The 119,276-nt window shown below is 39.9% G+C and overlaps 3 protein-coding genes across 5 annotated transcripts; 2 read left to right on the forward strand and 1 right to left on the reverse strand.

Annotated features, from left to right (window-relative positions):
- The first annotated feature begins 12,728 nt into the window (after nucleotides 1-12,728).
- Nucleotides 12,729-63,725, forward strand: RIC1 (RIC1 partner of RAB6A GEF complex). Of its 3 annotated transcripts, none has more exons than XM_075410661.1 (26): nucleotides 12,729-13,414; nucleotides 26,391-26,498; nucleotides 31,078-31,154; nucleotides 42,347-42,454; nucleotides 43,569-43,711; nucleotides 43,951-44,087; nucleotides 45,056-45,147; nucleotides 46,217-46,305; nucleotides 47,300-47,444; nucleotides 47,954-48,002; nucleotides 48,867-49,016; nucleotides 49,356-49,559; nucleotides 50,956-50,994; nucleotides 51,264-51,374; nucleotides 51,959-52,048; nucleotides 52,652-52,812; nucleotides 53,788-53,926; nucleotides 55,802-55,918; nucleotides 56,844-57,572; nucleotides 57,931-58,089; nucleotides 58,198-58,331; nucleotides 59,193-59,479; nucleotides 60,273-60,467; nucleotides 62,414-62,591; nucleotides 62,741-62,929; nucleotides 63,334-63,725. In XM_075410661.1, the coding sequence occupies exons 1-26, from the start codon at nucleotides 13,274-13,276 to the stop codon at nucleotides 63,617-63,619; spliced, it is 4,257 nt and encodes a 1,418-aa protein (XP_075266776.1). In that variant the 5' UTR covers nucleotides 12,729-13,273; the 3' UTR covers nucleotides 63,620-63,725. The 3 variants fall into 3 exon arrangements, with proteins under 3 accessions (XP_075266776.1, XP_075266778.1, XP_075266777.1); XM_075410663.1 differs by having other exon boundaries at nucleotides 45,059-45,147; XM_075410662.1 differs by having other exon boundaries at nucleotides 43,954-44,087.
- A 5,833-nt stretch (nucleotides 63,726-69,558) lies between these two features.
- Nucleotides 69,559-90,858, reverse strand: ERMP1 (endoplasmic reticulum metallopeptidase 1). Its single transcript, XM_075411411.1, has 15 exons — nucleotides 90,545-90,858; nucleotides 89,913-90,214; nucleotides 86,408-86,535; nucleotides 85,950-86,055; nucleotides 84,918-85,064; nucleotides 83,290-83,382; nucleotides 81,050-81,262; nucleotides 79,524-79,744; nucleotides 76,701-76,875; nucleotides 75,956-76,146; nucleotides 75,164-75,316; nucleotides 74,450-74,652; nucleotides 73,599-73,714; nucleotides 72,972-73,135; nucleotides 69,559-71,821 (listed from the first exon to the last, which is right to left on the reverse strand). Exons 1-15 carry the CDS (start codon nucleotides 90,856-90,858, stop codon nucleotides 71,657-71,659), a joined length of 2,691 nt encoding a protein of 896 aa, XP_075267526.1. The 3' UTR covers nucleotides 69,559-71,656.
- Nucleotides 90,859-105,425: 14,567 nt separating this feature from the next.
- LOC104330785 (monocarboxylate transporter 13) lies at nucleotides 105,426-113,629 on the forward strand. The gene is made up of 4 exons (XM_009936031.1): nucleotides 105,426-105,627; nucleotides 109,454-109,597; nucleotides 110,735-111,541; nucleotides 113,403-113,629. The coding sequence occupies exons 1-4, from the start codon at nucleotides 105,426-105,428 to the stop codon at nucleotides 113,627-113,629; spliced, it is 1,380 nt and encodes a 459-aa protein (XP_009934333.1).
- The last annotated feature ends 5,647 nt before the right edge of the window (nucleotides 113,630-119,276 follow it).

The following is a 119,276-nucleotide window of genomic DNA, read 5'->3' on the forward strand; positions in this document are numbered from 1 at the left end:
TTTACTGAGCAACCATGCTCAGGCAAGGCCTTTAACTTAAAGAGAATTTTATACAAGAGCATTATATCATGGTATGGCGCCAAGTGATTTTCAGCTGAATAAATCATCAGCTCAACTACCACAGAAAGACCTAATAGCAAACAGACTAAAGGAGAATTATAAACAAGATCCCATAATAAGATCTGATCACTTACAGAAGAAAAACCATGGTAAAATTCAAGAACAAACCAAGTACTATTAAAAAAAGACAATGACAGATGGTAACTATGATACTTCCCCCCCTTCGCCAAAACAGGGAATAGGCTGCTAAAAATCTGCAGCATGTTTTACTAAGCAGCCCTGAGGACGTGAAAAGAAAATAGTTTCATAGCTAAGCAAATTGTGATGCTATTCAGTTATTTAACCCCTGCCCTGGCTGTTGGGCGCATGACCCTGGCATACTGTGTGTCTCAAACAGCAAGAGGATTTTGATGGAGATCTCTAATCAGGAATTTGTTAGAGAATTAGTAAAGGTTTCCTTGCATGGTACACTAACGGTTTTCAGTCCTATTTTCTGTCTGGTTCCTCCCCTTTTGTCCTGCACTCCTCTGCATATTTCATATTTCAAATTTCTCTTGAGCAGTGTGTCCCAACAGCTACAGAAAAGGGAAAAATAAAATGACAACCCATTTGTTAACATTTTTACCTATGTAACTAGTATCAACCACTGTCTGGTTTGCTGGTAAGTCTCTGTACTGGGTTTGCGTGGCAAGGTTTTGGTAGCGGGGAGGGGGCTATAGGGGTGGCTTCTGTGAGAAGCTGCCAGAAGCTTCCCCCATGTCTGATAAAGCCAGTGCCAGCCGGCTCCAAGACAGACCCACTGCTGACCAAGGCCGAGCCCATCAGAAACAGTGGTAGCGCCTCTGGGATAACATAGCTAAGAAGGGTGAAAAACACCTGGTAAACAACCTGCAGCCAGAGAGAGGAGTGAGCTGATGTGAGAGAAACAACTCTGCAGACAACAAGGTCAGTGAAGAAGGAGGGGGAGGAGGTGCTCCAGGCACCAGAGCAGAGATTCCCCTGCAGCCCCTGGAGAAGAGCAGGCTGTCTCCCTGCAGCACATGGAGGTTCACCATGGAGCAGACTTCCACTGCAGTCCATGGAAGACCCTACGCTGGAGCAGGTGGATGCCCAAAGGAGGCTGTGACCTTGTGGGCAGCTCGCACTGGAGCAGGCTCCTGGCAGGACCTGTGGACCCACAGAGAGAGAGGCCCACACCGGAGCAGGTTTGCTGGCAGGGCTTGTGGCCCCGTGGCGAACCCACACTGGAGGAGTTTGTGAAGAGCTGCAGCCCATAGGTAGGACTCACGTGAAGAACTGTCTTCTCTGGGAGGTACCCCACACTGGAGCAGGGGAAGAGTGTGAGGAGGAAGGAGAGGCAGAGACAATGTGTGATGAACTGACAGCAACTCCCATTCTCTGTCCCCCTGTGCCGCTCGGGGGAAGAAGCGGTAGAGAATTTGGGAGTGAAGTCAAGCCCGGGAAGAAGGGAGGGGTGGGGTGGAAGGTAATCTAAGATTTAGTTTTTATTTCTCATTACCCTATTCTGATTTGTTTGGTAACAAATCAAACTAATTTCCCCAAGTCAAGTCTGGTTTGCCCATGACAGTAACCAGTGAGTGATCTCTCCCTATCCTTATCTCGACCCACGAGCCTTTCATTGTATTTTTTCTCCCTTGTCCAGTTGAGGAGGGGGAGTGGTAGAGCAGCTTTGGTGGGCATCCAGCCAGGCTAAACCACAACAGTCTCTAAAGGCTTTATTTTACAAATACAGATATCTGAATATTTTATGCTCTTTGACTAAGGTGCAGTTTCAGCTCAGATTCTATAAATAGACAAGCTGTTTGATGCCCAGGCACTGTGCACTGTCCAGGGATGCTGGGTGTGAGTGAGGGCCGTTTCTGAATGCCGTGAGAGCAGCTGCACAGGTTGCTGCTCACAGGAAACATTGAGGCAAAACAACAACACTGCTGTCAAATCTGTTCTTCTTTCTTCTTCTGTTTTAAAAAAATTATTTGCTGGGCACTAGCAGCACGTGTGCATTTTGTAACAGGGAGACTTGGAATCCACCTCTAGTGTTCTTACAGCTTTAATAACACCTAGCCCTTGCCAAACAGGCATAACAGTGGTACCTTCAATTACTATCCACATGAGGGAGCCTTGTATTTTATCTGTCATTTACATGTTGAAACAGCAGATTGTTACGTGGTTCCACCTGTTTTGTCAGTAAGGAAATTACAATGTCCTGTTCTTGTTGCCAAATCCTGTATTTCCGCACCTCTTCTATTCTTCTACTGGTACAAGCTCAGTTTTCAGCTTCTTAATTCAGATTTTCACATCACATTTGGAAACTTCTCTTCAGACCTTCACAGCCACATTCACAAGATAGCACAGGACCCTGCCTGCAACATAGGCATTTTATTTTGCTGTCTCAGTGAGAGGCATATTATTTGGAAATCTAGTTCTTAGTGGGAGCATGAAGGAAAGAGGGATGAAATGTCAGTATTTCAGGACTGCTATAAAACTTACGGAAGATGATCACAAGACAGAAGTCTCACAAGGCCAAGAATGTCACATGACTCAAGACAGCATGTGCATATGAACAACAACTTCTTTTAAATCCAGCTTTTCTCCTGATTTTGCTGAGCAATGGCATATCTGGTTTTCCTGTGTATACACAGAGCTAAATGCTGAGGGGCACCGAGTTCTTGCAAGTCCTTTATGCTCAATGGAAGCTGCAAAAACTGAACAGTTTCAAGGACTAGATCCATACACTTCATTGTTTTACTGACTTCAGTTATGCATGTCCTGTGCTTGCTTCCAAGCTTGTAATTTTTTCCAGCTGAAAAAGAAAAGGTTGCAAGAGCAGTTTTGCCTGTGTGCCTTCCCATAAGCTCTCAGATACCCAACAGAGGAATTAAACAGAATATAAAATTTTGCAAATCCACCTATTAAAAATTAATTTGTAACTGGTGAGTCACTAAGGTTCTTTTATTTTATTTCAATATCAATTAATTAGAATTCTATCTATTTGTACATGGTTTCTGGGTAAAATGGATACTCTGTCAAAGGACACAAACATGGCATTTTGAAATGTGTTGTCCAAGTAAAAGCTGAAGGAGGATCATTGGATACTGTGGATGAAGCATTACAGGTTTGCCTCTTTTAATGTTGGGACTGCTCATGGACTATGGATTATGTATCCCAAATGGAGGTGACACAGAAATGACACTGATTTTGATTCTGGGCATTATGATTTTTATCCTTTATGCAATCTTCTTCATGCTCTTCAAGGAACAATAGACATTGGCTGATTGACTGATTTTGGAAAAAATCGTAAAATGGAAAGAAAACGTGTCTGCAGCATAACATCCAAGGGCAAGCTTCACAGGATACTCCCTAGGCCTTACATTGGAAGGGACAGTGAACACCCAATCCTTATTCATACCATTGAGTTAGATTTTGCAGTGCTTGCCTGTGATCTCTTACTTCCATGAATCCCATGTAAACACAAACCACACTCACGTAAGCATGGACATACAGGTGGCCTGATCCAGTTCCTCGTCTCTGGCTGATCAGTCTGGAAGATCAACAGTGAAACATGCGCATGCCCTCACTCTTCCCTGTACACTCGCATTTGCAGTCCTTTTCAGGTCATGTACAATAATTTTCCACATCCTATTCACTGAGCTAACCCTGGGTCAGATCCCAGTCAGCAGCCTGCAGTCCTGAGGCCTTTGATCATTCTTGTTGACTTTGGTGCCCTTTTTGACATGAAAGGGGGAGAACAGACAACAATGTTCAAGTGACAAGAACACCTTGAACATGCACACTGATAAAATGAAGTTGTCATTACTATCAGTAAAGTAATATTGTGTTGTCATTTGCTAGGGCAAAACATCAACAATTTAAAAAGTGTTTAAGAGTCGATATTGTAGCCCTGGTTTAGGAGTGCAATGAAAATATGCTTCAATAACTTTCAACGTGTGAATAAAAACCTCTCATCTTCACAGCAGGGCACACTAAAAGTACTAAAAACACTGAAGTGTTTAATGTACTTGAGTACCACTGAAGCAAACGTGAGTCACTGAAGCACTTAAAGCCTGTGCTTGCTAAACTGGAATCTTCTGACTAAACATCTTGGTGCATCTGTCCTCTATTAGGCATGTGCATTTTCAGTCACAGAGATTATTTCAATATATTTGTGACTGGCCAGCAATTTTCACTGACCTGCATAAGTAAAACATAAAAATAACTCTTAATATGAAAGTATAGCATTCTTAATAAAACCTAGTAATTATTCTTAAAAGGACTGTAAATATGACTGTCAATCCAAGACCTGTGTTTGCAGGATTGTTTAAGAACAATTAGTGCTATGTTTCATCATATGATTCCAAAAAGATGACTAATGGAAACCTTTCTGCCTGAGCATGTCCTTATTATGCATTAATTGCTCTTTATTTACTATAAGTATTAAGCCAAGTCATAAAGCAGTATCCAAGCTGGAAAACTGGCATCCAATGATACATGTTTATCAAAACAAGGAAGTGTTGGTGTACAGAACTGTATTTTGTTCTGCCAGCATTCCAACCAGTTTGCTTCCCACTCAAGAGTTTTGTGGGTATGGTCTACAAAAGCTGAAATGCTTCTCTTTTTTAATTATGATTATATGACTAGAAACAAGTGCTTTGATTACATTTAGAAAATGTCTTTTTAACTCTGTCAAAGAACTGCTGAAAGGTTGGCATCGTTCAGCGACTGAAAAAATGTGACTACTGGAGTGTAGCCTAAAAGCAGAAGTTCATATAGCACTTCTCCTTTTATTTTGCTGTTTTGATGCTACCTAATTTACATCTCCAGAAGAACAAGCTCTATAGCTCCACACAGTGTTTATTTATCAAATGTCAAACCTTTAAACAGGCCCCAAGATAGTTAATTAGATTTTTCTAAATGTGGATGAAGCCCATGAACTCTCTATAATATTTGCAATGCATTATTCTTTAATAGGTTTATTTTTCTGATAGCTTATTTAATATTTTTGAGGTCCATCTAAGAATATAAATGACAGTATTCACACTTTTGTGTGCATGTATGTTATCAGCCAGTCCTAGTGTTGCATCTTTTGTCCCTTCATATCTTCAGCTGAAGTAAGTACAAGCTTCTCCCTGAGAAACAACTTGGAATCTGTCTCCTTTGTAATTTACACACATAACAGTTCGGTGAGGCACATATTATTAGCAAGATTTTAACAACAAAGACTTAGGTGACTTCCTAGAGACCACACAGATGTACCTGCATGATCTCAGACCAGAAGTCAGAACCCTTGGCATGTAATTGCCCTCACTGCTCTAAGCCTCCAGACTGGAAAACACATTTTGGTTTATGTGTAGGGGATAGGCATGAAGAAGAGCAATTTACTCACAAATACAGTCATGAAAAGGCTCTACTTTATGCCCCTGATATTCTTGCATTGAATGGGTTACACTTGAATCAATGATGATCTGGGACAAGCAATCAGTTTTCATGCAATTTACCAAGCGATAAATGATTTCTGAGTTTTTTCCTGCAACTGAAGATAAAATATTAAGTCTGCAATATGTCATTAACACACAGAAAAAACAGCAGAGTTTGAACAACATTTACTTTACATTGCACTTAAACAGGAAACAGCTCGAAAATATATAACTACTAATATAATTACTCTGGCGGCGACAATTTCAGTTGTACTTGCAGCTGCGTTTTAGGGATATTGGGCCAACTCTACCTCAGTACCAACCTGGCCGAATCTGACATAAGGCCTTCATAAAAAAGCTGATTTATTTTCACTGTAGTCACTGATCACAAAGAACTAAAACTGAACTGAGCCCCCATTTATTTCAGACACAGCCAGGTCAGTATAGACAGAGATAAGCTCCTAAGTGGAACAGTGATGGGAACTGGAATTCCTGTTGCCCAGGATCCTGTATGGCTGTAACACACAAACAGGTAGGAAACCAGGCTCTTGAAACAAGAGTGTAAGTTGTTTGTGTCGCACTTTGTGGATGTTCACTTACAGCACTCTGTGTTTCCAAACAGCGTGGAAACACAATTTCAAAGTTCAGATGGTGATCTGCTAGCAAAATATTTAAAAATAACTAGCTCAACCAGTACAAATACGCAATCAAAATAGTTGCTACAGCTCTCTTTGCTTACCAAACAAAAGCCTGCAGAGGGCACTGCTCATGCTATAGGCACCTTAATACACTGTCAGAGGTTATTTAATACTCATCTCAGTCCAGACAAGTGCCTACAATGCAGAGACACAGAAGATGAAATTAAGGTTAATATCCACTAATCATCTACAAGAAAATCCCTCTGTTTTCTTCTTTTTTTCTACTTTGTCCCTTGTATCTGCTCAAGAAGATACTTGCAAATGTGTTTTGCATGTTCACACCTGCAATGTGGTAGACAACTCATCCCTGGAAACATTCAAGGTCAGATTGGACGGGGCTCTGAGCAAACTGATCTAGTTGAACATGTCCCTGATCACTGCAGAGGGGTTGGACTAGGTGACCTTTAAAGGCCCCTTCCAACCCAGACTACTCCATGATTCTGTAAGTCAGGATTCTGCTTCTTGGATAGAGATGGTGTGCCATGCTGCAGATGATGTCCAACAGCCTACCAGATCAGACTCCTGTATGTTCTCCTTTACTGTTCACCTTCAGACTGAAAACATTCTTCTTCAAATCCAACAGCGGGGTCAGGCCATCATCTATTACATGTAACACTGTATCTATAACACAAATGTTATGGATAACATGTATCAATATAATACGTAGAGCAATATAATTCAAGCGCACTTTTGTGAGTTTCAGATGATACACTACAGCAAATATTCACAAAATTCCAGAAACACCTAGTAAAACCAGTAGTTTAAATGCATAACATACAACAGCCTAGGTCTTCCTGTCTACCAGTGCTTCCACATGCAAGAGCTTGTATCTCTCCAAACCTTATGTCCGCAGCTCCATACCTGTGAATATACTGTAACCATACCATGTACCTCGTAGGTCAGGTAGGAGGTGTTACCTCGTAAAAACATGCAGCTGTCACCCCAAAAAAGCTTAATTCGTTTCTTTCCACACATAGTAGCTTTCACAGTTCTTTGGTTTGGTTACAGTGAATAGAAAAAGGTTTTCCAGAACCAGCTTATACTGAAAATGATGTTAGGAAATGCATACCAGAGTCATCTAGCTCCTTCTGCAATCCCTTTTTCCTCTTGGAAAGCCATACATAGGTTGTATATAACCTTTCTATTGATCAGAGGTGATACAATTCAATTAAATGATCTGCAGTTCATAATGTTGGTGCTTTCCTTAGGAGACTACATTGTGTGTTCCAGAATCTAAAAGAATAAACTTATTTCCTACAGCTAAGACTTAAAAAATGATCTGTGATTCTGGATGTTTCAGTTTCCTAGTATCAAATATCAAACACCTCCAAGGAATGTAATTCTCTAGGCATATCCAGAAACCACAATGGCTTTTGGCAAAGTAATTGTATGCACAAAGCAAATACTTCAGTGGTACTACTCATGAAACTAAGAGGATATTTGCCAGTCACTGAAACCCAGATAATAAAGTCCGAAGGAAGATAATATATTTCTAAGGATATTTTCACTGATGTAGAATTTTTTTTAAAAATAACCCCCTACTGAATTTATAGCAGTTATGAAAACCAAACTGAAGTCCTCGGGGTTGTTTCTATCTGGATTTTACTCCAAAGAACCCAAATCTTCTGCAAATATTGTAGTAGATATGTTAAATCTGATAGCCCTTGGTTTTGGCACATGAATATATTGACGCTGACAATGATTAACCCATTAAGTGATATGTGCCGTCTTTAGAACTTTCAAATCTTTTTCTCCCTTCATATTTGGCTTTATGTATTGTGTATGGCTGTTAATGTATGCGTAGGAGCTCTGCTTCAATTTCCCTTTCTATTTTCTCTGAGACAAGTAAACATAAGCAAATATTTTGGGCCCAATTTTATTTGATTTCTAACCTAACTAAACCATAACTATGACTTACTATAATATTTGTATTGACATATATTTCCACTCCAAAATTCACTAGCAAATTTACTTATTCACTTGCAAATTTTAGGTTTGAGTTCTTGAATGCTTGGTGAAAACTAGCTATGAATAATGTATGCATTTCCAAAATTCAGAATAAAAATGTGTCAGTTTGGTTCATCTGCTGAAAAACACCCAGAAATGTTATTGCAAAACTCTATTGCAAAACTCAGGAAACCGAGTTCTAACACTACCGGTTAGTTACATAAATTGTCCAGTGAGAAATGGAAAACAGTACTGCGAGACTTCTGTCAAACGATGTACCACTATAAAACGGATAGTGAGTATTTACAGGTAAACAGAGAATGATCTGAAACCAACAACTATTAAGTGCATTAACTTATAAATTATTAAATGGTAAATAATGTTGCCAAGTGATTTTGTAACCATTTGTGAATAATCAATTACTAGGGAACAACAGGTGGAATGTATCCAATTAATTTCATTACGTGCACTTTCTTTGTTCAGAATTAGCTTTTTATTCTATTTAACCATAGCTGGGTATAAAAATAAAAAATAATTTGACAGAAATTGAGTACAAATGTAATGATTAATCCAAAAAAACTCTACTGTTCTATTCCACAATTATTGTTCTGTGTGGTAAAATGATGGAGTCTAGCTATTGTAAATAAGTATTGTTCCAGTATCTCAGGTATATTACTGTATATAAGCACAGATTGCTGACTTTGATTTTGCAGTAACAACAGAATAAACTGTTCTTCCCCTTCTTTCTAACAGTCTCTCCATAGGAATAGTCCTTCCATTTCTCTTGGCTGAAGTCAGAAAACTTCTGCAATAATCAGAGGGATTTTTCTGTATGCTTTATTAAAACTCATGGCTTTGCAGCTGACTAGCCTTAGCATTTAATCCACTGTTGGTTTTTTTTTTTACTTTTCCTTTTAAAATACATAAGATTTTCCTGTGGTGTTATAGCAAATAACTTCCCTTTTATTTTCTTTTTTAAAAAATTCTGATATTGATATTTTGTTATTTCTTTAGATTTCATGTTTCAGGATGGTAACAACCATTATAACTCACTCTCTGAAATCATCTCTGTGGATGGTCTATAAGAAAATGAGCTGAATATTTGCCTACCTTGTTCTGTTTACATGGATTTGTTCTCAAATGAAACAGTCAATTTTTGGTGGGTCAAAGGACGACTAATAAACAAGGCAGTTTAAATAACAGGCTAATCTATGGCAATCTTCACATTTCAGCAGCAGAAATCTGCAAGGTTAAGGACTCGTTTGTTCCATAACCAGTTTTAAGAGGTCAAGATGATTTAATACTTTGATGTACTCAACACAGATACTCACGCGTTGTCACACACCCTCTGTGGTTTATGACATAATGCCTGCATCTTCAAGCAGCCTGGCAAAAACTTCATGCCATTGACTATGACCATGCCTAACAGTCTTCCCGTAAGTTTTCTGGCTTTGAGCTATGTTGCTGGTTGTGATAATAGTTAGGGGAGGAGTATTTTTTTTTTTTGGTTGTTATTTCACATACAAGGACTGACCCTCCATAATTCTTCATGCCACAGCTCAAGGTATAACATTAGGTGAGATCTAGCTGCACAATCTAAATGACAGTTCATGGCAACAGCTGCAAATCAATGCCAAGAGTCTAACAGTGGCAACTGTGCAGAATGCCTAGCCTCCCGCAACATTCTCATCCTGGATCTACTTCTGCCACGAGCAGTGTCCCCTCCTTCGTTTCGCCAGCCTGCTAATATCAAGACTTGCTTATCTAGGCTTATGATATTTCCACGTCCCTGGATGTTCCCACAGCTCTTCCTTTTCAGGACACAGCAATCTCAACAGTGCAGTTCTCAAAACAACATGACCGTCACTGAGTAGGCAGCTGCAAGCAAATCTTATCTTCAGTTAGGTGAACTTGATGACGGCTGACAACCGGACCTCTGTGCATAAAGGGTTTTCACAATTCTGTCAAGCTTTGTTATCATAGTCTCGCTGCTACATCCTGTAATTGCGCCGTGGTAGCCACTGCCAGATCTGTTCAAGCAGCTCTGTGAGCTTACTCCCCTGCACACATTTCATTTCTACACAACTTTTGAGTCCCAGGGTATTATGAGTTACATTCCCATACCACAACATGGAGAAATGTGCTTATGTTTGTGTACTCAAGTACAAACAGCCTATGATTAAAAAAAGTCTGTTATTACCAAATTACCATTCTAGGCATCTAAACATGTTCTTGATTCAGCCGACAAAAATGTACGAAAAATGACATAGTTCAGATCATATTCCTATCACTGATGTGAGGATTTTGATAGACACACTGAAACACTGCACCGTCGTTATTTCTAATTTCAATTTATGTACCTCGTGCCTCTTCATGGAGAAAGCAACAATAGCAGCAATGCAAACATTATGAAGACTTCAGTCTCTTTGCTTTTTGCATGATGTACACTTACAACAAAATCCTGCAATGTAGTTGCTATTAATAGCAGTAGCCGTTTCCTTCATGAATGCTGCTCTCAGCATACAACCTGGCACTATTCTGTAGGAACAGCATGAGCTGGAAGTGTGTTTGCCTCTTACATGTGTCAGGATTTCGTAGTATTAACTAAGGAAGCTACGAAAAAGTAAAAAAGACAAACTGGTCCCTTACCAATTGTTTCATGGATTTTCTTTGACAAATATCTCTGTGCTTTCATCGAGTAAGACGAACTTGGCAAAATATAATTAACCCAGAAGAAGGATTTTTCTAGAAGTCATACGTATTCTTCAGGACATATTTTGTGGCATTTATTTCATAATATGAGGAATACAAAAGGATTTGATAAAGAAGATGCTGCTATGCTCCTGAATATTATTTCTATTTCCTAACTTGAAAGGCTATCATGAAAGCAGGCCAAAAAGTGTTCAGAGAAGACTATAGCAAGGAGGGTGTAGCACAACCTTTGACTGGCATCTGACAGCAGGCAATTTGATGGTAAGACACTTCCAAGTTGCCCACTTAAATGTCTAGTGTACAAAATATCTTGGTATTTTGCTCCTTTACTACAATTTTTTTCAACGTATATTACATTTTTGTCTGGATTCTAATACACCATCCTTATGACTCACTTCTCTTTTTGTGTTGAAAAGAAATATTTCAGCTGGAACAAGGTATTTACATGGTACCAACAATTTATCACCAGAAAGACGTTAGGAGAACACAGGCCTTAGGTGTGGGGACAGACCATCTCCTTTGAAGGGAAGCGGGTAATTTGCATGCAGTGAGACTTGTTTCGAGACAGCTCGGTCCAAAGGAACTCCTCTAAGAAGCAGTGCTGGGGGAATGGTTCAGTAAACTTTTCTTGATTATTCCTACCAGTAGATCTTTCTTTGAAGCTCCGGCACTGCCCTTGCAATGGTGTGGACATCTACCTTTAGTTCTCTTCCATCTCCTCTTATTTTCCAGTTACAAGAGGAGACTAACAAGCCTCACTCACGTATCTAAAGCTATAGCTTTAGCTTCTACTTTTCATCCTTCACATCACACGCTCCTGCTCTCTCCTTAATGTGTGAATGAAAGCACTTGGGCAATCATGGAAACGAGATTAAGTCACAGGGGCCTTGGCTGAAAAATAACCTGGTGAAAAAAAAAAAAGCTGTTTTGTTTTTTTTCAGATGAATCAGATCCTTGATCCAACTCAGCAGTTGGGAGAAACCTTTGTGCAGCCTGACACCAAAACCATGACGCTCCACACACCCTGCACGCATAAATGTCCCCAGTGCCTGTGCTCATCTTGTCTCCAAAACACAGCCGTGGTGGCAACGCCCACACCGGCGACTCACAAGGCTTTCCCACCCAGACTTGTCTTTAACACCTGCCGCAGCCCTCCCCCGCACCGCTCAGTCATCAAATCACCTCTTCATCTCCGAAGTCGCAGGCTGTGTGTGAAAGGCACCTGCTTTGTGCACAGACTCCGACAGCACCAAGCCCCGACGCAGGCCCGGGCCTCCCTGGGCTGCGAAGCGTGAGCAGCCCAATCGCCGCCGGCGGCAGCCAGATGCCGGGCCTTACCCGAGCACCTCAGCCTGTTCAGAGCGGTTTTCACCCCACCGTCGATGGGCAAAGTGCCGGCGGCCGACCGCCCTGTTCCCCCACCAACCATTCGCGGCCGAGACCTTCACGTCCCCCTCACGGCGCGGCGACCGGGCCTCGACCAACCACACTCCCGCCACCGCCCGCGCATGCGCAAACCGCTGCCAGACAGCTCCGCCAGACAGCTCCGCCAGACCGCTCCACCGCCCGCGCATGCGCAGACCGCCACCAGTCCTCCAGCGAAGTGGCGGATAGCACCTTTGCGCGCCTGCGCAGGGCACCCCTTCTCCGCACTTCCCCGCCCCCTCGCAGGCGCATGCGCCTCCCAGCCCATTCCCGCCCCGCCTCCCACGCCGGAGCGCGCCTTTTCGCCCGGAACCTTGACACGGAGTCTCCCGGGGCCGGGAGCTTCAGGCGCCTCTGGCGTCACTTCCGCGCGTTCCCGCCGCCGTGGCCAATGGGAGCCTCCGCGCCCGGGCCCGCCCCGCTCGCGCCTCCTTCCCCCTCCCCATCCCCCGCCTACCCCCCCGCCGCCGCCGTCGACGCGCTCGGGACGCGGCGCTGGGACGCCGTAGCGGGGGAGGAGGAGGAGGGAGATGGCGGCGAGGGCCTTGGCGGCGGCGACGACGACGACGACAGTGACACGGAGAGCGGGCGGGCGAGGCACGCGCAGGAGGGAGGAGCCGCCGCTGCGGCCGCTGCAACCCCCGCGGGCCCGCTCGGAGCAGTAACCGGCCGCCTCCCTCGGGCCGCGGCCCGCTTGGCGCCCGCCCCTCCCCGGGCTCGACTCTGCCCTCAGCGGCGGCGGCGGCTGCCCACGCTTGCGCGAGAGCGGCGGCGGGGGGCGGCGGCGGGGCCTGAGGCGACCCTCCCGGCGCGGGTCGGCTGGTGATTATGCGCGGTCGGCTCCGGGCCGGTGGTCAGAACCCGCCGTCCGGAGGCCGTCGAGCGGGCAGCGAGCCCTCCTGCGTCCCTCCTGCGGCTGATGTCCCCGCCGCCCCCCGCCTAGGCTAGAGCGAGCTGGGAGCCCCGTGGCGCCTCGGGGGGGGAGGGAGATCGGCAGCCATGTATTTCCTCAGCGGCTGGCCCAAGAGGCTGCTGTGTCCGCTGGAGTCCCTGGAGCAGCCTCTTCACATCCAGACGGATCCCCAGAGGGCTTTCTTCGCAGTGCTGTCCCCGTCTCAGCTGAGCATCTGGTACTGCAGGGTGAGTACACGTCCCCCTGCGAGCCCTCGGAGCCTGCTCTGCCGGCCGCGGAGCCCTCCCCTCTGCGCGGCGTTGTCCTTCCTGCGTGTCCCAGAAAGGGTTGTAAATTTTGGGATTAAAGCTTGCGGGGTACATCGTGATCTGCGAGTCGGAGCGGCTACGCCACGGCGTTTGCTGATAGCTGTGTAGTCTTGTGACAATACGTAAGATCAATCTGCTTGGGGTTGACACCTGTTATTCCTGAAAATGAGACTTCTAACCAACTTTTGTTTTTGTATTTGACCTTAAATAGCGCTTTTAGTGTAAAGAGTGTTTGAAGCAATGCTTTTTTTGGACATGTATGTCTTCTGCCTTCTTTGTATAAAAGGTAAAAAAATATTCTTCTGTGCTTTGTATAAAAGAACATATGAACGCAAGAGGTACAAAACATACTTTTTATAAAACACGGAACAGACAGTAACATTCTGTATGATGATATAACACAGAAGTTCACAAAGTTTTCTTTTTAGGAAAAGTTTACAAGTTTTGCGGCCCTAAACAGAAGAGTTTTCGTGGCTTTTGCATGGAAGTTGCTACTCTAGCAACGTCCACTTTGAGGCTGTGTGAATAACTGACATTTAATGCCTGGCTTTTATTTCCTTTTGAATTAGTCTAGTAACAAAAATGCTGTTTGTCAGTTTGATTTGATGCAGTCAATGAAACAACTGTGGTATTGACTTTAAATTTTGATGCTGGATCACTTTAAATACTGCCTGGATCAGACCCTGAATCTGTCCATATATATATCTCCAACTCCAGGTAATTTATAAAGTTCATCTCAGATTACAGTACAAAACTAACAATACAATTTTAGAAAGCTGATACTGAAAGGTATCGAATGACAGTCATAGCCTTAAAATCTTGTTTGAAGTTATGCTGAGATTTCATCATCTTTTCATCACTTTATCTTGTGTTGAGCTCTGCATGGCTGTTTGCTAGTTCCTGAGTAGGGTGCTGATGCTATTTTTTTAGTCTATACCAGTATCCAAATACACGTCAGCCCAGTAACTATGCTGTGTGAACATCATCATGTGGCATCGATTTTCTTAGCTTTGTGGCACACAGTGTAGATGAAGTGTACGGTCTTCTAGCTGTTGCCAGTTGTTAAATCTATAGTTGTAGTCTGTCCAATAAATTATCTTTTTTTCCAGGAGAATACGTAAAAAAGAACAGGCTTGTAGAATGCTTCTCAAGATGTGCTCTGTTGTCTAGAATGTAGTTTACTTTATGGTCTATCCCTGAGGATGATGTTCATTAAATTTACACGCTTGGACTTGTTTTGAAATGTTAGATGTTGTATAACTGGCTAGAGACAGAGCAGTAAAGGAATTCACTCAATGCAGGTAAGTTGAGCAGAATTACAGGTCATTAAAATTTTAGAAATACATTTTAATTCAGTATGTAATGGGTGCTTTTGAGGAAGGCGCTGACTTTAGCCGGCTTGATCACTGACTGATCGTAGACTAAAAAGTATGTTACAATCTCTCCACCTCTGTGGACACCCGATTGTTAGCAAAATATTGTAAGACAAAGGTTTCTGTTAAGGGCATTTTTTAAGTTAATCTCTTGCATTATTTTTATGTGTATAGCTGGGGTTTAGTGTGATTGTTTTTTTGTTGTGTTGATTTTTGATTTTTGTTTTTGTTTGTTTTTGAAGGTGAAGCTTAAAATCGTATGTTGGACTTAAACTAAAATTGTTGCATTCTAGAAAATGTTTTGATTTGTTTGAAGTATCTTCTTTGGAACAAGGCTAAGTTCTGGTCAGGTTGAACTAATTCAGTTTCTTGAGGTTGAACTAATTCAGTTTCTTGAAGTAGAAGAGCCTTCAGGCTAATGTTTTTGTAAGACTTATTACTATCTCAACTATGTATGAAAGGTTTCATAGAAGAATGAGATGATGAGGCTGGTGAAGCTCTGTTTTGAATTTTTAAAGCACGAGGCACTTTGAAATACTTCCACGCGTGTGAATTTGCATTCAGTATGTGTATTTTTCAAGTGAGGTGACAATATTTAAAGCTCCTTTTTACCTGCCATGTGCTAAGAGGTAATGGAACTGAGGAAACTTTTTCCCAAAGTGTGGATTGTTTTTGGGTTTGGAAACAATATAAGTATAAAGATTAGAAACACGGGTAAATGGTGTGGGTAAAACCAGATGGAATTGTATTAGTGTTTTTGAGCCAAAAAGTCCTTGACTATTTTACATGTTATTTTGTAGGGAGAGATTGGATTGTGGATAAAGACCACTGATCCAGTAGTGAACATTTTTTATTAGGAACCAGTATTGGTGAAAGATTTTTGAGCATGCACCCCCAATATGTGTACATTTATTTATTTATTTGTTGTATGCATGTTCTACTGTACTAGTGTGCACATTATCAAGCACACGCACAACATCAAAATGAAAAAAGAAAGAGGTAAAGCTGAAATAAACACATTTTAAAATTTTTACTTTATTAATGGTGCAAAAAATATTTTCTTCTTGCACCCGAATGGTTTGTATTAAATGCATCCCACTTTGGAAACTGCTGTTCCAAGTGTTTTTGTTAAATCAGAAGAAATTTATGGCCTAAGTACCTCAGATAATTCCTTGACACTAAGAGCCAACAAAACTGTTTTCACTGACGGCATTGGAAAGCTTGTAGGTGTTTTCAGTCTGGTGATGTTTTACAATTACTTAGATGTGTGAAACAAGAAACTTCAATTCATGGAAGAACTTTCTGAAATGCTGAAGTGAGGCAATTGGTGTTTGATAGATTGACTTGGGAACTAGAGAGGAGGTTTCATGAGGCAGCTGTTCAGTCTTGTGATTACTCCTTCTTGCACCTGTATTTTAGTGGCTCTTACTGAACAAATAGAAACCTGTTTTTTTCAGCTCATGACGGGATCAAAGGAGCGTTGTAGTTGGCTCACTGAAAGTGTTACTCTGTGAACAGTAGTGGCTTTTAATTTTAAATAGGTTTAGTTATCTCATGAAATAAGAGCTTGAAGCAGTACAGGGAATTCTAGATGTTCAGCCACAGGGCTCTAGATATTGAGGGAAGATGTGTGCAACCAAGGAGGGAGATGTGATAGATGAGTGGAGTTCCCCTGTAAGTGTTGAAGAGGGAATTGTGTGCAACAAGAATAGTCTGATGACATAGTTATATGTGTAACTGTAGTTCAGCATTTCCTTTCTTTAACCTTACCAAATTTGTGGGAATGACAGGAATAAGTGCTGGCCTTGAATATTTAATGAAAACTCCTGGAGGTTTTTGGACTACCTGCGATGACTCTGCCTGTCAAAACCAGTTTTGTAAGCTTTTTGAAGCTGAGAGTAGCTTGCCCTGACTACTCATTTTGAGGAGCATTTCTTAATTACCTAGGTGCTTATCGCCTTATGGTTTATATCTACCCTTGTTTTTAAACTTCCCTGTTTTTTGGGGTTTTTTTATGATGATCTGATGTTGAATCAGATCACCAAAATGAACTATAAGCTTATGGGAAAGCATGCATGTCAGATTGTCAAATAATCTCTGTTCATTCTAAAGGCTGAATAAGTCTATATTCAAACAGCTCTCATAACTCACTCCTAAGTGCTTTTAAGTCTCTAGTTGTTGCAGTATGAGAACTGAGCTTGATACGTGCTTTAAATCAAAGCATACACGTTATTTAAATAAATAGGACAAAAGAGGGGACTGTGCTTCTGTTAGAGAAGTGATTTCCGTAACTTGGAATTTTGGCATGCTATAAAAGGAGTTACTTGTGACACCAGTGCTTATAGTTCATACAATATATGAATAAATATACTAAAAAAATACGCAGTTGTTTTTGTAATCTTTTTTATTGCAGGTGGCCATTAAAAGAAGAAAAATAATTATGTTTTCACCGTGCTTTCAGGATTATGCTTTCATCTAAGAACTGTAAGCAGAGTAACTTACTGAATTACTGTACATGGCCTTTTCCTAGATAGGATTAGATACAGTCTCGGTAGCATTTTTATCTGAAATTTGATTGCAAACTGGACAACAGACCTCTTGATAATGGTGTAAGTGGTTGTGTATTGTGAATGGTGTGACACAGATGGAATCAATGCAAACTAAGATGTCTTGCCTCTTCTGCTGTTTTTTCCTCAGTAATTTAACACCTGCTGACCTCTTTCTATATGTCATTTCTTTCTACATGTCAGTAGTAGTTGTGCTGTTTGTCCTGGTTTTGGCTGGGAGAGAGTGAATTTTCCTCCCAGTAGCTGCTGTGTTTTGAATTTAGTACCAGAAGAATGTTGGTAACACTGATGTTTTCAGTTGTTGCTGTGAAATCAAGGACTTCATCCAGTTTCTCATGTTCAGCTAACAAGCAGGTGTGCAGGAGCTGGGAGGGAGCACAGCCCGGCAGCCAGCCCAGTGGAATGGCCAGTGGAGTATTCCACCATAGATGTCATGCTCACTTTAGGAGTGGGGGTTGGCTGAGGGGGCAGGAAGCTTTTCTTGCTTTCTCTTTTCCTGGAGTTCAATCTTTTCTGGGAGCTTGGTCTTTTTTGGGAGTTTCGCGAAATTCACAGATTCCATGAGATCTGGGTTCCGTGGTCTCTGCTCAGGGACTGACTGCATATTGGTCACGGGGTGGTGAGAAAAGCTGTGCATAGCTTGTTTTATGTATTCATTATTATCATAATTATTATTTCCTTTGTTGTCCTGTTAAACTGTCTTTATCTCAATGCATGAATTTTCCCTTTTGTCCGTTTCTACTTCACATTCCACTGGGGGGGGAAGAGGAAGGATGAGCGAGTGGCTTTGTAGTGTAAAAACGGAACTGTATTGTTTGTATTTGCGGTTATTTAATTAAAGAAATGAGAAATACCTGTTAGACTGATGGATTTATCATGTGAAAAATAAAATTGTCATGTGAGTATTCAGAAGGCCTTACCAAGTTTTCGGTGTCTCCTGTATTAATATGAAATAGATGACTCCTGAAAGGCATCTCGGAGTTACTTGCATGAAGAGAGAAGCATCCTCAGTTATGAGTTTTTACTGTCCAGTTAATTGCACATAACAGAGTCATTTGTTAGTAGAGATGGGAGATGAGGTTAGATTCTCTATCATATGCAATTCCATACATGGCAATTAATGGGGCTGAGGAACACAGAATCACAGAATGTTCGGGGTTGGAAGGGACCTCTGTGGGTCATCTAGTCCAACCCTTCTGCCGAAGCAGGGTCCCCTAGAGCAGGCTGCACAGGACCTTGTCCAGGCGGGTCTTGAACATCTCCAGAGAAGGAGACTCCACAACCTCCCTGGGCAGCCTGTTCCAGTGCTCCGTCACCCTCAGAGGGAAGAAGTTCTTCCTCGTGTTCAGATGGAACTTCCCATGTTTCAGTTTGTGCTCTTTGCCCCTTGTCCTGTCACTGGGCACCACTGAAAATAGTCTGGCCCCATCCTCTTGACATCCACCCTTGAGATATTTATAAACATTTATTAGGTCCCCTCGCAGCCTTCGCTTCTTCAGGCTGAACAAACCCAGCTCCCTCAGCCTCTCCTCGTAGGAGAGATGCTCCAGTCCCCTCATCATCCTTGTAGCTCTCCACTGGACTCTCTCCAGTAGCTCTTCATCTTTCTTGAAGTGGGGAGCCCAGAACTGGACAGAGTACTCCAGATGAGGCCTCACTAGGGCAGTGCGGAGGGGAAGGAGAACCTCCCTCGACCTGCTGGCCACACTCCTCCTAATGCATCCGAGAATCCCACTGGCCTTCTTGGCAACCAGGGCACACTGCTGGCTCATGGTCAACCTGTCGTCCACCAGGACACCCAGGTCCCTCTCCACAGAGCTGCTCTCCAGCAGGTCCACCTCAGGCCTGTACTGATGCATGGGGTTGTTCCTCCCCAGGTGCAGGACCCTGCACTTGCCCTTGTTGAACCTCATCAGGTTCCTCTCTGCCCAACTCTCCAGCCTGTCTAGGTCTCGCTGAATGGCAGCACAGCCTTCTGGTGTATCTACCACTCCTCCCAGTTTTGTGTCATCAGCAAACTTGTTGAGTGTACGTTCTAACTCTTCATCCAGGTCATTGATGAAGAAGTTAAACAAGACTGGGCCCAGTACTGACCCCTGAGGGACACCACTAGTTACAGGCCTCCAACTAGACTCAGCGCCGCTGACGACAACCCTCTGAGTTCTGCCATTCAGCCAGTTCTCAATCCACCTCCCTGACCACTCATCCAGCCCACACTTCCTGACCTTGCCTAGGAGGATGTTGTGGGAGACAGTGTCGAAAGCCTTGCTGAAGTCTAGGTAGACAACATCCATGGCTCTCCCTTCGTCTACCCAGCCAGTCATGTCATCGTAGAAAGCTATCAGATTGGTCAGGCATGATTTCCCCTTGGTGAATCCATGTTGACTACTCCTGATAACCTTCTTTTCCTTCACTTGCTTGATGATGACCTCCAGGATAAGCTGCTCCATCACCTTTCCTGGGATGGAGGTGAGCCTGACCGGCCTGTAGTTCCCTGGGTCCTCCTTCTTTCCCTTTTTGAAGATTGGAGTGACATTGGCCTTTCTCCAGTCCTCGGGCACCTCTCCTGTCCTCCAGGAGCTCTCAAAGATGATGGAGAGTGGCTCAGCAATGACATCCGCCAGCTCCCTCAGCACTCGTGGGTGCATTCCATTGGGGCCCATGGATTTGTGGGCATCCAGATCGCTTAAGCGATTCCTCATGCAGTCCTCCTCGACCAAGGGAAAGTCATCCTCTCTGTGGGCTTCTTCTCTTACCTCCGGGGCCTGGGATTCCTGAGGGCCTGCCTTGGCACTGAAGACTGAAGCAAAGAAGGCATTCAGTAGCTCTGCCTTCTCCGTATCCTCCGTCACCAGGACACCCACCTCATTCAGCAGCGGCCCCATATTGTCCCTAGCCTTCCGTTTGCTGCTGATGTAGTTGAAGAAGCCCTTCTTGTTGTTTCTGACATCCCTTTCCAGATTCCATTCCAGGTGGGCCTTGGCCTTCCTCGTTGCATCCCTGCATGCTCTGACCACATTCCTGTACTCTTCCCAAGTGGCCTGTCCCTCTTTCCACATTCCATGGACCTTTCTGTTCCACTTGAGCTCCGCTAGAACCTCCTTGTTTAACCATGCAGGTCTCCTGCCTCCTTTGCTCGATTTCTTTCTCAGGGGGATGCATTGCTCCTGAGCGTGGAGGAAGTGACGTTTGAGGAGCGACCAGCACTCTTGGACCCCCTGCTTTCGAGAGCCTTGGCCCACGGGATTCCTCCCAGTAGCTCCCTGAAGAGCCCAAAGGTAGCCCTCCTGAGATCCAAGGTTTTGATCCTACTTACTGCCCTGCTTCCTCCACACAGGATCCTGAACTCCACAAACAGCAAAGGCCTTTCTCATTGACAATGTTTTTGAGCAGCAGGTTAGCTGAAAACTTTCGCTTGGGAGAGCTAGTGATTGGCATTTCTGATGCACTTTGGTTTTGTGAACTTTCCACAGAAGTTTATGTAAAGCACAGTATTGGAAGCTCTGTCTGCTGTGTTTGTTGGATGGGTACTGTGCTGATTCTAAGCTTTCCACCTGCTTTTAAAACTGAATTAAAGCAGTTATGTTTTTATAATTAACCCTGCTTTTAGAAATTCTTTTGTCCCCACTTTGTATCTTTGTTACTGACAAAATAGCTTTTGTGGTCTATCTTTTTTTTTCCTTTACTAATAGATTTTCCTCTTCCTTATGCATGCATGCATGCTTTTCTTTTATCCATCTAACCTGTCTGGTTTATTAGTTTATAAACTTACAAAGCTTCAGCCTCTAAAGTTGAGCACAGGCCATGTAATGACGAAATTAAGTGCCCAGTGTCACCAGGCTTTTGTTCTGTTTTTTCCCAGCCTTCTTTGTCACTTAGATGGTAAGCTCGTCAGAACAGCATGTTTGTGATTTTTGTCTTGTGCTTAGAGCTCAATAAAGTGTTGAGGCATTTATCTTATAAAACCAAACAGAAATTGCATCTTGATTCTAAAGGAGATTAATTTTTGGTGTCTAGAATACTAAATTGTTAGGGGATGAGAATATTAGGATTTTGACAATTATCTGTAGACATGCAGGTTCTTACATTGATGGTCCATTAAAAAAACCCAAACCCATACATAATGCCATGTTGTCAGCTACTAATACTGTTGCAAGCTCTCAGCGAGTACAATAGTCTTCTTCCTAGACATAACCGTTGTGAAAAGACTGCCAGCTTTCAGACACTGAATATCTGGAAGACTATAATTAGATGTAGAAAATTCTTTGGAAAGTAAATTAGTAATAGTGAATTGATGACATTAAAGAGGAGAATCCTTTAAAAGAGAGAAGGAAGTATTAAGCATTGTGAAATTTACTTGTTTTAAAATTCAAGTTACTTTGGATTTATAGTTACAATAAAAAAGGCAAAATAAAAAGTGGAGCTCAGAGCTGAACATGTTGGCTGTGGTTTTACAAAACATTCAGAACTTCTCAGTGTTCTTGGGTATTATATGGGCAGCAATAATTGGATTCAGTGCAACTGTAGCAGTATTTTTAAAAAATCATTTAGCTTTATGCAGTACATAAGAATTTGAGTATGACTATACCAGCTGTTTGATGCAATGTTCGTAGCATTTAGGCAAGCATATGATTTTGCTATTCATATTTAATACAGATATAATAACTACTTCTTTGTTTTGCATAAAAATTGTGGGAGTGCTGTTGTCTTACGGGAACATCCACAGGCCTGAGCAAGAGTATTACTTCATATTTTTACTAATTTTTGAGTGAATGTAAATGGCGGTGTTTCTGTCTTGTTCTCTTTCCTTCTGGGTTAGTGAATTAATGATAACAGAGCAACTAATACTAAAGGAGCACTAACGAGTGTCGATGTCTGAATGCATACATGCTGTTAGGTGTTTACTTCTCAAACTCGGTCCAGTAGTTTTCCATTGTATTTGCTGACCTACTTGTTAAATCCACTATATGCACAGTTTGTCGTTAACATGCAACAGTCAAACCACAGGATCCAAATTAAGGAAAACTTTTTTTTTCATTATTTTATATTCTGTCAAACAAACAATGGTTAGACCTCTGTCTGATGGGTTAATTTGTTGTTTTCTTTAAAGCCCTGTATAAACATCTCTGGGACAGACACTTGCTCCTGTAAGGGCTACTGTTCACATCTGTGCTACTTGTCCTATTTAAAGATGGCCTGTTCAAATCAACATTCACATCTTAGTTTAGGGTTTAAATGTCTACTAGATTTGCATTTACATCAAATGGGGTAGAATGTTTCTGTGGTAATATTGAAGTGGTAATATCCAATGTCTAAGCTTGCTGAGAGAATTTGCTGCAGGGTTTGTATATCTTGATAGATTTCTTTGTAAAATATGTTTCAGTGTTCTGAGACTATGTATGCTACTCACAGTTACTGCTTAAAAAAAGAAAATGGGAAAGATGCTGTATTTGGTCAGGTAGAATTAAGTAAAATAGTAACAATTTTAAATTATTTCACCATGGGTTTCATTTTGTGTTGTGTTTTGTGGCAGGTTTTTTAATTGTTTGCTTTTGTCCTGATGTTGATGCAGAGCTCATCTTTCATAGTGGAAAGTCCAAAGGAATTCTTACTGTACAGCAACAACTGATAACGAAACGAAAATGAACTTTAAAGTAGATTGAGTTAGGTACCTTTGCTCATGAAGCTAGCTTGCTACCTTACTATTTTGTAAATAGTGCAATTCCTCAGTTTCAGCATTGGTCATCCAAAACACATATGCTGTATTTCTGGACTTACCAGTTTCTCAAAAAGCTGTGGCTCTGCCACTGATATTTATAGCAAGCAGATTTTAAGCATTATGAAGATCAATATCTTCGCTTATTTGAGACAGTGTGCATGTTTCATTAGTTGTGCTTAGCTAGATTTCTTTATAATGCAGAAGCGTGAAAAAAAATGGGGTTTTCATGAAGCTGACATGGAGAGTTGTTTTTTTCCAGCAGAAACAAATGTAAATATTTAGGGAAGACTGTGCAATAGGATCTAAATCCCTACTGTTTCTGTACAGGCTGTAAGTTAAGTATCTAAAACTGAGCAGAGAGAAGTGTTGTACTGACTAGGCCTTTATTTTTGTAAAAATGTGTGTTTAATGGCTTGCTCTACTTTGGGCAAGCCATTAAGATTAGGCTGATACATTCCTGTTTATAGAACGTACTCCTGTGCTATTATACATCTTCAGTCACGTCAGATGTACTATGTGACTTCAGATATAAAATGGCCATTTCTCTTTCTCTTGCATGAGTAGAGCAGGATAGCAAGCTGTCCTTCTTGCTTTGTTACCTTGTAGCGGTTCACACATTTGTGGGAAGCTTGTAAACAGGGGAATAAACTTCGTATATTAGGGTTTTCCTCACGTATGAAATAATGCTTTTGAATTGTGGACTATGTGGAAGAAAATTGTGTCAGTGAAATATTTATGGTTTAACCATTAGCTAGGTAGCCTTTGTGACCTATTGAATTAGAAGTGGGTCTGCTTTCTAGTAAGAAAAGAAGCTACTCAAAGTACAGAAAGATAAAAATGATTGCTTGCACTCTGCATGTTAACTCCTTTAGTCCTCATCTGTAAAGCACAATGAGATCAGTCCAGAAATCGGTTTGTATAAATTTTATAGCTGCTGTATATGGAGAACATTCTTCCAGGTTCTAAGGTGTAATAGAAGCTTTTTTGCGAATAAATATCACGAGAACATCACAGTATAAATACCATCATTAAGTTCTGTAAGAGAATCAACATAGAAGGAAAACTATTGTGCATTAATGAGCTTCTAACACATTTTTTTTGCCTGCTGCTAAAATGCTTGAAGCACAGCAGTGCTTCACTATCAGTTTCAAAACCTGCACCAGTGATGCAGGTTGCCCGGATTGTACTGTCACAATGCAATTTTCTCTGTGTATCGAAGGCAGTTAAGATGGGCCCATACCAATCAGCAAAAGGCTATGTAGTTTGTGAAATCTACAGTTATCTATTTAGTTATCTATTTAATGTGAGATAATCTGATTTGCAAATATCTGCAAAGGAAGCCACATGAATTGAAAAAGTTTGTAAATAGTTCTTAGGGTAAAGATTGCTTTACTTGTTATACTTTACAGTATAAATGTTTAACTTTATTTCTAATAATTCAGTTCTGTATGGGTGTGAATTTAAGTAATAACGCTGTTTACAGGATGCAAAGTCACACTATGAATTTACGAATGCTAAGACTGCCTGTGTGACATTAATTCAGCTCCATATGTGTATGTATGATGAAAACAGTAATTACTTTATTTTGCACTATTTTTCCTCTTAATCTGTTTGTAACTCTGCTTTTTCGTAAGGGAAACTGAAGCAACTGATTCCAAATGTGAAGGTAGTAGATATCCATGTGATTCTCGGGTAGCAGACCAGCGCATGATATCTGGGTGGAAATAATGTTTTTAGATTTGTTGTACCAGCTTATCACAGAATCACAGAATGGTTTGAGTTGGAAGGGAACTTATAGATCATCTAGTTCCAACCCCACTGCTGTGGGCCAGGACACCTTCCACTAGACCAGGTTGCTCAGAGCTCCATCCAGCCTGGCCTTGAACACTGCCAGGGAGGGGCATCCACAGCTTCTCTGGGCAACCTGTGCCAGCACCTCACCACTCTGAGTAAAGAATTTCTTTCTTGCATCTAACATAAATCTACCCTCTTTTAGTTTAAAGCCATTACCCCTTGTCCTGTTGCTACATGCCCCACTTTCTCCCATTTGAGGAAGTAAACTAACGAAGAACAATATAAGTTGCCATCACCTGTGGTCCTAGTGGTGAATGACAAGCTTTTCCAAGTGATTTCATGATTACTTTCAGGAAAAAGGATTACTGTTAAACTTTTTGGTTCCCTTCCAGGGGCTGGAGAAGTGTGCTCTCTTTGGTACAGTTTGCTGCTACAACTCTGAAGAAAAATTGACATTGATAAAGTTAGGGAGAGCATCTGTTATGAAAATGAGGGGAAACTTCTTTTACATGTACACACACAAAAAAAAGTGTGGTTTGTTTAATTTAACTGAAGGCTAAGGAAGTACAGTTGTCATCTATCTAATATATATACACATATTTCTCCATCCCCACTTCACAGTGGTAGAGGGTAGCAGAAGGAGGAATACCTGTGTAAACGGAAAGCTGTTATTGGTTCAAGAGCAAGAAAGTACAAGCAGTACTAAAATATATAAGGAAGGGTAACTTTCCATTAGGTTTTTGCGTCACAGGTCTCAACTGCGTTTGTGAAAGGGAGTGAAGACTTAGTGCCTATGGTAGATTTGTCTGGGCTTCATGACTCCAAAGCTCTTCTCCATTCATGGGAGGAAAGCTGTTGATGGGTGCATCTCATCATATACAAAATCTTTTCAGCAAACTGTAGAGATGGATTTTCTGCACAATTTCTGGCAACCTTTTGTGGAAGAGATGTACAACAGATTTCCTGATTATTGTTCTCTTTAAGACAATGGCCCATCCATTTAGTAGAAACTAAGCAAATGGATTGTACCAAATACCTTGTGTAGAATATTTCATACTAGTTAATTTGTCAGTCCTTTTCATTATAGGACCCTGTTTGAGATGCATTTGTTCATCTATAGCATCAGTTACCCTTTGTCTAGCTTGAAACTACTTCTGTATTCTGTATTGACTCCTTTCTGGGCAAATGAAGTGTTTTATTTAAATGTCCTGGTTTTGAAAGAGTGAGATTACAAATGACAGTGTGGCAAGAGTTCTACATAAACTCCCTTAAAAACACCATTGTGTAATGCATTGTCAAATATGTAGTAATTTTTTGGGCTCACTTTTCAAGGGAAACGTGTTGTTGCTGTTAAGGAAACATAGATGTTCACAGTTACATCACAATATAGCAAACATCCCATTCCTTCTAGGTATGAGATGTAATTTTTTTTTTTCCTGCAGCCCAGCGTGCTAATCGTAAGCTACAAGGAACTATCAAAAGCAGCTTCTCAGTTTGGCTCTTACAAACAAGCAGAATGGCGGCCTGACAGCACCATGATAGCTGTTTCAGTAAGTAGGGTTTTTTCTTCTTACTGTGGTTAAACTATTGCAAAGACAGTTCTGTATTACAAATTTCTGTGCTTGTATAGACTTGCAGATTGTATATGCATTTAATTGATTTCTCTTGTGAAAAGAAATGATAGTACCAAGGTTTTTTTGAGTGATAGAAGCTTCCTTTAGTAGTATTCATTCATTTTTTCCACTGAAGAGTGAACTGCAGTTCTTTGTGTTAAAAATAATGTTTAGATATATCGGCTGGGGCTGATGCAGCATCTCATTACTTTAGTAGTCGTCACAAAGAATAAGAGAATTTAAAGACATGTGAATGAGAGAAATGGTTGAGGAGTTAGGTGGCATAAGCGTATTTACCTTGATAAATAAGGTTTACAGATGTTTCAGAAAGGTGGGTCTTAAGAGGATGAAACTGTGGCTTTATTAAGGTGCATCTTTTGATGTTTAAAAAAATGCAAGGCACTGAGAACACAAAAGAAGGGCAATGATAGGTGTTACAAAGACTCTTCTGTTAAGAGTCTTAAAGGTAGAGGTGAGATCTTGTCTTACATGGAAATAAAATCTTGTTTCATAGTGGTGCTGTGCTCGCAGCAGTGGAGTGGACTATTTCAGCACCAGGATTTAAAAATTAATTTGAGATGCAAGGGAGACACAACAAAGGTGGGAGTAGAGTTTACAGGAGTCAGAATATGGGATGATACTCTTTGTGGCTTTTGATCAGGTCTTACATTAGGACCAGGTCTGAAGTTGGGTAGGTTTCTTTTTCTAGGTTTTAAAATCAAGGCTATTGTATTTAAGATTTTTTTGTGAGAAGGTGCAGAAGAAAAGAATGAAATCATTAAACTTCCCATCAGGAACTGATTATGTGGAATTAAGAACTGAATACTACTGTATTGGTTGGTACAGTGACTTAATCTCCTAATATAAACCATCTTCTGTGCTTAAAATGATGCCTGTAATGCTTTGTAGTTTTTAAATCAATCAGATATTGTTATCTTAGTGGAAAATACCAGATGGTTTATGGAAAAGTTCACGTCGCTACCAATATCATCATGACTCTAAATCAACTAAACTTCCTGTGGTCCCATTTTCTTGTGTGTAATGCAGGGGTAGACTTTGCTGAGCAGTTGGTTTAGCATGTTTAAATGACCTAGAAGGATCTCATAGAATTGATGCAATAAAGTATTTCTGTTAGTCAGATTATATTTTCAGTTAGCAAATGCTGATAGTTACCAGCAAAGGCAAAAAGCAGACTTCTGTAACGTTTACTGCACATAAAAAAGATTTCTTCAGTTTTATAATACAGAATATAATCACAAGTAAACTATCCAAAGACATTTTAATTATACCTTTATGCAGTAGTTCAGAAGAGATTTGGATTGTTATACTGAATTACTTTACGTATTACTTTTTATTCTGTGGTGTTGGGATCCATTTGCTCGAGAGACCTTGTGATTCAGCTGGCAATCAGACTAGCTTTAAGTTCTACCAGTTCAGTTACTGTGCTTTCAAGTATTTCTTCTGCTGAATGTATAGTGTTCTTTTTGGCAAATGGTGTCAGAATCTAAACGTCCACAAAGTCTCAGTTTGTAAACTGAAGTTTTACAAATCAAAATTCAAAATGGTCAAACAGTTTAAAATGAGTGTAATAGGATTTCTAATATTGCTCATGTTTCTTAGACTTGTATTGCATCTCCTGGGTATTGTATACAAATAATCTAGTCAAGTATGTTTGTTATGGTCGTTTTAACACCAGTTCTGTTTTGCAAGTTTTTTTAATACTTTTTGGAATATATATGAAGTTTAATTTGGAACAGTTAGTGAGTCCTACTGAAAGACCATATTTGCAAATATTCATATTTTTGTTATAGAGAGACAGGGTGGAGAGACAGCTTGGGGGGGTTATGAAGCAGATGTTCCTGCTGATGCATGATATTTTTATCCCCAAGTGAACTTGTGAACTTCTTGCCAAGAGAATAAATATTTTCTCCTTTCTTTGTGATTTTTCTTAAGAAGGAAGCTAAGAAGTGCCAATGAAGGAGCAATGGTAAAGAAAGTTATTAATTAAAAAAAGAATAGTTTGTACTATTAGTTTTGTTGAACTGAATTAACTTTGGTAATTACAGAAGTCCTGGGAAATAGCTAAAAATACTAGTTTGAAAGCTGAGTTAGATGATTTAGTTTCTAGCCTGTTATTACCTGTGCTCTTGAGTTTCTTAATTAGGGTAGTTTTATGTAATAATAAAATTATGATGTACTTTGTTTTGAAGAAGGTGAGCAAAAGTCTTTTTACTTCTTAGCCAAGTGGTACATTCACTTTTTTCCTTAATGATGTAATGATGAGGGGGTGGTGGTGGTGGTCTGCATTTAATGTCCACTAAAGCAGTGATATACAGTGTTTTTTGTTTCTGACTGCCAGTGTTCAGAGCCTCTCTATGAAAAAATCACTTTGCAGCATATGCTTTGAGGTAATTATTATTTGTTGGTCTAGCATATGTTGCGTTATAATACCTTAAGTAGCTTGAATAGTATGCAGTTCTCACGTTGTTGTCTTTGTTTATTGCCTCCTTGCTTTAAGTGATCACACATCCCCTAGAAATTCTAACTTCTTTTACTACTAGTATCTTCTATTGCTATATTGTTGGCACATTTTTTTAAACTGATCTTATTTTTTTCCCTGATATTTTGTAGTTTCTACTCTCATGTTGCTGCATTTGTAATTTTTCTAGTGTTACTGGAAAATATTTTGTTTGTCTAGATGAGTGCATACACCCTAGGTAGCTGATTCTAGTAGTTCAACTAACTTGTGAATTGGGTCATGGTGCTTCAGTATAGAGAAATACACAAGGCATTTTAGTCCTTGCCCTGATACAGGCAGTCCTCTGATATAAACTGCCCTTCAGTGTGCTTCCCCATAGATAAGGCAGAGCTTTATTAAACGTCGTAGTATAGGAGAAACCATGAATGAAATCCCTTGCCAAGGTATTATATGCTTATACTTTTGACTGTCAGATGAGAATGGTCAGGAAGCAGGTGACAGTGATGGGTTACATTAGTAAGTTTCATTGCAACACAGACATTTGTAAAGCAATGCAGAAACCTATGTGAAATAATATGATCAATTTGCAGGAAGTGTATGGTTCAATGCTTCTGCATTTCATCCAGCTCCTCATGGGATCTGAGATTCTATTTAGAAATGAACCTGTAACAATAGCAACTTTTTGCTTTGAATAGTATTCAGTAAGGCCCTTTGTACCTTAATATCAGTATAAAGATACTTCACAGTATTGTTTTACTTTTCCTTCCAGGGTAAGATAACTTACACATTAAATATTTAATGATGTAATGGAAAGAGCCTGTAAAGATGTTAGAAATGAGCACGTTTCTTTACCACATAATACCTGAACATGATATTACTGCACATAAAAAAGCTTCCATTTATTTTCAGCCTGTCTCAAGTTCACCATTATGGTTCAGATTTTATTCTTGCATGAGAACAATACTTACTTTGAATGAGAATAATTGTGTTTCTTGGACTTTGAAGCCAAAACAGAAATTCCTTTCAAGATAAAACAAAATATTTGACTGTGGAAAAACATGGCATCTGATAAACTAAGTTAATACGAGTGTTACTTTTTCCTTTATTCAAAGAAAAGGAAACCAACCTTGCAAAGCAACTTGAAACCATTCATATCAGTGCTTCTTGTCTCCAGTTACACTGCTTTGGGTACATGCCCAGCCCATTTTAAAATGATTAGATGGATACGCTGTTTAACTAAAATGCGTTTGCTGATTTGCTTGAAGGAGAAGTTTTAGCTTCAAAGAAATCATACTTCTTTGAACAACTAACCGTACTGGCCGTCTGCCTCTCCTGTGCTTGTACAAACACTGGATCAGCTTCTAGTCATGACTGGAACATCTGATAACTAAATGATTTATATTTGTTCTCTGAATAGCCTTATAGTTTCAAGTCAGTCTTCCAGAATGACAGACTATGACTTCAGATTGAATTATAATAGAATTTTTTTCAGAGACCAGAAGATTTTGAAAAGGTGTTGTGGTATCTAAAGATCCTGTATGACATGAGGATTTTTTTGAAAACTACTTGGATGACCAACATTGAGAGGCCGTGCCTAGTTTCATTGTGCTCTGTAGTGTCCATATGTATTCAAACACTTGGAGGTCTTGCTCTGAATGCTTGCTGCCTTCTGCTACATGTGTTCTGCATTAATTGTCTTTGTTGGTGGGAATTCGGTGCCCAGGTTATATATATGTGATGTTGCTGTCTGATTTAGTGTATTTATATGAATCAAGCGAAAGTTGCTGCTGGATGCATGCAGCAACAGTGGTGTTTTCTCATTTTTCAGCCCACTGTGAGCTATTCAGTGGGCTTTAAGGGCTAGGATGGATTTTATCTAGAATGAATCTAAACACACAGTTTTTTAATATGACTGAAATGATGTGAGTCTGTACTTGTGTTCAATATATGAGACATGCATAGAAATCACAAGAGTTTGTATAGATGTTACTCATGCAGATAGACTAGATGTGTATCTTATCAGTGTTTCTCTTTCAGACTGCAAATGGATACATCTTGTTTTTTGAAATCCCATCAGCAAGAGACAAGTATCTTTATGAGCCTATGTATCCCAAGTAAGTATTTTAAACTTTTTTTGCATCCCCACAGTGTGGAAAAATGACTAGACAAGTCCTAAGCTGATTTTATGGTAAAAAACATGTCCTTCCAAAGTGTATTTTAAAACTTGAGGAGTATGTGAAGCATCATTCCTGTGAGTTAGAGTCAGTTCAGAAGAGAAGTTGGTCTAACTGGTTTGTTGTGCACTAGTAAGATTCTTTACGTCCATTTTAAAAGCTCTCAAAATCCTAAATGGCGGGGTTAAAATTGTCTAATTGTATAATTTTGAAGTAGTCTGTTGAATTCATGATCTATAACAAGCTTTAATAATTCCTTTTGAGTAGCTCAGTTGAGTGAGTCATGTTGCTTAGGAAATAGTAGGGTGCAGTTTTTTATTAGATTCCTCTCCGCCCCCCAACTTTGTGATAATGTAGAGGTTTTTGAAACAAATGGTCAATAAATTCTCAATATTGCAGAAGGAATGTGAACCATTTTTAGTACAAGTATTTTAGCTGCAGTGTGTTATGTTGTCATTATCATCTTATTTTCCTTATTGTGAATGACATAATACATTTTATGTGTTAAAGCATGACTGTATGTTTGATGTATTTGTGATTGACTTTGTTGACTTCTAATCTGGCAAAAATGGAAAATAGAATAAATTAAAACCTCAAGGGGCGTATTTATGTGTGTCTGTGTGTGTTTAGACAGGCAGAATCTGTGGTCATTGATTGGATCAAATTTGTCCGCTCTCTTGATTTCTCATTGGCTAGAAACTTGGGGTTTTCGTATTTATAGAACAAGTTAAAGTTGATTCGTGGGTGTCTCCAAATGGACATCTGTGACGAGTAATGGATAACCTATGATGTCATAATAAGAGGAAAACATTTTTATTTTTTTAAACCATAACTGTTAAACTGAAAATTAAAAAGAAAGAAAATCAGGTCTTCACGAGCATTCAGATTTTAAATCTCAATTCTTTTACAAGTACTTACAGGAAGAAATGAATTTGCTGGTAGTAAATGATTTCAAAGTGAATTCTTGCTTCATTGAGTGGGAAATTTTGTGTGTGGTACAACTATAGTGCATCTTTTAGCCTCTGAAATAGCCCTCAAAACTCTGGAATGAAATGGCATTTACTGTTGCAACTTACTTGTCTATTTTCCAAGAACTTAAGACTAATGTAGACAAGTTATAGTACATTACTTGCCTTTTCTGAGATCTGAATAGCATTTTTCAAACTGACTTTTCACATCTGACTTACCGTCATCAGGAGGGTAAAACAAAAGCAGACAACCTGTTGCTGCAACTGGTTGGAATAAATAAAGGGATAGTGTATCTTCAGCTGTACATAATGCAGAAGACTAAACAGTAGTTTATGGTATGCTCTTCTTGTTCTATTTAGAAAGTTCTATTTTTTAATTGGCAAAATCTGAAAATATATGGAAATATGTATAAAATATGCAGTGAGAGTCAAAAAAGCAGCTCTGGAAAGTTTATTTAGACATGCCACATGTAGGAGGGTTTGAAAGTATCTATTAAGCAGTAAATGACTAACCAGTCTAACTTTTATATAAAACATTAGTAACTAATTTGTGTTGTCAACCTAAAAGCATGTGTTTTACGAAAAAGTGTTTCTGTTAGCTGTGTGTTGAATGGTCAGCATTTTAAGATATATTTGTATAGCACGAAAGATTATAGTGCTGATTCTGTGGATGAAGAAGACAAGGTGTTTGTCCCCAGAGTGTTTGTGATAGGTTGCTCACAATCTCCTAAGACTAATGTGTGTGATTAACTTTAAGAAGATGAGTGAGTGATCTCACTGAGTTTACTGGGATTACCAGTCTCTCTATTTTTAGCCCTCAATTTTGAAAACCTACGTAAAATTACTGCTGTTATGGTTATATTCAAAAAGAAAGACACAAGCATTTGTTGTGAATCATGCATCCTGTGATTAATGTCACATTATTCTATAAGCTATTATAATGGGATGAACCTTTTTTTTGACGCAGATACAGTGCACTGCCTGTAGGCAGTTTCACTAATTCACTTTGTAGATCAAATACGAAGAAAAACAAACAAAAGAAACCACAACCCAAAATGAACAAACAGACAAATGAAACCAAAAGCCCAGAAGTGAAACTTTTAACTTTCTTCTGGCATATGTTCATTTTCCAAAGATCGTATTTCACTGAAATACTTGGATTTCATTTCTACTGGACTGAACAATACCAAATTAACTCTGAAGCCGTTAAAAATCATTGAAAAGCCTCGGATGTGACATGCCTTGTGCTTGAAAGCAGACGTGTTACTGTTTTCTCCCACTGTAACATTGTGTTCTTGGCTCCTTCCTCGAAGTTGGCAGCAGGGATTGTGCAGCTGTGCCTTAAGTAACTTCGGGTTGCTAACCTGATGGGGAAAATAAACCAGCCTATCTCCCTTCTTTATCCGTCCCCATCCCCTCCCCTGGATTCCAGTAGCTTAGCTTGCAAGTTGGCATAGAACGAAAGGGTGGCATTAGAAAATGATGACCTTGAAGTAGCACTCAGTAGCAGCGCTGGGATATTAAAAATGTGGAGTGGCTGCTCAGTGATACTCACACGATAATTCTCGTGTGATAGTCCATGATAAAGCAATTGCTTGCAACATTTTAGCTCTCATGCAGAAACTAATTACGACTTGTCCAGCTCTGTCTTGTGTGGTTATTTAGCTGTATTAGGCAGAATGAGTGGGAGGACGATGATATTTGCAGAGTGTAAAGATGTAAGGCTGTCCTCGCATTAGTAGTGTGATAGGACAGCTGCCGGAAAACAAGTCGGTAAAAACAGTGAAATGAATGGAAAAGAGGTTCAAATCTAGGTCTCCACACTTCGTATATTTGAGGTAAAGGTTTTTTTGTCTCCCATGCTTGTCTTTGCGACACCTCCACAGCATACCAGAAAGTTAAGAGATATTGTAGAATATCATTAGTTGGGTGTCTGGGTTTTTGGTGTTGGTTTGTTAGGTGTTTTTTTTTTAGCCTCCCTCTAGATAGTGAGTACACTTCTGTTAGTGCTCCTAAGAGTTCAGTCTTATTCTACTTTTTAAAATTAGGAATAATTCTTAGTGTTGATGAACTGTCTGTATCTACTAATTTTTTGTAAGCAGAATGAAACCTGTTTTCTAGTATACTTTCTTTAAATAATAACGCCAGTTCTGACAGAAACATAAAATTTCAATATAATGACTACAAAAATAAAGGATAACTCTCTTAACAGAACTTTTAAGCAGTACAGGTCAATGTAAAGAGGTGGTTGTGTGCTGGGAGTACACACCAGTAATGTCCTTAGCTGGGCCAAAATCCCAGTGCAAGATTTTCTAGTTTAGTCAATATCCTGAAGTTGCACTTGCAGCTAGATTTGATTCTATACAAGTGAAAATACTGAGAAGTGTTGTGTTTAAATTCTGCTGTCAGCTTAGTTCTCATTTAAATGAAATGTGTATGTTTTACCATAAGTAAAAACAGAATGTCAGAAAAGCAGGTGATAAGGTAGAATAATAATAAGATACACATAAGGTGATAAGATAGACAGCCGCTTTCTTGACTTTAGTTATTTTTTGCAGTCTTCCATATTGGGACACTGGTAGCTGTGGTAAAGTTAAAGCTTCATGTGGTATTGGTATTTTATAAATAACTGCTTTAAAATTTCCTTGATAATGGTTTACTCTTGATTTGAAGAAAAGGACCAAAAAGTTGCTGAAAATAAAAATCATGTAACATTTGTCCATATGGGAGAGGGATGTTTGTGGAGAAAAAGCGCAGTCTTTCCAGTTTATAGTTGTTATTACACAGAGTTGTTACTGTATATGGTTGTTGAGCAAGATGAGCCAGAAGAGCTTGCCTGTATTTGATCTGTTAACAGAACTATTCTAGCATACAGTGATTGCGTAAACTGTAATTACACTTGCAAAAGTTTTTTGCTGGTACAGCTTGAACGAAATGCCTCAAGGTGAAAAAACCCCACAGAACCCCAAAACTGCATGGGAATTGACAGAAAAACTTTTTCTGTTTTTAACTCAATAGTGTCTCTAATCACAGTATGATTTTTTTTTTTTCTTCCCTTGTTTAGGGCCAAGACGCTCTCTTGTCTCCCAATCTAATCAACACAGGTTTAGTAGAAGAGCTAAAGCATGAGTTGAGGCTAAGCTTTCATCCTGTTTGAATGCAAGAGTCTCAGCTTCCCCTTACCTTTTAGTAGTGTGAAATAACCAGACTTTGGAAAGTAAGGTTGAGTGAACTCGCCCTTCCCCTTGCTATTGTATGTTTAAAACCGGACAGAATCAGAGTCCAGGAAAATTGATTTCCTGTTTGAAAATGCCAGTTTGGCATGACTTCCTCCTTTTCATATCAACCTATTGTAATTGTCTTTTTATTCTGAAATTCAGTGTTTTAATGGAAGTACTGAAATTCAATATTATCAACATTTGTTGTGGCTGGAGCTTACAAAACCTTTTAAATTTGTTCCATCAATATCTGAGGGCATAGCTCTTACAAAACTGAAAATACATGAAATACTTTAAGATGGTTGAGTGGGAAATTGTTTCTCAGCACTAGCTATTTTATACTTTTAGAGGTTTAATCAGTTCAAAATACACATGTGTAGACATGGTAAGGGTTACGGAACTGTCCTGTTCAGCATTATGCACATTTTATGTAAAATCTATTATTAGATTAATGTGATAAAACAAGTGTGCATATCATAAGCGCAGCATTCTGGCATGAATTATGAATATTTATATATTTAAAAAAGAAAACTTCTAAAATTTTTGCTGGAATCAAATGATTTTTTTTTGTCAAATTGTAATATTTTAGGAATGTTATGAGTTGCAGTTGTGTTGAAGGAAATATTTCTGGCTCTGCTGATATTTGGCTAGGGATTGCTAGTCTGGTGTTGGAGTGAACAGACATTTATGCTCAATAAAAACCTAAAGTATCTTGCATAATTTGTCAGACTAAAAGCAGGGGGAAAAAACAAGAATTGTGAATTTTTTTTGTTGGTGGTTGTTTTTTTTATTGTTTTTTTGGTGGGTTTTTTTGTTTTTTGTTTTTTTTTTTTTTTCAATTGAGCCAGAATAATCGCAGCTTCATTCTAGCTTTTAGAGACTTTACTCCAGTTCAGAGCAGACTTGGAAGAGAATCAGTATTGGCCATTAGCCCACATTCTGGAATACTTTCCTGCAGTGAGCACAAGTACAAAGTCCTGCTTCAATTAGTTCAGTCTAATTTTACCACCATATTACTTAAGTCATTACAAGATAAAACATGAAGAAAATGTATGTATTATAAGGTAATAGGATGATAAAATAAAATTAATCTCCACCTGTGATTCACTGAAGAAAAGTGGCAGTGCATACAAGCAAATTTGTAGCTTTGTAAGCTGTGGCAAGGTACAGTAATATTTTTCTGAGGAGCTTCTGAAGAAATACATACAAATATTCCTTTGTTTTCCAGTGAAGAGATGCGTAATGCCACCACAGCAGAGGCTTCCCTGTACTGAACTGATAGTTGTTTCTGTTTAGGGTTTTGGCAAGGAGAGTGACTTAAGACTTGTCACTTGGAGAGGTAGTGCGCGTTGATTTAATGCTGAGGATATTTTTGCCATTGAAAAAGACAAAACCTGAAAAACTTTACATGGGTAATAAACTCATGTGGTAATTGGAGATTCTTTTGTCTCGGATTTCTTCAGATCCTCAGAAGGAGCATGCATTTGCGGGCAGGGGTAGGGAGGAATGATATGAATCTTGAGTAAATTTAGAATGAGACCTCAGTGCTTTTTTAAGTACCTGATAATGCTTTAAAAATTGAAGTTGTTATCTAACCAACATGCGCATGTGAACAAGCTAGTGTTTATATCCTGGCTTACAATTCTGTATTGTTGCTTCTACATCTGGTTACTGTATTCATGTTGTACTCTTTCTGGCACTTTTCAAAGCTTTTTCTTTTTCTATAGCAAGATGCTTTATAGGTGCCACAGATGACCTCATCAGTGGGGATTTTTTTCCCCTGATTCAGCAGATTTAAGATTAGTGTGTACAAAGGTTTTGAACTTTAAACTCTGCAAGGGTAACTGATGGCGTATACAGTTAACTAACTTACTAAATATTTTTTGTTCAGAATTAAACTTGTGCTAAACTTTGAGCAGTGTGGTTTTCCCTGTAAGTTGTTTTTATCATTAGCTGGAAAATGTATTTTTAAAACTAGATTAGTTGCAGAAATTTTTTTAGCCATTATGACACTTGCTAGCCCTTGATGTGGGTCAGGCGATTTAAAATGTCATCAAGAAATCTTTGCAACTGGAATAATATTTTTATAAACCATTTAGCTTTTTTACATGAATTTTTGATTAATATGATAGCTAGTTATTTCTCTTCTCAAACCACAGAAACTTGTTATAACCGAGTTGGGTAGAAAAGGCTGTACTAAGAATTACTTTTCTAAATGCTTAATCATTCTTTATTGTTGTTTCCGTAGGCTCTCTTTATATTTGTCTGGCTCTTGCCAGTCTGTGTGCATATAGCTCTGGATCCAGCCAGATGTATTTCGTCTTCAGCTGGTGACTGCCTGCAGTGTATGGAGGAGAGATGCAGGTTTAGGGGTGAGAAGACACCAGTTGTACGGAAATCGAAGCTCACAGTGTAACTTGTTGTACTTGTTTGAGAACCGTTCCTAAAGAGTATGGTGGGCAGTGAATTGTTAGTGAAGAATCACCTTTAGAGCTCATGATGCAGGCTCTTTGAATCAGGTGTAAAAAAAGTGAAGTCCTCAACTGTACAGCCAATTCACTTACTGAAGTCTTCACAAGACGCATTTTAAAACAGTTAATAAACATTGTGTAATTGTGCTAATGCAACAGTAATAGCTGTTGTCAGTTTTTTGCTTTTGTGCCTGCAAGGAGAGCAACTCAGAGTTCTTGGTGATATAAATTAATTTAGAAACATTACCCTGTTTTGTCACATGTAGAATGCTCTTAATAGTTGAAACATCAAGGTGCTGGGAATTTGTTTTTTTACTTTCTGGAAAGTACTACTGAAGAAACCATTTTAGCAGCAACAATTAAGAATGTCATAGCCCCAAAGTAGTATAAAAATGTTTTACCTGGTTTGTATAAATTATTTTTTCTGGAGATATTTACTGATGAACAAGTTTGAAGTCTTAAATATTTTTTTTTTTACTTAAATGTCTCCATTACTTCCCAAGCAGCTGCAATTTGACTAGTGGGAATGGATGCTACTGACTTGTTTGTGGTTCTTTTGTTTGTTTAATTAATGCAGTATCATTTGTTTGTTTAATTAATGCGGTATCTGCCATTAGTCTCACTAATTTTTTTTGGAAGCGTAATATGTATTGACTGTGAGAGCAGCTCTGAACTTTTCTAAACTATTACCCAGTCATGACAGCTACCTACATTACTGTGATTACCCCAGATAGAAAAGTGGAAACTTAAATCCTTCTCTAATATTATTTCTACCTCTGGAATAGATTTCTCCAGTAATAAGCAGAAAACAGTGAACATTATTTTTAAATACTTGGAAGAGGCTAAAAAAGATGCTGTGTTATGTATCTTAATTGCAAATTATAGAGAAGTCCTTAAGCACATACTTTCAGGTTCTGTTGTAATCAACTTCCTAAGTATTTCTTAGTTGCTTCTGCTAGCACTGACTAAGTCTGGTAATGATATTTCTGAGTGAGTTTTTTCTGTGGATTGTGCTGTATCACTTATCCACTGTGCATGTAGCGGAGGACAAAAGTGCAGTACTGTGCTGCTACAAAAAGTTAGCTGGCTGGTGTCCAATTTCTTCCCTGAACCTCCCCCCACCCCAGATTACAAACTCCAAGGAAATTCTTCCTGGTTCAGGGGAGGTAAGCTGACTATGCTTTTGCATGGAGCTGCCAATTTCTTAAATTTACGATGCTTAAGGTTGGGGGCTTGTTTTTTTGAGGGGGACGTGTGTGTGCGGTTAAATACATTTCTCCATGTTCTCGTTGTTGCGTCTTGCATCATAGTTTGAGCTTACAGTTTCTTCTTCTAGCAAAATTGAAGTGTTACTTCCAGAGGCAGTTCTTCCCCTGTAAGAGGATCGAATGAATAAAAAAATTTTGACTTCATGCTAAGAGTTTTAGCTATTCACTTACAGGCTTCTCTTTCATTTTGGAGAGGTCAGGTTAGAACTGAACAACAGGAGAAGGTTAATGTGGGGAAAGCTGAGAGAATTGGAGTTTGAAGAAAAAGAGCAAGCCCTTAAGGTAGACTTATATTTACCATTCCTATGTACCCTTATTTAAAATATGATTCATGAGATAGTTATGTAGGCTTTCAACTTCTGAAAGATTTTTTGTTAGACTGTATAGTGCTCTGTTTTCTGTGAACTGATGACACGCTGAACAGAGAAGGAACCTAGTGATTTAAAAAATACACCTTGATCTTCAAACTTGCCGGTAAAACTTGTATTCTCCCTGTAAAAAAACAGCCTGGCATTCCCAATCTTTTCATATTTGGGGTTGTCTTGGATTGCAAGTGTAGTGGGAGATGTTGCTGGATTCTGAAAGTTAAGAGATTTTATTCACGGGTTTAGTTACATTAGCAGATGCCATGCAAATAGAAGTGATTATACTTGTTTCAACGTACAGCTAGTTGATCGCTGGAATGTGTCCATTCCTCTCAATTCTTGTGTGAAAGTGAGTTACTTAGAGTTTGGCTACAACGGTGGCAGATGCTGATGTGGCAACCCAGGCCGAACATTCTTTCCTGCTTCCGTCAGCAGTGCGAATTCTTAGTTTAAAGGTCAAAGTAACTTAACTAGTAAGGCCGACTCATGCAGATGTGGACTGTTTGAATGCGGTGTACTTTCGATTGTACCCCCTTTGCACCTGTATTAAGGGTTTCTTTTTGAATCGATGAATTTGATGTAGTCACAGGCAATGAATTAAAATGCTGATGTTTCAGAGTTTCAGTCATTCGAATAGTGCCTCAGTGGAAAAAGATGTGCTCTGCAGATAGTAATAGATTTGCTGAAACTAGCTCATGAAACTGAAAATACTCAAATATTCTTGCAAACTATTTTTATTAAAGGTGTTTAAAGAAAAAGGAGCCTGCTTACATGGAGATGTGAAATTTCTCTTCCAGCAAAAGACATCTTTTGACCTATATTGTTCCCATTCTGGCCTCATAGTTTGTGCTGTGCAGAAAGACTGTGTTTATACTTGGTTACGTACTTCAGTCAGTTATACCAGGCATATTATGTGGTGTGTTATACATACATAACAGTAATGTTTATGCATTACACAACCCTGTTCTCCCAATATTAGTCGTCTGCTATGAAGATTCAGTTGCACCACGGATTCTTGATAACCAAGAGTCATTTGATCGTGCTTCAGAGTATACTGTCTGGACCTGTATGTCCCTATGGGTTGAAAGGCATGTCTCCAAACACCTGTGTTTGTGTTTCTCCAGTCCTGAGGATGCCACATTGCCAATAGTGACATAGAGATTTGAAGGCATTAATCCTGTATGATACATTTTTTTGTCTACAACATCCCTGACTCTGAAAGGTACAAGGCCAAATCAGGTGGATTTGACTTCATGAACTTCAAGAAATGCAGTTTCATTTACTGTTTCAAAAGAACCACAACCCCACAATGCTAGTATTAACTAGTCACCTTTTTTTTAATTATTATTTTTATTTCAGCCTTCATGTCAGTCCATGATAGCTAGCTTATGTGAACAGCTGTTCTTTCCCAAGACAACTGTATTTTATAATTAATTTTCGTTTGAAATGCAAACCAAACGTTTTAATAATTTGATGTTTATACAGGTTCCTATCTGTGGTGGTAGATTAACTAACCGTACAGTAATTTTTCTCACTTTTTGCTATAATCCTTCATGGTCAGCATGGTTTTATTCTGGAAAGATGTTACTGCTTCCATCTGCTAACTCCAGAATGTCAAGGTTGCTTTGGTTTTACCTTAGCTAGCATATATCTTTGTCCTTGCTGCATAAGAAAGCTGTAGTATCCGTCAAAGAATAACAGATATGAGTTTTTTATTTTGCTATATAATGGTAATGGAATTAAGGCACTAGACATCAGCTAAGGTAAGCAAGGCAGGAAAGAGATTGAGGTATCCTTGCGGTGTCAAACTTATCTGGAACTGCACCTGCTTTGGTTTCTGCCATGTCTTACGCAGTTACATTGCCTACCCTTGTATAAAATAAATGTTTTGTTGGTTGAAAACAAGGTAAAGATCACATAGTTTTGTGTACATATCTCTAACTTGTCTGCAATGCCTGTTTCATGAAGTTTGCTTTGTTTACTAGCATAATGCTCACAACATGGATGAGCTGGATGACGTTATAATACTTAAAACTGTAGGTAATTTTTCGCTAAAAAAAAAAAAGTTGATGAAATGCATGACAACCCAGACAAATAATGAATACTTTAATGATGCTATATGGAGTTTTAAAATGACTTAATTTCACTAGAGAATGAAATGTGAAATTTAAAAAGAAGAAAATTGGAAGCTTTCTGCATCTAGAAGCTGATACTGTGTAATGGTCTGTTTAAAGGAGGAGAATCAATGCTCAGTCATCTCCTTTCTTAGTAGGTCTTAGGTTTATTGTTAATCTGCTGTAGGGAGATATATTCTTGTGAATTACTGTAATAAAAGTCTACCTGTTGGTTTATGCCTGCTGCATTAATAGTATAAACATTGATCTGGCAAAACGAACTGAAGAAACATGAACATTTTACAGTCTATAATATTTGTAATCCATCTTGGCAAAGAATGAATTGGAGATACTGAAAAATTCAACACATATTTAGTTAATGGAAACAGTTGAATGCTATTTTATTGAATCAGAATTAGCATTAATACGTATCATTTATTTTAGGATTATTAAGACAGATTGCACAGCTATTGCAATGTGCATTCTCTGTTCATTGTCTTATTTTGCTTTTATACTCTTTATAGGCATATAGGATGATATGACTGACTAAATTTTTTGCACTGAAATTACGTCCTAGACACTAAGTGCTGCTTGTGGTTAGGTTGCATGTGAGTGTCTGGTGTATGTATATATAGGGAGAGAAAAAAAACCACAGGAATGTAAGTCAGTAACTGTTACCTCTTTTGAAGTGACATCTTGTTTCAATTGTAGTTTTTCTTTTATTTTAGAGGAAGCCCGCATCTGAAAGGAACCCCACATTATAAGGAAGAACAATGTGCTCCTTCGTTAAATCTAGAAATGAAGAAAGTGCTGGACTTGCAAGCGTCTATCACAAGGTATGTTCACTAATCATGTCTTAAGAATTTTTGTGCACATAGTGGTTACTTGTTAAAAACTGAAGGGCAAACTGAATGGAAGAATACTTTAAGTTTTTAGACTTATTAATAGTAAGGACTAGTAGTAATACACTAATAGTAAGTCTAAGGAGGTGAAAAAGTAAATTGCTGTTTAAGAACTCTTTCTTCCTGTGCTTGGTTATCCTGATATTTTTGGCGTATAGAAGTATATAGCACGTATATGTTCAGTATTACATTATGTTACTATGAGTGTGTTTGTCCTTGGCCTCACGGTATGGATTAGAGATTTCACGGAGACATCGGCACACAAGAGTGAAACTGTATGTAGCATTTCAGCATTTCTTCGGCTGCCTGCAGAAGGTCCCTGTTTGTCCTCAAAAAACTTTTTGTTTACCTCTTCCTTTTTTGTGGCAGTTGCCTTCCCTATAAATAAGCTTTGAACTTGCTAAATAAGAGTGTGTGAAAAGTTGGTGAAACTGTATAGCAGTAGGGTGGAGTGGAAAAATAACAAAATGCAATTTGGGAAGAGGCTGCATAGGAGAAAGTGGATATTGGAAGAAATGCATTACACACTGGAAGAAGCTTTCCTGGGAAGCTTCAGGCTGTTATCTGTAGGCAAATAGATTAACAGTAGTTTTCTGAATTTTGGAGATGCTTGGGGAACGATTTAGAAGTCGATTTTCTTCTTAGGCCATGGGTTAGAGGGTGTTGTGGATTATTTACAGCCTAGGCAATACTGGCAGTTTGCTAGGATAGATGAATAATTGATTGTTGGCAGCAGTGTCTTATGTTTAGTCAAAAGTATTAAAATAATCTTCACCAGTTCATATACCAGTTAAAGACTTACTTTTAACAATACAGACCTGTTCACGATCTCTCGTCCCAGGAGAAAAATAGACATATACCGTATTTTGTCAGCTTGGTGCCTTTGCTGTCTAGAGACTTAGGGAAGTAGTTTGTAACTTACTGATGTAACTTCTCAAAATAGTTGCTTGTACGAGAGCAGTAATATGGTGTTTGTTACATTAATTGATTTTTTTCTGTGAGGTTGATTTGAGATAGTTTTTTAGAGAATGACAAATGCATTTGTTAGTTTGCAGTCCACTTTAGAGGATCTACTTGTTGCTACTACTGATGGATTTCTCCATCTCGTTCACTGGGATGGTATGACCAATGGAAGGAAGGCCATCAACCTCTGTACAGTTCCATTTTCTGTGGACCTCCAGTCTTCTCGAGGTAAGTTTTGGGGGTTTTTTATTGCTTATTATAGTTGACTGTTGGTGAAATGCCATCTAATACAAAATTTTACCTCTGTTCTCAAGCAGAGGTAAGAAAAATGTGCCCTTTGTAAATGTAAACAAAACAGCCTGTTTAAATTACTTTTTTCTGTGAAGTAATAAGTAAACAACTGAGAAGTCTGTTGGCTTGCAATATCACTGTGTTGACATGTTTTTAAATTACTGTTATTTTCTCAGCAGGTTCATTTTTGGGCTTTGAAGATGTTTACATCAGAGATATGGAATACTGTGCTACACTTGATGGTTTTGCTGTTGTTTTTAATGATGGCAGAGTTGGTTTCATTACACCAATGTCAAGAAGATTTGCTGCTGAGGTATATTTCCTTTAGCATTTCTAGTATGCGCTCTACAATAAATGTGTTTTCCTTGGTCTCTGCATTTCAGTTAGCTTTCTACTTTAAATTCTGTTCAGCTGCAAAGAAATTAAAATTTGGCAACTGCTTAAGAGGTAACATAAGAGCAAGACTATATTTCATACCATAATTTGAATTAGATTGTTCTAGGGATAGTACCTGTCTATGGGAGAGCATAATTAATAGTAGATTTAATTGTTCTTTATTGCTTCAAAATATTGTTATAGTTTGAGGTCGTGTACTGTCTCTGAGACAGATTTCCTGTTGCTAGTTATAAGTGGGAAGATAAGAGGTGGTTTCTCCTACGACTAATTACCGTAAGTGCTATTTCTAGCTTTTAGCTGTAATCAAGTCTAACTCTTCTCATTATGACAAGCATACTTCAGAATTTGCTTTAAAGAATTCTTTTCTAGGTTGGGTGTTTCCTTACCTGTAATTCAGCCCATAAACTGTACTAGATTTTGTCACTAGATCTATTTAATTATAGAAAAACACAGAAGGATTTATGTAGTCTGTCCCAGACTCCTTCACACACTTAAAATATCTGCAATTTCAGCTGTTGCAGATGAGAATTTGTTTTCCTGTTTTGTGTTTTGTCTTCATACTTAGTACCATGTACTGATTTGTATGCAGTGTCAGGGATATTCTTGCCTTATAGATATTGGCTTACTTTGGTTATTCAGAGATCTTTCTGGCATCTTTCTGTAATTTTTATTAAGAACAATGAAATTAGTTTTACGTATACTGGATTTTGTTTATCTGAGCCATGTCAGATAAGCTTGACATTTGCAACAGAAATCTCCTGAGGTGATGAAGGTCAACTGGCAGATCTGTAATATGGCGTACATGGGTAGCCCATGGGTAGAAACTGACTCTCCTGAATAAAAGCACTGTTTAACCAAAAATTCTGTGAATTCTTTTTTTTACAGCAGCTTCGTGGTGTCTGGGCACAAGATGTGATTGATGGAACTTGTGTGGCAGTAAATAACAAATACAGGCTAATGGCATTTGGATGTGCCAAGTAAGTTTCATAAGGCTGGTTCAATGGCGGGGGGCATGATTTCGTTATAAATCTTAAGTTTCTTCTTAGCACGTTGTGTTGGAGGAGCTGTAAAGATGAAAATGATCAGTCTTCCTAGAGATGGTATAATCTGCTCTGTGAAGAAGGTAAGAGGGAAATGGAAAGAAATGATTGCCTGCCTGAACTGCAGTTGAAATTGAAGCTTGCTGTTCAGCTCTGGAAAAAAATGAAAAGGTGGCTGGACCAGTAGCAAGAGTTGGAAAGTGGTGCTGCGCTACTAATCTCAAAGCAGGATTATAAAGTCAGTTGTAAGCAGTTAATTGTAATAGTATTGGACAAGAATGAGCACTTCGCACCCAGCTAAGAAAATGTTCTGTGAAATGTTGATTTGGTCAGGAAAAATGCTGCCGGTTTGAGTAACTGTGAATATTTATAAATCAGATGTTGCAAAAGTGCTTTTAGTTGTGGTGTTTTGCTTACTGCTCCTTCAAGACAATTCCTCCTGTATAGTACTAATATTTTACTGATAGCTGATCTAGACTGCAGTGCTTTTTTTAAAAAAAATGTGTATTTGTTTTTTAGAGTATTTCTAAACATCTGGGTAGTTTAGTCTTCAATCATCTCCTTCAGAAATAGTATTCTCGGTTGTAGTAACAATGCAGTGTGTTGGTGTTTGCCCCTGGAACAGTTAGTACAATTCATTGATCTTGGTATGTGCTAGTGTGCTTCTGATACAACTTCAGCACTGAGTGAATACTGGCTTCCCTCATGTATTGTCTTGCGGATGGAAGACATAAATTTATGTGGATTGTGTGTGTGTGTATTTTCAGTGAATGAAATAGTCTTAGTGGATTGGTTATTGTAGGACTGGTGTTTTGGATCCTTCACTGCCTTCTGGAAAGTCTCTTACAAATTTGTGTCATAAAGTTCTTTGAGTGTTACTTGACATGATGTTTCTGTTCTAGATAAATTTGGTATTAGTGAGAAAAAAGCAGCATTTATTAACCTCTTGAAACTGATGAGAAATCCAAACGGTCTGTAGTCTAAATGCATGTGTAATCTCTTCCAGCGGCTCTGTGCAGGTTTATACGATAGATACCACCACTGGCGCCATGCAGTTTTCTCATAAATTGGAGCTGACACCAAAACAATATCCTGGTGAGCTACTTTTATTGCTAGAATTTTCCAACTGTTTTATATTTCTGATATAAAAAATATTTTTATCTTTGCCTAGTTAACAACTACTTGTTGTTTGCATTATTACTGATGGGATTAATATTTAGTCTTGCACGTTTGTAGTAATGTACTGTTGCAGAATTGTTCTTTTAGCTGCTTGCTTGTGACTGACTTTTGGATGTGTTTCATCTGTGAGAGTCTGGGGTTGTTTTTGTGTTTGGTTTTTTTTTTGTGCTAAATATGAATCTGAGTTAGTAGTTTACAGACAGCGCTGCTTCTGGTTGTTCCTTTTTAAACACTGCAGATCTTAGTAGTTCCCACAGGTAGTCTTGACATTACTTTTCCATTACTCACCTGAGAAAATGAGAGATCGTTGTCAAAACAGATAATGAATATAGTAGAGGTGTGAATTAACTTGAAACAATTGACATGTAGGGTACAGAAAAAAATTTGAGTAATCCAGCACCCTGTCTGAACTGCAGTTAACAAAAGCTCAGTGGAATTTTTCGCGCAGTAATAAAGAGTATTGCAGGCTTGAAAGTGAGGAACATATGGAGTGGGTAAATGGCGTCCTCAGCTGAAAATGTGTGTGCCTGTTAGATTTCAACAAAAAAATAAAACCTGTAAATAACAGAGTTTTACGGTTGTGTTAAGTACCAAAAGAAGAGGTTTCAACGGTGACTATAAAATGTCAGAATTACAGTTCTGTGGTTGTGTCATTGCACAGTGTGTTACTGGCCTGTTTTCACGTGTTGTTAGTTTCCTGTGAAACCAGGCATGTATTGGAAATAAAAACGTTAATTCTTCACTTCCTGCTTATTTATTTTGAAATGGTCAGTTTGATGAATGCAGCAAAGAAGTTAATTGAAAATCAAATATTTCTTTACATATATTTTTGCTTCTACTCTTATGGTGAAAGCGCTTGAAGGACATTTGATGTTTTTCACATGGTATTTTATTGTCTGTTTTTAAACAGATATTTGGAATAAAACAGGACCTGTTAAACTAATCAGATGGTCACCTGATAGCTGTGTTGTGATGGTGACCTGGGAATGTGGAGGCTTGTCCTTATGGAGTGTTTTTGGTGCTCAGCTTATCTGTACTTTAGGAGGTGACTTTGCGTGAGTATCTTTAATGAAATTATAAAATGTTTCATTAGAAACTTTTGTTTTTCTAATTAAAAACATTTAATTAGAAACTAAATCACTGAATTAGCTTTTAAAAATCTTTTCCATTATAATCATTCAGATACTGGAATCATTGAATAATATTTAGGAGAGGATTGTTTGAATATAAATGAAAATGTATTATTTTCTTTTTGTAGTGCTCTTTTTGGCCATAAAAATGAATTATCCTAAAGGCAGGCTTTAGCAGGCAAATATTAAAATTCCCTCAGTGTCAGTATGTATTTGCTGAAAATGTGCTAACACCCAGAAATCACAGTTCAGAGACTTTGTGCTCGACATCTGACAATTCCTTTGCCTTTTAGACAGTGTCATGGATCAAACAGGCTTTATAGTTTGAGGTGAGGTTCAGTATAGAACCATATGACAATAGAAAGATGGGAAGATAATTTCCTATTTTGGTGAAGTTGTTTCCAAACTCAAACTTACTCTGTTCTGTTTTTAAGGTATCAGTCTGATGGTGCCAAAAAGGACCCTCTAAAGATCAGTTCTATGGTAAATATGAATGTAAAAATACTGTAATAGGATGGCTATTAATTTTTAAAATTATTTTTAATAAAACAGATTTTCACAAAATTCAGAGTGCGATGAAACACAGAACACCACTCATTGTAAACTTACTTATTTCCCTACAATTACTAGCTTACCATTGGCTGTTGAAGTAGCTCAACTGAGAATATGAACTGAAGAGAAGCTTAACTGCTGTTGTTTTAATACAGAATAATTAACATGAAATCTTGCTAGTTTGTCAAATCAGTAGATGTTGATAAATATCAAACACAGTCTTTAAGGCCTCTTTTACAAAGCGTGATGAATTTTGTACAATACTTCTATGACGTGATTTTATTTATGTATTGCCTGGTTACTATGAAGGTTGACAGTTTTACACATGCATCCCAAGCGGATGTACGTATTTGCAAGGACAGTACAATGTACCTTCTAAAAAACTCCAGAAACTGAAATTCTGATACTGTTGTATTTAATGGACAACAACCAATGTTGTTTTGGGATCAGGATTTTTTCATACCTGGTTCTGTTTGTGTCTTTGTTGCTTTAAGCTGCAAACCAAACAGTCTCTGTTACTTAGGTGAATGTCTTGTATAGTTACTTTTCATTTAATCCAACCAGGTTTACAGAAAAAAGAAAAGAATTTAAGCTAGATTCTTACTGTTGCTTGTGGGGTTTATTGCTACAGGTTACTTACGATTCCTATGATGATACATTTTAGAACTCCAAATTATATGGTTTTTTACCAGGCTCATGTCTATCATAAGATCAGTTACAGTAAGTTTCTGTAATTCTTGTTTTCTGAGAATATATAATGTTGGTTTTGGGTCTTTGTTATTCTTTTACATTCAGACATGGGGATCAGAAGGGTATCATCTGTGGGTTGTTGATGGGAATTCTTCAAACGTGAAGCCTGAAAGTGGTGGAATTAGTGAAGCTAGCCAATTTGGTATTCTGCAGTTTCATTTCATCAAGAGTGCACTCACTGTTAATCCTTGTATGGTAAGTTTTTTATTGATAAATTCCCTTATTTTAGAGCATATTTCCATTTTTCAGGTGATCTCTGAGTTATTTTCTTAACAGGTTTTAGGTCTGTTTTTCAGCCATTAGATTGCTCTTCCTTTTTTGTCATTAAGTCTTTGAAGTAGTGCTTTGAAAATATTGCTATGCCATACTCTAACGTAAAACCTACTAGTAGATAGTGATGCAAAACCTGAGAACTGCCTTAACGCTTATTTTTCGTATTGTTTATGTAGAACCTGTTACTATATTGATCGTGTGTTTTCTTTTATCTTCTGTACATGGAGTTGAAGGTTTCTTTTTGTTTTGTTTTTAATGTAGAGTAACCAGGAACAAGTCCTCCTGCAAGGAGAAGATCGCTTGTATTTGAACTGTGGAGATGCAACACAGGCTCAGAGTCCCAGAAATAGTTCAGCGCACTCTGAAGATAAGCCTACCAGGGAGAGAGGCCCATTTTCAGATGGCAGTTTAGATTCTCAGGGTTTAAGCACTTTACTAGGACACAGGCATTGGCATGTTGTACAGGTAATTGTCACTGGTTCCCTGTATGTGCTCTGTGCTTGCAAGAGTTTATAGGACTGGGATCTGCAGCTGATCTCATGACTCTGGCCTACCTTTTTCCTCTAGTGTGAGATCATTGACTTTTTATTGCCTCTTGGGTTACTGTCTGGTACAGTTTTTTCTTATTGCCAGATGGTGAAGGAATGTTGTCTGTCTCAGCCTTGTGGCTATGAGTTTGTGTCCTAGCCAATAAAAAAATCTGAATGTCTCTTTTAGTTCAGGAAGAAGTAGTTATATTAGCTTCCTGTGCTTTGAAAGGGAGAATAAGTGCAACATGCAATAAATCCTTTAGGGATTTGTTCTGTTATTTATGCAAATTGCGTTAAGCATATTCCACTGATGAATGCAGCCTTTGGACTTTGGCTGTATTTTCAAGTAGTGTTAGATGGCATCTATTTAAGCATGTAATTAAAACGTCACAATATTAAGCTTGCAAAGACATTATTTCCAGTGGTAGTAATGGCACAAATTCTACTTTTCTCTGTAATAAAGAGGAAAAAATAAATAACTTTTAATCTGTAATTCTAATGTGTCATCTTCCGTGCTTGATTTGGTAGGTATTTTTCTACATAGAAGGTCCACAAGTTGTTTTTGACATAGTGCATGAACTGATATTATTAAACAGCATGTGACTCTCGGAATGTATGTCAGGTTCTAGACATTGTTGAATTTGCACTTCAGCTGGCCATGTAACTCTTCAGTCTTCTGAAACTGGCGTAGGAAGGGGAAGTCCTCATTCTGTGTAGGAGTAAAACTGACACAATTGCAATTTCTGTGGGAACCAGGATGCCCAGGAGAACAGCCTGTGGCTGAGTAATGAGGGTGCTTACTGCCTTGTATCAGACCAAGTACTGGCATTTGAACCTGGATTTGTATTATCCCATGTGATATGAAGAATCCAGGATCAAGATTTAATTTGACATATTCCAGTCAAGTGCTCTCATAACAAGAATTTTAGATGTGCTGGTGTGTATTTCTGATGGGATTAGAAATTTCACGGAAAGTCCCTCTTGAATGTTGCATTTATCAGAACTTGTATGTTCCTGTGAAAGGTTCTGATGGAGTAGAAGTATCTAGGGGTGGAGAAGAGCAAATTTTAACGTTTCATCTCTAATGTAGTATTAGATGGTTTGTGTTGTTAATGCATTTCTATATTTCTTGCATTAAAAACAGGCTAATGTTTAGGCTTCACTAACTTTCTTGAGGGGGGGAAGTAATTGTATTTAAAAAAGAAATCCTAACATTAAAAACCTTTAAACTGGATATTGTACAAATTCCTTCAGAACATTGTAATTTATCACTACTTTAGTAGTGCTTGGTATAGTTATGTGGTTTTGGTTTTCTCTTTTTTTTTTTTTAGATTCATAGTACGTATCTAGAGAGCAACTGGCCTATAAGGGTGAGTTGTTTTAAGAATATGTTCTTGTTTCTTTAAAAGTATTCAGTTTTCATAACTGTCTCTTACGGTTGGATGAGCTCTGTAAGATGAAGTAATTGTTTTAAATTACAGAAAGAAGAATATGTGTTGGGCAGTAAAGTAGAAAACATGAAGATGCTTCACAAGTTTTGACTCTGACTTTATATTGCCTTGTAGTGTTGTACTTGGGTAGGATATATCATTCAAAAAAGTTTTGTCCTGAGGTTCTGGTTTTTTTTCTCTTTGAACAGTTTTCAGCTATTGACAAGCTTGGACAGAATGTAGCTGTTGTTGGCAAGTTTGGTTTTGCACATTATTCTTTACTCACCAAAAAATGGAAGCTGTTTGGAAATATTACACAGGTGAGACGTTATAGTACTTTATTCAGGTGTACTGGGGTGGTTGTATTTGTTGGAATGTGACTCTTGGAGAAAATTTAAAAATGTCTTTTTCAAATAAACAACTTGTAGACACACTTGGAATTAGGGGTGCTGGTTTTGCATGCGTTTTTCATAAAATGGCTGAAATGGTTATCTTGTGGCTTTGGCACAATAATTTGTGTCTGATTATTAAAAGGTTTCCAAATGTGAGTGTATAGTCAGACACTTCCACATGTCTTATCTGTGATCTGGTGAGAAACGTAGCTCTGGATGCCAAGCTTGTAAATTCTGGCCAGAAGCAGAAAGGTAATTTGAGAGAGTTCAGGGATGCCAGTAGCATAAGGAACTGTGGAGCTGTGTTTTGTGGGATGGTGTTTGTCCTTCACATATTATTCTTTAGTGCTTTGTTTTTTTTAAACAACAAAAATTTCATATACATAGATTGTTTTGCCACTATCAGTAAAGCTTATAGAGATCATGTATGGTTTTCAGAAATTACCCATAGAATGTATGTGTGTATGTATATGCATATAAAAATACATTTATATATGTCATTTTCTTTTCAGGAGCAAAATATGATGGTAACAGGTGGCTTAGCATGGTGGAATGACTTCATTGTGCTTGCATGTTATAATTTAAATGACCATCAGGAAGAGGTGAGGTATTTTTCTTCAAAGTAAATAAATCATGCTTAGAATGTCTGATCTGTTCAGTAATACAGTAATATTATAAATATGAAAAGCTTGATACATAGGTTGCTTTAGGTCATGTTCAGAAATTCTTTATTAATACATAAGTAATTCTTTGCAGAAAAGCTTACTATTGCTATTAAAAACTATTTTCTGCTGACTACCATGAAGGTACTCATTGTTCTGAAAACTTTATGACATTTTTGCATGTTAGCATGAAGCCTATTTTGAGTTATCTAGTTGCAGTATTGTGGAACACTTTTGTAAGGCCTTAAATTAGATAGGCAGAAGACGTTTACTTACTCTTTGCTTTTTAAAATTGATAAATAGAACTCCTTCCTTATGTTTGTTGTTCAGCACTTCAGATTTGGCTGTACTGTTCTTTATCCACTTTGGATGCAGTAATAAAAAGCAACGGATAAAACATTTGATGAAAGAAAAAGCCAGTAATGTATCTTGCTAGAAATCCTTGACAGCCATTCCACAAAAACAAAAATAATTGAACACGGAATTACTATTAGTTTGCTGGTAAAACAGAACCTGTATTCAAACTACTCTTTTTCCTTGAAGCTGAGAATCTACCTGCGAACATCTAATCTTGACAATGCATTTGCACACATCACCAAAGTGCAAGCAGACACGTTACTACTGAGTGTCTTCCGGGACATTGTGATATTGTTCAGAGCAGATTGTTCCATTTGCCTTTACAGTATTGAGAGAAGGCCTGAAGGGTGAGTATCAGTATCTAAATGCTTTTGTACTTGTAAAGCTCTTCTGAGTAAATTCTAATGATAATATAAGGTTATTGAATAACTTGTGGAGTCAGATTTTATAAAATACAGAGGGGTAAGTGTTATCTGTATGCACAAGTGATAGTTCAGGAGTGTTGTCATTTGCGTGCATGGAGATAACCATGTTAGGTGTTAAGGTAGTGACTGAGACATGCGTGTTTCCAGGTGTCTGTACAGACATGTTCTAGCTGATAGGAGCTTGAAAACTGAATATAAACAGAAGGTACTAAAATGCACCCACATATTTGAATATTTCTACTAAAAAATGTTTGTAACATTAGGAGTTGGGGTGGGTGTGGCAGAGTAGCAAAGATGAAGAGAGGAAAAAGTTTGGTCTGTGGTATGGTTGTGAGGAGCTATTTTGGTGCAAAAGAAGTAGCAATATAAGAGCCAGATACTTTCAGACAGTTGAAGATTAATGAACCTAAGGAGGACAAAGATTCCCGGGTAGTTTTCAAAGTGCCTAAGCAGGTGATTCTTCTTACAATTATGGTAACTTGGCTTCAGCAAGAAGGGACCTTTTTTTTTAGCAGAATGCAAGCTGTTGCTTTAGGGGAAAATATTTTCAATGGTTTTCAAAGGGAATTCCAACAAATTCCAAACCCCAGAAATGTCTTGTCTTCTTGAAAGGTGAATATAGTCTTATCCTGAAGTATCTGATGTTGTCTTCTGTCACTTCGTGGCTGTATTCCCCAAAACTATCAAGATAAAGTAGCCTAACTTGGGTTTATTTGGTAACTTTATGTAGAATAGATGCGTGGGCCTGTGTGATTTCTAGTTAAAGGAAATTTGGTCTGTAGATTAAACTATTTTCTGAGGTTAAGTTGCTTAATTTCATTAGGTTTACTTCAGGATACTAATTTTTATGTTAAATACTATTTTAAAATCACTGAACATAGTCATCTTTCCTTTCAGTCTTAACACTACTGCCAGTATCCAAGTTCTTCAAGAAGTGTCCATGTCTCGGTACATTCCTCATCCTTTTCTTGTAGTGTCTGTTACGTTGACATCGGTGAGGACAGAGACTGGCATCACCTTGAAGATGCCTCAGCAGGTAACAGGTCTATAGTACCCAAAATTCAAAAGAATCAGGGCCTGGATTTTTTAGCTCAGTCCTCAAAGGTTACCTGGCTCATGAATCAGTGGTTCTTCTAGGGGGTAGAATGTCGAATGTGTTTTTTCTGATGCTTGTTATATAGACATTTTATGTGTGATTTGGGGTGGTGGTGGAAATAAACTCCAAACTCTTACTTCTATTTCATATCTTCTCTTGTCATCTTGTAAAGTTTGGGGCCAAATCTTGGAGGAAAAATGAAACTTCACTATGTCAAGGGTGTGTTTTTCTATTGTGTATTAAAAGTTTAACGTCAGAGCAATCCATGACATTAGGAAGTGCCGTTCTTGCAGCAATAGGTCCATTACTCAAAGAATAAACAGAAAAAAGGAAAAGATGGCGTATGACCCTATAAGGTGATGTCTAGTCAACTTCGTACTACACTAAAATAAAGTAATATAATCTCTTCCACTAGTTATGTCAGGAGATAGGCCAACAGCCAAACAACGACTAAAGTGTGAAGGTGAAGCCCTGTCTTAACTCCAGGAAATGATTCACGCCACTGAATGCATGGTGCAAATGGAACTTGGATTTTTGTTATCTGTGGTGTAAACAAATCAAGCTTAACTATATGAGTAGCTGCAATATGAAGCATATTTTCTTGTTGGAACAGCTACCCTAAGATAGTTTGGAAGTTGCATTGTCTGTGAGGCAAGCCCATAGACGTGCAAAGGTGCATATTTTTCTCCGCATACCAAAGCCACTGGCAGATATGAACGCAATGGCACAGATGCAAAATCTGAAGGTTTGTGCTTGCTTCCTTCAGTTCATTCTAATTTAGTGTCCCACAATGCTGAACATGTGTCCTGAGACTTTGATACGATCTTAGACAAGGGCATAAAAGGCAACATGCTTGTGGTTTTCTAGTCCATCTTGCTGTGAAACAATATCCTTATTCCCAAACTGCCTGACCTATGGTGTTTCCTAATTTTGAGAAAATGCTACTGAAACTTTAGAGCACTAGTCATATTTTAAACTTAGCTTCAGACTGGACAAATATTACCCCTTTTCTCTCTAAATAAGAGCTCATATCTTCAAACTTTGTCAATCCTTCTGATAAACAAAAAGTATTAATGTTAGTACTGAATATGAGACCGCACTGTAGACATGTAGACTGACTTAGTGGAGTGTGTCAGCCTTTTCAGTGTTGTTACCTACTGTTGACCTTAACCCTTGGTGCTGTAAACTTACCATACAGGCCCTCTACCCACCTCATGCACAGCATGGTATTAGCTCCAGTGACTTGGTGTAAAATTAAAATGAAACAATTCTGAAATAAATCTTCGGAAAGAATACTTTGCTTTGTTGATGTACCTAACTAGAAAGACTTTTCTCTGACTGCAGCTTCTAAAAGTTCAAGATGCTGTACAAGTGTGGCTAAACTTTTTTGGCTCAGCTCTTTTTGGCATTTTTTTACCAGTGTTAGTCTTTGCAGTCAGATACTGGCAATCATATAGTGGTGATACTGATAAGAACACAGAGCTCTATTTTTTTTAAAATACTGGTGGCTTGCCCTTGCCAACAGGCATAGTTGGAAAAAACCCATGTCAAATAAACATGTGGAATGAATCTAGTGAACAAAAAACCTTCTGGTATTTACTCCTTTGCACAAGTGCTACATAAATCAGTCTATCCGTAGGTACACAGTTCTGCTTGATTTTTCTGGGTCATTCTGCGCTGAATTTGGTTGTTAGTCATCTCTGTATGGCAGTGCAGTTCATTTACTCTTTTTATTCTGGGTTTGTATTGTGGTTAGGGGTGAAGCGATGTATTCAAAAAACTTAAATAATTTGCATGATGCTCTTTTCTCCTTAGGCTTGTGAGGCTGAAAGTATTATGCTAAACTTAGCAGGACAGCTCATCATGTTGCAAAGGGATCGATCTGGACCCCAGATACGAGATAAGGATAATAATCCTAATCAAAGGAAGCATGTGAGTAAATATATGTGGCATATTATATATGGCTTCAAAGATGTCAGTGAATGAAGAAGTTGTGGAAGGGAGTGGTCAGGCATGAAGAAAAGGGGTCTATAATGCAAGGCAATGTCTACACTTACAAGCTGAATTGTTCGCTGGAAGTAAATCGCTACTCCTGTGATTTTTTTTTTTTCTCTCTCTAAGAACCTGTGAAACGTTATCACTTAATTGTGTGAATGTTTAACTAAAGTGTTTAGTACTTTTGTTTACTACTTGTATTGCAGTGAAAGATACGAGCTTTAAGCATAAAGGTCCTGTGCAAAATTTGGCTTGCTCTACTGACAGAAAATCTCCAGTCTATCTAAAACTGCTATGGGTGTTTATGGAACATTATCTTTTTTTGCAGAGTATGCTTACAAAGTTCCTAAAAACAACAGTAGTAGAAACCAGTGACTGAACTTTTCAATTTTTCTGTGCTGATAAAAACCACTTCTGCATGAAACAAGCACTTCAGGAGAATGAAATCTGAAAAGTTTAGATGAAGAGTTGTTTGCAGCTCAGTCAAACACTAGCAAATTTGGTGTTTGCAGTACTTCTGTGAGTTCTAAGTTGGACTCTTGGGCTAACTGAAGAAGCAGAGAGCAGGTTTTTATTTTCTGTCCTTTTGCTCACCCCTCTGGCTTCCTGACTAAGTATAAGGAAAAAGTGAAAGAAATGTCTTTTGAGTTTACGTAAGTAATAAGTGGTGTTTTCCCAGGTGCTGGGTTGCAGTTAAGGGATAAGCAGTTTTGTTTCTTCTTTGTTAGAAAAATAACATTTTTTGAAGAGAGCAGTTCTTGGCTGAAAAAGGTGTTCTGGTGAAGAGGCTAAAAAAAAAAAATCAAAAAAGGAATAATGAATTCTGATGTTGTTTTTCTTTTTTTTTTTTTTTTTTAAATAGCTGCCTTTTTGTGCTCCAGTTGTCCTAGCCCAGTCTGTTGAAAATGTATGGACTACTTGCAGGATCAACAAACAGAAACGCCACTTATTGGAGGCTCTGTGGCTCAGCTGTGGTGGGGCAGGTATGAAAGTCTGGCTTCCCCTGTTTCCCAGAGATCACCGAAAACCACATTCCTTTCTGTCAAGACGGATCATGCTGCCTTTCCACATCAACATATACCCATTGGCTGTTTTGTTTGAAGATGCCTTGGTTCTTGGTGCTGTTAATGACACTGTGCTCTATGACTGTTTATACACTCAAACCAGTGCTAGAGAACACTTAGAGGTTCTCTTTCCTTTCTCCATTGTTGAGAGAACCTCTCAGATCTACCTCCATCACATTTTACGCCAGCTCTTGGTTAGGAACCTCGGTGAACAAGCCTTGCTTTTGGCCCACTCCTGTGCCACATTACCATACTTTCCTCACGTACTAGAACTGATGCTTCATGAAGTGCTGGAAGAAGAAGCTACCTCGCGGGAACCCATTCCCGACCCTCTGCTTCCCACTGTGGCGAAGTTCATTACAGAGTTCCCCCTCTTCCTGCAGACAGTTGTTCATTGTGCTAGGAAGACAGAATATGCCCTGTGGAATTACCTTTTTGCTGCTGTTGGAAACCCGAAGGACTTATTTGAAGAGTGCTTAATGGCCCAGGACTTGGACACAGCTGCCTCTTACCTTATTATCCTGCAGGTAATGGTACCTCATAAATTGCAAGAGAGACGATTGTAATGGTTTAACCCAGCAGCCGGCAACTAAGCACTTACTAGTGTTGAAGTATTTAAAAAGTATTGTCATACTAAAGTTACACATGCTAAACAAATTTTTAGTTTAACAGCTTTCTATTGAGATTATGTCCAGTTATGAAGTGGGGGAACATCATGCAATGTAAGTAGTTAGTTTACTGTTGTAAAAAGGAAAATCATGGCATGAAATCTGCTTATTCTGATCTCTGGTATACTTGAATATTACATGATGTCACTCCACTTAAGAGGACTTTTGTTGCTCCATGGCGAAAGCAAATTACTGAATTACACTTTGTTACTTGCAGAATATGGAAGTTCCGGCAGTTAGCAGACAACATGCTACTCTCCTATTTAATACTGCCTTAGAGCAGGGAAAGTGGGATCTTTGTCGTCATATGATCAGATTTCTCAAAGCCATTGGCTCTGGAGAAACAGAGACACCTCCAGCTACACCAACAACTCAGGTTTGTGATGAAAATAGTAAATACTGTGCATCAAACCATGTATGATTAATCTTGCTATTATCTAGCATGTTTGCTCCTTTAACTGTGTTTGGGTTTTCTTGGTTTTAGGAACCTAGTTCAAGTAGTGGCTTTGAGTTCTTCAGACATCGCAGCATTAGTTTATCCCAATCAGCAGAGAATCTCCATAGCAAATTTAACTTGACAAAAACACTGAGTATGCCCTCTGGCCCATCTGGAAAAAGGTAATTGGTAGTAATGTCCTCTCCTTCCCCACTGTATTAGGTACTGTATGAACTCTTACCAATTTAAGTTACAGAATTACATTATGAGATAGTTAGATTTGTCATAGTCTCCCTCCACCTCCTTCTGCATTTGTGTTTTACTGACTCTTTGAATGTGTGCACCTCTCTTACGTTCTTGGGAGAATATATTCTCACACGTGTAAATACATGTGTGTGTGTGTTTGTGTGGATATATAGACAGACATGCTTACATCGATATTGTTGACCAAAACCCTCTGAATCCACTGGATGCACATGTAGTAATTTAAATAGCTAGTGAGACTGCCTGCCTTACATTTGAAGGATCTCTTTTGATGAAAGATATGTCTTGAACAGCTCACAGTACTGCAGCGTCACAGTATACATTGCACTGTGACAGTGTGAGCATCTTGATCTAGTACTGTGTTGCCAAGCCATAAACAGAGATTTTTACACTTTCAGATTAATCCCTCTCGAGTTTTGATAGGAAGAGTCCTAGACTAGTACTTGGCTTGTTCTCTAAACCTGTTTCTCAGAAGCCACTTTGCAGTGGCATCTGCCTTTTATCTCTCCTTCTTTACTTTTTTCCTGGATCACTAATAGTTTAATACTCTACGGACATTCCTGCTGTTGTAACTTCTTTCCCTTATGTCACTTACCTGTTGACAGAGCGGGATCTTCCTAGAGAGCATAAATAGCAAGGAATGGTGGAAAGTGCTTTTGTTGGTATACAGAAGGCTTCCACTACTACTCTGGTCACTCGATGTACTGTGGTTGTGGCCAACAGCCTTTGCGACTTGATTTTATAAGTCTTCATGTCACTGTTATCTGGTCTGTCTATAGGTGGAGTAAAGACAGTGACTGTGCTGAGAACATGTACATTGACATGATGCTGTGGCGGCACGCTCGGCGTCTGCTGGAAGAAATCAAGCTGAAAGACCTTGGCTGCTTTGCTGCACAGTTAGGCTTTGAGCTGATTGGCTGGCTGTGCAAGGAGAGAGCCAGAGCTGCCCGCGTGGAGGATTTCGTGTTTGCGTTGAAGAAGCTACACAAGGATTTCCTCTGGCCATTTCCAGTCATACCGGCTTCATCCATTAATTCACCTTTCAAGAATGGAAAGTACAAGACAGGTGCTGTAACATCTGAGTAGATTTGGACTAGGTTTCTCTCCTGTACTCCTGCACCCATCAGTCTGAATCTTCCTTCCTCAGTTCAGCCAAGCAAGAACGGGCTGAAGCTTGCCACCTGCACAGCTCTCTCCCACTGGGTGTGTTTTCGGAAGGGATTCCGTTTAGCAGACAGCATTTCTTGTGTAGTCTCATTACACTGCTGTTTCTGTTGAGGGTTTCTTCTTCCATCCTCAGCTGCACTGAACTGGGATCACTTTGTGCAGTTGTTGAGTTGAACATGGATATTGCTCTTTGAAGTAAATTTTGCTGTAGAAAATTACTAAAATCAACATTTTTGTATATCTTTAGATCAGTATTTGATTAACTTTTGTATATTTAAAAAAGAAATGTTACTAATATCTAACATTTTCTTTATGTTAAAGGGTAAGAATTTTGAGCACTTGCTGTAAACATCCTTTTTATGAATAATCTATCAGTTCACCAGTTTATCTTTTTAGGGCAGAGTTGATACCAGCTGCCAAGTCTTCCTCTTTTTGGTAGTAGCAGCACAATTATTTAGTTCCATTGACGCTAACAATCAGTTGATACTACTTTTATGCCAGTACTGACATAAAAAACTGATTAGAAATTCCTGAAATACCTAAACTTGCTGCATTCCCTTGATTTTTGTGATGTCTCAGCAAACTAATTGACTTAGACACAAGTTTTAGCTTCCTGAAATACCTGGAGAGAACTTTAAAAATTTCCTTTTTGATGGTTACATGACTTTCCTTTGGTGGGTTCTTTTCTTTAGCTGTGGGGGAGCAGCTGCTAAAATCTCAGTCTGCAGACACCTTTGTAAACATGGAAATGGACACAGGGATTTCAAACACACCTCGGAGTCGCAGCTGGCTTGGCACTATCAGCTCCTCCCAGAGAGAGATTGACACAGTTTCGTCTCATGGACCACACATGCAAGATGCGTTCCTTTCTCCTTTGCTAAGTAAAGGTTAGTCACTCTTACTTCTGTCTGCTTGTCTGAAAAATGCAGCTGGAAGTATGCACTTATATTTTGATATTTGCATGCCACTGCTGTAGTGTTGCTTCTCAACTGCTCATAACCGTAATTCAGAGAAGAAAAAAAAAAAAGAGGACTTGTTGAAAAGCGAACTGAAATTTTTGCAACAGAACAATAACGCCCATGTCATACATCTTTAAGTACTTGAAATGGAATATGGAATTGGTATTTGCTGAAGTTTCTGTCTGTGGTGGTAGCTTGAAATTTAGTGTTTTTACAGTCTGGCTGGCAAGAGTGTTCCAAGTTGTTTGTGGGTTTTTTTTTTTTTATCATCTTTGTCTCTTGCACAGGTCAGCCCCCTTGCACTCGTTGGCACTGTTACAATGCATGAACTTTCTGGTTTTGGATTTCTTCAGAAAGATATTAGATACATTCTTTACCGAGGAAGTTGAGGAAATTATAGTTCCATATAGTTTTCTTTTTTTCCTATGGCTTTGTTAAAGTTGCTTTTCTGAAAGCTCAAATGTATGATCAGCTTATGAAAATACAAAGGGGAATTTTATTCTCTGTATCTTTTCTGACCACAGTCAGAGACAGGAAATGTTTGTCTAACCATTGATCTCTTTTTTTTTTATTTTTTTATTTTTTTTTATTCCCTCTTGTCCTCAAGCATAGAGCAATATTTTCAACAGTATCTACATCATGTGATTTCCACTTCATTAGGGGAAAGACCTAAGTACCTAAGTGTGAACTATGGTCTCCCCAAGATGGTAGGGCTTCCTGTGAGAGTCAGAGCACTTGGGAGCTGCTACTTAACAAGTTTACAGGCTTTAAAATATGAAGAAAGAGTGAGGTTCTCTCCCTCCGCTTGGGCACTGCCTCATTCTATTTTCACTCGTGTTTCTCTTGTTCATTACTTCTGGAGACTGCAAGAATGTATTAGCTTTAAGTAAGTTTGTTACAGAACTCTCCAAAAAAGCATAATTTAAATGAGGAGAGAGGAGAATTTATTTCTCTTTTCATTGCACTATCTTGTACTGCTGTCTGCCACTACTGCTGTTTCTATAAACAAGTATCTCATTTGTTTCTGAACTGGATGAAGACCTTTGAGTTCAATGGACTTTGGTGTGCATTTTTTACCAGTTTATTTCTAAAGTGAAACTAAATTAATAGTCTTTAAAATGTTGTGAGCTGAATTCTAATAATAATAATTTTGCACATAACTAAATCAGCAGTGGTGTTTATGGGCAAGAAGCTAATGAATTAACTTTCTGACTTTCTAAACATTTTCCACAGAAAAGATGCATCTGCTTTAGTATGGAAACTGTTCTGGAGGGTGGGTGCCTTTATGACTCCTCACCTCTATAATGGTTTTAGTTTTGCTGCTACTGTGCCTGTGAAAATTCTGTGGCTACATCTACTCTTCAGATTTTTATTAGAAACACTTACTTCTTTTTGTAATTTGTGCAGGTAAATATTAACATTACCATTCAGAATCTCCAGGGTTTTGTATGAAAAAATAACTTGCTATTGCATCTTCATTTTTAACAAAGTTAAAGGTTGAGAAAGCAGTATCTCTAGACAGACTGCAACCCTTCCTACAGACTTCATTCTAGGATTATAGTATGCAAGAGGCTGTCACCAGGCTCTTACAATGATTGCTAGCACATCTTCAGGATCCCTTATTGATATCATTCTGCAGAATTATTTGTATAGAAAAACTGCTGCATTCCTGCAATAGTGCTGCTGTGTAGTATGACAAGAGGAATGCTGAAGTGAGATGGTCAGTATGGCTGAAGTAATGTCTCAGCACTGTGATACACAGCAAAGCATTACTGTGTAATTTGTCAGTTTCTATAGGAAGTAGTTCAGAAATTCTGAGTCTTACTAAAGTAGGTAGTTTCTTTTTCTCTTATGTTTCTGAGTGTTTTTGATAGGTGACGAATGCAGCATTGGTTCAGCAACAGACCTGACTGAAACAAGTTCTATGGTGGATGGTGACTGGACCATGGTGGATGAGAACTTCTCCAGTCAAAGTTTAACTCAGTCGGAGCTAGAACATATCTCTTTAGAACTGGCTAGTAAAGGGCCGCACAAGTCACAGGTCCAGCTGCGGTAAGTAACGTGATCTTTGCATTTGAAACTTAAAATGACTAGTGCACAGCATTAGAAGAATTAGGAGAAAGGAACACTGTCTACAGAATCACACTGGGATTTTGTCTTCAGAGCGGAAAAAGAAATAAGTGGACTGTTTTTCCATGCAGGTACTTGTTACATATCTTCATGGAAGCAGGATGTCTGGATTGGTGTATTATCATAGGCCTTATCCTCAGAGAATCTTCAGTAATCAACCAGGTTTTCAGTATAATGCAATCCTCTGATATTGATGGAGAAATCTGTCAGAATATCAAGACTGGCCTATATGCTGTTGACAAATGGGCTTCTACAGATTGGTAAGTGTAATTTTCCACCTTCACTTTAATTCTGGTTGTAGATAACTAGTTACTTAAAAAGATAACTTTGAGTTATCTCAGCCCTAGCTGAAACAAGTATTTAAAAGCACTTTTGCAGAATATTTCAGGACAGTCACTTAATACTGTTGTGATCACACTGGGGGGGGGAAAACCCACAACCCCAAAACAACCAACCCACCAGCTTTTATTGTTTGAGTACAGTTGCCTTTTTCCCCTCTGTTTAAAAAACAAACAAAAAACAAAAAAACACCTAAGTTTCTGTATAAGAAGGATTATAGAAGATACTTACATTCACCATCTCCCAAGAAATGCTGCTTTTCAGGCGTTATGACAGAAGTACTATTTTTTTTAACTCATGGTGTTCTGTACCATTATTTTCCTAGCCCAGGGTACAAGCCATTTCTAAATATCATCAAACCACAGATCCAGAAACTAAGTGAAATAGCAGAAGAGCAAGTACAGCCTGAAGCTTTTCAGCCAGTGAATCCTTCTAAGGTTACCGAACAACCGAACCCCAGAGCTGAGGAAAGCAGGACTTCATCTAGCCATGGCACTAATCCTCAGAGTGATGCTGGCAACAGCAGTGCAAGCAGGCACGAAGAGGACAGGTCCAAGACTGAGGATGAGGATTCATTCCAAGAAGGCCGTTATGACTGTACTGTGTCTTAAAAGGAGGATTAACAACTTCCCAAACATCAGGTGTGAAAGGAAGCAAACCAGCTCTTAGACATGCTTCCATGTTTTGGATTTGAACTCTCTTTTTCTTTTTTTTTTTTACATATATATATATATTTCAATCTTTGAAATCTTTAGTGGGGATAACTAAGCAGCAGTTTCATCTAATGATTTCAAAAGGAGGCAAGACTTTTTTTTTTTTTTATCCAATCTTCAGACTGCAGCTTTAGGTTTTGATACTTCCAATAGTGTTGAGAGGCAGTGAATACATAAGGAGACAGGTTCAGGTAATGTTCATCAGTACCTTTACATCACCAACACATGTTCTCGAGAAACTACTTATCTCTGGCTTGAGTTTAAAAGATGAAGAGGGGATTAAATTTAAAAACTGTGATCCTTCGCAGCTTGCCTGCCTAAGAAATATCTGATGAATGCAGTTCAGATTGGTTTGATATTCGTATTTTGTATTAAAGGACTGTAAAATACATTGTATGTTTTTGTGAATACTCTTGTACAAATACTCGAGGATGTACCATATTTGAAGGTACCTGTATGTATTGTGCATGTTTCTAGATGACTAGTAAAGTTAAAGCGGAGTTGCACTTCTTTCTGGATGAGGCATACTTTACTGACCTAACAGTGACACACGGTGGCTGACCTGTTTTTTACTGCCACTTACAGATCTTGTAGTTGGGTTTAAGGGATTGCTGAAGGTTATTTATTTCATTGTAAATTCTTTTCTGAAAAATGGATTTTAAAAATGTAAATAATCATCGTATACTCTTGCTATGGAAAATTAGTTTAACAGCTCATACTTAAACATTTTTCAAATATTTTATAATACGCATACTTGCAACTAAGACATATTTAACTTTCATACAATGTTATGGAAAGCTGGCTGCAGAAGTCTGTTGCTTTGAGGTACTTATTTTTTCTAGCTGCTGTCCCTATGTAATAACTACCTGTAACAGTATTAATTTAGATATTAGCTTGTTTGTACTGTGCAATCTGAACAAAAAATGCAACATTATTCATTTTATACAAAATAAACTAGTTTATTTTTTATAACATCACTTGATTACTGACATGGACCAAACTAGTCATCATAGGGTAGTTACAGCATCTGTTGCTTTTCTAGTGTAGTTACTAAATGCACATCCATTTAAACTCTGAAAATTAAGAATATTCACAGTTAAGTTGAAATAAATTGTGTTTTTATCATCTTTAGCTCTTTTGTAGATAAGATCAAGTGCTTTAAAATGTACAAATATGAGAACTGTTGCTTTAGAGTGGCTTTACTAAGCCAATACAACCAGTGCAAGTGCAATAATTGCGAGTATTACTTGGAAGGCTGGAGATTTTAGTGAATGCAGCTTGAATTTCCATTTAAGAGTTGAAGCTAATTTTGAAGTTAAAGGAAAAAAATCTGGTTTGAGAGTCGCAGCATTAACCTTAGTCTGCATTGTATCCACTGGTTACAGGTAATGTCTATCATACCTACAAGCCTGTTGTGGTCTGACATCAAAATCCATTGTTGTTATAAGGGGATACTTAAAGCTTTTTTATGATAAAAAAACTGCTTAATCTATGTTAAAAGAAATAAAAACTGTGCTTCAAGTTAGTATTTTTCTGTGGTTCTGTGGTAATGATGTAAGCGAAGCCCATCCTGATCAAATTCCTGCTGTTCAGGTTTTGGATCTGTACAAGTAAAAACATACATTAACTGATATACTAGCATTCTTAATATTAGTCTCTTACTACTGTGCTACTGTTGTTTAGCAGTTAAATCTTTTTAGTTGTGAAATTTTAGAAGTTTGTACTTCTTTAGTAGTAATTATCTCTATGCAAATCTTACGTGCTAATTTTGTATTTCAATTTCACTGCTGTTATACCTATAATTAAAAGACAAATGTATTCAACTTTACTTGAAGTTACTCCTGTGGAAAATAACTATTTCTGACGTCAAGCCATTGACAGTAAATTATTGGAATTCAAGCAGGTTGTCTCAGAGAAACAAAGCTCTCGAAGAAGCGACCTGATGAAGATTGTTTTTAGTTTGCCACATCATACCCCTGTGGCCTGTTGTACAGGATGAAGGCATCAAGCTTCTAAGTTAAAAATCGCCTTATTAGTACATCTTTGAAGCTACATCCAACTGTTGTTTTGAACAGAGGCATATTGGGTCTAGGTGGCAAGGGTTTGGTAGCAAGGGAGGCTGCAGGTGGGGCCTCGGTGAGTGGAGCCCAGGAGCTGCCCCTGTGTTGGGCACCCACCACAAGACACAGCTGAGCCCATCAGCCAGGCTGGTGCCGCCTCTCTTAATACATTTAACAAGGGGTAAAAAAGTGCTGTGCAGCAGCTGTGAGAGAGATGAGCCATGAAAAAAAGATGTGAGGAACAGTCCTGCAGCCAGCCAGGCCCATAAAAGAGGAGATGCTCCTGGCACTGGAGAGAAGATCCCCTGCAGGCTGGGGATCTGTGCAAATAAACACAGACATTAACTGGTGTGCTAACATTCCTCATAGTAGTATCTTGCAACTGTACTACTGTTCAGCAGTTAAATCATTTTAGACCATGGTGAAGCAGGCAGTCCCCCTGCACCCTGTCGAAGCAGATGATGCCCACGCTGCAGCTTGTGGAGGACCCACCCCAGAGTGGATGAGCCTCGAAGGAAGCTGCAGCCCACGGAGACCCAACGCAGAGGCAGGTCTTCTGGCAGGACCCATGCTGGAACAGTCTGTTCCTGAAGCACTACCCCATCTTGACTGGAGCAGTTGATGAAAGGCTGTATCCCATGGGAGGGATGCCATGCCGGAGCAGAGAAACAGCGAGCAGGAAGGAGCAGCAGAGAGGAACTGTTATGGACTGACCACAACCCAACCCTCAGCTATCATCCATGACCCCTCTGCGCCATTGTGGAAGAGGCGGTAGAAGAGTGAAGTTGAGTCCGGGAAGAAAGGGGAGGTTGGGGGAAGGTGTTTTGTTACTATCCTACTTTGTTTCTAATTGGCAGTAAATTAAATCAATTTCCCCAAGGCCAGTTTGTTTTGCCTATTATGGGAGATCCTGTCTCAACCCATGACCTTTTTCATCTTATTTTCTCCTCCTGGCCTGCTGAGGAGAGGGTGCAAGAGCAGTTTTGTGGACACCTGCCCGCCAGCCATGGTTAAACCACCACAGAAGGTTTATTCATCTACAACAACGCACTATTACCTTGACCTAAACATAGGAAAAAGGGGCTGTTTAGCCAGCTGAGGGTCAACATTTTCTATGGAATTCCAACTCAGTGTCTCCTCTCACTTTGCTTACCCAGCTCATGTAAGACTGGCTGCCCCAGTTCTTGCCAGCCTGGCCTACTTAAGCATTTAATAGCACCTTCACCAGCATTTGCATATCATCAAGTCTTCTTGATCTGGTTTTCACCCTGTACAAAACTGATTGCCTCTGAAAAACAACAATGCTGGATTCCTTGCTACTTGTTTAAAAAATCCTCTCATGCAGGGTATACTTGCAAAACTGCTTGAGCCAGGTCATATTTCTGAGGATTATTCTCACCATCACTTTTGTTAACCAAACGAAGCTAATTATTCACCAGTGTGTTTTAGTCCAAAGCAGCCAATTTAAAGTTTTGAAGCTGAAGTGTCTGTAAGCTACAGGTTGAGATCCCCTGCTAAGTAAACAGAAATACATGAATACATCATCTAGCCAGAACCTGTACAAAAAAAGGTCCCTTCTTTTCATTATAAACTGGGGGGAGAAGTTGTCTGCAGCTGTAATGATATTATAAAGGATGATGGGTAGCTCACTGAAGGTGGCAAGCTGGCTTCAGCTGAAGGAAGGAGAACTTCATGTCTCACCATAGTTTCCTACCCTAGAGCTGAAGACAGCTCAGAATCTAATGGGCAGGCGAGATGAATGCCAGCTTACGGTGAGTGGCAAAAGTAGTCTCAGTGCTTAACCACAGAAAAGGGAGGAGCTGTCTCGTACCACTTTGAAAGAAAGACACAAATTGCTCTTGCTCAGCTTCATGTTCATCATGTACCACCTGAAGTCAGTAAGCTCAAGGATCTTCCATCAGAGAGCACCGAGATGTCACAGAAGCCCAAAACCGGAGGCTGAAGCTAGCTAAACAGCTCAGACATGAGGCACTTAAACCACTCTCTCATAACTTTTTTCAAACTACTGTTGCCTATCAAAAAAAGGAACACCCCACAGAGAAAAAAAAAAGATCCCTGAATAAACCATGCATGGGCAGCTTTCTGTGACAGTTACTTGTGTTCGTTCCAGAGCCTCTGACCAGACCAACAGAATTACTCCTTTCTAGAAGAACTACTGCCAACTTCCAGGACTGATTCTTACACCTTTCTCAGACTGAAATTATTGTTACAAAATGTTTTAATGGCCAGTGATGCTCGACACACTGCTTGAAATGTGGGTAGCAGTGACCAGATCTCCCTGAACTTGCTTCTACTTCCTGCTCAAGTCTCAGCTTTATCCTTGGCGTATTCTCCAGCTGCATCTGCAGCTTTGACAGAACCATGAAGTGTCACAGCACAACAGAACCTCTTCTGCAGTCAACAGGGAAGCCAGACGAATTTCTAGGACTATTTTATCCTCTGAGACTGCAACAGATTTTCATGAAGACTGAGAAGTCACGTTCTGGCTTCATAACAGAAGTCACACTTAGGCAACTTCATGCTGCCTAACGACACAGCTTTGTGACAGCACTTGGGGTTACTGATCCTGTGTGGCTTTTTAACCATCCTTCACCAAGGCTGCACATCAAGTTCTAAGATGCATCATCCTGCAGGCTCCTTTCAGATTATCATCAAGAACCAGATTAGGTTTAGCCCTGAAGGAAGAAAGTACTGAGCAGCATTACCACGCAGGGAAACTCTTCAGCACCTACGTCCCGTATGCTGAAATTAGCCCTGTACAGACTTGTTAGATCTTGTCTATTTGATTAGTGTTTTTCCAGCAGGCTTGCAACCCAACCTAAGAGTGAACAGACATTAAAGACAGGTCTTGCTAACACAGAACAGCTCCACTCAGCACAGCAGCCTGTCACTTTCTGTATGATAGCTGAAATTCTCCTGTTCATTGTACCTATCCCAACACTTTCTTCAAACGCGTACTCCTACGTGACAGGCAATCTGAAGGTACGGTGACACACACTAATGCTGCATTAGATTGTGTAACCACAACCTGTACAAGCCTCCTTTGCAACCACATGCTTAAATTGGTAAAATACTTACTTCTGAATGTCTTTTACCTACAGATATGTAAGAGTACTACCTATGTTAACAGAGAACATAACAGATTCTCAAAGCCATCCAAAGTCAGGGAAGAACTCTAGCATTAAGGAAGAGTAAAGCAATTTAGAAAAACCTACTGCTTGCTTTTTGTATATCTCGCAGAATAAGACACACAATACTTTTTATGAGAAATAATAAACCACAAGAGCAGAAGACTAATCCACTTGTACTGAATGGGGAAGCAGATGGACATTGAAACTGTTAGCAAAATTTTACATCCTGTTTTTCTACCTGTGATCAACAGTAAATTTGCACTCACCTACCAGTTTTGCAGAGAATACTTAGCTTTGCTATCAGCGACTCTTCCATACCACATCTTGTTTCCAGAACCCTCCTCCCCAGGCAACCAGCCAGGGCTGCCATTTTAACAGTTCTCAGGTATTTTTTACATTCTTTGGCCATGCGTATCTTCCACATAGCTCTTAACTCTAGCTGTCTAACTCCATCCATCTAAGCATTTAGCATTTAGAATATTAAATGTTTCAGCATTCTAAAATACTAATCAGAATTGGTACTTCTAAGACTTCAGAAGTATTTCTACCCCAAGCCTAAATAAAACATCAGCGCAATGAATAAAACTCAAATATGCCTTTAATCATGATGAAGATCAAGCTTCACTGATTAAGTTTTGATTTTATTTACAAAGGCAAAAAATTACAACAAACTAGACTTCCCTCATAATTAAATTATTTAATAAAGGTTAAATCCTGAGTTAACAAAAGTTCCTGCTTCACTGAAGTTTCAGAAATTGCTACCAGGCATTTTTATATTTTTGGCTCCAAGCACGAATTCTTCGCACAGCACTTTTGCAAAGCTTTAAATCAAAGGCAAAACACAAAAATCAAAACAGAGGAAGACCGTAAGCATCAGTGCAGCTTAGTTAGATAGCTGTGCATCAGCTAGAGTACAGTACAAAACATCTGCTGAGATTCAAGACACAAGAGTTATGAACTAAAACTCCGCTTTTCAAATCATTAATAGCACTTTAAGAAAAAAATGCATAGTATAGGGATTGTAGTTTCAAGTCAGATACAATCGAGTGGTGATTAATGCATGTTAATGTAGAAAGACCCACTGCTTTTAATATACTGATAGCCCGTTCATTATGATTACAGCAATTAAACCTCTTACCGTAGTCCACGAGTCAGATGACAATATTTGCGAATGTACCTTGCAACAAAGGAAAGTGGTTCTTGCCACTACCATACCAACTACAGAACAATTTGAAGAAAAAATACCTGACTGGGGAGCTGCTGTCCATCACAGCTCACACAGATTGAAGTGTCATAAAATCTTCTTTCATATGCCCTGAAAACTTCCCAATACGAGCACGTTTTTACTCGAAATTGATGCATGCACAAAATCTGCTTTGCATACGATTTGGCAATACTCATGAGATGAACAAAATGCTTAACTGTACGATTTGTAGCACAGTATTGGTGTCATGGAATGTTCTATATACAGTTTAGAAAAAAGCACAAAGAAGTTTCTTTGGGTGCACGAGTTCTTTGAATTTCAGAAACTAACATTAACTAATACACTGCACTGAAAAACACCTGGGAGTATAAAAAACCCAAAGAGATCAGTGGCTTCTGAACTCAAAGCTTCTCAATTAAAACAGAAAGATATTCTAAATCACTCACAGTCATTTATAAAACCAATCCTGTGGAAATAAAACAATAGCAATCAAGAGATACTAGACATCTTTTAAAAGATTACTCTTCTTGGCATTTTTCCTTATGGAAAGCAAACCTTATTTCAAGAAACAGTTAAATGTATTAGCAAAGTGCAACACTGTCACATTACCAAAAATCTCTCCAGAGGAGATACCAAAAATTAGCCAGTTCTAATAAATTAGAAGATAACTTGAAATTTAGAGTAGATTAATCGTAAGATATCCACATAAAGGAGTGGGAACTTGGCACTCTTACATATAAGAGTGCAGGTCACATGGCGTGTATGCTGATACTGAAAGATCCCAATGGAAACAAAACCACAAGATGACAGTTAGGTCAAACTTACCCACTCAAGCTGTAACACTGAAGCGACAGACAAAAGGGTAGTAATTAAGTTTTTAAAAGAAATATATTATTTGGAAAAGATAATCTAGATAAATAATTACCACATTCCACCACAATATCGATTTCTCTGCACTGTCCATTTACCAAGGACTGGGAATGCAACCTCCACAAACATCATAGCTTTCAGTGACTTCATCCAGGGACAAAAGTAATGTTTAGGACGTTGCCCCCTCTGCCCCCCCACCATGTGAACAAGCGTCTTTTAGTTAAAGGTCTTACTTTAACAGGATGGATAGTATTGGCAGGCAATAGTCCCCACGTATGCGTGAAGTACAGTTATATTTTACATAACATCAAAATAATTTCATGAGGCTCTTTCATTACAATTGCCATCATATTAATCCAACGTTACATCCTCAAATACAGTTTTCATTTTAAGAAACCCACTAGTCAAACTGCCATTTCTGTGGAAGAACCAAGGTGAACTGTATTCACATTGACACGAAGTATCACTATATCCCCAAAGAGAGCAGCAGTCTTTAAATAGTCAAACTGCCAAAGAAACACCATTTGTTGGCGAAGTACTTCAAATTTCCTGTGAAAGTCTCCAGCATCTTGTTAGAAAGTGTTTGGTACAACAGCACTCTGTGTCAGAGAGGTCAGATTACCCTACTGGCGCTGCACTACTGTCAACGTTAAAAAACAAAAAGGTCGTAAGTGCAGGACCAACCAGAAGAAAACATCCAGTTTGGAAACCTCTCCAGTAAGGCACGGAGTTGAGGTGACTTTTGATCTTCCCCAAAAAAGTAATGTGCTGCTATGGCGAGGGAGACTATTCCATCAGAACGCTTTTCTGGGGCCTGAAAGTGAGAAAAGGGCAACACAGTCTTTATGATTGTTTATGGTTTTTAAATATAAGATCAATCCAGATATACTTTTCTACAGACTTAATATGTATGCTACAAACTTCATCCTGCAGCTCTTTGTTCTATATGCTAAAACACTTCCTATCTTCAAAGGTATCAGTCTGATTACACGATGAGTTCAACTCGAATTGCACTTGCAACTAGGTGTTTAGATCACAGTGCCTCTGACATATTACAATGCTTGTACATGCTCTAACTTCAACATTTGTATCTGTTCGTTTTGCTGAAAGACCAAGACATGGACTCCATCACCATATTTATACTGATCCTTCTATTGTGAATCCTTAGGATGAAAAGCCTTTTCTGCCTAGTTTTGCCACTATCAATCTTGCAAAGCTTGTTGCGCTGCAGCTTCCTGCCTGCCTTTATCAAGTAGTCTCAGAGGATTATTTGGTTAGTGTCTAGACTGCCTGATCCAGGAAGGCACAAGGGACTTTCTGAACTTTCAAAGGTTCTTGTAATATTTACTCAAAGAATAAAACACTGTTAAACCTACAACAAAAACATACATGTCTGGAAAAAGTTCTTTGTTGGCAAGTTAACGGGGCAGGGGCGAGGGGGATCAGAAATCCCACTGGAACAGCAATGCTGGAAGCCTTGCTTCCAACTGAAAACAATGCAAAAGAAAACTTAGAAAACAAAGCTTTTACAACTCTCTTCAGCTTCAAGACAGGTGAGTTTCCCACCAAGGACTCCCCTGTAGTTACCCAAAACTAAGCAAACAAAATACATGAAAAGGAAACTACTAGGAAAAAGAACTCTGAAATAACAGTAATAAAGATAAAACTTCAAGAATTAGGAGGTTAAGATCAGAGAAATCCAAATTTACGACCTAAGATCATCAAGACAATGAAAATATTCTCCCTTTGGCTGTTTGGCGACTTAGTGAACTAAGCATTAAAAATACATGTGAGCTGATACATACAGTTGAGGGACGAATTAAAAGAGGGAAGCTACAATTAGGATCCATCAAATAAAGCACAGCTTAAGAAAGTTGTTTTGACATTTTTCACATCAGAATGCAGAAATGGTGACAACAGGGCACACCAAGGGCTTGCTGGGTTTCCAGCAGCCGCACACCCACCGTCAGCTCCACCCAGAAGCGCCACGGCATAGCCTGCAGCCCGTGGGAGTAAAACACAAAGTAGTCTCCTCCTGAGCTCGCGACTGGTGTACCATCCCCGAGAGACCAGGTGGACAGAGCTGACCCCTCGTGTGGCCGAACATACAGAGACATGTGGCTTGGACCTGCAGAGACAGGGACATGCAGCTAGATGTACCAACAGGAGGAGGTAGAAAAAACACCTATTTTCCTACATAGTAGGATGTTATCTGTGTATTACTATTTGTGTCTTCCAAAACACAATACAACAGTCTACTCTAGCAACAAGCTTAAATTATTTCCAAGCGGTGAGATAAATGAGAACATGATGTAGGAGAGGGACAGACCTACAAAATGGACTAAGAAAGGACTTGCCATAAAAAGATCAAGGCTTACTCAACACAGACAAGGTTATTAGTCTCCCAAATAACCACTTCAACACAACACCCACAGCTTCTAGTGTGTTATGAAACTGAATTAATTCATGCTAATCTCACAAAGCTCACTACCTTGGGAATGGCACTAGAACCTGCAGTACTGGAGTCAAAAGCTGATTTACGATGGGCATAAAAATAAACAAATCACAAATCAGAAATTTCAGTCACTCACCAGATACTTCAAAGCTTAATCTCACGGAGCTTGAGGGCATCAACTCCTTGGACAGAACTTTAAAGTGAATGGGGCTTCTTGGAAAAATTTCTGGAGCAGGAAGATACCAGTTTTTCCTGTAACAAAAAAAAAAAAGTAGTTTTAACTTCTGCCCAATGCAACACTCACAGTTACTAAATATGAGAAGCCAAGAAGAAGTTTTTGTATAGTATAGCTGACTGTGCTGTTACTAAATGAAATATTCAAAAGCTACTGATTCTAGATGAAGTCAGGCAAAATTAGCAGCTTGTGGTCAGACAAATATTTAAAGGGCATATTAATAGCATAATAGTCACCAGTGTGTTCATTACCTTCATCTGCCTGAATCTACAAAACAACAAGTAAGAATATTTGCATCTTCAAAATCCTACACTTTTGCTCACAAGATTCTTGGGGTATGAGAAACAGTCACAGCACCTAGTTTCCTTCTGTGGAGACCAGCTACTCTCGACTTCCTCTGCTGTCAGCAGTGGCGAGGGGGGGAAGAAGGGAAGAGACATACATACTCCTGCTCTGAACTGCCCTTTGGAAGGCCCCCCCCCCTTCACCTTTTTCTCCACTGGCGCTGACACTGATTTTTTTCACACATCATCTTCTACAGCTCCTGCAGCAGACCCAGCAATCTCTTGCAGAGATTCTGGCAGAAGACACTGCACCCAGACAGAAGTTTAAGCGTCTTCTAAAGTGGAAGGATTACTTACTTTTAGACCAAGATTAGCCTTAACTTGTTCTTCCCTTACATAAGCGAGATTGCATAAATGACCAATGTGCTTTGGCAGTAAGTGCTCAAGTGAAGTAGTGTTCACACCAACCGGAACATGAAATGCACTGGCAGAATCCAAGGAAGGCCACAGAAGGGAGCATGCTCCTCGCATGGAGTTCTAATGGTGTCATTGATTTCAGGTACGTAGGGAGTTATGTGAGATATTCCATTATAATCAAATCCATTAATCCATATACCAGAGTCACTTTTAACCACATTTCCATCTACATCATGAAATCTTCTGTTTGTGTGCTACAAGAAGAAAAAAAAGACACACAGAAAGATGATGGAGCCTGTGCAGTTTGCAAGAGTCAGCAACAATTCTGAAATACCCTCCCTGCCAACACTTACGGTCTATACAGCGTTTGCACTATGCACTGAACACATATCGGAGTATTTATGAATAAATACAGAGAGAACTACTCAGATAAAAGAACCACACCATAAAAAACATCAACATTCAGAAGATGACTGTGCCTGTAAGTATTTGCTCATTGCCCATCATGTTCGCTTTTTAAATTATCATTACTCACTCAACTCTCCCACTTAAAACCCCCTGGTCTTCTGACACAGATCAACTGAACACAGAGACTGAACAAGGGGAACTTTACCAATTCTTTCAAATCCACGAATAATCAGCAGAGCTTTTCAAGAAATGGAAGGTTACTCTTTTTGGGGTGGGGGGGTGGCAAGGATGAGCTTTGAAAAAACCAACCACTCCTGCAACCAACAGAGGCAATACGATCTAAAACGCTTTTCTTACCTGGAGAAAGACTCGCTTAGGCTTTGGATTAGCGACATCAGAACTGTAAGGAAAGAAGATTCCACTACAAACGAGAATCAGAGTGACTACAAACATGGTAGTTAAAGTTATTAGCGTCGTTTTTGTACTTTCGACAAGGTAAATGAAGTTAATCTAGAAAACAAACAGACAACCCAGTTATACACTGCAAGACTTAAGACACCATTCGTTTAACTCTAAAATCCAACTATGGAACTGAAGTACATTAAAAAGGTATCATTTTAAAAGTACTATGCGACACGAGACACTTCTTTGTAATGTCAGTATTTAAAACCAAGAGGAATAAAGCGAGTACTTACTGGAGCTTTCAAACATTTCCTTTTTTTTTTTTTAAACATCTGCCAGAAAATCCCTTGAACCTTTGTAGCAAGAACAGCAAAAAAAAAGAAAACAAAAAACAAAAACCAAAACCCTGGGAATTTTTTTTGTGTAGTATATGCATTGTTCAGCCACATACTATACTCCACCTAAAATGAATGTCTATTCAAATGCCTCCAGCATTACATTGCATACTTTACATAAATCTTTACTGCATCATCATAGAGCAGATACATTTTTGTAATCCCTGCTTCAATGACTTTTCTTTGACTAACACAAAACATAGAATCTTTGACACGTTTCCTAGAACTTTCCTGTAACATTTAAGATATTATCAAATTACCATTAACTTAAAGTATTAATTTAGAAAAACATTGATTCTAAACTCTAGAGAAAGTTTGAAACTTTTAAACAAGATTTTCAAATTCTACTTACAAAATAGGATGACAGAATCATGGTGATGACCACAATAAATCCTGCCAAAACCACATCTGGTGGAATTTCTGAACCACTTCGTCCCATGATAGGTGTAAACATTTCAAATACAGTCCAACTAAGATATATCATATACAGATAGGGAACAAACATTCCCAGCATGTACATCATGACAAACTTCACTGTGGCACCTATAGGGGACAGGAAAAAAAACAAAAGAAAAAAAACGTAAAAGCTTAAAAGGACATAAACATGCAGCTGTACTAACACACCCATATACTGCTGCAAGGCCAAATACACAATACTGGTCCTCATCCTTGACATCGATATGGAAAGGGAATCTCATTTTGCATAGCCAGTAACTCTTTCAAAACCACCACAAAACTATTCCTGTATTACAAAAAAAAAATTTAAACAGGTGTTCTGTCCCAAACACTGTTTAATAACTCCCTTTACTGTCCATCAAAGTATCTGATCACTTATTCATAACCTCACATAGTGTTGTTCTTTTAGCCTAAGATACTGGATGTTTTCCAGTGTATTTTTTTGAAGAGCTTCTCTATACTTTCAAACTGTGTTTAGTTCAAGAACACCACTTCTTGTTACAAAAATGCCACATGGTTACTTTAACTATTCAAATTCAAAGTTTGGCATTTCTTTTAAGTAATAGATCTTGGAGGAAAAGAATATACAATAGTAGGGGCAGATGTTTCGAAATACAACCTCCCCCCCTCAAAACTCATACCTTTCTGGCTGAATTCTTTATGGATCATCAGCTTAGCAAGTAAAGGAAATGCTACCCATAATGTACAAACGAATGCTGAACAAAGGCCCATGTGAGTAATCACAGCCAATGCTATACACCAAACCATCAATGAGGCATCAAAAAAAACATCTCCCAGGTACTGCTCATTCATATTCTGTAACAAAAAAAACAAATACACTCATTACAGAGCATATTCCAAATCTCACAAGAACACACAGAAAAATCCTTATTTCTTGTATGTAATTGTTTTCCTTGGACAAAACAATTTTGACAAGCATCATCTCACCATTCCCTTACCATTCAGAGTTATCCGTGACACTGTACTTTTAAACAATTTTTCAAATCTGCTCTGACATAGCTTGAAAAAGAGATTACATCGGCTGCGGCAGAGGGAGGAAGGGAACATACTAATGACAATACCAAAAAGATGGAAAGCTAACGTTTCAGGTACACAGGCAAATAGTGCCTTTTTATAAAAAACACTGGTATCTGTGAAGCATATAAAAACGTTATGTAGTACTTCTGTGTGAAAAAATTGTATCTCCTGAAATTCTAAACCTGTTTTTAACAGCAGCTGTTAATACACTTCTTATACAACCACAGTTATTGGTGCATAAATACTATACTGGTGCCTTTGTATGTCATGCCACAGCTGCCACTTCAGAAGTATGCTTTTTTAAATATATTATTTGTTTTGAAGAAAAGCCATGCACGGGTCAGATAATACCAGATACATTTTCAAACAAGAAGGAAATTTAACCATCAAGAACATGGTTTGTTTTTGTGTTTTGTTTTTTTTTAAGGTACATGGGCAATGCTGCAGTGTTTGTAGTGCAAGATTCTTAATTGTGAACGCTGCTAGTAGCAAGAAGGACTGCTTGCACGAACAATGGCTACCAAAAGGCACCTAGTTCAGTTTCGAGCTGAGGAGAAAAAAAAAAAAAAAAAAAAAAAGATGAGGAGGAAGAAACCTATGAGTTGCCAAAACTATTTCAAAACAAAAAGCTTATTCATTCACAGCTTCTTGAGTCACTAATAGAAAATACCTAGGCATTGCCTGCGATAGCCAAATTTTATGCAACTCTAAGTACAATGCACGTTACAGAGGCAGCATAAACTGTATGGTGTACTGCAAGCTACAGCATGCAACAAAATTAAGAGACTCATGATATCAGGTGGGTTGATCTGATCAGAAGATCAGCAGGCCAGAAGCAGATCCAGAGCCTGGAACGGCTGAACAGTTAGCAAAAGTATGCTCTCTTGTCAGCTCTTAGAAAAGACCAGAAAATGGTAACATCGCATCTATTTTATAAACGGCTCATCTTTTCCACAAAAGGACACCACCACATACATATATTCTGTTAACATACGCAGAGCAGTTAACATTCCCCTTCCCCGGACAATTAAAAAAACCCCTTCCAGTCAAAGACATGATGGATCCACACAGAACTTTCCATACAATCAGGCTTCAGCGAGTTCTTAAAACTTCTTCAGATACTTGGATGAAGCTGGATTTGGCTGACAGCTTAGGTTTCCTAAATTTCCTTGCCCAAAGTTGTACAAATGGTGGCGAAGATAAGCGACAGCAAGCTGAACGACTCAATATTGCTGCACCTAAAACCTAAACCCAACAGGCTCAAGCAGTCAACTTCTGCCCTGGAAGAGCATCACCTGTCAGACACCTCAAGACACCACCTCCAGGCCCTACTTGTTTTTAATACAAAGCCATTGAACTACCATCTATACATACAGGATTGTTATGAGCTATAATTATAACATTATTATGCAAGCTAAATCGTGTTGGTTAGTCCATAAAAAAGAATTCTAAGCAAAAAAGCTAGATAAGACAGTAGTCACGACAAACAACAGCAATGGAAAGGTAACACACAACAAATCCTCACCAAGCCTTGCAGGGGCCTGAATGACCTTTAGCTATTGCAGAAAAGAACATGGACTATAGAGAGCTCTGTTCCATCTCCAGCTGCAGTCAAAACAACTAACAATTAGAATAATCACAGAGGGAAGGCCTCGAATTTTTACAACAACTTCATTTAGAAAGCTCTGTACAGCACTACATTAGAAGAGCGCATGACAGAACTAGAAATTCTGACGGATGTAAGAAAAAAGTTCTCCTATGAACCATCTGAAAAAAGAAAATTGTCTTATTTGCTTAGAAGGTTATGAATACAAATGACATCACCAAAACAACACACATGATAAAAGGACAGAACAAAACAGGGAGAACTGGAATTCCAAGTTTCACAACAAAATGCAAACAACAAATTAGATTAAATAAAGAATAAAAATATTGAAAGACACATAAGGAGGTACCGTACGAAAACAAATTATCAGATTTAGGAAACCTGTCATACAAGTACATTCAGAGACAAGAATCTGGTAAGATTCAAAGAACAATCGAGTATATATGTGCATTCAGTAATTACCAAAAACATTGAAAGGTGTAAAACCCAAAATTCTCCAGCCATTGCTCTGCTCTCTTATTACTGAAGTGATGGCAGGAAGAGAAGGTGCACAACGCGAAAGAAACAGCACCTTATACTGTATTCTACTAGGCTTTTGCCTTTTTTTCTGAAGCAGTTCCTAAAGGTCATTAGCAAGCAGAAAGTCTTAAATCACAAATTTCTTAACTCTGATTTAATAGAGCAATCCCTATGCTTAGATGAAGCAGTTTTTACAGCAACATTTTAAATACTTCTGTCCAACACAGAAAACCTTTTGCATCTTTTCAATCAACTCAAACACTACATTACCCTTCAACATTAGCAACAAAGTCAAGCTCACCTTGTAGAAGAACTTCTTGGCTAGCGTATGCACCAGAATGAGCTTAGCTGCAGCTGCAGTGCCATAGAGAAACACAGAAACATGGAAATGGGTGTACCAAGAGAGAGACCGTCCAATGATAGAGATGAACACTGCCACGAGAAGGACTGTGACCAGCGTGCAGACCCAACTTGTCAGTGTTAAGCTGAATGCAGTAAAGAATTTCTTCAAGTTAGGAACAGCTATGAGGAAGAAAAAAAAGAAGTTTCATTCAACAGTCATGTATTCTGCTGCAGACTATCACAGAATCACAGAATGGTAGGGGTTGGAAGGGACCTCTGTGGGTCATCTAGTCCAACCCTCCTGCCAAAGCAGGGTCACCTGCAGTAGGCTGTAGAGGACCTTGTCCAGGCGGGTCTTGAATATCTCCAGAGAAGGAGACTCCACAACCTCCCTGGGCAGCCTGTTCCAGTGCTCCGTCACCCTCAGAGGGAAGAAGTTCTTCCTCATGTTCAGACGGAACTTCCTGTGCCTCATTTTGTGCCCATTGCCCCTTGTCCTGTCACTGGGCACCACTGAAAAGAGCTTGGCCCCATCCTCCTGACACCCACCCTTCAGATATTTATAAGTACATATTAAGTCCCCTCGCAGCCTTCTCACCAAGACTGTCACTACCCTACAGTAAAATTGCTTTAATGACCAAAATAAAAGTGCAGGAGGCGTCCACTCTGAAGATTTCTTAACAGCATGGTCTAAATCACTTAGCCTATTTCTCGGAAAGCCTTCTTGCAGTCTTCCCCACTGCAAGATTTATTCCCAAAGTACTAGTGTATTTTGCAGATTACCATGTTCCCAATAGCAAAAATTTCTCTAGCAAACCAGTGGAGCCACTCTACCATCTATAAAGTCTCTCTCTCTCAAAACAAAAAAAAATTGAGTTCTAACTTCTTTGTACTCAAAAAACACTTGCTGGATTTTGGGTGGTGGGAGCTGGGGATGGGGTAGTGTTTGTTTCGACTTGCTTTTTTTTAAAAAAACAAAAAACAACAAAAACCAAAACCAGGTATGCTCCTACTCATAACTGAAAAGGTCTAACTAGAAGATTTAAGTTAGTTTCCATCTTTCATTAAGCTTTGTTATCTTTTTCCCCGTTTGTTGTTTTCTTATTTGCACCTGGCTATGGACAGGTGTTAAATAAACATGACTCTGAGGCCCCACCTGTGCTAACAGAACAAAGAGTTTATAGAAATACAAGGCAAATTTTTTTTTTCCATTTTCAGATCTTCATGAAAGTTTAAAAGACATAATTGTAATTCGTAAGTGCTACTATCTAGGCCTACCATAGTCTTTCTTCATCATAATTATTCACAGTTGAGAGATTCAAATACAAAGCAACACCCATGGCATGCTGCACACTTAAAATTTATTTCCGAAGTTTATCTAAAAAGATGCGTTAATTACCAGAACACTTCTTCATCTACTAGTTGTTATTCCTTAAAGAGTAATGCGATTGATTTTTTTTTTTTTTCCTTAAGAACTAGACTTACCTCTGGTTTTGGGCTGTAACACCTTCTTGCTTAAATAAAGAAAAGCAATTGCTGCTGTAATATAGTTCATGATGGTGCCAACACGAGCAGGATAAGCCAGGACAAATAAACCAAGCACATCAAAGAACACAACATTTCCATGTCGATACTCAGAAGATTTAGCCAACTTATCTGATGTTGCTAGGTACTTTAGGACAGCTAGAATATTGTCACCTATTAAAGGAGATACATAACATAACTACCATCAAGATTGATGAATTAGTACACAGCATTCTTTTAAATATAAGCATTCTTAAAAATAACAGTGTATTGAAATATAGAATCATAGAGTAGTTGGGGTTGGAACAGGCCTTTAAAGGTCACCTAGCCCAACCCCCCACAGTGAGCAGGGACATCTTCAACTAGACCAAGTTGCTCAGAGCCCCGTCCTACCTGACCTTTAATGTTTCCGGGGATGGGGCATCTACCACCTCTCTGTGCAATCTGTTCCAATGTTTCACCACTCTCATCACAAAAAATTTCTTTCTTGTATCCAGTCTAAACTTACCCTCCGTTAGTTTAAACCATTACTACTGCTACAGGCCCTGCTAAAAAGCCTATAGGTCCCCATTAAGTACTGAATGGTTGCAATAAGGTCTTCCTGCAGCCTTCTCTTCTCCAGACTGAACAGCCCCAACTCTCTCAGCCTGTCCTCATAGGAGAGGTGCTCCAGCCCTCAGATCATTTTGTGGCCCTCCTCTGGAGCTGCTCCAACAGCTCCATGTCTTTCCTGTGCTGGAGGCTCCAGAGCTGGATGCAGGACTCCAAGTGGGGTCTCACCAGAGCAGAGCAGAAGGGCAGAATCCCCTCCCTCGACCTGCTGGCCATGCTGCTTGTGATGCAGCCCAGGATACGGTTGGCTTTCTGGGCTGCGAGCACACACTGGCCGGGTCATGTCTAGCTTTGCATCCACCAGCACCCCCTCAACAAAGGTGTAAGTATACAACCAATCATTGGAAATAGGTCTTTGATGGTAGGCACAGCACAGCATTTTCATGAGTTAATCTACGCAGCTGTCACTAAAATAAGTATACTTGGAAAGCTTCATGTATTTAAACACTGTTTCAATAAAGCATGTAGTCAAGCCTTCAGCCCATAAGCCCTTCTTCAAGTCTCATACTAAAGCACTGGACTTCAAAGTTAACCCACAGAAAAATTTCTAATTTCCTACTCTTCCTCCTCTTCTTGCCACAGGTAACCCTTCCACGTTTCACTGATTATGAATCACCTGTCTTTATTTCCCCAGATGACTGCAAGGTAAGAGACAAGGAGGCTATTTTCCTTTGGAACCTACAGATACCAACCACCTTTTCCTTTCCCACAGTATAGCCAAACACACGTAATCAGATGAGAACTCAACTTTAATTTCATGAGTTCTCAACCTTCATTTTGCTTTTACTTGACCTGTGAAAGTGCTTACTGGCTGATTATTTTTTTTTTTAGCTGCAATATCTTTATCAAGAGATAAAGATATTGCAGCTAAACATATATCAACAGGAATTTAGAAGTGTTACTTTGTCTTTCAACTGCATTGGCACAAGAAAAGTGTTTAAAACTTCCTCATGCTGGTCATCTAAGTTGGCTTCTATATAAGCTTGAAGAGGGAAATGGTCAAAATCCTGGAGGCATTTAGGATTATGTTAGTTTTTCTTGGGAAACGAAAGGTCTTAATGTAACTTTCTTTACTGCAGTGTGTGAAATAGCCTGCTATGAGCACAACCTGTTAGTAGAAAATAAATCCTGTTTATCCACAGTCTGTGTGCTATCACATAAGTTTGACTGAGATCCACTCTAAAAGAGAAACCTCTGTTGTTGGATCAGTCTCTATGCCACCAACTTAACCACAGTCCTCTCACGCTGAACATTAATCAATAGGGGACTTACTGAGAGAAAAGGAACATGGAATGCTGAATAATCTGGTATCAATGGCTAGATTATAACGTTAATTAGATTCTACAGTTAGTGTCAAATCAACATCACTGGACGCTGATAAACGTTATCCTCCTAAACTGTCCAAACATATTTCCTTTGTATTTTAAAGATATGTGTTCAGTTAATTCTTTGTTCTTTAGAATGTGTCTAGCATGTTCTAAATGTGTAATTAAAATTACGAATTTCTTGCGATGCTAGTCTTACAGGAAAATGAAAAAGCAGCTACAACACTACTCTTTGGTAATTTACAGAATTCTTGACATACCAACCTGCTCTCTGGATGGAATCTGTTAAAATCCTGTCTGATGTGTCATATTCCGTATGATAAATGTAGCCATTCTCAATAAAAGCCAAGTCTATTCCTAAAGAGAGAGAAAAAGCATGTTTGAAATTATGTACACCTAAAACCTCAAAACAAACATGTAAAAGCTTCAGATATATTTCACACAAAATATCGCTCTACTTTGTAGTCCATTCGCTGTCCTTAAAGAAGAACAAAATTGTGTGCTTTGTAGAAAGACGACTAACTGGGATTCTACATGTATTTAAAAAGGGACACTTTTAAAACATTTTAAAATATCTGTCCTTTCTCATGTATTGATTTGCATGATATCTGTACACAAAGTGATCTCTACGGGAGAAACACACGAAAATTCTTAATCACCTCAGCTTCAGAAAAGATGTACAAGGTGCTCTCCAAACAGTTATTAGTAAAACATCAACAGAGATCCATGCTGAAAAGTAACAAGAAAGCAGCACTGTGGAACTATACAAACGTCTTCTCAAAATATCCGGTGTGTTCTTTTTACTACTAATTTGTAAATAGCTTTTCAAATAGCCAGTCTGAAAACTCTTACTTTAAAAGTCCAAGTAATTTATGAAAATAAACAAAAATATTTACAAAAAATTAAAAAAACAGGTTTTCTGCAGGATTATACATTCAGTGTATCCCAAACACACACTCCGTCAGCTACACATGCAAAAAGCTGCTGTCTGCAATCTGAATCCTCACAATTTTGCAGAGGTTTAACAGATCAGACCTCAGTTCTACCAGTGGTCAAAGCATAACAAAGTAGTTCTTTGACTCAATTGTTTAATTTCCATTTGTTTGGTAAAAACAGAGGTCAGTGAGAATTCATCTACCATTTATGATCCAGGTATGATTATGAACAAATAAAGAACACATTGTACAAAATCTGCTCCTTTAATTTCAAGCTAGAAGCATACTTTGAAACAGTTCAGAATACGCCAACATGTGTGTTCTAAGAATCAATTCAGAAACATCATTTTTCTTGAAAGCAACTCCAATGACAATCTGTGCCAGAGAGCAAGGATTTTACAGAAGTTTACATTCCTTTGAATTGTATTTGCGTGTTCCACACTTTTTCCCACTGGTTATTCTCAGCAGAATGGACAGCAAACTGTAAACAGATTAGCAAACCGAAGAACTGCTGTCCTATGTTTGATTATGACAAAAAACAAAAAATAATGAAAAAGCATTAAGTCACTATCTTTTAAAAGTATTATTTTGGTTTACCCATTAGTACAGACATTTAATTCCTGCAAGCAGGTTATTAGCATCATTACAGAAATGTTTCAAAACAGAGTATTTAATAGTGTACTGTTAATTCCTGGAGTGTTTTCCTGATTTTCAGGAAACTTTTCTATCATGTAGTTTCTTTCTGGAGAACAGCAGTCTCCAAAAACATCCTTAACAACCTATATGACAAACCAAATCTAAAGACTCTTGCCTTAGAAAAAAGGCAGGAAAATTTGGTCCCTAACCGAAATACAAACCAAATCTGAAGACCTTCACGAACTGCAGAACAGTCTACTTGCTATAAACTTCAGATAAACGGTTGGAAAACGTGCATTGACATGCCTTCCGATAACATACCTGGAACATTGCCGAAGTCCCTGTAGATACGGAAGTCTGTATCTGCTGGGATAATACCACTCTGAAATATTTCTTGTGCCATCACAGAGGCAAAGGGATGTTTGGCTGCAGCTACATATGCTTGTACCAACCAAGGATTCTCAGGTCCTAACAAAAGATGAGCAGAAAGTTCGCAACAAATGCTTTTTGAACTTCAGTTAAGATACGTATCTTTATGGTAACAAATAAATAATGTAAGGGAACTCACTAGCGTTTTAACACTGTTGCCCCACAGTGTATATACCAAGTGCATTTGTGTTGGCTGAATGATTCAGACTTGAGAGAAAGAATTAGTTACACATGGGGGAAAAAAAACCCCACTGAGGCCTTGAGTGTTCAGTGGCAGAGTAGGTAAACCATCCCCCCAAAAAGACCCAGCACTGATGAAGAAGTGACAACCTTTAGCAGAGTTTCCAAATTACCATCTACGTATGACAACCTCAAAATTGTTGTTTAGAGAAAAGTCTCTCCACTAAAGCATTCAATGCAAGTAAACAATTAAGCCGCTCCAGCAGCAGAAGGAAGTCTGCAGTCCAACTAGCATGGAGCAGAAGTTTAACTGTAGCCTACAAAACACAGAAGTTTTGCTGCTCCCTGAGCAGCAGATGGAGTTCTAATGCCAACATCTCCCTGCAAAGATTTTGAAAGAACTGCTGCAAAAATTAAATGAAGCACGTGGAAGTATGCATATGCCAGATATACGAGGTATCCAAATCGGTTGTAATCCTTATTATCTTGATGTAAAAGGGAAACACAACTTCTGCACTGCTATTCTACACAGGCTTCCCACCTGTGAGGCAGCTTCCGTGGCAGCACTTTAGCCTACATGTATCTAACAATGGAGAGCAACTTATGTGCTGCACAGGGCTGGGGAAGAGGCACAGAGGTTCTCCTGTCTTTTGCTGATAAGTCACTTTCAATACTCCTTCAAGTCTACATCGTTCAGTATCAAATTATCCTAGTGTAGAAACTGCAGACAATGCAAGCTCATACCTGTTTGAAAAACAAGTTCTTTTCCTCCTACACCTGCTGCCTCCAGGTTAATGAAAGCTCTAATTGACTTGGCCCACTCATGTTGTGTAATGAAGCCGTGACTAGCCTTGATGGGAAAACAACAAACAAAAGAGTAGATCAAATACCTTCCAGATCAGCCTAAATGTTGTTTTCCATCACATACGATCATAACTCAAGATTGGACAAGACAGCCAGATCACTTACAACACAAGTGCAGAAAATCCAAGTCTTGTAATTGAATTACTACGGACAATACTCTTAATCTGAGTATATTGTTCCCTTTGAAATCAAATACATTTTCCTCAGAATGTTAAAACCGGTATTTAACTAGTCTTTCAACAGATTAAATACAAGGCATATCTGCAGTTGCTCTTTCCTTTGTCAGAGTCTTAATACACAGCATTGATAAGTATTTTATGATTCTGCCATATTCTCACCTGCAAAATATTTTCTTCTGCACCATTAAATAAAAATATAATAGCATGCTGCAAGGGCTCCGATGATTTTGAAAGTGTGTAAAGTATTTCAAGCATCACTGCGCAGCTAACAGCATCATCGCTGGCACCTTAAAATAATCAACAGGGTAGTATCGCTTACAACAAATACACAGAATTGCAACAAAGACCAGACAAGCAAAAAGCTTTATGCTATCTCAGTCACTTAACCTGAGGTACAATTATGTCAAGCTTTATTATATTTTCTGCTACCTGCTTGTACCCTGCGTCTACGCTAGTTAAAAGCAACAGGAGAAATAAAAATAATGTTCAAAACTTGAGCAAGTAAAGTACAAGATACCAGATCCAATACCACTGTTCAAGTAGACTAACCAGCTTACTAAGCAAGCAAATTGATCATTATCTATTTTCCTAAGAACAATACAAATAACCATGAACATAACTGTCACTTACAGCGTACTCAAATTTTAAAAAGTAAACATTCCCACACAAGTCACCACGAAGCATTCTACACTCTTACAATACATTCAATTAAGTGGACAAAACCTCAGAGTAACATAAGGGCAAGACTGCAAAATAAAGCAAAGGAAACACCAGAGTTCACACACTGAAAACATTCTTAAAATGAAAGTATACATTATATTACGGTATTTTCATGATCAGATGCTTTCCACCACCCTTCTTTCCTTGCAGAAAATCCCTTTTGCTCTGAGCTCAGCAGTCTGTTCCGACTTCTTCACCCAACGCTGTTCTAGGCTTCATCTCGCCTCCTCCCAGGCCCCACCATCTTTTCACCTTGCTTAAGCATCCGCCTCTTAGCCAAAGTCTCCCATTGCCCTATTTCCCTCACCTTGGTGCAAGCTGTAGCACCTCCCTACCCCACTCTAATCAATAAAACCTGGGAGCAAAAAGAGAAATTCAACCTCAGTCCTTTAGGCCTGGGTTGCATCTGCGATGCCAATGTGCACTGAGAGGACAGTAACAGTGTGGTCAGGCCTCAGCATGCTATTAGGGCAGACTGATTAGCTGCTAGAACTGCTTAATTTATACACGAAAAAAAGCAGCTTTTCCAAAGCTTGTAACTTGGCAAAATTTAGATGTATCTGTGTCTTCTGTGAAAAGGGCGTATTCCTGATACAAACGTAAATCTCAGTCTAAGTTTTAGCCTTAGCTTATTGAGTAAGAATAAATAAACCCAAAATCTTTCCAATACACTGTTTCTCAGAAGTTGATGCCTTGTTCTCCCAAAAGCGTTTCAAAAAGCCCCCCCAAAGTACCTGTTTTAAAGCCCTGGTTATATTGCTGCCCAAATTTATCAGTAGTTTACTCTTAGTTACACTGAGTTCTTTCATCTAACTTCTGCTGTGTTGAAAACTCCGCAGAGAAGTGATCCTAGTTTTCAGCGAGATTAATAACACTGCCTCGCTGTGAAGCTAAGAAAAGTGAGTTACAGGTTTCCAGAGACATACAGATTTACATCTGATGAAAGCAGCTATGTAGCCATTGACTATGACACCAGCTCACACTGAAACAATCACCCACAAATACTTCATATACAGAAAAACTGATGGGAGGTGAAAACAGATTTTATGGCAAATACCAGTAACCTAAGAAAACTGCATCACCAGCTACATCTGTGATGATAATTTCAAGGACGTCTCTGCCTTAAAGTTTATTAGAAAATAATCAAACAGGCCACATAAACTGAAAATTAGTACCACTAGAACATGAGACGTGTTTTAGGAGTTTACAGTTAATGTTCTTCCTTCGCAAAGAACTCATGCTTTCCTACACTGAAGCTCTAATGGTTTACTGACTTTTGCTTTGCTCATTTTGCCCACGTAAGCACCAACAGCAGATTATGCTTATTATACGTTTTTCAAACATATTACTTATTGATCATTGAGTCCTGCTGATTCCGGTCAAGTAACACATTTTTGGTAATGAAGAAAAGCTGTAAGCAAATAACTTACAGAAGTACAGGAGAACAGACAAGTTTCTTGCTTAGGTTATGTGCAAGTTTCACACCAAGAAAACGAAAGACAGAGCAGTTCCTCACTGTCATGGTAAAGGGCTAGGCTGCTCTGTGACTAAGGGCAAGCATACAGACTGATTTCTAGCTCCTCCACAGATTTCAGTATAATCCTGTACAAATCACTAATGTTTTTTGACACCTCTGTGCAAGGTTGGTGAAGTATTTTACTGTCTGAGTAACCGTAAAGAAAGTAACTGAAGTAGACAGAATCCTGTGTTACGATCCATAGAAGCAGACACAAAATTTACGTAAGGCATCCATTTAAAGACAGTTTTCAATAATCCTTGTATTATGCTTGTGAAGTATTCTTTCTATGCCTAGGCAGCCATAGCCAGACTATAAATACAGTAATTAGCATCTCTGCAGTTCCTGAATCACAGAGCACGTAGAATAATCATGTAGTTGTTAAGCTTAATTTGGAAACTCATCTTGCCTAAATATGACTAAGGAGAACAACAAGCTCTGTATACTATTCCCTGACAGAAAAAAGGCATAAAGAGTATGGCAAATGCTTTGCTTCTCTAGCTAATACTCAGTTGTTTTCTCAGTAATGAAGACTATTTGCATGTGCTAAAGAACAGAGGCTTACTGCCAAATATTAAATATCGTGTGGGGTGTAAATGAAGAAACTTCAGTAAAAGCTGCACTGTTGGTGACTGAAATCTGTACGTATTTTTCAACTGCAGTGAGGCACACACCTGCAGCAGAGCGTTACAACTGTTTTTGTGCAGTTCTCAGTTCCCTACCTTGCAGACACTGTTAAAACTATGTACAAAGCCATTTACACCCTTGCTGCAGTAATTATTCAACACAATTAGATTCATAAAAACACAGAGGCATGAGAACAGGGGAGTACGCCAACACCGACAGCGAACGCAGCCGCTAGAGAGGTACACGCTACCAGGGCAACAACACCTTAATCTTTGATGACTACAGTGTTTTGATACAGAAGCTTTGAATGTGGAACGGAAAAAAAAAAACAGCACAGCTTAATGGTATCACACTAAAAATCTGAGTTAAAATACGATACCAGCAAAAAGATGGGAAAACACAGACTGGTTAGTGGGGGTGGAAGTGTCTCTGGCAGAAAGCATCCAGTGAAAGGAAAGTCAGGATTAAATCAGTACAGACGTATGAAAACACCTGAATGACAGGTGGAAGCAGCACATGAACCACATGCATAAGCAGTGAGTTACAAGAGAGGCAGATATACCCAAACTTTCTAGAAATCTAAATACAGTATCTGTAACTTGCTGCCTACCAGCGAGCATGAGTGAAATCCTGACTTTAACAGGACCTCCGAATACTGAATCCCACTGAAACCAGACTAGTTGACACACGCAGTATTCCAGCACACAGCTGTTCAGATTACTCGGTACGAGAAGACAGCGAGCCAAGCTCTGGTGGCTCATGTCACACACACAGAGACGCAGAATGAACGCGTGGACCTACCCGGGGTGTTTGGTACGGAATCAAAGTGACAATTGGACAACACCGCATGCTCAGCTCCACTTCGGGGTTCCAGCTTCACTACGACATTGGTTATGTTTGCATAGTAACTAGTAAAGCCTCCCAGAAAGTCAATGCTGAAGGAGCCTGTGGGCCTCTGTACATCTACGGATATCTTGTGGGCGTCTGCGCTTTCTCTTTCTATTGCCCTGATCTGCTCTAAGAGGTAGTTAACTGTAAGGACTTCGTTTTCCGGACTTCCAACTGTTCTGGGCCCAATTGCTGTTATGCTGTTGAGATACTCCCTGTGAGAGATAAAAAAAATTACACATTCAGCACCAAAAGGTTTAACAGTTAGTGTGTAACTCACCTACGGCTGTAACATTTTTACACACCCTCCTACGCCAGTACCCACAGCAAGAGGAAGAGACTAAAGCCGATTAGATGGTCGCTGTAGCCAAGGCGCCAGGGATCATTACGGTACGGGGCGGGGGGCGTACCCCGCACCCCCCCACCTCCCCCCCCTCCCAGGACCTCCCCCCTCCCCCACCAACTCCCCCCTTCCCCCACACCACCTCCCCCCCCCCCCACCACCTCCCCCCCCCACCTGCTGGGGCAGCGCGCGGCCGCCGTACCTGGCGCGGGGGGCGCTGAACTGGCGGGTGCCGGCGTGGGGTGGGGAGGGGGCGGCGGGCCGCGCCAGCAGCTGCCGGTGCGAGAGCTGCGCCAGCGCGCGCAGCCCCAGCAGGTACAGCAGCACCAGCGGCGCCCCCCGCGCCTCGGGCAGCGCCCCGCGCCCCCCGCGCCGCCGCGCCCCGCCCCGCTCCTTCCCCACCGCGTCGGGGTCGCCGTCCTCCCGCGGCGGCGCGCGGCGGCCGTCCCCGCCGCGGTCCCGGGGGCCGCCGGTCGCGCGGAACCGCCACACCGGCGGCGGCGCGCTCCGCTCCATGGGCCGCGCGCTCAGCCCCGGCTGCCGGCGAGAGCTCCGCCGCGCACACGCGCGGTACGGGGACGGGCGAGGGTCAAAAAGCGGCGCGGTCCGCGGCGGGGGTGGGGCGTGGCCTCGGCGAGTCACGTGGGGGGCAGAGCGGACGGCCCGGCCCGGCCCCGCCACAGCGTTAACGACGCGCAGCGCCACGGGCGGGCCGTCCGCGCTCTGTTTTCCCGTCGTTACCGCACTGCTCCGTCGTGCACCCAGCTGCGCTTGAAGACACCCCCGAAGGTGCCTGTCCCGTGGGCTCTGTGGCCCCAGTGCGGAAACAAAATGGCGGCATTCCGAGAAATGGCCGCCTCAGCATGCCCAGGGTCGTATGCGGTGTTGGTGGCTGCCCTCTGCCCTGCTTCTGCCCCTGCGTCGCCGCGCGGACGTTTTCAGAGAGCGGCCGCAGTACCCTTTGGGATGAAAGAGCCCCAAGGAGGGGCGCACTAAAATGCGGTGGCTGCGCTCCCTGCGCACCGCACCTACTTCAGCGAATTTCCACGTTCTGGCTTAGGGAGTTTTCTCACTGGCTTCGCTGCGCCCTCAGTACGGACCAGAGGAGCGCGTACAATTTGTGGCTTACAACTCGGGATCACGGCACTACGCCCGAGACCCAGTAACGTACTTGTAGGCTGAGGGGTTTGTTTTGTTCTGATTGGTATTTTTTTTTGCCTTCCTTCTTTTGTTCCACTTAACCCGAGTTGCCTCCCTCTTCACAAGTAGACAGTCGTAACCCCAGATTTGGTTCTCAAAACTAGATCTTACATTGGAAACAGCCCTACTATGAAAAACTCCAGCGTAAATGTTTTCTTAAAAATACAAGTGCATAATTAGTCCACTGAAATGCTGCAACACAACCAACCAATGAGGGTGGTGAAACACTGGAACGGGTTGCCTGGAGAGGTAGCGGAGGCCCCGTCCCCTGAAACATTCCAGGCGACGTTGGGGCTCTGAGCAACCCATCCAGTGGAAGATGGCCCTGCTCACTGCTGGGGGGCTGGGCTAGATGCCCTCTAAAGGTCCCTTCCAACCCAAAGCGTTCTATGGTTCTATGATACTTAAAGGTAAGGCCCCAGAAATGGCGATGGAATGGAAGCTGCCTTTTGAAAATGTCAGTATTAATAATACATATGATGGTAAGGTACAATTACTAGCATACATGAGGAAAGGTGGTTTTAAAGAAAGATGCAGCCAGATATTCAGTGTAGATCTACATTTCTCCTTTGAAATTCCTAAGTAGGTCTTCACGTTGTAGAGAGAAGTCAAAAGAAGGAATCAAATATGGACTTTCACCTTCTGTTTTGATTTCATGTATGATATCATCTGTGCTAAAGTACTGGGGGCTACCACTCCTCAAAAACTCACCTAAGCAGCTTTATGCAGGGGCAGCTCCTCTCCAGCAACACATTTTGCTGCATTTCAGTTTGACTGTGTCAGAACAGGCCCTCCATTCCTCCAGGAGGGTAATACACAATTTGAGAAAATAATTCATTTATGTTGGCTCTGTGCTTACTTGAGGATTAGAACTGTAAAAGAATTTCATCCTTCTCTTAATTGTCTTTTTTCTTTCATTTGAACATTAAATGCCCCCCAGTTAAGAAAAAGACCTGACTATACTGATTTTGATGACAGTCATATGCTACAGGTCAAAACAATTTTTAATAATTCAAAATTCAGAAGTAATTTTTGGCTTTAGATTGGAAAGACTTCTGATATTTGGAATACCGACAGGCCTTTTATCGTCTGTTCTGAGCACAGCATTTGGGAGGGCACTGTGTGATGTGAATTAAGCTGGAGGTACAGTGCCTACACGTTTTGACATGACTGGTATGTCAGGGTCAAATACATCAACACATACAGTGCCCTTTATTGCTCTGTTAGTCTGGAATGACCGATTTGAGATAATCAGATCTAATTTCCAAACAAGTGATTCAGCATAGATTCGGTTTGACTATATGTCAAGAACGCTGATGCTTGACCTAGTATCTTGCAATCCATGCTGCTTCATTCTGTCAGCTCACAACAGAGGGAAATCCCTTGTTCACTGAGCATGAATTATACTTGTAAACTAGGTTGTAAGCAGAACAAGTAGAAATCCAGTCTCTCAGCCACAGTGACTGTGGGTCTGCTTTGTTTTCTAACTTGGTAGCAACACCAAGTTAAATGACAGCAGGATAACATTCTTGCTTATCAAATAAATGCAAATGTGAACGTTTTATAGGTTAAGGCCACTATTGGCTCTTCAGGGTAAAAGAACTGGAACATTGTCTTCAGAAAAGTGTTTAGTGTTGATTAAAAATAAACAATGATGAAGCATCCATCAAATAATTGGTAAATTGTTCACATAGTCATCTTTCTCATTCAAATGTGACTTAATTTGTGGTACTAATTTATTGGCTTCAGTTTTCCATCCATTGGATCCTCTTATATCATTGACGGATAAATTGAAAATCCCCTTGTTACAAGATTTCTGGTCCACTATAGGTATTAATACATTATGATTAAGACTCCTTTTACATTCATCTTCAAGCTTGAGCTTTGTAAGCGGTTACTTTTCCAGTCTTTTCATCCTCCGCCTAACTGTTCTCTGGTGGTCTCCAGTTTTTCAGTAACTTTCCTGCATTGCTGAACTAAGAGGAGAAGTAATATTCCAGCACCTACACCAGTGCCAAATACAAAGGTAAAATAGTTGCTGTCCTGCAGGGTGGCAGAGCTGTTTGTTTGGTCTAACGTAAGCATGCTGCCACAGTTCTGAAGTGTCTGTTCTGTCCAGCTGTCTTGGGAACCTGTTTCTGTCACTGCAGCAGTTCCAGCCATCCTCTCAGTATCCCATAGCTTCTCTGACAGGGAGAATCTTCTGTACCAGCTTTAAGTGAAATCAGGACTCAGCAGAAAGCAGGAGACCCTGTGAGAAGGAGAAACGGATTTTGCATCCTGAGTTTCCAGGGCCTGTTGTGTCAGCCTTTGCTAGTGACACCCGTGGGTTTGGAAAAATGTTGCTTCACTGCGCTGAAGCCAGTGTTGGACCAGTGAGCATCTGAGCCCTCCTGCTGCAGTGGAGCCAGATCTTCACTCCTCCCTCAGGCATCGGATCGATCCTTGCTTCAATCATATACCCATCAGTCACCTCAATGCTATAGTCACAGTGTTGTAACTGGAAGCTCATATTGAAACAATTTTCTACCCTGTCTTCAAGGGGTTTTTTTGGTCATTCCTACCCACAGTCCTGAAGGAAGGGGTTAAGGGGATTTTAGCAGAAGCAGCCTTGCCTAATAGTAAGGAATTTAGTAGAAGCAGCACTGCCTGATAGTTGCTGTGCAGAGAACTGAGAGTGCTTGTCTATTGTGTAAATTAACTGAGGCAGAAAGTCTTGCATTTTCTTACCAAGGGGGTAGTTCCCGATAAGGGCTGGGGAGTCGCCTAGAAGCGGCTAAGACTGACCTTGCAGTTTGGATGGGAGCCAGAAGAGAACTGTTTGCCCCAAAACAAAGGTCAATCAGCGAACACCGTGAGGAAGAGGATGAGCCTTCATCTTGGGACCCCCCGACAACCACCAACAGGAGGCACTGCGCAAGTGCAGCTGGGAGGAGTCTGTGGAAATTACTCTTTGGAACTGATTTTAATACAAAGCAGGGATAGGTCATGCATGTATATAGGCGGATTGGGAAATTTGATGAATATATAATGTTTGACTGTATAAATTGAAGAAGCAAATTACTGTCTGCGGCGCACGACTTTGGTGGGGCTACCCCCCGTGCCGCCCGGCGCCAAATAAACATACCTACTGTCTCACAGATTGTGGAGTCTGTTTTCCGCATGTCAGTCCAGTCCCCGTCCCTGAACTGTGGCCGGCCTGTGATTCTGTATGCATTGAAAATGTTTGCCTTGCAAACTTGGTAAGCATTCAGTGTTGCTCTGAATCAACAGGTGTTCTTCTTCATTATCTGTAGCTACCCTGGTCTTAAAAATGAAATCGGGAATAATTTTGTAAGAACTCAGTGCAAGAATCCACCCTTGTAACAATACAGGGCAGTCTTGTGTGGCCTGTATTCAGTACAGATATAGGAGGCTGTTCACTTCGAGCACTCTTCTACGCAGGCACACTTCATGCTGTGAAGGAAGTCTGCGTTTCTTCTTCTTGGTCTTTCTTGCCTCACTTCATCACATAGCCCCACAATACAGCATCTAGTCCTGGATGGCATTGCGTATGGTAGTCTAGTTTAAGAAAATGGCACAGGGAGTCTAATGAGCTTATATCCCTTGATTCAGCCCTCAGCTGAATGCTTATAAAAATCTTCCCCAGACATCAACCAGAGGACTTTTAGGGCTCGTTTAGCCAAACATATCTACCTCCTTCTGAAGACATGAGGACAGAATGTGCCTCATCAGCACTCCAGACGTACCCAAGAATTGGGCATTTCCACCATCATCCTATAATTTAAGCAGAATGGTTAAACCCTGGTCACTCATTTCAGAACTGGAAGAACCACCCACAGATTCTAGATTGATAGGGTACAGACAGACTGTTGCTTGCATCCGCACTGTGCTTAAACCATGGTTTTTTACAAGCTTAAGCAGTGCTTTTCGCCCTTTGCTGTGTAGCAGTACTCGCTTTCTGTGCTCCCTCTCTTTCCCTGTTATTTTGTAATGGGAGCTGTAACCACAACCAATAATTACATAGAGAAAACGAACTGATTATTTCTTGTTGAAAACCAAAACAAACAGCCTTTCTTCAGATAGACGTACCCTCCCTTTGCAGTCAGTTCAGGCTCTGTCACCTTTTTTCCCATGGCTGCTCTGCCGCCTTTTCCATGCAGGCTCGGCGTTCCCTTTGTTATTAAAGGGGGGCCAGGGCTTGATGTTGTCCTGGAGAGAGGGGAGGGGGACGGTCAGCACCCCCTGCTGTGGTTTCAGGACAGAAGGCTTTTTCATCTTTTGCTCCCAGCCTGGAAAGGTTCAGTCAATCTTAAGCTAATAACAACTTGTTAAACTGATAATAGGATAACTGGAACCCAATCCAAATATAAGCCATTTATTCATCCTTCATTTATTAACTATCTTGCCTTGTACAGTCTGACAGCTTCTGCCAACCCCTAATCACTCAGTCACTTGATTGCTACCTCTTTCTGCTCTTCAGCCCCTCCCATACCTGCCAGCTATCACTGCCGGCTGTCCTATCTCCACAAAACACAAGCACAGACATCACCTCCTTCATAAGCCTAACAACATTATGCAACTGAATCACCTCCCTGGTTCTCCTCCTCTAATCACATCAAGATTAATCTCTTTTTTTCCTTCACGACCTGCACACTCTGCACACTCACCTACATTTCTTACCAAGTTTGGTTTAGCATCCCATGTCAGCTGCTTTGGCAGTAATGCCAGCCTGTTTATTTCTTCCATGATAGTTTCCCAATTCTTTCCTGTGATAACACCCCTCCTACACACAGTTCTCAGACAATTATTAGATAGGCAATCATTTAACACCACAAACCAAAGATACAGTCATTTTGATTCAGTCATTTTGATAAATACATTCTTAGTTGAGAGATCATGTGACCTGCATTTTGTCTTGGCCTACTGTTTATATAATGCTCTCAGAAAGCTTTGGTCAGTGAAAAAAAAGAGTGTGTATGTGATAAAAGCTCATAGTTCCAGGTAAAGGAACAAGCATGGTCACCACCAAGGACTGCTGAATGTGGGAGGCATGGTTTCTTAAGCTATCTGTCCTTCTACTTGAGCACAGCTGACTACTAGGAGACTTTGCCAGGCTCTGTGTGTATTTGTGGCAGGCTGGCCTTTTACATACGTGTGGAACTACACTCCAGAGACTTGTTTTCCACATCTTATATATACTACAATAATAATAAACAGCCCATAGATAGATGTATTGTATAGTCTTCTGCAAAAGCAGCCCTTTTCCAATTGAGAAATCAGTGAAGAAAATTCTCTGGTGGTAAAAGGGGTGCAATAACTTTGAAATCAATGGAGCCAAAACCATTTACAGCAGCAGGCAACACAGTCATTAATTTCAGTTTTGAGATTATTGAGAAAAAGGCATTTCGAAAACCATGTATAGCCAGCTTCTGTTTAAACCATTGCCAGTTTTGTTTTACAAGCCTAATAGTAAAAGCCAAGACATGGCTAACTCCAAAATGGGTAAATAATTCCTTATGACTTGACTGGACAGAGTTTAAGCATAATCTCTTCCTAATCATGAATCACTGTTATTCTCTGAAGTACAGATGTTCCAGGCAGATTCTCATTTCACTTCACACCAAATATTTCGTGTAGCAGTCTACCTATGAACATATTTTGTGCTCACTCAAGCACTTAAAGTGGAAGGTAGCCCTCGGATGCAGCGAAAGCTGAGCAGACAAAGTAGTTCTGAACAGAAGTGACTCTTCCTGCCACCTGGAATAAACTGTTTTCTCCAATGTATGAATGGAAACCTGAAAGCTCTCTTCAGAGTATTCTAAAACACTAAAATGCTAAATAAGACGTAATGTAAGTAGTATTTGTAGAACTGCAGTCTACCTTTTTTTCTTATTTCTTAAGGAGAAACGAGAGGGGCTTAGATTTGATTTTGAAATGTAAAATGTGGAGAAAAACAGGAGATTATTAGAAGTACTGTACAAAGCTGCAGGCATAGCATAAAGATTCCACATGTTGACAGAAAATTGTAAAATAATATTTTAGCCTGATCAGTTGAGCAAAAGATGCTATGGTAATAATTCTTAATAGTAGTTCTGGATGACCAAAACTAAATGATATGCGTAAAGATTAAATGTATGTGTAGGAAGGACTGTAGAAAGTGAACATTCAGGGTACTATCAATAATACCATTCCATTTTTAAGCCACAGTCATGAGAGGCCATGACAATGTTCCTTTGCACATAATCTCTAATAATTTCAGTGAATATAATATTAAAAAATAATCTGATGGACTGACCGATGAACTGTTCCAGAGATCATTATTTTGTCTATAGACTTGAACCTCCATGACTAGAAAATAACACAGTACTGGAATAATGAAAAATTATTCATGAATAACAAACTCAAAATAGCAAGGAAGTCTTTCCAAGACTCCTTACTACAAAGAATCCTGCTCTTGTCCAATTTATTTTACCAGATACAAGAAAAACCCTTGAGGCTGTTAATCTTTAAAGTCTTCTTCTCATTTGACTGCCGACTTACTGTCTGATTCCTAAGAACTAATGTGTCTCATGCATTTAAAATATATTAAAAAAATGGATACAAACTATTAATGGAAATCTCATTTTGGTTACATGGCATATTCTTATGTAGTACTTCCTAGGCTTGATAGTTTCAAGCAGCTGTCCTTCCTCTTCACTAGGCTATCCATTATACCTCATTTTCTATGTTGCCGTGTTTTCTATTGGACTGAACAGAAGTTCAGTGCAACTGGCACCAGACTTCAAAACCCTCCATAGGCCTGCAGTGGTCATATGAAGAATTGTCTTTTGCTTTCCATTGAGTGGCACAGGAGAAGGACAGAAGGCCAAAGTCGTAAGCTACAGCGAGGAAAGTTCAAATTACATACTAGGGGAAAAAAATCACAATGAGAGTGGTACAACGCTGGCGTACGTTGTCCAGAGAGGCTTCATCTCTGCTATGATCAACAAAATCGGTTTGGATTGCTCTTTGTCTCCATCTGGTTTACAGCTCTAGCTATGTAAGAAATATAGTCTTGTTTATCATGATCACTGTCATATGCATATCTGTCTGGACAATATTGGTTTGTGTTATCCATCTATGTGCATACAATTGCTACACAGTTTGTTTTTTTCATAGTGGGGCTTCGAAAGGTAATGCAGGCCTACAGAGTTAGGAGGGAAAGTAAAATTGTGAAAAGAACCAGACCTACGGATCCAGTCTATATCAGGGTATAAGAAAATCTGGTATAAGGACATCTTTCAGCTCACGGCCTCCCCGGTTGCTCAGACAGAAGCTGGGCAGCAGCATAGCATGTAACTGCCTCCAGTGTTGGGGGGGAAGGAATAAGGGAGACATGAGTAGTGTCACTGCCGACAAGTTACGCTGAAACTTTGACTTAAAAGCAAGTGCACAATTCAGTTATCATTCCTCAGTGGCACCACGGGAGTCACCTACCTTTGCTTGTCTAAAGGCAGAGTTTCCAGGCTGGCATCTTCACAGGGTGTGTGAACATACTAGTCGTGCCACAATTGCCATGTGAATTTTTCCTCTGGATTAAGCAGCCCCATTGCCAAGTTTCATTCCTGGCCACTGTTTCCTGCCTTCTGCATTGTGAAGGCACGCAGAATCAGAGAATCACAGAATGGTAGGGGTTGGAAGGGACCTCTGTGGGTCATCTGGTCCAACCCCCCTGCCAAAGCAGGGTCACCTACAGCAGGCTGCACAGGACCTTGTCCAGGTGGGTCTTGAATATCTCCAAAGAAGGAGACTCCACAACCTCCCTGGGCAGCCTGTTCCAGTGCTCCGTCACCCTCAGAGGGAAGAAGTTCTTCCTCATGTTCAGACGGAACTTCCTGTGCCTCATTTTGTGCCCATTGCCCCTTGTCCTGTCACTGGGCACCACTGAAAAGAGCTTGGCCCCATCCTCCTGACACCCACCCTTCAGATATTTATAAGCACTTATGAGGTCCCCTCGCAGCCTTCTCTTCTTCAGGCTGAACAAGCCCAGCTCCCTCAGCCTCTCCTCATAGGAGAGATGTTCCTGTCCCCTCACCATCCTTGTAGCCCTGAATGAATTTCTCCGAACTGAGGGTGGTGTTTTGCCCAGCTGGATCAGTTCACTGGTCTGGTTCACTGTTTAAAGGCCCACATGGTAGCAGGAAGGTGAAGAAGGGATGGCAGCAACTTTTCTGTCAGCAGTGCACGCTTAAATACGCTGCCAGAACTATACCCTAATTTTTCTTTGCCATGCTTTTGACTTCTCCAGCCCTACAAAACAGTCCTACAGAATCATCCCAGTGAAAGAAAACTAGAATGTTACCATACAATCTTGCTGACTTCCCACTTCAAAAATGCTCCAAAATATGAAATACATCTGTGTCTTAGTTAGGCAAGTCAACTGACCAATCCGTACGTTCATACTTCCCCTTAGCACACACAAACTAAGCAGATTACTGATCAAGTCACAAGGTAAGCGCACAAGCATGTAAATAAAAAGACTATAAAAAGCGACAAGCTACTGTGACAACCCACCCTTCCCCCCAACTACTACAATGCAGGCTGTGGCCACCATGAGCTAAGTACATGGCAAATTGTTAGGAAACACAGAATCAGTGATAATAAACCAGCAGTGAAAGCTCAGGATAAAAGCTTTATGAGATCCAGCAGTACATAAGGAGTTTGGAGCCCTTAAAAAAACAAATTGCACAACAAATGGACTGCTGTGATGTGGTGAAAGGTTCTGACCGTCCGGGTGTTGCAGGCTCGGGACCTGGAGAGCATATTCAAGCTTCCTGTCGTTTCTGTAGTTGCTGAAGGCTATGTGCTGCTCAGCTGTAGCCAACATCACCCAACAGCACAGTCACTGAGAAGCCACGAATAAATTTCATATTTGAACAAACATTGGCAGTAACTGCCCCATAACACGAGGGAGTTTGAGGTCAGCTGACACATCTGAAATTTCCAAGCCCAGTACGAGTACAGCGCAGATATAAAATTTGCCTTCCTTCTCTCATTCCCTCCAGCCATCCCTGATTTTGCTTTCTCTGATCTCTAGTCAGAACAGAACTTTGTTTTTCTGATTGTAGGTGGAGTCAAATGACTTTTGGGGAGGGGAGGAGGGGATTCTTATAAAATCTGACAGCTTACACATCCTGAATGAGACAGATTGGTTTGTTGAGGTAAGACCGTGTGTACCAGGAAAAATGAGTAAGATGACCTGGTGGTTTGCAGCACAACTCAAGAACTTACATACAACTGGAAGGTGAAGGAAGAGCTTCATATCCCATACAAGCCTGGGTTACCCAGGTAAGGTAATTTCTTTATGCTATGCTCTATTTTTGTTACTTCAAACTGGCTGCTCAGAGCATTCAGCCTCTCTTTTCCATTCTGATATGCCTTGTCAGTAAATTGTGTTATAGATCATGTTCATTAGACTTTGTTACTAAAATGACATTAATGAAGGTAGAAAAGAGAATTTTATCAAGAGGTCCTCTTGAATTTGTGTCTGAAGAGCATTAACTAGCACGGCTTGTATTTGAAACTGTTGTGGCATGAGAGCATCAGCAGAGCCAGGCTGAGCGTTCGATGAAGACCAGAAGGTATCTGAGTGTGACAAACATAGTAAGTACCTGTTCCCTGGCTGTGCACAAAGGCACGTATGTGAAGGAAGTTTCAGCATGTCAGAATTTATTTCTGTGTTTCTTTCCATCTTTCTTCTAATGTAACTATTAAAACAAGATTAAATTAGCTAATCTGTTGTCAATTCATTAAAGATCTGCTTTGTATTTAGTTTTATGTAGTTGATTATGTTGAATTGTTTCTTCTTCAGGGTAGTCTGGTTGGTGGTTCTGTCCCAATATCAGCCTTTGGTAAAAGTAGTTTTGCCTTTGCATAAATCAAGTCTGTTCTTTTTTTTTTTCTTTTTTTTTTTTTTTTTTAAGTCCAAACTCAAGGTAAAGTACCATGCTTGTACTGGAAACCCAAACCAAACCCCGACTAACAAGTCACATTTTCTTCATCTAAGCATGGAAAAACTTAGTACTTGCCTTTTTTGTCTTTTTGTGGAACGTGTTTCTGCAGAGTGCTAAGTGTCACCTGCTCACAGTGAGTCCACCCAGCATCTCACAGAGAGTGACTACAGTTACTTAGGGAACTTTATGTGTGAGTTGCATGGAAACAAGACTAGGACTCATGGCAACAACAGTCTTTTCTTGGTTCCACCAACCACCAAGTTGTTCTGCAGTGTGCAGAAAATACATTAAACTTATTTGCTTTTCTGTAAAAAACAAATCAGAACACGGAATGCAAGATAACCAAGTAATGCAAGTATCAGTCTTCACAAGTTTATATGGCACCCTAAAATGCAAGCAGTCAGACAACCTTTGTATGATTTATTTTTATTATTGTCTGATAAACCTTCTGAATCATTGACATGAATAAAAGCCGAAACAGCTTGGAGAGAACTTGTAGGGCATGACTAGGTGAACACTAATGCACTAGTGCAGAACGCTAATGCTTCAAGGCATGTCTTTACATTCTTTGAGGGGTCTTGTGTGTGGCCAAGCACAACAGAAAGGGCTTTCCCTACAGGTTTTTCCTCCTTTGTTTTAAAAGGTTAGTTTCAGGGGCAAGAGGAGCGAGTGAAGACATTAAAACCTTACCATTTAGCATTAGTCAATAGCTAAGAGCGGAAAGAGGTCCTGGGTGTTTCTTTCAGCACAGCTTTTTCTCAATTACATGCCTGTAGTAAGCTTTCACTTGCAAGTGAAGAAGGCGGCAGAGCATGGTGTCAGCAACAACATGTCCACCCATTGCGTCATCTGCACTTTCTCCTACTCTGTTCAGGCATTCCAGCAACTCCCTACAGTACGTTGCTGCACTGCTTTCAAACCTGTAGGGCTCGTGGGAGATAGCTACCTCATTAGTTAATCACACAACTGAAACAGTAATTTTGTTTTGGAGTTGTATGTAACAGTGTGATCATTGAAAGAGACTGGAGCCTAAACTCTGAGCTGTGATCTAGAAGATGTATTTGTGGTCAGGAAAAAGACTGTTCATTTAAGTGTTGCGAGCAGTAGGGCCTGATTTATGTTCCTCCTAGGGCTGAGTTTGCCTAATGAAGGTGAAGGGCGCTGGGTGGTGTCAGGAAGCAGTAGATTTTATCATGCCTGTGTTAGTCTGGGTGCTGCCTGGTAAGTAGCAGGATTTCTCCTATCTGTCTTGCAGCAGAAATCATAATCCCTTGCCCAGGCGTGTCCATGCAGAGTGCAGCAACATCAGTATCACGCTGCCTAGGCAGGCTCATTTAGCCAGAGTGTTGCATCCTGTTTTCTGTTCTTTGGTGCCGCAGAACAGATTACGACCATGCCACTTGAGCCCAGCAATACAAGAAGACATGGCTGTAGCTTGATCTAGTTTCTGTATTTTCTTATAGTATCTCAGCACTAATACAAGTATTACCATTTTCAACCTCACAAAAATGCATGACCTTTGAAAGTATTAGCTGCATTTGACAACTGAGGAAACAGAGGCACAGCAAGATCAAGCAGCTTGCTCAAGGTCACCCAGAAATTGTGGGAATGAAAACCAGATTCCTTCAAACAGACCTCAGCCACAAAGCATTCCTCCTTCTGTTGTGTCTACATTTTAAGATTTTTCAAGATGTTGTCTGAGACCTTGTGCAACTGATTAATCTGTCTCACTATGCCTGTCATGCAGATGTGTCCAGTGCCACATGTTAGTCCGAAGCTTGAGCCAGACACATGGCAGCAGAATGATTTTGCCTCTGATCCCTACAAGGCTCTGATGGCTTCTTTCCCCCACCCTGCTGCAGTGTTTTAGGTCCTCCGGAGATCATGTACCCCAGTGGGGCGAACACAGGACGAGTGGCTGCTGCTTTGTACTGGATGACTTCTAGTGGTGTGGATTCCCTTAACCCTCATCTTTCCCAGCCGCACACAGGGAAGATGAACCTAAGTACAGTACATCTTCAGCTCGCATTCTCCCTCTTACAACAAGACTGCTTCCTGTGCCGTGTTTTTTTCAGTCTCCTGCATTTTGTACAACATGCCCACTTAGAATTTAGTGTCCATGAAGAAACAGGAAAATAGTTGGAATGTTTCCCTCCCTCAGCCGGATACTATGTCCTCCATGCACTGCATGATTCCTCCAAGTTTGTCACAAAACTTCTAACGGGAAATATGTTTTTTCAGTTATGTGTTTAATAAGATGTGCTTGCCTGTTAAGATGCCTGCGGAAGGAAGCATGTGCCAAGTTTTGGCAAAAATGCTTTGCAGTGCTGGAGCCATGAATGTTTATAAATGCTCAAATGTTGAGGAATTCTTACACAGTGTTCCTTGCAAGTTACTCACACTATAAAACAGCTATATTCACCCAGGCCAAAAGGGAACGTTTAAGATTAAGAATAGACTAAGCATATCATACTTCTCAGTTTCTGACTACGTGCAGCTTGGAGACTTCCTGAGCCAGGGACCGTTTTTAAGCATTTGGTAATCCTTATTAGCTTTGTACAGCACAGATTTATCTAGTATTTCCATGTAAAATTTTAGTATCCATAGTATTACGTGGCAGGGAGCTCAAAAGTTTTACAGTGCACAGGTAGTGTTCAGACGTCCAGTACATATCTAATACTGGCTCTGTAATACACTCCTCAGGGACCAGAATAACACCCGGTTTCATCTTGAATACCATTTTTGAGACTATAAGCACCCTGTTTACACAGGGAGAAGACCTATTGCCACTGGATTTACTAAGAAATTATTGTTGTGGTTCTGAATTAGACCATTGCTTACAACAACCGTGAGAGTTAGCATTAAGTTTATACCTTCCCATTCTTTAGTCAAAGTTGCCGCTTCACATGGGATTTCAGAGACAAAGCACAAACAGAAAAAACAGGTTTGCAGTATTCCTGGAACTTACACCATGGTTAAATAGAGAGTATCAAGGTTGAAAAGATCCCACAGTCAGTATCTTCAACTTGAATTCTTTTGATTTTCGATGTCATTTTGGTATTTGCTAAATGGAAGGTGAAGTCTTTCTCTGAGGGGCTGCCATTACAGGAATGGAAAGTCCACTATGTTCAGACTTCCAGATAAGTGAAGTAGCTTCTATTTATTTCCATTTGCGTGGATACTCAGAAGATCAAAACTGACAGATTTCCTGCCCTTTTAAAGTTAGGAATATTTTCTTTTTTTCTACCTCTTATTCTGTCACACTAATAATACCACTCATAGGAGCAACTTAGCAAATATAATTAGGCTCATCCTTACACACAATTATGACAAGAGGCTGATGGGTACAAACAACCGCCTTGATGGCTCTGAAGTTTGTGAGGTATGTTGCAATACCTAGAGACTGTTAGAAAGTATGGTATCCTGTCAGGCATTTAATTTTCTAATTGTTTACTATAATGTATTGGTCTGATGGGTGGGATAAGGTTCTTGATGTTACTAGAATGGGTAGGATCCTGGGCATATCTTTGACAATCTTAGTGTCTGCGTCTCTTTTCCCATAGTCTTCTATTTTTACATCTGCATACTTCTTTTTTCTGTCCTCCTTAATTGAATAGTTTTCCTTTCTTCATTTTTTTACTGTCTTTGTTTTACTTTCTACTCTGTCTTCTGTCTCCTGTGGCATCTGTTTCCCCGGTAATATTTTCAGTCAAACCAGTGAAATGCATATTGTGTTTTCACTTGTTGATTACTTCTGTAAGCTGTTCCTAGAATCTTTTATTTCTAACACTGGGCCTTCTACTAATTTGCAGATCTGTTAAAAATCCTCACCACCATCACTACCACCCCAGCAAAAATTACTGAGAGAAGACCTGAGAATTAGAAAAGATGCAGGCCAAAGACCGCAATCCACCTGATGGTGGCTATGGATGGGTTGTGGTAGTATCAGCCTTCATGGTGATGGGTCTCACTGCTGCTGTCCTCAAGACTTTTGGTCTGTTCTTTGTTGAAATCCAGCAGCACTTTGATGAACTTGCAAGCACCACTTCCTGGATCACATCAGTAGCTATTGCCATCTTTCATTTAGGAGGTAGGTAGAAGTGCTCCTCTAGCATTTTATTTTAATGTCTTAACTACTCAAGACATCTTGAAGAACTTCCTTAAAAAACTCCACAAAATGAAAATATGTAAGGACAATACTTCCTTCTTCTGTCTCTACAGAAAATTGGCGTTTGCTTCCTCTCATAAAAATGTATCCATGCCTCAGACATGGAATGGGTTAATGAGGATGCTCTGTATACATGGGAACCTGATTACCTTCAAGAACTTCATGTACCTAGACTCATGATTCAATTTTCCTACAGGCTTTAAATCAAACTCATTTGAGACAGTCCTAAGAATTGCAGAGCTTGTTGGATCAAGCTCTTAAACCAGTTTGTGCATTTTCACTGATCTCACAATGACTGTTACTTTTTCAACGTACTTCAAGTCATAAGGACTGTGACCTGACCCTGCCTAGCAGATAAGCCGTCTGCTACCAAAATGGTGAACTCTCAGTCCTGCTTTCCCCCATTTCTCCTTTTTGTCTTCACCAAGATCCCCCTTCCTTCCATGTATTGACAGTTCTGGGTCTCCTTTCTTCCCCTTAGAATGATTTCAAGTCGTTGATCTAACAGAAAACTCACTGAGTTGAAAAGAAAAAAAAATCAGTTCGCTTATAGAGAACATAAGGAAGACAAGACCACGCAAGCAGGGAGTAAGGGAAGAGAGAGTGAACTATCCCAGTCAAAGGCAATGAGCTATGGGATGAGGTCAAATACCACATCTCACCAAATGGAGAAAAATATCAAACATACTGTTTTTGACTCTCAGCTGTTTACAGTGTCCTTTGTGTCCTTTTAAACTGGATGATCCTTCACCATTATGGTGAGGATTCCAAATGTGTGCAGGCACAAACTGTACAGAATTTGTGAAGTCCACTCTGCATATTCCCATGTAGATATATATAGTTGCAATAGGGAAGTATCCTTACGTAATAAATGCTATTATAATTTTGTTTGTGAATACACTTCATTGCATAGACACTGTGTAATTATATGCATCCTACTCAGTCCACACCTATCAGTATTTTTGCTTGTAATTGCAGTAGTTTCAAAGGTCATGAGCAACTGATCTTTCTTTGAAAAATTTACTCAAAAGAACAAAACAGTAATTCAAAGTCAAAGTAAAAAGACAAAGCAAGTCATGAGTTAGAAAGAATTTACTGGTTCCATAAACTGCTATCCTTGATGCTTGATTTGCAGTATTAGAGCTTGTTTAATTCTTACAGAAATAATTAATTGAAAAATCAATGAAAAACCTGCTTTTCCACCTACTTCACAGACTACAGAAATTAATAAATGGGGATCTATCAATTTGGTTTACAAATCAGACTTATCACTGACCTGTTGTGATACTATTTGGTCTTTCAGACATATGAGCTTAATGAGAAAAAAAAGCCAACATAGGAGGATAAAAGAACTCAAAGTCCTGTTTTAGGTTTTGGGGGTTTTGTTTGTTTTGTTTTTTTTTAATATATATTTACATTATATAGGAATGTGTCAAGGATAGACCATATTAAATAATAATATGAATTATAAATGAGCAAAACTGTATTTGCCTAACCAGGTGTGAGGCTGGCCTACTTCAAAGAAGGCAGCTACAATTTTCAGCAGAAATTGTTTTTCATCCTTTGAAATCCTAAGAAAATAATCCTCTTTCACTGAATACAGCTTGATGACTAAACATTCCAAAACCCTTCTGTATAGCAGTTCATAATGTCTTGGGTCACTAGGTAATTTTTCGTATCTTCTCGTGCCTTTGCTTCATTTATAGGGACCAGAAGACTTTCTGCTGAAGATCATCTGAGCCTCCAGTTCTTTGAGCATCTTTCCTGGCCTGGCCTAGTCTTTCTTGATATGTTCCTCTGGGAAACATTCAGTGTCATTTGGCTCAGTATGAAGGATGCTCAGTGAATTGCTAATTTTTCCCATTTGGATCCTTTCAACAGCAGCTCTGTGTCTTGTGTGGAAGGAGAGCACGTGCTTCTATGTTTGGGGTTTGCACTGGCAACAGGCGGTTCAATTTACCACAGCAGCGATTCTCCCCATCACACACATAGGCCTTCTCTTGGTACTGATGTGCATCTCCCTTCACCTTTCTCTTTGCACTTGCGATCGTCATCCCTTTCCATTGTTTGCAAGTTTTCTGTGTATTGCCCTTTATCCTATCAGACTCTGGACCCTAGCTCTCTTCTCCATTTCCAGTTCTGTGGCTAGCTTCTTTCTTCTTCCTGCTGTCCCATGTTTGATTTCTGCCGATTTCTTCTCATTCTCTATTTAAAAAGTTGCTTTTTGGTAGTACTTCTGCTCTAACTGCTGATTTTTCTCTTGTTTTTAAGCACTTCCTTGGATCTCTCTTTTTATCCTGAGGCTACTTTTCTTTTGTTCATCGTATGTGTAGGATTCTCCAACTATATATACTTCATCCTGTCTCATCCTTTCCACTACATCTTACAGACCATGGCTGAATTCCAGTATCATTTTTACATGATTATCAAATCATTGTAGTTTTGCTGTAAATGCTGATGAGACATTTGGAGGTTGTATAACTTCTGCCAGCTACCTGTTGCCAGACAATGTATGTCCTGCAGATTTCACAGCCATTACTATCTCTCTGCCAGGTTTATTTCACTTGTCCTAGCTACCAAATTCTCTTTATTCTTATCTTACTTATCACAGGTGATCGTACAACAACCTGCCCCTACTGACTACTGTCAAACCTCCCTTGCTGACTGCCCTCTCTTCATTGTCTCCCCACTTATTTCAGTTTATAAGCATGGTGCGCAGTAACCAAATTTGATTTTATCCCTGAACTCCAATTTTCAGAATATTAATAGATTGTAGGGAGCTGATTCCCTGTTTGCACTATGGAACCCCACTGAGCTCTGGTGCTGTCCGGGGTGTTACTTGGGTCCCCTCTAGTGGCCACGGTTATTAAAAAAAAAAATATATATATCCCATATTTGGGGTTTGAAACTATCCCCACAGAACAGCGAGTACCTTTCCATGGCAGGTATGGCCTTGATCTTAACTCTGTGATGCTGATGGAAAAACAGACAGGCAGTACAGCTGGTCCTTAATTAAGCAAAAATATCCCTAACATTTCAGGTGCTTCGAGACAGTGCTTAGAGTCCAGTGCCTTGGGTTTTGGAATTGCTGCACAAAGTCAGCTCTGTACCTGGCACAACTTTGCCCCCATGTGTTGAAGAATTCCGGCAGTCTGCTGAGAGAAACTGTGCCACTGAAATAAAAATTAAGAAATGAACTGCAAATTTCCTGGAAAAATATTACCTCAGAATAAGCCTTCATTTTTGGTCCTTTATAAAACATCTGCAATTCCATGAACAGATGATTTTGCAAAGCTCTAGAAGATAAAAAATATTTTTCTCCAGAAAGTTTTCACACCAACATGTCAATAATACACTCTGAAGAATACAATTTTTATAGATTAACCTAGAGATTCTATGGCTGGGGTTTCACTTTCTGTTAAAACACCACACAAATTTCTGTCGTATCTCTAGTTGCATCCTTACATGAAACTCAGTAGAACTGTTCTGCAAGGAAGGCACTGAAATGTTCTTTCCCTTTAAAAAAGTCCCCATATTTCGAATATATTTTAAAATCTGTGCACCAGGGACAGTCATTTCCCTATCAGCAAGGATCCAATTTTAAAATCCCAATTGACCCCCCCTGTCCAGCAGAAGTCGGGCTGTTTGAGACAAGCATTGTAAGGGTATTTCTCCTTCAAATTGTTCAATCCTGTCAATCAGCTTAATGTTCCTAACGTATCTTTCTCCTATTTTGCTGCTCATCCAGCCCCTGTTGCCAGCTCACTATGTGTACGATACACTCATCGGGCAGTTGTGATCACTGGAGGGCTCCTGGCTTTTTCAGGAATGGCGCTGGGATTTCTTGGACTCAACATGGTCTGGATGTATGCAACGACTGGCTTCCTACAAGGTATGACTTTATGGCTCTATGGATGTCTTTCACCAGCAACTCAGAGAGTTGCACCTTATTTGAAGGTGCTAATGGTAGGAGTTTTAAAATCTGATTTCTATTTTGATTTTATGACCAGCTAGAACCAGCAACCTTCTTTAAAGGTCATTTCCGTCATGTGCCGCTCTAGAAATAAGAATTTGTCCTAGAAACCTGCAATGACAAAGAAGGTGAATAATTAGATGTTAGTGATTTTCACCTGCAAATTACACACAACCAGAAAATGAAAAGTACTTTGTTTTTTACTCAGAGCCAAGAGCTTTGTGAAGATTTAAAGAACCTAAAGGGTGCTGAAGTACAAGGACACAGAGATCCCAAATTTTGTACTTCCTATCAATCTTCTGGTTTGAACACAGGCCCAGGCTTTCAGTTGATTCCAATCCTTTCCTTTACTCCAGGTGAAAACAGGCCAGAAACTTGTCTCCAACAGCTAGCAGATTTTCCTGGAACAGGAAGCAAAGCTGGCAGGGAATAAAATAAACCATTCCCAGTTCCATGCTGGATGCCTGAGAAAATGTCTGGAATTTGAGCCCTTTGGCAGTCCTGGGCTGCCAAATAGTTTCTAGGGAGCCATTAAAATCACTCTGAGTTAGAGCAGGTTTGAAGCCTGCTCAAAGCAGTCCGGCAAGAAAACGAGGAGCAAACAGAGGTAATACACCAGCTTCCTTCACGTCCTCCCTTACTTTCCAGCCTGAACACAGCTCTACTTAACCCAGTGATCTGATCCAGTACTGGCCTTAATGAGGACAGCGGGGACACTCTGAGATCTGTCTAGTTTCAGCTGCATGGCCATGTGATTTCTCACCCAGTGGCAAACTTGTCAAGCCAACTATTATTTTTTCCACAGTGAGACTATATTAGTGTATACTTTCTACTGCTTTTTTGCTTTAACATAAAACTTATTCTTATAGAACATACGCCACATTTATACTCTTGCACATAGTACAGCTGAGCTCATGCTTCTGCTAGGAATAAAAACGTTCTTCTTTTACCAGTTTTTAACTTTGCAGATGTTGGAGCACTGACTGCTTTAATCTCCACCTTCACAAAATACCTCAAGAGTGTCTAACTGGTGCTATTTGCATTGGTGTTTTTCAGGACTTGGGATTTCATTTTCATGGACACCAGCCGTTAGCATTGTTAGCCATTATTTCTCCAAGAAAAGAGCTTTGGCCAATGCTATTGCCAGTGCTGGAGAATGCGCCTTTGCATTCACGTTTGGGCCATTTTTCCAGTGGTTGATTAGTCAATATGGATGGAAAGGTGCCCTCTTGATCATAGGTGGCATCCAACTCAACATTTGTGTCTGTGGAGTGCTGATGCGACCCCTGGCAAGCAGCCGCCTCCTTGAGGCTAGCTGTTCTGGAACTGAGACGTCGCCGGGCAATGGTGCATCCAGGATGGACAAAGAAGATGTGTCTCCCATCACACAGAAAACCTTCAACTGGATGCTTGTGAGGCGACCGGAGTTTGTGCTTTATGCCGTTTTTGGCATATTAGCTGCTATGAGTTTTTTTGTTCCTCCATTATTTTTAGTTCCACTTAGCTACAGCCTGGGAATAGATGAGTCGTGGACTGCATCCCTCCTATCCATTTTGGCTATGGTGGACTTCGCAGGCAGACTGCTGTGTGGCTGGTATGCCAATCTCCACGTTACCAAAACTGTTCATTTGCTGACAATGACAATTATGCTGATCAGTACTTCCCTGATGCTGTTGCCGCTGGCTAATAACTACCTGTCCTTGGCAATATTCACTGGCTTCTATGGGTTCTTCTTTGGTACAACAGTCGCCGTGCACATTACAGTGCTAGCAGATGTTGTAGGCATGCCAGATTTTGACAGTGCTCTAGGGCTTTTCATGCTCATTCGAAGCACTGGAGGTTTTGTGGGGCCTCCTCTTGCTGGTAAGTTAAGATGACAGTCTGCCAAATACAGTTTACAAGAAGAAAGGGGAATGGTATCCCAAACTGAAAAAAATCTGGATCTGGACCCAAATTTCCCCCTTTTTTACCTCAGGGGTATCTGGACCCAGAAGTATATAAAAACAGAGAGTCAGTTTAATTCTGCTACAAAATATCTAGCTCCCTCTCTTCTCTGTGGTTTTAGAGATACCTGTTGAACATGAAAGCAGGGAAGAATGGCAGGGTTGGCATGATGGTGCTCCTGCTTCCTGAATCCCACAGAACACCACTTGATGGACTCCCACTCTCTCGCTGTGAAAGTGTACTTTGGGGCAAGAGGCAGATCCATACTTTCAGAGAAGAAAATGAAATTTGAGGCTAGTGGTGTTGCATAAATGCTGGTATTGTTGGGAGGGTTTCTACAGAAAGTCAAATTGAACAGCTTGAAACACAAGGCTATGTGAACCTCAAGGAAATATTCACAGAGATGCCTGCTGTGTTCAGACGGCATTTGAGCTAGCCAGTATAATAAATGGGGGAGGCAGCACATAAAAACAGTGGGAACAGAGAGTAGACAATGAGACAGCACACGGATTTATGGGCTGGCAACAAGACAAAGTCATCTTGGAGAAATGCGAGACAAACAAGCTGCAAGCTTGCAAAGTGATATGGCAGAAAAATGACAAATGTGAGCTGTAAAATGTGGATCTGAGTCCTCGTCCAAAGACCACTGCTCATGCACTATAGTGACTTTTGTGGTAATGACACCACTAATAGGTTACAAATGGGTCAGGCTGAATAACGAAACATTTTCATTCACTTTTGAAAATATAGGAACCAGGAAGATTTATCAAGAATTTGAGACAGAACAGTATCAGAAGTATGTTGGGAAGATCTGAATGAAATACAAAGATAATAAGACGTTTATATAGTGGCTGGTCACTAGTACTGATTGCCTGTGGATCAGTGTGACTCCCCTGTGTATATACAGTAAGCTTAAAAAAAAGGCATGGAAGAGGAGGGAACACTAAGTGCTTCTCAAGCTCTCCTTTGCTACTTTTAAGAGTAAAATCTAAAAGATCTGGATTCAGAGTTTCTTGGCATAATAGGACTGATGTTTGATTGCAACGAGGGCTAGGGAGTACGCTAAATGTGGACAAAGTTTCCAAAGGCAGACCAAGCAAGCCACCTTCCTCAGCCCACAAATGGACCTGCCATCATACCCGCGGAGCAGCCGATGCTGCCGCATACACTGCTGCTGTACTTACTACTATATACTGCTGCTTTTTCAGTACGGTACACAATGGCATTAGGTATTTTGGTTGGCTTAAATCTACTAAAAACCAGGGTCTTTTTGTTAACATCTGTGACTCTTTGTCAAATGATGAACAGGAAAGCCCCTAACACTGCAGGCAACCTCTCCAAGTGTGTCTCCAGCAGAGGCCTCTCCTTTCTTTCTTTAAAATCTCTCATGCTGTACAGTTATGGTCCAGATGACAGCAACTGATGACAGCTACACCACAGAACATGGGGCTGCTCAGATACAAAGCTGCACGATTTGGCTTTTTTTCTGCCATTACCGCCATTGTCTGCCATGCTTTAGGTTGGAAAGTGCTTCAAACTCTGTAGCATTTTGTTTTACCAGCAATTCACATATGCGAAGTAAATCAGACATGAATTGTGTTTCAAATTTTAAAATGCTGTTATAATGGGTTGATGTTCCATGCACTCGTGATGTAGAAAGCAGCAAGACAAGTGTGTAGCCAGCATATTCCCTTTGTGAGAGGATATGTTCATACTGCTGAGCTTATTCATATTAGCCTGTTTTCTGACAATCACCTTGCTGTCATTTGTTTCTCTCCAGGTCTGATCGTGGACATGGCTGGAGATTACAGAGCAGGCTTCTACATGGCAGGAGCCACTCTTGTCCTGTCAGCTGGATTTTTAGTTACTTTAGATCAGCTCCAACAGAGAAAAGAAAGAGGAAGCCAGACTAATACTAAACCAGAAAAGTCAATATTCTCCTACCCTTCCCTCCATCTCGTGAAGCTTCAGAACAGGAGGTATCAAGAACATGATGTAGTGGTGTGACTACATCGGACATCTTACAGCACTTCAGGACATACGGAAGTGTTTTATTTTCTCCAAACTCAACATTAGTAAGATTTATAAAATGATGGAAGTTTTGGATAGGAATGTTTGAAACTGAGGAAGAATCATTAGTGTACAAGCAAACCACATCAGTAACCGCCATCATATCATTTTGATGTTGAAGTTGCATTTTGACTATACAAGTCTTCAACGCAGTCCCAAAGGGCTGAGATAAGCAAACTAGGGAAACTGGTCTAAATGAAATCACCACGAAGCGTGTGTGCAGCAGATAGACACCTCCCCCCTCAAATACAGACTGCAGCCATCGCTATCAAATAGGAAGAGGCATCAGTTCACAGATGTTCAGCTTGGGGAAGCGGTGTTCAGTATTTTCAGTGAACAAGTCAGATGCGAAAGCAAGAGTACACGAGCATAGTTCCGAGGTAAAGGCTTTGCAGGTGCTTTACAGAGCAGGGCTGGAATCTGATAAAATAAATAAACATGATAAATGGGAATAGTTACATGAATAACAGAATTCAGCAGAGAGAAATGCAGTCTAAATACCAGAAGTAAAAAGCAAAATGCACACACAAAAAATGGAGAAGGATTGATGAGCACAGAGGAAGACCTAAGGCTACAGCAGACTTCAAACTGAGTAAGAATCCCAAATGCAACTCTATATTATAACTAGTAAGTGTCTTTCTGTGCTGTGGTAAGACAGAGGAGATAATGATGCTTGCAAGGCTTTAACTGGAAGAGGTACATAAGTTGCAGTGTGGAACAAGAATGAGAAAGGCTAAGAAAATGCTGCCTAAAGAAAAAGTGTAAGAAATAAATTTTGTCAGGTTTAGAAGACAAAAGGTTGTACAGAGCATGAGAACAGCCTTCAAATCCATAATAGGTCGAGATAAAGAAGACACAAGTAATTCCTTTCCTTGTTAAGGCATTTAGTAATTGATATAATTTGCAGCAAGGCAGAGTTATGTAAGCGAGAAAAAACTTCATTGTAGCCTGTTAAGCATAGAAACAGTCTATAGGGAGAATATGAAAACATAGAGATATCAAAGAATAGGTAAGATATGAGAGAGAATCTAAATATATTCAGTTGGGCTTCAGAACTGTGGGACGGACTAGATGACTTCCTGAGGTCCTCTTTAGTTCCACATTTCAACTTTCCTGAGGCTCTTTGAGCAAATATTCCGATTTATAAGAATAAAAAGAGTCTGTATCCAAATCACTTTTTTTTTGGTCATTTTATTTTATCAGGGGGGAAGAGACAACATAAAAGAAGGGAGCAAGGGCTGGATCACGTTTAAAAAGAAACAGTAAAAGGGAAAAAACATAGCACTTAAAAGCTTTTGAACTATTACAAATGTCATAGCTGTGCTAGTTAGGAACTTCAGAAATTCTGTCCATTGAAACACTTTATCTGCGAGGCCAAGATTAACATAAATTACTCATCTAAAATAATTATTTCTTGTCTCATAACAATCATTTAAAGAATTTAATTTAACTTACAGGAAATTAGCCAAGCCACTAATAAATCAACTATCTGTGAGGGCTTGATTGCAGAACACACATCGGAAGGGATGCAACTGGGTGGGCAAACTCTTGTAGCAAGGCCCTGAAATTTCTGACAAAACATTTTTCAATAATGCCACTTGAAAAATTTAGATTTTTCTAGAAAGTATTATTCTTCAGTCTTCTGCAGGGTCCCAATATTTAAAATAACTCTTCGTTTTATAAAATGAAAGGAAGGGGAATTGCTGGAGGGGAGGGAGGAGTAGAGAGATGTTTAACAGATGCAGTTTCCACCTCTGAATTTCTGGTAAAATTCTGTATTGTATTTACAAGGCCTGTCATAGATTTCTGTATTTTGATAGGTCCTGACATCTGACACGGGCAGTAACGATGGCTAGTGGTATCCTCGGTTGTATGAACAGGGGCACAGATCAGGGACCAAGGAGGTAATTATTCCCCTCTGCTCCGCGCTTGTGCATCTATTCTGGGGCACCAAGTGCAGGAAAGAAGTTGATGAACATGACGAAGTTCAGCAGGGGGCCACTGAGAGGCTGTGGGACCGGGGCTGGTTCAGCCTGGAAAAGTGATGGCTTCAGGGGCACCCAAGAGCAACCCCAGCACTGATGGGAGGGATGGAGGAGACACAGCCGGGCTCTTCACAGAGGTGTGTGGTACAACAAAAGGTTGTACAGAACATGAGAACAGCCTTCAAATCCATAATAGGTTGAGATAAAGAAGACACAAGTAATTCCTTTCCTTGTTAAGGCAATTAGTAATTGATATAATTTGCAGGGAGGGTGAGAGTTACACGAGAGGCTCAGGCTGGAGGTCAGGAGAAGGCTTTTCCCCACGAGGACAGCCCCGCGGTGGGGCTGGGTCTCCATCCTTGGGAGTTTCATGTTCTGGCTGGGTGAAGCCCCGAGCAGCCTGGTCTGAGCCCACGGCTGGGCCTGCTCTGGGCAGGGGCTGGGGCTGGAGACCTCCCCAGGTCCCCACCAGTCTGAACAGGATCCTGTGAGTCTGTGAAGGGACAAATGAAAAGTTGGTTTTTTTTTTCTAAATGCACTGAATCATATTAGTCACCTGGACACTCTGTCAGCTGATGACTACATATCTGTTTAATAGCACAGAAAAAATGCCAAGTGTTCGTATTCATGTTGGGACTGCTTTTACTTCAGCTGTAGCAGCAATACTCCAAGTTAAGTTTCACTGGACTATTACTGCAGGGATTACTTGGAATGGGCTGTTTTGTTCCAAGCTGCTAATGATGTAGTCAGTGTTGTCTACATTCACTTTCTTCAAACAAATAGTTTCTGAGATGGTCTCAGAGACCTAAATCAGCAGCTCATCTACAAGGAGTTTCTCACCCCAAACCAGTTAGCCACTCACTGGTGGAAACAGGACTGTGAGGCTTTAGAAAGCACCACTATTCTTGAATCCAGGTATGGCCTCCTGAAACTACATGCGAGGAAGGTTGTAACTCTGCCTCACCTTGACAGTGCCCGACTGCATCCAAAAGGTTTTCACCCATGGTTGGTCATCCTGCATCTCATGGAGAAAGTCCCACAAATCTGAACAAGCCCCTGGGCTCAGAACCTCCAGTCAACCATGGACAAAGTAGCAGCAAAGAAAAACACTGCCACAAAGCTATCCAGTCTTGTTTCTTCGGAAAAAACAAGGTGCAGGGACACAGGCACCACTGCATTTGTTGCATCCTCTTGGCATAACTACTACAGAATTAAGACTACCACTCTTCCTTTACTGTACACTGTTTGGAGATGGAGCAGAGGGAGATGGAGCTAACACCAGGAACCACAGTTTCACTTGGAAATTACTTGAGGGGGAACTTACTTTCATGAACCAGGCTTCCAGGATGACAACATATTAATGGTGCCTGTGCAAAGCAGTCTACAGGACAACATCTCGCTCCTTGGAGGTGCCTGCAGTTGACATAGCAGCAATTTGAGGAATAGCTTCTTTTCAAACAGCTCCAAATCAGGCCTATAGTGGGACTGTTAAGCCTTGGAAGCCAGATAATACCTACTTCAAAGTAAATCCCCAAAGCATGAAGAGATGAGGAATCTCAGCACCAACTGAAAAGGGTATAATCTCCGTATTCACTCTTACTGTACTGTGTTACTGTTAATGTAGATTTACCACTGAAATACTTGAGAGTTTCCACTGAAATTCCCATAAAACTCAAAACTAAAGCCTTTACTAAATCAGGTGTCGAGGTACTTACGTTTATTTGCTCTATCTGCTGTAGGAAGCCTTAAATGCCAGAGAAAAATAGAGATTTTCAATTAAGAGAAATAAACAAATTAATAAAAATCTCAGGATCTTGTCCTAGGAAGATGGAATCACACTGTCAAGAGCATAAAAACAAGTCCTGTTCTTTTTAAAAGGTCAACCGTGTTATTTCCAGTTACACTAGAAGCATTCATTTCATACCTATCATCAAGATTCATCAGAGTGTGCTAGGCTTGCCATAGGTTGCTGACTATCACAGAAGTCTTCAGTTGATTTGGGGTTTCCCCTAAGTACTCCTCCTCTTCCATCCTCTTCTCCTCCTGAAATGTTATCTTTAAAAATGTAACACCTGTGGAATCCATACGTCAATTCCAGTGACTTTCCACCCATGGAGTTAGCAGCACCACCTCAGAGAAATAAGGTTTTGTAAAAAAACTGAGATCAGAACCAGGACATGATGTTTCACCTTCTCATCCATCCAGTTCCTCAATAGAAGCATTGTGTATCTGCATACCACGTAGCACTACAGATCCATGACAATTTGTTCTTTTTTCCCCTTCCTTGTTCAGTCTGTGATTCTATGATTCTTGTTATACTATTAACAAGAGATTAATTCAGAACACAAAATATTCAATCAGTTGACATTTTGCCCCCCCCAGTGCTTGAGGCAAGGAAGGGGCAGAGACTGGTTTTGGTATCACATGAATTTTCTGTATGCCTCAGTTTTCATTCTGACAAGAACAAACAGTACCCTTCTTCTATCCTTCTCTCCCAGAAGTGACGCTTTTCTTGGGGAAAGCACATGATTTAATAATAAGCATTTTCACAGCACTGCACAAGAGCTGGCATGTTGCTGGGGAACTTGGTAGACTGTGGTAGTGTACACCTACTATTTTGCATACATGGTACCTACAGAAACTTTCCCTGCATCTCTTTCACCTTTGAAACTCCGGTCGAGTTCACTTGGTTCATGTACGAGAAACACTGAACCATTTGCCCAAACGAGCAAGTTTATGCTCCTCACTAATGCTCATTCTTCTTCCTCCTGTATTTTCCCCGTGCAAAAAATGAGCTGTTTCAAACTTTAGTGGGTCTAGAAAAAACAATTAGATCCTTCTGGTGTTCATCACAGAATGACTGAGGTTGGAAGGGACCTCTGGAAGTCACCTGGTCCAAACCCCTGCTCCAGCAGGGCCACCCAGAGCTGGCTGCCCAGCACCACGTCCAGATGGCTTTTGCGTAGCAACAAGGAGGGAGACTCCACAACCTCTTTGGGCAACCTGTGCCAGGGATCAGTCACCATCACAGTAAGAAAGTGTTTCCTGACGTTCAGCTGAAGCCTCCTGTGCTTCAGTTTGTGCCCATTGCCTCTGGTCCTGTCACTGGGCACCACCATGGAAAAACATCCAAAGAAAGATCAGATTTTACTGTAATTAGGCAAAACACACAAGCAGAAAAATGGTCTGACTGTTCCCAGCCCTGCACTAGCTAAGAATACTGATGTTAAGACTTTTCATCCGATTTCCTAAGGAAATGGATATTGAACTTTCAGAATATCTGTTCTTTTCTGTTCACTTTTGAGTCTGTCAGCCATTTTCAACCACATTTAGAGCCAGGTTCACAGCTTCAAAATTAAATGAAAACATCAAAGTTTTGAGTCCTTCAAACTTAAAAAGAAAAAAAAATGTCTGTGGCAGGATAGAGAGGTCCAAATTAATGATTCATTGGGACAAATGACAAGCAGAATATGGTTCTTACGATCATTTTTTTTCCTTGGCAGTAACTGACAGTGCTGGCCCATCACAGTACCCAGATCTCTGAATTAATCACAGACTGCCATTTCTTGCCTGGTGTTGTAAATGGAATCACTGCAGCG

The sequence above is a fragment of the Opisthocomus hoazin genome, chromosome Z, assembly GCF_030867145.1.
Source record: "Opisthocomus hoazin isolate bOpiHoa1 chromosome Z, bOpiHoa1.hap1, whole genome shotgun sequence".
NCBI classification, from domain to species: domain Eukaryota; kingdom Metazoa; phylum Chordata; class Aves; order Opisthocomiformes; family Opisthocomidae; genus Opisthocomus; species Opisthocomus hoazin.

Coding starts and splice junctions, on each gene's coding strand:
- RIC1 (XM_075410661.1), top strand. CDS start 13,274: ATGTATTTCCTCAGCGGCTGGCCCAAGAGGCTGCTGTGTCCGCTGGAG. Junction 59,480..60,272: donor GAATGGAAAGTACAAGACAG/GTGCTGTAACAT, acceptor TCTTTTCTTTAG/CTGTGGGGGAGCAGCTGCTA. Junction 62,930..63,333: donor AAATGGGCTTCTACAGATTG/GTAAGTGTAATT, acceptor TTATTTTCCTAG/CCCAGGGTACAAGCCATTTC.
- ERMP1 (XM_075411411.1), bottom strand. CDS start 90,858: ATGGAGCGGAGCGCGCCGCCGCCGGTGTGGCGGTTCCGCGCGACCGGC. Junction 76,147..76,700: donor TAAAGAATTCAGCCAGAAAG/GTATGAGTTTTG, acceptor TGTCCCCTATAG/GTGCCACAGTGAAGTTTGTC. Junction 75,317..75,955: donor TGATTCTGTCATCCTATTTT/GTAAGTAGAATT, acceptor TTTGTTTTCTAG/ATTAACTTCATTTACCTTGT.
- LOC104330785 (XM_009936031.1), top strand. CDS start 105,426: ATGCAGGCCAAAGACCGCAATCCACCTGATGGTGGCTATGGATGGGTT. Junction 109,598..110,734: donor AACGACTGGCTTCCTACAAG/GTATGACTTTAT, acceptor GGTGTTTTTCAG/GACTTGGGATTTCATTTTCA. Junction 111,542..113,402: donor TGTGGGGCCTCCTCTTGCTG/GTAAGTTAAGAT, acceptor GTTTCTCTCCAG/GTCTGATCGTGGACATGGCT.